Source organism: Sander lucioperca, chromosome 4 (assembly GCF_008315115.2).
Source record: "Sander lucioperca isolate FBNREF2018 chromosome 4, SLUC_FBN_1.2, whole genome shotgun sequence".
In the NCBI taxonomy this organism is placed as follows: domain Eukaryota; kingdom Metazoa; phylum Chordata; class Actinopteri; order Perciformes; family Percidae; genus Sander; species Sander lucioperca.
The window spans coordinates 24710748-24841756 of NC_050176.1; the positions used below are offsets into that span (position 1 = coordinate 24710748).

A 131009-nucleotide genomic window follows, 5' to 3' on the forward strand; every position below is an offset into this window, starting at 1 on the left:
TAGCTTACTAATGGAGTGGAAATTACTAATCCCTTTTTAACAATAAATCAGATGGAATTTTTCAAATCCATCCAAGTAAGTATGCATTTTGCAACTTGGAAAAAGCACTGCACCAAAAAGGAGCTGTTCATTTTATGTCTCAGATATGCCACACACATTATCTCACAGCTATATGAAGCTGTCTTTATGGGCAGGGTGCCCTGCTGCTTTAAGAGCACCCTTTACATCATGTGTCAAACTGAAGGCCCGCAGGCCGAATCCAGCCCCTCACAAATTTTGATTCGGCCCGCATATCAATTTAGGTTCACAAAACATTTTGACCTGTCTAGTTGGGCGCCAAACCAAAAAGACAGGAAATTGTTTTTCAAACTGCAACTGTACAACACTCAAAGCAGAATTTGGTAGATTTGCCGACTTTGAGAGTCAGAAATTCCCCCAGAAGCAGAGAGATTTCATATTCAGACTGTGAAACAGGTTGCTGTGAGTCGACTGTGTGGTAGCCTGCTTTTAAAAATGGAATCATTGTTTTGCTTGATTTGCTAAACTCTATAATGGCTGAGGAACTTTTTTCCTGACTTTTGTAGGGCTTTATGTCGACCAAACTGTAAGTGAGAAGACTATATGTTAGGCCCTCTACCCCGGTGTTGTGTAGTGTTGCTGCCCTGTCTCTCTCTCCTCCCCCCTTCCCCCGTGTGTTTTTTTATTACAGGAGTGGAGTCAGGTGTGCAGGAGTCAAGGCCAGCTGCTACTCATCAGCCTCATCCTGCTCTGCTCTATATACCCGGTTCATTCCTACACTCGCCGCCAGATCGTAAACTACTCTACCAGTCAGTTACGCGTCAGCTTTAAAAAAAATCTTGTGACCTGATCTGTGTCTTTCTAATCCTGTTTTCCCTATACCCTAGGTGCCTGTCCTGCACACATGGCCCTGGATTCAACCGGATTTCTGGAACTCCATATCTGGACACCCCCTGGACCCTATTGGAATTTATTTATTTATTTTTATAATTTATACTGTTTATTGATCCCCAGTGGGGAAATTACAATTTACACTGTTTGTTAGAAATCACTACACACAGGCCTGAAATATACACACACATGCTCAGGACCTATTCATGCACAAATGGAGAGATGTCAGTGAGCAGTTGGGGGGGTACGGTGCCTTGTTCAAGAGCACCTGGCAGTGCCCAGGAGTTAAACTGGCATCTCTCCAGCTACCAATCCACACTCTGTACTTTGGTCCATACTGGGACTTGAACCAGCGATCCTCCGGTTCCCAACACAAGTCCCTACGGACTGAGCTACTGCCAAGGTTGAATCTCAGAATCTGCCGGATTTCTCAAGACCCCTCTGTCTGTTCCCTCGGATCCCTCACTGAACTTTGCCCCTAGCACATTTGAGTATTCAGTTTAATAAATCTTGTTTTGTTCACTTCCTGCATGGCAGCAAAGGCAAAACCCCTCTGAGCAGGACGGCGAAGACTCTCTTGAGGCCGGCGGCAAAGGCGATGGCGAAAACCCTGTGGAGGCCAGCGATGACGCTGACGGCGAAAGCGGAGCCCCTCTGGCAGCCGAGCAGGGCAGCGAAGATGGAGTCTCTGGGGTGTTGGACAACGGCAAAGTCTCTGGGACGTTGGACAACGGCAAAGTCTCTGGGGCGTCGCACAGTGGCAGAGTCTCTGGGGCGCCGGACAGCTGCGGTGTCTCTGGGGGAACGGTCATCAAAGACTCCGGGAGAGCGGTCATTGAAGACTCTGGGAGAACGGTCATCGAAGACTCTGGGAGACTGGTCAGCTGAGGCTCCGGAAGGCTGCATGTCAGCTGAAGCTCTGGAAGGCTGCACGTCAGCTGGGGCTCTGGAAGACTGCATGTCAGCTGAAGCTCTGGAAGGCTGCACGTCAGCTGGGGCTCTGGAAGACTGCATGTCAGCTGGGGCTCCGGTCCGCTGCACAGCATGGGATCCAGGTCGAAGCAGGCAAAGGGGCAGGCTGGGTCATGAACAGAGAACCTGTAGCCAAGATGCTAGCAGGCTGAGAAACAGGAGGCTGGTGGGTGCTAGCTGGCCAGGAATCCGATGAGGAGCTGGTAGTTGACTGAAAGAAGCATTTATAGAGCTAACTTGGATGAACACAATCCATTAGCAGGTGGAGGAGCTGGAGTGAAAATGAAGCTGATAGCCCAATTAGGAACAGTCCTTTAACCAAGGTTTTTCTGACACCTTCTCACGAGCTACCGACAAAATTGCCTCCTTCTGGCAATCACTGCTAGTCTTCCTCCACCTGGCTTTAAGCTCCACCAGGTCATAACCTAGCTCAGTTCATCGGAAATAGTATCTGCTGGGTCCATGATTGTTCAGATCATTCTGTTGTAGGAATCAGAAAACGTCAGACCCAAATGCAAAGATGGCAGGCAAAAGTGAGCTTGAGGATTTAATACCATAAAATCCATACAAACAAAAGGAGTCCTGGATACAGCAGACAAAGTAGTCCAAAACGTAGTGGAAGTCAAAAACAGGAATCACAGGAAACTGGAACACCGAGACAAAAAGGGTAGACTACACACACACACACACACACACACACACACACACACACACACACACACACACACACACACACACACACACACACACACACACACACACACACACACAATCCAAAACAGAAAAAATGATCTGACACTAGACAAAGATAACACAGAGACTAAATACAAGAGGTAACGAGGTGAAAACAAGGAACAGGTGACATGAGGACTCAGGAACAGGTAAATCACATCAGGGTGGGGCAAACAATCACAAAGGCGGGAAAACGCAAGGCAGGAAGTAAAACAAGACATGACAAGGGAGAAAAACAGACTACAAAATAAAACAGGAAACTGAAACATACACAACAATGACAGAGTCCAAGTCAGCTAACCTTAACACTATATGAGACACGCAATAAAACAGTCAAAGATATTTGTCTTTTTCATTTTAAATAAAGGCATGTCAAACTATACATGTCTGGCCCTTTTATGGGGATTTTACTTTTCCAGTGTGGCCCTTAGTGAAACTGAGTTTGACACCGCTGCTTTAGCAAGAACCAGGGGTGTTGATCTGTTGCTGACCCTGCCCTCTGTCCTCTCTGCAGCCTGGCAGCTGGAACTCCACTAGGCTACAGAGACTAATTAAGAAAAATAGTGTCACATTATATTATACTATTGCATAAAAAAAACACATTTTTGATATGAAGCACTTCAGCTGTGAATGTCCTATCTTCTAATAACAGGTTTGTGGGTGTTAATGATTTTTTTTTTAAACAAAAAAGTAAAATACACTGAACAAAATTAAAAACGCAACACTTGTTTTTGCCCCCATTTTTCATGAGCTTAACTCAAAGATGTAAGACTTTTTCTACGTACACAAAAGGCTTATTTCTCTCAAATATTGTTCACAAATCTGCCTAAATCTGTGTTAGTGAGCACTTCTCCTTTGCTGAGATAATCCATCCACCTCACAGGTGTGGCATATCAAGATGCTGATTAGACAGCATGATTATTGCACAGGTGTTACTTAGGCTGGCAACAATAAAAGGCCACTCTAAAATGTGCAGTTTTACTGTATTGGGAGGGGGGGGGGTCCAAAAACCAGTCAGTATCTGGAGTGACCACCATTTGCCTCACGCAGTGCAACACATCTCCTTCGCATAGAGTTGATCAGGTTGTTGATTGTGGCCTGTGGAATGTTGGTCCATCCTCTTCAATGGCTGTGCAAAGTTGCTGGATGTTGGAGGAGGGTTGCACGCTTTGCCTGAAATGACAACTGACTGCAGCAGAGAGAAGAATAGAATTAAAGCAGGGATGCCATGCTGTGATTGGCTCTGAAATTCATGGCCAATTCTGGTTGCTTTAACTGAAAAGTGAATGCCTTGAAACAGCTGATCAGTTTTAGGAAGGGAGAGAGGTGGATGAAGTTTAGAAGTCTTACTGAAAGAATTTACGCTGAGCTTCATTTGTAGAATTTCAATCTACCCAGGTTGCTAAAATCAAACAAACCAGAAAAGTTACAAAGGAAATGACTTTGGTATCTGTATTGGGAGTTACCAGGGACCTCATGTATAAATGTTGCTTACGCACAAAAGGTTTGCGTATGCTGGTTTTCACACTGGTGATGTTTAAAATGAACTTGACTAGAGAATGTGGGGGCCGTCATGCCAAGTCTTGTCTGGCTCTATAACGTGGCGAATTCTAACTGACGAAACTCACCAAACCTTACAAAATAAAGTTTCCACTTCAGTTACTGTCATACGTCTATGACATTGACTATTTCAAAAACATAATTACATCTGCTGATACTCCATAAAAGTTTCATCATTTATGTGAATAATTCACATCAAAATGCCTAAACCCAAGCGGGAACTGCTATTAACGGTTTAATTCACCAACACTTAATAACTTCTGTTAAACATTAGGGTGTCAAACGGACGAAAAAATCCCTCAGAAAATACATGTCACCCTCTGTATATGGTTATATTTTACGCAGCCTGGATTGTTTAGCACAGATTAAATATGTTACTTGCTGTGCTGTGCAACTACAAGATTGGTGTGGAAAAACTGCAGTTGCCTCTGTGAGACTCTCATCCATGATGCACAGGAGGCATGACACACGGATCCACCTCCCAAGGATGAAATGCAGTAACAGGTGGGCAAAATCACTCACATGTGATGCTCAATTGATCTCGTGGATTATGAGTAAGTAAGTGAACAAGGTGCGGGACCACGCGTTACCTGTCCCCTTGCAGGTCCTCACCACACTGGGCTTCCTCGCAACTGGGGCTTTCCAGAGAGAGCTGGCTGACCGGTCAGGCATTTCCCAACCATCCCTGAGCCGCGCCATGCCAGCTGTATGGAACGGTCTCATCCGTATGTCACCCAGGTACATAAAATGTCTCTTCACTGTTGGTGAGCTGGGCCCCATTTCAGGAAGGAGGTTTACCAAACTCTGAGTCTAACCCTGATGTCTGAGTAGATTTACCCTGAGATGGAAACTGAGTTTTTGGTTCCAGAAAGAGCTGATTTGAGTTGGTTCAATCAACTCAGAGTAGGTTCACGCGCGTGCACCACCACAATAAAAAGGCAGCATGAATGGAGCCATGATACTACGATTCACCATGGTAACAACCACAAACAAACGGGTTGACGGAAATACTCATGCGCACATACAGCGAGTTAAAAAAACAACACAGCAGCTGCTGCAAAAGAGAGAGAATTTGCGTGGGAGAAAAGTGCTGCTAGAGTAAATGCGTATATTCCAATTTAGTGTATATCATATTTAATCATAAGTAGGCTATAGCCTAATATTACTGGTGAAATGGTATTGAACCTATAATCTATTTCATTTAGGTGCAATACTGTGGGCGAAAAAGTACTACACCTACTAATCCCACTCAGCAGCACCATCATTAACAGAATTATAATTCATAATCTTTTATTTCAAAGGGTTAACATCATTCACCTGTAATACTGTGGAATATATTTTTAATGGCTCTTACTGTTTGTGTCCAGGGAACACTACACAAACGTTTAAAACACATTTCAGAGCGACTCTTCTGACGGCCCTTTGCTACAGCAGCTTTACTAAATGCTCCGCATCACCAATGTTGTAAAGACAAATTCCGTTTGCAAAAAAACGTATGTGACACAAATAATGTGCTGGGATGTAGAGCATAGATGGGTGACGTTAGTGATATGAGGACAGATAAGGTTATGGAGGCTACATAACTGATAGACTGGGAAGAAAAACCATACCGCTCAAATAGGAAGTTATCTGGAAATGAAAATGTCGGAGCTTCAATATCATCTCCAGACGTATAACACCCTGAGAAGTAAAGCAGAAGTAAAGCAGCTTCTTCATCAACGGGATCATCAACAAAAGGAAATGCCATGTTTGAGAAATACAATGTTTTATAGTCTGCCTAACATGGTTAATAATTTTTTTATTCATGCAGATAAACTGGTCTAAAATGAGCCTAATACAGACTGAATGAATGAATGAATGAATGAATGAATGAGGAAATGAAAGAGCGCTGTGTCAGAGGGAGGAGACTGAGAGAAGAAAACCTGAGGCCTGTACTACGAAGCAAGATTTGGCGTTAACGAGCTAACTTCAGGCTCAACCCAGGGTTTTCTGTACTACGAAGGTGGATTAGTTGTTACCGGGTTCAATCGCCATGGTAACTTATGCTGAACACCTAACCTGGTCAGGAGCAGGTTATGTTGGAGATTAGAGATCAACCGGTGTAAAAGCACCGCCTACTGACCTATCAATACTCCACTGATAACGGCGTCACCGTTCTTAGATCAGCTGGAGCTCGGTGGGCGGAGAGAGAGAGAGGTGAGCTCATAAAAGTTCAAACATTTAGAGAGCGACAACCCCGTTAACATTCCTTGATGGGTATTTTTATGACAGATATAGATTTTCAGCGGAGGGAATTACATATAGGCTATTTGTTGGCTTCTTTAGCCGTGTGTTGCCAATACGCACATCAGTTTGAATTATGTTTTTATGTTTTTTTTTATTTTCTCTCACGATCGCGTACCACGGCTGGGGTTGCAACTGAAATAAAAGCCTAAAGCAACGACAGTTTATGGAAAGCAAAAGTGTAATTATGGTCAGATCTTGGTCCTGACTGATGGGGAAGTGACCAGTTTAGTCTAATGTATTGTAGTGGGTGTACTGTACTGTATATTGGCCAGAATCTGCCTTTGGGGGAGGAGGGGGGCATATCATAGTGGGGGGTCTGGGTGTCCTCCTCCAGGGAAGTTTTAAGCATCAACGACTTCATTTCCTGCATTCCGATACACTTTTATGCACCAATTTATGGTGAAATACCTCCATTGAGCCTATGTGAAGAATAAAGCACAGATGACAATTCAACATATATCAAACATATAATGGAAAGTATGTTGTTACGTGTCATTGGGCATTTTTAAGTGAGTATATGGAAATCCTGGAGCTTACTATCACGTAGACTACACCACTGGATATTGATAAGCTAAGTGTTGTGATTTACAACATTGCCAGCTTTCCTTCCTGTGTTTTGCCTGTAAAACCGTGTCTGTGTTGTTCATATTTATGTAGAATTATAGTTTGCTCTTCTTATGTAAAATATGCAGCTCTGGTAGATGTTTGCGATTGGTCGTGGTGCGCAAACACCGCCTCTTTTATGTGAAGGCGCACGCCGCTGGATTGGGAAACCCTGGATTGACTGAACTAGTTGATAACCAGCGTCGTGATACGGGTTATGTGAGACCACGGTTGTTAGGTTAGGTGAAGACGGATCACTGAAAGAAATCCAGGACACGATCTTGATTCGTAGTACAGGCCTCAGCTCCCAACCAGGTTAGGTTCACACGCTCAGTTACCATAGTAACTGACTCTGAGGTTAAGTTACCATAGTAACTGACTCTGAGGTTAAGTTACCTCTCTTTCTGAAACAGAAACCCAGAGTTTCCCTCATCTCAGGGTTAACTAACTCAGAGTGTTCACTAAACCTGCTTTCTGAAACGGGGCCCAGGCCAACATTAAACTGCAATTTGCAGCAATGAGCCGATTTCTAAATGTAATCGGAGCCATCGACTGCACTCACATTGCTTTAAGGGCACCATCTGATAATGAATTTCCGTATGTGAACAGAAAACACTTCCACTCTATTAATGTGCAAGTGACCTCTGATGCGCAAATATGTTTGACAAATGTTGTGGCACGATGGCCTGGCTCTACTCATGATTCATTTATCCTGCGAAATAGCAGTGTGGGGAACAGACTTCAAGTGGGGGCTGTACAGGATGGCTGGCTTATTGATAATAAATGTCATTTATAATCATTAGGCTACAGTAAAATAAGGCAATGATCTTGTATTGACATCTGAGTATGTGGTTAATGTATACCCGTAGGTGACCATGGTTACCCGTTGCAAACTTGGCTCCTCACCCCGCTCACAAACCCCCAGACTAAGCAAGAGCGGCGGTACAATGATGTACATACTCAGGCTCGGTCAGTGATGGAGCGGACCACAGGGCAGCTGAAAGGCCGTTGGCGCTGTCTGAATAGAACTGGTGGCATGCTACTTTACAGTCCACAGGTTTGTTGCATTGTGCTGGCATGCTGTGTGCTGCACAATGTGGCAAACAAACGTTGTGTGCTTCCGACACAGGCCGAAGCAGAGATGGACGAACCCGACCCGGGGCCCCTGAACATTAGGTCCAATGTAGCAGCCTTACAGCTTCGTTCAGAGGTCATACGCAGAATAGAAATATATATATATATATATATATATATATATATATATATATATATATATATATATATATATATATCTCTAATTATACAATATTATATAAGTAATGTGTATATAATGTTTTTCATGATTGTGTGCTGGAATTTGTGAAAAAACATTAGGCCTACCTTACCCATTGTGACCATCTGCTCCATTGGTTTATACAACTAGTTTGCAATCTAAAACACTGCTATGTGGTCCACTGCCTCTGTTACGGAATGGCACTGCAAAAGCAGACATGACATACGTTTAAGTGATTTTATATATATATATATATATATATATATATATATATATATATATATATATATATATATATATATATATATATATATATATAACACAGTTGATAGTGCAAGGGGCAGGGGGGTGTTGTGTCCAGGGGATCCAGTGGTGAGTGGTGGGTGCAGTACGCTCTCCAGAGCGTGCCCAGTGAATCAGTGTCTTTTGTTTGTGGCGTTGACCATGTGGTTATGGTGTCCTCCAGAGTCCAACAAACAATTCCAACACGTGGCAAACTTCCTTGCATCCAGAGAAAAGCAGGCAGTCAGTCAGGCAAGCAAGCAAGCAGGCAGGCAGGCAGGCAGGCAGACAGGGGTAACAGGAAGCATGAGCACAAGCAATCAAGGCAGACTGCAACAAAAGAAAACACAGATAACATTAGCCACACAAGCTAGAACACCAGGAAACAGAATTACACAGGAAGCCAGGAGTTACAACTGTACCACTCAAGTAGACTGAACGATCTGGAGACGAGTGGATCACAGAGCCGGTCTTAAGTACTGCTGGGGGATGATTAGGGAATGAGCTTCACCTAGTGCAGCCTGCAAAATAAGCCACGCCCACAACTCACAGACACAGAGCTGGGTGGTATTTCAGGAAGGAGGTTTATCAAACTCTGAGTCTAACCCTGATGTCTGAGTAGATTTATCCTGAGATGGAAACTCTGAGTTTTTGGTTCCAGAACAGCTGATATGAGTTGGTTCAATCAACTCCGAGTATGTTCACCACCACAATAAAAAGGCAGCATGAATGGAGCCATGATACTACGATTCACCATGGCTACAACCACAAACAAACGGGTCGGCGGAAATACTCATGCGCACATACAGCGACTTAAAAAAAAAAAACAGCGGCTGTTGCAAAAGAGAGAGAATTTACGTGGGAGAAAATTGCTGCTAGAGTAAATGCGTATATTCCAATATAGTGTATATCATATTTAATCATAAGTATAGCCTAATATTACTGGTGAAATGGTATTGAACGTATAATCTATTTAATTTCTGCGGACGAAAAAGTACTACGCCTACTAATCCCATTCTGAGGCTGCAGCACCATCATTAACAGAATTATAATTCATAATCTTTTATTTCAAAGGGTTTACATCATTCACCTGTAATACTGTGGAACTACTTTTAAAAACGTTTAAAACACGTTTCAGAGTGAGTCACACTCTTCTGACGGCCCTTTGCTACAGTGGCTTTACTAAATGCTCAACAGGTTCTCACACTCATCTCGTAAAATATGGACGCTTGGTCAGGTGCCTTTGTCGTTCTTATTGACGCTAAAAGTCCCCTTTAGCGCTATAAGTAAACGCGCTTGGTTGGGACTATTGCCGTCCCTTTCGACGCAGTTATGTTAACGAAAAGGTCGTGGGTGGGCTTACGGTTCCGTGACACGCGGGAAGAACGGGATGGTTGGGTTTAGGAAAGGGTCGTGGGTGGGCTTACGGTTCCGTGACACGCGGGAAGAACGGGATGGTTGGGTTTAGGAAAGGGTCGTGGGTGGGCGTACGGTTCTGTGACACGCGGGAGGAAAATAAAAAGCGACTATAGCAAGCGCGAACCCCGCTCTCCTGGGTGAAAGTCCTGTGTTTGTTTGACCCATCCACCCCCCAACCAACCTCCATACGCGGAAATTCGCCCTTACATACTACTCTCTAAATCCTCTCTAACTGCTGCTCTCCCCGGTGCGTTACACAAACACGCTGAAAGACGCCTTTTTCATCACATCAGACGCTGACAGCCACTGTCCAAACGTCCTTATTTTACGAGTTCGGAATGAGAACGGGTTGAAATGCTCCGGCTCACCAATGTTGTAAAGACAAATTCCGTTTGCAAAAAAACGTATGTGACACAAATCATGTGCTGGGATGTAGAGCATAGATGGGTGACGTTAGTGATATGAGGACAGATAAGGTTATGGAGGCTACATAACTGATAGACTGGGAAGAAAAACCATACCGCTCAAATAGGAAGTTATCTGGAAATGAAAATGTCGGAGCTTCAATATCATCTCCAGACGTATAACACCCTGAGAAGTAAAGCAGAAGTAAAGCAGCTTCTTCATCAACGGGATCATCAACAAAAGGAAATGCCATGTTTGAGAAATACAATGTTTTACAGTCTGCCTAACATGGTTAATAAACCAACACGTTTTTTTATTCATGCTGATAACAAACTGGTCTAAAATGAGCCTAATACAGACTGAATGAATGAATGAATGAATGAATGAATGAATGAATGAATGAATGAGGAAATGAAAGAGGGCTGTGTCAGAGGGAGGAGACTGAGGGAAGAAAACCTGCTCCCAACCAGGTTAGGTTCACAGGCTCAGTTACCATAGTAACTGACTCTGAGGTTAAGTTACCATAGTAACTGACTCTGAGGTGAAGTTACCATAGTAACTGACTCTGAGGTGAAGTTACCATAGTAACTGACTCTGAGGTGAAGTTACCATAGTAACTGAATCTGAGGTGAAGTTACCATAGTAACTGACTCTGAGGTTAAGTTCCCTCTCTTTCTGAAACAGAAACCCAGAGTTTCCCTCATCTCAGGGTTAACTAACTCAGAGTTTCACTAAACTTGCTTTCTGAAATACCACCCAGGAGGGAGAAACATGAGGGGTCACAAACAGGGAAACAAACAACGCATACAAACAAGGAGAGGAAAGGGCTGCCATGATGGCATCATGACAGCTCCTAATGCTTACTAAGTTAAATGCAGAGATTGAATCTCACTACATTGTACTGTACGATTGTATGCGACAATTGATACATTTCTGGTTCAGGATATACAATCCTCTATTCCAGATGCAAATCACACTAATTCCATAAGTCACAATAATTTCATGATTATGTAACCCTGTACATTTTGCCCCAATAAAGCCCTGAAATTATCTTTAATGCAAACGCTTAAACCTAGAATAAAGTGCAATATCTAGTTCGCCACTAGATGGCAGTGCACAATGAAACGTTCTTCTTCTGCTGTTTCCTGGCATTCGTTCTTCTTCTGCTGTTCCTGGAATTCGTTTTTGCCTTAAAAAAAAACCTGAAAAACAGGAGCTCGAGCAGAAGTAACTATTACGATTAAAATTGATCTAGAAGCTGAAATATATCCTCGAGGTTGAACTACATTGAACATTACACGACATCTGTTGTAAACAAAGTTATCTCGGTGAGTGAAACTATTATTTTGTGTTGATTAGCTCGAAGCTAAAATAGTGAAATGACTAAAAGGTTTACATTTCAACGTTACAGTGGATTTCAGTGGATTAAAAACCAGTCTGGCTATCGACAATAGCAGTGGATGTTACTCCACAGGTACATTTGTTGTATATTCTACTGTTTAGTACAATGAAAAAATGCATTTTGAAAGGAAATAATTTTGCTTTGAGTCAAGTATGCCAATTTTTAGTTACTATGCTATACTGTACTTTTGTTGGTCCAATTCCATTTTATTGATTTTTATTTTAAGTTGTATTATTGAACACATGGACTTTTAAATGATGAAAAAAGGACATTTAGTTGAACATTAGTTAATTTTCTGCACATTTTTGTGTAGACTGTTTTTTTTTTAGGCTTCTCTGGTCCTGATGTTCTTTCCATTGAGGCTGGATTCTTCTCTGTTCACCCTGGTGCCTGGTTCCTTGGTCCACTGCCTCATCTAACAGCGCTGCAACGGTCACATTGGGTGGTTTGATATGGACGCTAAGTATTGAAGGGGTGTTTGGACAGTTAAAATATTTGAGTGCACTCAAGGGTAACTATTTTTCTTTGGAAAGATTTTCCTTTTGTTTTTTGTTTCATGAGATCTCAAAAATAATTGTGGCCGATTTGTGAATATTAATGGTAGTGATGTTGTGTGAACTGAACTAAATATTGAATTTTGAATAAGAAAATAAGGAAAATAATTTTAATAAGAACCTCATTCAAACTTTAATCTGTTGTGCTGTGCTTCATTTGGGGTGGAATCTGTGAGTTTTCTGGCCATATGATTAGTACAAACCAACCTCCTCATCGAATCTAGATTTAGATAACTCCTACAATAGATTCTTAGCCTGCTTATAAGCAGAACTACCACCGTAGGGTTACAATTAGAAAAATTACTTTTTTTATATTTCATAAATAAATTACATAAGTTATGAACCTGCTTAAAACTGTGTCCCTCCATCTTCCAAAATGCAACGCTTGTCTCCAAAATGAACTATGCTCAAAGGCTCATGGCATTTTCTCTGGTTCACCTGGGCGTAGTCCAGTGTGATGTAGATCGTCCCGCAGACGAAAATACGAAACTAATCGGCATGTGAATACAGATGCAAATACGGGGGGGCTGGGTTTGCGCTCTTCCTGTGGAATGTTACTTGCCGTGACAGAGTAATGTGAAAAGTTTTATGTTTTATCTTATTCAAGTTATTTTAAAAAAAACACATTATTTGGCAGTGGGCACATTGGAAAGTGTAAAATGTAAGGTTTCTGTCAACATTTTTGCCATGCTGGTATGATAAAAACTTGTTTAGCTATAGATCTAAATTCATGACAAACATATTCTAATCCCGCTGAGTTTCGCCAGCAAAGTTCTTGACCCTAGGGGTTTAAGGGCCGGCCGCTTCAAAGGTCCCGTATTCATTATAAAGCAGGTTGAGGTGCTTTATCCCGAAAGTGGAACAAGGATATAGACTAGCTGGGAGCAGGTGATGTCAGGCACTGCCAAGATGGCGACGGCTGGAGCCGCCAACTTCATTTCTGCTCTTTAAAAAACTATGGGTGACATCATGGAGACTGTGTCCATAATTTATACAGTCTTCATACAGGGAACATACGGACACAGAGTGAATAAATAGAACAAGCATGAAGTCAATCTTCCTAATTAAACTAACGCTAAGCTTCATTTAGTGAACCTTGAGTTTGGAATATTCATCACAAAGAAAGGTAAATCTATATAATCAAAATACCTAAATATAATTTTTACATACATTTTCCCCCTTCTTCTGAAAAACATTAGCATTTTATAACCATAAATCATCCCAGCTCTGAGAATGCCACATACAGTCTCACAAATGTCTGACAAAAATCTGCCTGACAATTGATGTTATTGAGGTTATTGCTGCCAGCTTGTGTTATTTCCTAAATTAGTTTTCCTGTTAAACAGTGGCACCCCCACAAACTTCCAAGCAAAACACGTCAGCCTAGTCAGCATGTAAAAACTGCTTCCAGCAAAGCTAACAAAGTGCTTTGAAAGCCAATGACTCAATCAGTTTAGGTTCAAAGAGATGCAAATTAAAATCTGCTTTATGGTGAGTAAATGCTGCTTAGCTGCTTTAAAGAATGCTGATTTATTACAGAGCATGATTTCATATAGACAAATATGTGTATAGAGTAGGAGAGCTATTTCATAAAAATCCAGACAGAGGTTCATGTTATTTGCCTCCCATAGGACGGCTGAGGGTAAAAGAATTAAAAGAACATTCTTGTGACCAGGTTAGCTCAGTTGGTAGAGCAGGTGCACATATATAGAGGTTCATGCCTCAGCGCAGAAGGTCCAGGGTTTTTAGTCCAATCCAGGACGGTTTCCTGCATGTCTTCCCCCTCTCTCCCCCCTTTCATATCTAGCTGTCCGATCCATTAAAGGCGAAAATGCTCCCAAAAATTATCTAATTATCTGTACGCATATCTGTTCACAGCTTCACACTAATAGCAATTTTTGTTGTGGTTATTATTATTTCCTGTTGTGTTTATTGTATTCCGTGGTCTGTGTATATTTTGTTGTGTATATTTCTGTTCCCTGTTGTGTATTTCCCTGTTTATGTTCTGTTTCCTGTTTTATTTTGATAGTCTGTTTTCTGTCTTGTCAGGTCTAGTTTTACTTCCTGTGTTTTCCTGCCTGTTTGATTGTCTGATATGCTCCACCTGTTCCCCAGCCCTGGTGTCACCTGTCTTGTGTCTTCTCGTTACCGGGTTTATTTAGCCCCTGTGTTTCCTTTGTCTGTTGTCAGATTGTTTTGTGTCCGTTTGTGTCTTGTTCCTGTCAGTTTGTGTCCAGGGGTCTGTTTCAGGTAGAAGGTTTACCAAACTCTGAGTCTAGCCCTGATCTCTGAGTTGATTTACCCTGAGATAGGAAACTCAGAGTTTTCGGTTCCAGAACAGCTGATATGAGTTGGTTCGATCAACTCTGAGTATGTTCACGCGCGTGCACCACCACAATAAAAAGGCAGCATGAATGGAGCCATGATACTACGATTCACCATGGTAACAACCACAAACAAACTGGTCGGCAGAAATACTCATGCGCACAAATGAGTTCGAACATGTATTTCGTTACAAAAAGCTTGTGGGAGGAAGTTGTGGGAGGAAATTGCTGCTCGAGTCAATGCGTAAACATTAACAGTGTATTAATTTCATATTTAATCACAGTTAACTTATAATATTACTGGTGAAAACTGGAATTGTATTACACCTATAATTTCATTTGGGTGCAATCCTGCAGGCGAAAAAGTAAGCTAGGCTACTACTATATCCCATCCTGAGGCTGCAGCACCATGATCATTAACAGAACTATAATTTATAATCATTTATTTCATTTTAATGGCTCTCACTGGTTTGTGTCCAGGGAACAATATTTCAGAGCGAGTCACACTTTTCTGACGGCTACAGTGGCTTTACTATTAGCCTACAATATGATCCGCATCACCAATAAAGATAAATGCTGTTTGCAAAAAACGTAATGCGACACAAAGAATCAGCTGGGATGTTAAAGCATGTCCACAATGGTGGATGTTAGTGATATGAGGACAGATAAGGTATCTACATATCTGTAGGTCTGTGAAAAAAATGTGGAAATGAAAATACATTTAGTCGGGACTCAATATCATCTCCCGACGTAAACTCTGTGAATTAATACAGCTTTTTCATCAACGGGATTGTCTACAAAAGGACATGACAAGTTTGAGAAAAAAACATTTCATAATCTGCCTAACAATAAGTTTTATTTATTAAGTTTTTATTCATGCAGATAAAAAACTGCATTAAAATGCACCTGATACAGACTGAATGAATGAATGGATGAATGAATGAGGAAATGAGAGAGAAGAAACCTGGAGTTTCTCTCAGTCTCCTCCCTCTGACACTGTGTCAGACTGAGAGAAACTCGAGGTTTCTTGAAGAAAACCTGCTCTCGACCAGGTTAGGTTCACAGACTCAGTTACCATAGTAACTGACTCTGAGGTTAAGTTACCATAGTAACTGACTCTGAGGTTAAGTTACCTCTCTTTCTGAAACGGAAAACCCAGAGTTTCCCTCATCTCAGGGTTAACAAACTCAGAGTTTTCACTAAACCTGCTTTCTGAAACGGACCCCTGGTCCGGTCAGTTTGTATGTGTCTGCGTCAGCTCCCGTCAGTTTCCGTGCTTCCTGTTTCTTCCTGCTTGGTTTTTTTGGATACCCTTGGTTTTTCTTGTATTGTTTTCTTGCCTGCTGCAGCTCACAGGACTCCCTAGGTTTGTTTTTGTATTTTGATAAAATAAATCTTCGTGTTCAACCCTTCCCCTGCCTGCCTGCCTCTCCCTGCATTTGGGTCCTTTAATCCTCTACACCGTAACAATTATTTTGCTACTCAACTTCTCTGCACTGCTACTGTGGCGAGGATAAGTATTTGTCGTGGACGGAGTATTTCGATTCTTTACTTAAATGTGGTAGGCATTATTTATTTATTTTTGTTGTTTTTGCTTTTTTGGGCAAAAATTACATAATATTCTTAAAGCATATTGTAATTCAAGTGGTCTGAGAGAAAACTACACTTCTGCACTTCCTCCTTGGCTTGTTTTTAGGCTTTAGAAAATCTAGCCCGTGATGGAAGACTTTGGCTATAGAGCTCAACAGTCCCGCCCCTCCTCTGAGAGACCTTGGGTTCCGGAAGTAAATTTCCTGTTCATTTCTCCCATCCGACGTCTGGAAAAATCTGTATATAAAGAGTTTTAGACCGTGCCTTAGGCTAACCAGATGGTACGTGACTCATAAGTATACAACGTATCATTTCGAGTAAAAAAACAAACAGAAAATACCTTTAAAGTAAAAGATACAAGACTGCATACATATCGTCATTTCAGAGCGAAGGAACTACTCATCCCATAAACCACCGCGCACCACTGAACAAAGGAAGCTGCGTTAGTTTAGCTAACAGCTAATTCGGCTAACCGCTAGCTGAGACAGCATGTAATAACTTTAAAAGAAAATAACGGCTGTTACGTCAGCTGTAGGCTTTACCCAGTGTTTAGTTTGAGTTAACGTTATTTTAGACTGAATCAAGCTGTCAGCTAGCTGTTAGCCGAATTAGCTGTTAGCTTACCTAACGTTAGCTTCCCGGTGGAGGCTAACGTCAGAAGCGTGGAACCGATCGTGATTCGTGCAGTGTCGTAAATCATCGTGACGGATCGTGCAGGCAGCAGAGATCGGGTACTGACACCCCCCCCCCCTCCTCACCAGCATGAGTTCCACCAATCAGAGGCATCACTGTGGGATTGTGGGATTGTTCAGGATTGTGGGTAATGAAGTACTTATCCAAGACATCGCGAATAAGACATTCATCTCTAAACAAGGGTAGTGCCCCATGATTTGTGGCGTCTATATGAGCATATACAATCCCTGAGTCATGTCGTAGCTGGTTTTAAGTCTACCATCGACGGTTACAATTTTATGGCTTATACTCCAATTTGTCAATGGAGAAATTGCATTGTATTTTTACTTCTGGAACCCGCTGTGGGCGGGACTGTTGAGCTCTATTCACAGGTCATTTCAGAGAGAGCATTCCTATTGGCTGTTCTGCAAATGTGTGTATAGGTCCCTTCAGAGAAAGTTCTGCCAACCATAGCCAAAGGCTCAGGGCAGCAGCTAATTCAACACTAAACTATCAGATAAGAGACTTTACTGCCATCCATCTAAAATACAAACAGTACAGTACATAGAGGAACAAAACTGTGTAAAAATGTAGTACAGTTTATTGTCCTGGCATTTGCAGTGAAGAGAGCTAGTCTGCTGGGGTTAGCCTTTAGCCTAGCCTAAACATTGGCTCATTTGTTGTTACCTTTCCTCTCACCCAGCCTCCGGCGTCTCTTTGTTCAGATGGCAGCAGCGCCTGCTACGAGGACCAGAGGCCAAAGCCTACGGCTGCTATCCAAACAAGAGCGAAGAAACTTAAGCAGCAGACAAGCCGGTAGTTTAACCTGCTGCTATCAAGCTAATTCAAGTTCATGTTCCTGTAGCAAGCTCTCGCCTCTAGCACCTTTTTTGCAAACTGCCTACTGCATCTTTAAGTAAAAGTACCACTATACTAAACTGTACTACACTGTAAAAATAGATCTACATTAATTTAAAGTGTTCATATTATGCTCATTTTCAGGTTCATATCTGTATTTAGAGGTTGTACCAGAATAGGTTTACATGGTTTCATTTACAAAAACACTATATATATATATATATATTTTTATTTTTTTTATGCAAACATACAGAACAGAGAAATACAATCTGCACAAGAACAAAAACCCTCTCCCACCCCCCCACCCTCTGCGGTCTCGAGGAAAACAAAACAAACAAACAAAGAGAAACCACACCTTGCCTAGTCACTCTCCTCTAGTTTTTGTGGCGCTGAGGTCATTAAGTCTGATATTTGTGCTGCTGTGTTTTTCCATAGGTTGATAGTTGATTTGGCTTTGTTAATCCTTGCTGTAGAGAGCTCAAGCATAACTATGTCTAGAAAATACGCCAACCACTGTTTTATACAAAGTGAGTGAGGGGGGAGCCAGCGCTGAGCTATCATTTTCTTGGTTGCAGTTGAGCCGGCTAGCCAAATTTTCCTCTGTCTCCCAAGCAGGTGTAATTTAGAGTCGTCATTAAGTAACAAGACAATCAGGTCAGTAGGAATTCGACATCCTATCACATCAGATATTATTGATGTTGTTTTATTCCAGAACTCATGTACCTGTTCACACTCCCAGACCATGTGTAGGAAAATTCCAGTTTGTTCAGGTTGACAGAATGTGCAATATGGAGTTGGAATGACTTTAGAGACGTATCTCTTCTGGGGAATCCAGTATGTCCTATGACATATGTTGAAGTGGATCTGCAGGTGGTTTGGGTTCTTGGAACAGTGGAAAATGTTGTCCCAAACTGTCTCCCAATTAATTGCGTTCCCGTCAGGGCTCAGCTCTCGCTCCCATTTATTTACTATTGGGAGTTCTCCTATGGATACTTGCATCAGTTTACCATAAATCCTAGACACTAATCCTCTCACAGGAAAATCAACAGACCATTTAATGATTGGGTGTGCCTCAAGACTATGGTACTCATGGTACTCCATTACATTTTAGGGCTGATCTTACGCGAAGATAAAAGAAGAAGGATGTCCTGGGGACCTCAAAACTAGCTCTCAGGTCTTCAAAACTCAACATACCTTTCTCATTGAATAGCTGGTCTAAAGTATAAATACCTGCTTACAAGCAAAGGGTTTGTTACCAGACATTAAGTGTGCATTGTGCCATATTGGGGGATTCAAATGCCACTTATTGGTAGTTGCTCCTCCACCTGTTCAAAGTTGGTCAATGTGTTGGTGATAATAGGGGCACAGGCTAACATACACTTTTTTGGACACACACCTGCAAAGGCAAGATCTTGCCTTCTTAGTCTTCCAGTGAGGTTTTGCTCTATTTGTCTCCATGGAACTGTAGATGAGGGGTCCATCCACACTCTGAGGGCCCGTAGCTGAAAGGCTCTGTGATACACTTTAAGGTTGGGGAGGGCCAGGTCTCCTGTGTTTGTGATACATTGCAGGGTAGAGTGTAGGAGCCATTCTTTAACCATTTTTTTTGTTTAATAATTTATTATAATAATGTTTGCCCTATTCTTCTTAAGTTGTGCCCTCTACAGGTCAAAAAGCATTAAATAGGAAGGTGACGGGGGTGGAGGCGTGGCTGACTGGGAGCACACAGCTTTTTGACCTTGCTACGCAAACTGTTGCATGAACTGCTGCTCCTTTAGTTTAAAAATATCCAGTCTGCCTTATAATTCATTTAACAGATAAGATTTATTGTGTTGGAATAAAAGACCATCTATTTTTTCAACTTTACTCTCTTGGATATTTTTTGGTTTATTGGAACAAACAAGCGTCAAAGATTCCCCCAGTCAACACCAAGGTGACAAAGAAAAATAGAAGCTCTGCGTATCTGCTCCGGAGGGCTGCGGACCGCCGGAGCTGGGCCGCAGTTGGAATGCAGCCATTCTGCAGTCAGTGGAAATACACACACTGACTTTAATGGAAACCTAATGACCCCGCCGTCGTTCCGGAGCGGATCCGCAGTCGTTACGCATCCAGTGGAAATTGCCGGTAAGGGACCGTTCGGTATTTATGGAATGGACCACCGGAGGAAAATAGGGGAGGGTCATGTCTTTTTATTATTTGTTGAGGGGAGGGTCATCCAATTTTTTTAGTCTAGGGGGGAGGGTCACCCAACTTTTGTATTTGTGAGAACAGCAACATTTCAAAGTGGCTTGTTTGGTGCATATTTATCCATGTAGCTCCATGTAGCTCTCTCAGTCTCGGCCCCTATTCCTAGCAGATGGGTCCCTCCCTGTTTAGTCAGCCAGACAATTTGAGCTGTAGCTTTAGAGACCGTGGGATTTCCCAAACTGAATAAATCCCGCTCGCATATATAAACACAAAACTGCTTTGCTAGCTCCATCGTGTAGTAACTAAGACATTTGATGAAAAAATAATTGTATTCATTAGCATGATTGCCGTACTTTTGAAAAGTCAAAACTTGCGGACTGCACCAAGCCGGGAGGGCATGAGATGGGAGGTCTCCAGGCTGCAGCCATACCCGACTCAAATATCCTTTCAGTCCCGGTGATAAACGACAGCCTTTTCAAGGCATTTGAGAAGGAAGGAGTGGTAGCATGCAAGCTCCCAAATTGACGCTCGTCTGAGAAATGGAGTTTTGGATAATGTTCAGCTTTGGCAGCTTTACCTATATGCTAAAATATACAATGACTGAGGAAGCCTAGTGACGAGTCCATAGCAACCAGTGTTGAATTTGGTATTACCCAGTGTGCTTTGCTGAATGGTCTCAATGTTTTATTGTTTTATTTCATGTGAATATTAGTGTACTAGATGAGTAACTTAGTATTTGAAGTAATGCAGTAATGCAGGAAGTGTGCATTTAGTTTCCATGCTTATTGTGTTTCCACAACAATGTTAGTGAGTAAATCTACTGAAATGGCCCCCACACCATAACAGGGTCCTTCTGAGGGTCACTCTGAGGGTCGGCCGGATAAAGAAGAAAGTTTGGGACGCCTTTAGCATGTAACTTACGCTGTACTCCCATAAATTCCTGAGAGCGTGCCCTGACAGTACCTAGGTAAGGACTACTAGCCAGTCAGAAGCAGAGTATGAGGGCGTGCCCTGACAGTACCTAGGTAAGGACTACTAGCCAGTCAGAAGCAGAGTATGAGGGCGTGCCCTGACAGTACCTAGGTAAGGACTACTAGCCAGTCAGAAGCAGAGTATGAGGGCGTGCCCTGACAGTACCCAGGTAAGGACTACTAGCCAGTCAGAAGCAGAGTATGAGGGCGTGCCCTGACAGTACCCAGGTAAGGACTACTAGCCAGTCAGAAGCAGAGTATAAGGGCGTGCCCTGACAGTACCTAGGTAAGGACTACTAGCCAGTCAGAAGCAGAGTATGAGGGCGTGCCATGCTAGTGTAGCGGGTAGCGGGTCCCGGTTAGGTCTCCGCTGGCAGATATATAGATAACCCTCTGATAGGAGTGCTCTGGAAATATTAGAAATATTACAGAGAAATCAGTGACGCAGGACAACAGTTGCTCATTCTCCATTCACTCGGATTATGTTTATTTTTAACTTCACTTTAACTTTGTGTCTGCAATCATGAATTATTTTCTGTTGTTTTTGTCTGTTTTGCATTGAAGCATTTGGATAACATGAAGCCATATATTCTTCAATTCAATTTCACATAAATGTATCCTCACATATTTTCCAAATGTTAACTTATCAAAATTTGTATGAAACCAAAAACAAACATTTTCCCTTTAAATCACATTTTTGGTCTATCATCAATCATATCTGTACTTCTTCCTTTAGACATCTGTCATCTTTGTTCTCTTACCAAAAGAGTATTTTTGTAATAACTGTACATTTTATAAGTGTTCACTTTATACAACAGAATAATTCTCATTTGCAGTTAAGCTGTATTACATTTACACTATAAGAACACAAACTTCAATAATATACATATCTGCCTCATAACTTGGCGCTCAGTTCTATGACCTGAATCTGTATTATTGTAATATTAACACACGTGCGCCCTTAAACAAGGCCACAGCCATAACTGGTCTTACGCGGTACATTCACATTCACTTTTTACCCTTTTAACATTGTAGTACACACATAGCTGTTTTCCACACGCACTGAAATAACCCACAAATGCCCCGGAGCCGTAAGGAACAAATAAAATAAACAATCTGCGGGCGTCGGCCGCCATTTTCTCAACTGCGTACTGTCAAACTTAACTGTTTACACATTTGACATACTTTTAGCTTACAGAGCACACATCACCGGGGATTCATATAAGCTTATAAACATCTGTAGTCACATAAAAGGTGTGTAACTAACCTGGAAATATTAGAAATATTACAGAGAAATCAGTGATGCAGGACAACAGTTGCTCATTCTCCATTCACTCAGATTATGAGCTTATCTTGCTCTGCGCATCGCTATATGTCCCAGTGTGACGCTGCTCGTGATTACTGCCACCCTGTGTCCATTTTAGGAAATACATGTAATTGGGTGCTTTTTCCGTAATTTCTCATTAGTATTCAATTATATAAATCAGAATAAAATAAAATACTATTGCAATAGAAGGAAAGGAAACAAAAAGTAATAATCTCAACAAAACTTATTTTGTGGGTGTCACACTAGCAGCTAGGTGAGCATTATAACATGTGTTCCAAAGTGACCACGTTTGTCTCTGAAGTAAAGGCTGGACTACAATAGAGCTGTTTGGAGCAGTTTGTGAACAGTGTTTTCTGTTGGAGATGGTAAGTCCCTTTGGGGGGGACTTTGGGCTTTTTCACTTTGTAAACCTATAACATGCACAAAAAAGATATATAACACAATAAAGGAAAGGGAAAAAGCCAAAAAGCATAATATGAGCACTTTAAGTAAACGTTTAAAAGTATGATTAGGTAAATGCATTAATGTTAGGGTTGAAAAGCGAGCTCGGGCTCACATGGGAGGGGTAGAGTATGGGCAGTGGGGCAAAGAGGCATTTCATTGGTTCTTTCAAAGCGGACTACGAGGCAGTGATTGGTGGGCGTTTTTACAGGATTACAGCAGCTACTTTTTTCATGGCCCATAATATATTTATTGCTGTCGGGGTGTAAAGGCCAATTCAAACAATATTTGAAAACGTTTATTTTGGAAATAGTTACCAAGCTTGCCTTTAAGATTATATTCCACTTATGGTAAATAAGAAACATTTCTTCTTTTGAGCATAAAACTTTAGCTTCTCTCATCATATTGTTTATTTTGATGTTCTGAACACATGATGCTCATTAAAGGTTCACAGGACAAGTTTAAATTCCATTTGAATGCAACATAAGACAGATAGTACACGAGCTGTGTAGACTTTCAGACCAGATCATTAAAAGTATATCTGTGCTGTGTTCTGTATCTCAAATTATCTGCCAAATTATCTCTCAGAATATTCTGTTTTCTGATCTGCCACCAATGAAGTTAAGGTTTGGTTAAAGAGCACTTTACACTTATCCACTTATTTGAAATAGTAAATTAAATCAGTGAGTCTGTGGAAGTAGTGACAAGCTTCATATAAACGTTGGCCAACAATATCCCTACAGTGATTTCTGAACCAGAAACTATTAATGGATCCATTTGCACTGCTTTGGGCGTGCATGCTGCTGCTTGCAGCTGCACGACTGCGTCCTACATGCTGAGGAGTGCAGTCAAAGTTATTATTATTATTATTATCATTAGCACATCCTCTAGAGCAGAGATCTTCAGCAGGGGGTCCGGGACCCCTCCTCAGAGTGCAAGGGAGCCACCAAATTATTTGTTTAAAAAAAACAACTAAATTGTCTTAACATTAATCTAAAATATTATTAGCAAAAATAAATCATCCTATTTGTGGGGAGAAAAACACTGATGATAGGCTTACTGGCCTATAGGTAGTCACTAAGGCCATCCACAGATCCAGTTCATCCTAAGGATTCCCTGTGCCACGTGTATGTTTAATAGAGTTGAGCCGGATACTCGGCTGAAACGAGTATCCGGTACAGATAAAGCACTTTTGCCAAGTACGAGTATTATACGAGTAATACGAGTCAATATCTGTGCTCGGATTGAATAAAAATCCTCATTGGGTAGCTGACTGTGTCTGCGTTCTGTGATAGGCTAGTCGTCACAGCGCCCCTCCCCTACACACATACAGATGTATTGTGTTGCTGTGTCCCGCTCTGCTCACTCACACAGAACAACTCTCTCTGTCTGTCTCTTCCTCAGTCACTCAGGTTCGCGGGTCTTTTCCGTTAACGTTGAGGGTTTCTTCAGCTTCAGGTTTGTTTTTTACTTCAGTTTGTAGTACTTACTTATTAACCAGTAGAGTTCTGGTAAACGTGGGGTTTGTTCAGACGTGGTGCTTGGTAGAATGCGACTCACGTTGCGTCTCTGCCTGTCGGAGATTTTTTTTCTTTTTTAAACCGTCAGCTGGCTCTAAACAGATCTGAAAAACAGCGTCGGACTATTTGATCCATAGAACACAGTCCCCCCCGCCCCCCTCTCTCTCTTTCTCTCTCTCTCTCTCTCTCTCTCTCTCTCTCTCTCTCTTACTCACTCACACACACACACACACACATACCTGGTGTGGAAATAATTAAAAAAAAAGAACCAAAAAAAAAAAAATGAAAAGTTAAAAAAATGTTATGTTGAGTATGAAAACTCTTTAATAAGATAAAATCAACATGAAAGTGAGATCAGCACAGTGTCCTAAGACACAAAAGAAGGACACACATGACAGCACGGACGACACAACATCCTAAGAATGAACTGTAATAATTAAAGTGTGAGGTGCAAAAAGTGCTGGTGTATTTACTGCACCCCTGCTCTGCAGGGCTAAGATTTACAATTGGAGTTCAGCAGCTTGATGGAAGTTGGAATACGCGATAACTTTAGTCTGTTTGTTTTACATCTTGGCACACGGAATCTTCTCCCTAATGACAGAAGTTCATATTCAGGGAAGAGAGAGTGTAGAGAGTCTGCAGTGATTCTTTCAGCTTGTTTTCTGACAGCTTGCTCGTACAGGCTCTGTATGGGCTTGTACTCTTTCCTCCCTATTATCCTCATAGCTGTCTTGTGTGTGCTGACCAGCCTGCTTTTTAGCTGCACTGTTAAGTTGCCAAACTATGCTGTGATTCCATATCTAATAATGCTCTCCAAAATCGCCCGGTAGAACATGAGCATGATCTGGCTGCTGACTCCATACAGTCTCAGTCGCCTTAAAAAGTATAGTCTCTGCTGTAATCTATTGCACAGGTGGTCGATGTGTGTTTTCCAGCAGAGAAGATTATCTATATGGACACCTAAGTATTTATAAGACGTTACCTGGATGATTTTCTGATTTTTTTATGACGACTGGCTCATGGTCAATCACTTCTGTGAGGACTGCTGTGTTCCATCAAGCACCAGGGTGAGTTTCAACAATGACAAACCCTGGTTCACAGCCAAACTCAGAAGGTTAAGGCTGGCTAAGGAAGACTCGTTCAGGAGTGGGGACAAAGACAGATTTAAAGAGTCAAAGTACAAATTTAGCAAGGCAGTGAAGGAGGCAACATCGGTACTCTGAGAAGCTCCAACGCCAGTTCTCAGCTAATGACTCTGCGACTGTCTGGAAAGGACTTAGGCAGATCACCAACTTCAAGCCTAAAACCCCCCACTCCTTCAATGACCGACACCTAGCCAACGACCTGAACGAGTTCTACTGTCGATTTGAAAGACAAAAGGACAGTCCTGACACCATCCCCCACGACACCTCCCTACAGCTACAGCCACTGTGCATCACCTCCACCTCCCCCACCTCAGCAGGGACATGGGCCCCCCCACCAATGCCCTCCTTAAAGGTCCCCTCCACCTCCACCCCCCCTCCCACCTCAGTGACGACTCTCTCCATTCACGAGAGGGACATCAACAGACTCTTTAGGAGACAGAATCCCAGGAAAGCTGCTGGACCGGATGCTGTCTCCCCATCCAGCTTGAAGCACTGCGCTGACCAGCTGTCTCCAGTGTTCAGACATTTTTAACACCTCACTGGAGACATGTCACGTGCCAGCCTGCTTCAAGACCTCAACCATAATCCCTGTCCCCAAGAAGCCAAGGACCACAGGACTTAATGACTTCAGACCCGTCGCCCTGACCTCTGTGGTTATGAAGTCCTTTGAGCGCCTTGTGCTTTCACACCTCAAAGCCATCACCGACCCCCTCCTGGACCCCCTGCAGTTTGCCTACAGAGCCAATAGGTCTGTAGATGATGCAGTCAACCTTGCCCTCCACTACATCCTCTGGCACCTGGACTCCGCAGGAACCTACGCCAGGATCCTTTTTGTGGACTTCAGCTCTGCCTTCAACACCATCATCCCGGCTCTGCTTCAGGAGAAACTCTCCCAGCTTGGTGTGCCTGACTCCACCTGCAGGTGGATCACTGACTTCCTGTCTGACAGGAAGCAGCATGTGAAGCTGGGGAAACACGTCTCCGACTCACAGACCATCAGCACCGGATCCCCCCAGGGCTACGTTCTTTCTCCTCTGCTCTTCTCCCTGTACACCAACAGCTGCACCTCCGGTCACCAGTCCGTCAAGCTTCTGAAGTTTGCGGACGACACCTCCCTCATCGGACTCATCTCTGATGGAGACGAGTCCGCCTACAGGTGGGAGGCTGACCACCTGGTGACCTGGTGCAAGCAAAACAACCTAGAGCTCAACGCTCTAAAGACAGTGGAGATGGTTGTAGACTTCAGAAAGAACCCAGCCCCACCTGCCCCCATCACCCTCTGTGGCTCCACAATTGACACTGTGGAGTCTTTCCGCTTCCTGGGAACTATCATCTCCCAGGACCTCAAGTGGGAGCTGAACATCAGCTCCCTCGTCAAGAAAACACAACAGAGGAGGTACTTCCTGCGGCAGCTGAAGAAATTCAACCTGCCAAAGACAATGATGGTGCACTTCTACACAGCCATCATCGAGTCCATCCTCACATCCTCCATCACCATCTGGTACACTGCTGCCACTGCCAAGGACAAGGGCAGACTGCAGCGTGTCATTCGGTCAGCTGAGAAGGTGATTGGCTGCAATCTGCCGCCGCTCCAGGACCTATACGCCACCAGGACTCTGAAGCGTGCTGGAAAGATTGTGGCTGACCCCTCCCACCCGGACACAAGCTCTTTGAGCCACTCCCCTCTGGCAGGAGGATGAGGTCCATCAGGACCAAAACCTCACGACACATAAACAGTTTTTTCCCCTCCGCCACTAGCCTTCTAAACAAGGCTCGGAATCCATCCTGACTCTCTCCACACCCCACTGTAAATACTCTGTACCTACTGTACCTACTCTGTACCTACTCTGCTGTAGCGTTCCTTTTTACTACTGTTTAACTTATTTTACTATTTATTTAAATTTCGTTATTAATACGTACTGTGTGTATATGTTTATACTTATATTGTTTATATCTTTTTATCCTTCTTATATTTGTATGTGTGACATGCTCCAACAACACCATGACAAATTCCTCGTATGTGCAACGTACTTGGCAATAAAGCCCTTTCTGATTCTGATTCTGATTCTGACTTGCCTTGGGTCAAGGATCATCTCCTGTGTTTTTGTGACATTTAAGATAAGATGGTTATTGTCACACCACTTGATAAAGGTGTCTAGACCAGATGAGTATGAAACAGCTGTACCGTGTACCATCCAAAGGAATAAGGAACTACGGAGCTACGGTACCATTATGTACAGGTAAAACATATATTTATGTAACTACATTACAGCAACATTTTAGTTATATTTAGTGATACATAGTACAGTAAGCATAAACTGCACACATTGTCATTGCTGTAGAAGGAACATGCAATATATGTACATTTTATGTCACTCTTCCTTACCAAAACAAATTCAACTGTGTGTTCTGGGATATAGTGTATAATGGAGTTGGAATCAAGTGAACCCTCTCACAACTTTGTATATGTGGATGAGGCTGGCTTCAACCTGACCAAACGCAGAAGGCGGGGTCGGAATATCATCGGTCACAGAGCTACTGTGGATTTGCCAGGCCAACGGGAAGGAAATATCACCATGTGTGCTGCTATTTCGGAGCATGGTGTCCTAACCCATATCCCCCTTATAGGGCCATACAACACCCAGCATCTACTCTCTACAGGGCTCTCATCCCTGATGATGAGAGGGGTCTGTTTAGAGAGGATTTGCCAAAGTATGTGGTCATTTGTGATGTGAGTTTCCATCGATCAAACATCATAAGGCAATGGTTTGTGACCCACCCGAGGATGCTCATAGAATTCCTTCCACCTTATTCACCATTCCTTAACCCAATTGAGGAGTTCATTTCAGCATGGAGGTGGAAGGTGTACGATCGTCAGCCACACACACAGATAACCCTGCTGGCTGCAATGGATGCAGCATGTGAGGACATCACAGTAGACGCCTGCAGAGGATGGATAAGGCATTCCAAAAGATTCTTTCCACGTTGCATTGCAAGGGAAAATGTCTGTGTGATGTGGATGAGAATATGTGGGCCGACAGACAGGAACGTCGGGATGTGTAGAGACAGCACTAGAACAGTGCTGCGGGCAAAGTTGTGCCTTAGGGCTGTTTCCTGTGTTTCTAATTTCGTTTTTTTCCTTTGTGCCCCTTGTGTTTTTCTTACTGTAAATTATTTTGTTTTTTTCTTTCATAAAGTAGCACTAGTAAAAGCTGTGAAAAACAAAATCCTGTCCAGTCTCTTTCAATCAATAACCTACATACAGTAATATGTAAATAGTACTGTTGAAATTGATATATGCCACAGAAGTGCAGCCTTGTGCATTTTCAACACAGTAACTGTCATCCAAACTGTAGCCTACACTGTAACAAGATTCCGTAGTTTTCACAGCAGTATTGCTGTATACTGAACAAATGACTACTGCATATATGTATACAGTATGTTGCTGTAGATTTTCACGCGATCATGGCAAAAATGCTGTAGAATACGAGATTACAGTAAATACAATTATCCTGTGAATAATATTACAGTAATATTGAGCGGGATCTATCGGACTTCCACAGCCAAGCCACGCAGCCGGAAAGTTCTTCAGAGATTGCAGTATGTAAGTAGCCTCTTCCTCACTTTGGTGACAGTTAGTAAGTTATAAGGCATTAATAAGCTAAGAGTATTGGACCATGGATTTTATTAATTTATAACATAATAATATACAACATTAGACTTGATTAATATAGCTAGATTTTTAAAATTACTTTGAATCATGAGTGGGTGGCTGTGTGCTTGTGTAGCCAGCTAGCTAATGTTAGCAAACACATTTGCTCCACTTACTCCTGCTAGCACCCGAGATTTGTTATATTTTGCGTGGGTGTGATGTGTGTTGATCTTTTATTCGTGTAAGTCGAAAATGAGTTTGAATCGCGAGTGGGTGGCTGTGTGGGCTTGTGTAGACAGCTAGCTAACGTTAGCAAACACATTAGCTCCACTTACTCCTGCTAGCGCGAGTGTGTGGCTGTGTGCTTGTGTAGCCAGCTAGCTAGCTAACGTTAGCAAACACATTAGCTCCACTTACTCCTGCTAGCACGAGTGGGTGGCTGTGTGCTTGTGTAGCCAGCTAGCTAGCTAATGGTAGCAAACACATTTGCTCCACTTACTCCTGCTAGCACCCAAGATTTGATATATTTTGTGTGTGTGTGTGTGTGTGTTGATCATGTATTCGTGTAAGTCGAAAATCTATCAGTACTACCCACTAGCTAACTAGCCCCATTCACTCGCTCACTTTGTGTGTCAGTACACAGTATCTGTCTGTTTGAGGTGTGTGCTTTGGAGAGCTAGCTAGTTTCCTAATTTTAACATAATTTAATCGTTTTTGTCCATCTTTCCCCCTTGCTAGGTTCCACTAGAGATAACGACACTACAGGCTGTTTGAAAGACAACACTGACTCAGGTAATTTTCACACAACACAGTTGAAAACTAGTCATGGGGTTTAAGTGCAAGCACTGTTTTGTCTCTACAGACACAATCCCTAGCTGCATAAAACACGTGAAAGTGCATAGAAACCGTGCAAATGTAAATTTTCCTTGTGGTGTTGCAAAATGTCCTTGTAACCTTAAGTCAGTGTGCGCATTACAGAATCACATGTACAAAAAGCAATTCTTGCCTTATAGTTGCATACTTTCTAACAACGTTTTGTGTTTATTATACTGCTGAAGCACAGATTTCCCTGCCTAGCACTCTGAGGCTAATCATGCTTGGAGGCAGCCAAGTCCCTTGAATTTGTCCAACGGTAAGAGCTTTTTGACTATCGTTTTTTATTTATATAGGCCTATTTCTATTTTCACTATGTTCATTACAGTCTTCTTGCTACCACTATCATAGTGCAGACTCAGTACTGGATTAATATATGGGACTACTGTTGTGTGGTGATAAAGTAGCAAAAATACTGATGTATAATATCTTTTTCTTTCTTTTTCTTTTTTTACAGCTTTTTTGTCCGGATAAATCCAGAACAGAGTAAATGTGCTGCTAAATTCCAGACCAGCAAGAGCACGGGAAAGAAGGTTCAACGGAAAAACCAGTCCCTGAATCAACATGTCGCCGCTCTAATCCAGGACTTCATTGAATATGACTGGCAGAATACCTAGAGCATGCTGGGTAAGACCCCTTTATGAAGTGAACTTTGAAGTATTCCCTTTGCCTTAATATCCTCCAACAATGTATTTGTGTACCTTCATTTATTACATTACATTTATCATATTCTTATTAATTCATGTGTTTTTTTAATGTTTCATGCATTCAAATTTTACGTTTCTTTGCATTGGAGAGTAAATTAGTGGACTCTTTCATGAGAAAGTCCTTAGTCTTGCTTATACATTTCTACATCAGCATCTAATTCCTTTTTACCTTTTTTTCCATTGCAGTAAAGAAGACGTCCACTCCACTCAGGCTCCATTTCCATACACACACACATTGATAGATGCTGGGATGGAGTTCTTGTTCTTGTGGTAGGACTTCACTACAACATATGCGCACATTCTCTCTCTCTCTCTCTCTCTCTCTCTCTCTCTCTCTCTCTCTCTCTTTGTCTCTCTCTCCATGTCTCTCTCTCACTCACTCACTCACTCACTCACACACACACATTGACTCTCTTACACACATGTATTTGCCCACATTGATTCTCTATCCCTTCCTCTCTGACTAGCACATCACACATGTACACGCACAGAGACGTGGACACAAACACACACTACTCTGTCACACATGCACGTTCTCTCTCTACCTCCCTCGCACATACTTCTGTCTAACTACAAGATGTATATGATATGTTGGGTTTTACTGTTTGTTTTTACTAATACTAGTAGAGTATGATACATTGATAGACCATGCTTTTCATATCTATGTCTATATGTCATATCCTGTATATCTGAGAATGTGAACGGTTGGATGGACGGTTTGTTTTTATGAATTCTAATAGTTGAATAAAGTTTTTAAACCTCACTTTCTGCTTGGGTCCAAATGAATGCTCTGTTCTTATTTATTGATAATATTACTGTCTGCCATTGGCCAGATTCCGCAGCCAGCTAGGTGTTTAGGTATTTCACAGTATGTCATTATTTTTATTTTATTATACGGCTCTTCACAATGCTATTATAACACTCCATTGACTTGAATGGGATTTCAAGTCCACTGGCACGTCAGGGTCTGGTGGCCCTGACGGGACTTATTCTCCTGATAATGACCGGCGTTCTATACATTATCCCTTATGTATTAAAACAAAATATAACATAAATTAAAATAATAAATCAAATAATATATTACGTTTAAAATATAATACTGTAAATATAATACAGTAATAATACTGTAAATAATTATAATACTGTAATTATTTTACAGTATTGAAATGTATGCAGTAATATCTACTACAGTAGTCTAATATGTACTGTGATTAAAAGTGCAGTACTGTGATTATTGCTGTAAATACAGTTACAGTACATTTCTATGTACTGTGATTAGATGTACAGTAAGCATACTGTAGAATATATTACAGCAACTTACTAGCTAATTGCTGCCAGCTAGTTGCTGTAGATGTCACAGTTTTCTTCTTACAGTGTAAGTTTACATCAGGTAATACTGTCAAAGTACACAGTTACATTGACAACATGCCCAAACATTTTGACGACCTTGTTCATGAACAATGACTCAATGACTTATCATTTTGATGACACTGACATGATCATTGGCATGACTATTTACTTTTGAGAGATGTACTAAGGATTTTCAGTGACTGACTAGCTTTAGAAACATATCTATTGTATATTGCAGTTTGTACAAATTGTTCTGAGAAATGCACTTATCATTTTGCACGTTAGGGATAAGGTGAAAAACGCACCAAAGTGACTGAGAAAAACTGTAATATGCAACATAATTTTATACAATATATGTAGTAGAGGATCCCTGATCCGTCTCTCTTTCAGTTAAGGGGTCCTTGACTCAAAAATCCCAGCAACCTTTTTTAATCTCTAAATGTTCATATTTACTTCAAATACCTTAAACTACAGCCACCGTCAATACATTGCCTTTTTATTTAAAAAGAAAAAATGCTGACTGTCTTTGAAGCATGTGTGGAAACAGAACCGGTTATACTTTCAGTGTATTTAATGTATTTGATTATAAACTAATTTCTGGATGCAAGTCTGAAAAACAATGTATATACATGTACATAACACTTTATGGCTCTGAAATATTAAATGTACACTTGCCTGGCAATATTCAGACATATTCGATTGAAACTCTATTCAAACAAAATTTCAGGTAGCTGGCATTCATGGAGCGAGAGACAGAACGCAGGGATAAAATGTGAAAGGTTTTCACGTATCAACACATTAGAGGTTCGTTATATCTACAGGTGCAGAAGATAATACAGGGAAGGTTATCCACAGAAGATTACTTTAACAATTAATTTCATTAAACACAACAAAATTCCATGACTTCTCCAAAACTTTCAAGGAGGTTTCCAGGTTTTCCAGGACCTTGGTAACCCTGTTGGAACAGTAACTGTATTACACTATAAGCTGATTATGGTCTCTGTCTGTAGTGTGTATTATCACTCCCATTGCATCAAAAAGTGAAGCTTGGTCAGGTGCCTTTGGCGTTTGTTATTTAGGAAAAAAAGTCTCCTTTAGCATCATATTTTGATGCGCTTGGTCGTGACTCTTGGCATCACTTTTTGAGGCTGTGGGTCAGGCGTAGGTTTAACTGACATGCGGCAATAGAACGGGACAGTAAGGTTTAGGAAAAGATGGAGGGTGGGGTTATTAAATGTATGTTTCAGTGACATGCGGGACAAGAACGGCGGTCTCCTGGGTGAAAAGTCCTGTGTTGTTTGACCTATCCACCCCCCCAACCTGCCTCCTTATAAAGATTTTGGGTCTTTTATACTACTCGCTACCGTTGTCTCTCTTAATACTACGTCATCTTACAGCACTGCAGTCGAGCTGCTGCTCTGCCCGGTGCGTTCCATACAGACACTAAAGGGGGATTTCTGAGAGCCACTGACCAAGCGTAGGTGGCGTCTTATTTTACGAGTTGGGAGTGAGAACGGGTTGAGAAAACAGTGTACATCCATCCTCATCTGGATTAAACAAAGAAAAGCAAGCGCAAAGCAAAGTCATACTCACTCTGATCTGGGCAACCCCTTTCAATCAAGAAATAACAGAAATCAACCAGCATTGTAGAACGTTTTATTGGATTCTTTCTGACTTCCACAAATTATGGAAATCAAATTAATAAATACTGTCTCTGGTGGTTATTAGTATTAAGCAGAAACGTGGTTTTATGTATATATATATATATATATAACTCGTTAGGGGATGTGATTCCCAAAGAGAAATTGAGAGTGAGTGACCAACAGCGAATTGGTAGCAGTTATGCTTGTATGAAATGTGAGCCATTATGCCACACTATGCCATTATGTAGACAGCTGTATCGATTAAAACACAATTGAATAATGCGGCTGAAATGTGTAAATGGGGCGTAATTAGATTGAACTGCACTCTTGGTTTAAAATACTTGGTTAAAAAAACTGGTCACTATTTTGCAAAAGGTTAGGAAACTATTTTGTCCAACCACCAACTTTCCGTGAACCATGGTATTCGATGTAAAAGCCCAACGCGTTCTTAGTCCGAACTCGTAAAACGCGGACACTTGGGCAGTGGCTGTCAGCGTCAGATACAACGCAAACATCACCCTTCAACGTGTGTGTAGAACGCACTGAGCAGAGCAGCAGCTACGCAGCGCTTGAAGATGACGTAGTATTAAGAGCGACAACATAGCGAGTAGTAGGAAAGCCCAAAATTCTGTGTGGGGAGGTTGGCTGGGGTGGTGGATGGGTCAAACAACACAGGACTTTCACCCTGGAGACCGAGGTCTGTGTCCCGTGTGTTACTGTTCCTAAACCCATCAGTTGCTTTCTAATTTTCCTAAACCCAACTGTCCCATTCTTGTCCCGCAAGTCACGGAAACGTACCTTTTATAAGCCCACCCACGATCTTTTCCTAAACGTAACTGCATCAAAAGTGACATTTTTAGATAAAGCGCGTTTAGATATGACGCTAGAGGAGTTAGCGTCAATAACAAAGCCAAAGGGCGATGGGAGTGAGAATGTGTTGAAAAGCCAGATACTTGTTATACGCAGTCATCCACCCTGACCCAGTGTTGTAGTGGAGTCCAAGTCGAGTCTCGAGTCCCCAGTGTTCGAGTCCGAGTCCAAGTCTGAGTCACCAAAGAAGAGTCTGAGTCGAGTCACCATTACCTGAATTTGAGTCCGAGTCGAGTCTCGAGTCCTCAGTCCGCGAGTCCAGAGAATAGATTCTCAAGTCAGACTCGAGTCCAGAGAATAGAGACTTGAGTCGGACTCGAGTACTCCATCACTGCCCTGACCTCCTCCTTAAAAGGTTTTGCTACTTCCTATAGATTATTTCACACAACGACAGCAGGTAACTTGTCAAGAAAATGTAAACAGAAGATATTGTAAGTGTTTGAACAAACAGCCAGTGCTGTCATTTTCCTGCTGCAGACTGATAACAGCAAAGCACCCCAACCCATCAGGGTATTCACTAAAAAAACAAAAAGGAGAACTATTTTACAACTTCTGGCTACATATACAGTATGCCAGTGGTTTCCATAGTGGGGTCCAGGGACCCCCAGGGGTCCTTGATGGGGTTCCAGGTGGTCCCGAGCAAAAGTGGAAGAATTTATTTGCACTATAATTCCATTCTTAAGTAACACAATGACAGAATGTATGTTCTTGGTCATGTGTTTCATACACTTTCTGTAATAAAACCTCTAAAAGCAAAACTCCTATCAGATGGGAGACCCTGGTTTAATTGATGTCAGTTTAGGGGTCCTTGAAGTGAAAATGTTTGAGAACCACTGCATTAGGTGATATACAGCCTAAGCCAGAGATCTTCAACAGGGGGTCCAGGACCCCTAGGGGGTCCTTAGAGTTGCTGCAGGGGGGGCCACCAAATTATTGTTTGATAGTGAGCTTTATTTGTAAAGCCAGGTTTAGACCAAAGATTTGCGACGAGATGAAACTGTTTTAGAACGTTGCAGAGAAAAGTTTCAGCGGTCTGAACCGGCCCGTCTCAGCTCAACTCAAACCAGCTGATGGTGGTCATTTATTTCTGTTACAAACTGTTAACAGAGACTCAACATGTGGTGGAGCGAGCTACAGAGTGACTGAAGAGAGAGAGCGCTTAGGGCAACGCCATGAATCAGAGAAATAAAACGTGTTTTCGCCGATTCATCCCTAGAAATGTAAGTGTAGCAACCATCTCACTATCACTAACATTGTCCACATTAATATTCAATCATACATATCAAATTATATATATTAAACTACAAAAAGCCTAAAAGTTAGGATGGAAGTACAAAGAGTCATTGCTATGGAGATGATACACCGTCACATCTCGTCGCATTGCTGTGAACTGGCAGGTTTTACAACGCTGCAGACCGACGCGTAGTTTCAACTCGTCTCGTTGCGAATCTTTGGTCTGAACTGGACTTTAGCACAAACCTTTTTTTAATTCACACAACATTGATGATAGGCTTACATACCTATAGGTAGATAGCATTAACGTAGCCCTCCACAGATACAGTTAAGCTTAAGGATTCACTGTGCCACATTCTAACATTAAAACATGATGTGTAAATATATGAATATTACAAAAACTATTATGTTAATAGCTTAGAAATGTATACACCTTAAAAGTATGTGTAAAGGCTCTAGGCTGCCCTGCCAATATTGTGTGCCCAGTTTAATATGCAACTCTATTTTATTGATATATAAATAGCAAGGGGTCCCTGCTTTGTCTCTTTTTCAACTGGTGGGGTCGTTGTCCTAAAAAACGTTAAAGACCCCTGGCCTAAGCGCTAATTGTAGATTCCATCAGAAGGAGGTCAGACGTACTGAATCGATACAGACAGGGGACATGGTAAATAGTCCAAAGCCTGGGGAATCAAGCATTGTCAGGAAACGTGACATTTGGATGAGGCTCTTGTGGCTTTCCGGGCACATCAAGCTGAAAGGTCAGGCTATGATAGAGAGTCCTTGGACACGCAACTGTAATTGACCTTTTCCTTTGATAGTAGGGCATGGATTGACATATGCTTCCATAGGGGCCCGGATTAATTTACTTCTGTACAAATATAATGACTTAAGTTGCTCAGGGAGTCATTAGGTACAGTAAGTACTCAGCTTGGAGGACGGGACTCAGCAGTGGTGAAATGTGGTGGATTTGCTGCCAACAAAAGATTTGAAAACAAGATATTCATCATGTCATTGGTGGGATGGGTTATTGCTGCGTTCATGTGGTGAAAACGAGTTTATGAGTTGGAAAATGCTCTAATGGCCTGCTGAAGTCCAAACAACAACAACTCAGAAACTCTGGAAAGATTTTGGTGCCTGACTTGCTGACTTGATGCAATATGTGTCATCAACATGGTGGGTAATACTAGATTTTTTATTCAATGGTAGGAAACTTTATTAATATTTATATTTATTTATAACATATTTTATATCAGCATCAACGTCCTTGATAGTATATATATTGAACATATATCACTTATGAAACAATAGCCTAACATGAGGCCATAAAAGTCCACTGTAGCTTTAATGTGAACTTGGCAATAAGCTGCATGTCAAGTCAAGTCATCTTTATTTATATAGCACATGTAAAGAAGAAGTTGATCCAAATTGCTTTACAGTCAAGGCAGATGGTTTAAGATCGGCCTCAATACAGATAAACAACATAGAGATAATAACACAAAATGTAATACAAAACAACTGACATGATAAGCCAAAGTCAAGAAAAGAAAAAGGAAGTTATGAAAGAAGGAATCAAATCAACAATACATTAAAAAGCAGTATAGGGAATTAAAAATAAGTGAAGATGGGATTGGACAGAAGCCAAGCAGCCTCAAACTGAACTAAAATTGAGTGAAGAAATGAAGGTCTTTAAATTTTATTTAAAATTTCCAATTGTGGAACATGACTAAGGGCGCTTTCACACTTACAGTTCGGTGGACTCGGTGCGATTCGGGGGTGAAGTTATAACATTGTTGCATTTTTCATTTGGTTGGGTTTGCTGTTTACTGGACAGAATATCCAAAACTCACCAACAGGTGCCCATATATAGAGGTTTACTCCTCGACACAGCGGCCACAGGTTCAACACCGCCCTGCGGCCCTTTGCTGCATGTCATTCCCCCTCTCTCTCCCCTTTCATGTCTTCAGCTGTCCTATATAAATATAGGCCTAAAAATGCCCAAATAATCAAATGTAGCAACACCAAGGTAATGTTTGAGTGTTTCTAATATTTTAGTAGAAGGCGAACAATGAGCAGCTGATGATGATGTCACACAGACGACCAGCGACGTGTGCTCAGAACAGCTTATGGATCTGAAAGTTATCATCCCTTAAATCATATAAAAGTCTGTTAAGTGTGTGCAAGGTTGAAACTGCAGGCTAGTGAATGCTCCGTTTTTTTGGTTCACCTCCTGTGTTTGGGTCAGATCGCGTTCTCACCTGAAGTGAACAGAACTCTAGTTCACTTGGAAGATAACCGTGACCCCCGTTTTCAAGCAGACCAGAGTTTGGATGAGCCTTCACACCAGCCCAAACCAACTGGACTATCTGACCAAAATCTCCTGGGTTCCTTTTAAACGGACCAAACAAGGTAGAGGTGAAAACAACCTTAATGTAGGACGGGAGGCTGTTCCAGAGCCTGTCTATATCTTACAAGCCAAGCGTCTTATACTTTTAACAAACATTTTTACATATTTGAAATGCATCATATTTCATGGCTCACCTGATTTCTGTTTCCTTTGCTATTCGTTGTCATTAAAATACTGTGAAAAACTATCAACATTAAAGCAGCCATATTCTGCTCATTTTCAGGTTCATAATTGTATTTTAAGGTTGTACCAGAATAGGTTTACATGGTTTAATTTTCAAAAAACACCATATTTTTGTTGTACTGCAGTGCTCTCTCTCACTGCTGCAGATCCTCTTTTCAGCTGGTCTCTGTTTTAGCTACAGAGTGAGACCTCTTTTCTTCTTCTTCTTCTGTACTATCTTTGATTACACTTGCACATGCCCAGTAGCTCAGATGTAGATCATGTCAGCTAGCTAGCTCCATAGAAAGTAAAAGAAAGGCTGTTTCTACAACTTCAGTCAGTTACAAGGCAGGATTAGCTGGGAGACTTCTAAATGAGGGCGCACATGGAAGTAGTTCTTTTGGAGATGATGGTGAACTTGTGTGTGTTGTAGCAGTGCTTTGCTATTGAGAACGAGGTAGCATGCTAGCGTTAGCATTAGCATTAGCATGCTAACTACGAGCTAATGGTTGTGGTTAGCCTGCTCGTGACGTCACAAGCCGTGCCGATTTTGAACAGCTCACCCAGAGACTGAAGGCAGGACACATTCAGAAACCGTATCTCACTCTAAACACCATGGATGGATTTTTTTCAAAGTTTGTATGTGTGTGGAAGCACCAGAGACACAACATAACACCCCAAATCCCAGAAAAAGTGATTTTTTTCATAATATGGGCACTTTAAGTTTGAACTCTCTGAGTAGTAACATTCCACATCTTCTTCCTAGCATCAATGTTTATTGTTGTGGTTACAATTAACATTCCGACATTCTGACTTGAGAGTCAAGAAGAATGACTTCCGATCTCAGAAACTCTGACCATCCAAGGAGCACATGAATGCGCCATATGTTTAGTATTCTGCATCTGATGCCGTGACTGTTGCTGTGGCTTGATTTTGACTCTGACATGTTAACCATTCACATTTTATGATGTAGTCTAAACATGACATGCTGCATGCGTCTCATATGACTGATATGCAAGATGAGCAGATGATTTAATCAGCAGCAATATTTTCAAATTCTAGAAGTTTCTCTTTATACAATAACACTAATTAAACCACAGTGACTTTCGACCTCACACTGTGATTAGCTGACATGTTCTAATGAGTGCCAGTATCTCATGATCTTGCCCTCCTCCGTTATCTCCATACGTATACTTTGCCTTATTTACCTTTCTATACCTGTAAACTAGCAACTTATCAAGGGCCGTCAGCTAGGCCACACACACACACACACACACACACACACACACACACACACACACACACACACACACACACTCACTAACTAGCTTCATGAAATGTCTGTTGTGTGAAAATAAATCAAAGCAACTTGTAACATCTATCAGCTTGAAATGTCTATCCTCAAATTAGCCACAGATGTGGGTTAATTGACAGAGTTTATATCTCTTTCTTAAACAGTCAACCAGCTGTCAGTCATGTTGCTGGCAGACAAATTTTATTTCATTTATTTTATTTAAAAAGGATAACGCACTTTTATCAACCTTTCTGTAAATGGGCCATTGTAAGCCAGCCGGCTAATTTGCAACTGTAGTCCTTTGGCCAGATATTTTGGGACCAGAGCAACAGGAAACAGCAAGACATTAGTACAGGTTCAAATGTACAGATAGAAAGTCAATAAGACACCATAAAGACAGCTAGAGCAACAAATAAGCGTTCTCAAGAAGCCATGCAGAGCGACAGGAAGCAGAAAGACATTATTACAGTTACACATCAACAGTATCCACATTCAGTACATGAAGCCAGGCAAGCAACACAGACCAGAGCCCTCTTCTTGCACCATGCAAAGCAGTAACAAGCAATGACACACAAAAAAATGAAATCAAATACATCATCACTCATGATGAAGATCTTGATACAATTTTAAAAGTCGCAGTGCAAGTTAATAAGATATAAATGAAGCTTAGCGTAAGTTCAGTCAGGAAGACATTCTTATGTTACTCACACATTCTCATTCCCCTCACTCTCCCTCTTCTCCGGCTTCCCGTTCTGATTAGGGGCGTTTACCTTTTTTAGTTAACACAACCAGATTTAGCCGCAACTCCATCAACCAATCACATATTTGCTGTCAATGCCGGTGAACCAAATATAAGACGTCTTTTTCCCTATAAATATACCTGAAAAAGTGAGGTAGTCCTATTATCGGGGTTTAGACTTTGAAACACCAATATACATCCCCAAAAACAGGTTACGCCAAAAAGCAGTAACCTGAATGTGCTCACTCATGACCAGAGCCGTCTATCCAAACTCCCAACAGTGCTAGACGGCTGAAAGATGCAGAGACACGGCTCCATAGTAAGTTGTCAAGCTGTTTGTCTTACCTGTTCCTTCTGTCCCTCCCCTTTCCCTATACACACAGGAGACAGCAGAGTTTTTTCCCGCCCACATCCTGCTTGGCTCTGACCCAGATGGCAACGAGTACTAGCCAATCAGAGGCAGAGCAGGGCAATCGTTTTTTTCTGTTTAGGAAAACGTCAGTGAGTAATGAGAAAGATAATGGTGGTGTTATTCTTTATATATATATATATATATATATATATATATATATATATATGAGGCTAAAGTGTTAAGAGTCTTAAGAAAAATGTTTTAGACCAAGCCTCATCCTCACCTGTTTAAATGGTTTTGACTGGAATTGTTTTCCAGTTTAGTTTATTTAAGTCTTTTCTAACTCACTCATTTGTTTATCAGAGCAGGAGCCACTTTATTGCTGCACACTAAGATTATCAATAATTTCTCCTGTTTCTGGGTTTTGCAAAACTGTGCAAAGTTTACCAATCTGTCCACATGGATGTAAATTGACAATCTGTACCCACAGTTTAAAATCCGTCCCCACGGATTGTAAAACCGTGCAAACAGTTTATTTATTTTTCTCTTCCCGGAACCTAGGGGGGCTCCGTAGAAAAAAGTCGCTTGTTTTGGGCTTGTTTTCACAGGCCTGGTTGCTTATTTGTCTTGAAATATCTGGCAACACTGGTTGCTTCGTCATTCTGCTGAGCGAAGCAGTGAACGCAAGCACTCGTCTCCTGTCTGATATTTTGTCTGATATTTTGCCTGTTTTACAGGTTTGTGACGCTTTAAAACTTGGATACTTATACATATCTTGTTAAACAGTTACATTTGTAATGTTAGATCAGTTTGGTGGAGGGAAGATAGTACATTTATATGGTTTGTGTACAAGTAGAGAAAAAGTATTGTTGTCGCGGCTGTCTCAAGATGGCGCCGGCAGTGAACTTTTCGTTGAGATCAAAAGAGTGAAGTAAGATTTAAATATTTCTTAGTTTCTGGCTTAGTTTGTCCTGTTTTACAGGAATTCTTACTGTATCTGTTTACGGGTTCTCAATCTGAGACCTGTAACACAAGCCCAAAAAGACAAGTCTTAAAAACACCAGAAGTTAATTAAAACAAACGTACCTTGGTCCCCAAAACCGGCAGCTTCTGTGGGGAGCCTATGTTCCCCGGGTCCTATGTTCCCTGGGTCTGTTACTTTTTCCACCATTACTGCCAAATTCCATGGCTAATTCTAACCCTAACCCTAACCCTACCGTAAAGATTGATAGATTGCGGGGAACATAGGACCCTTTTCCAGAAAGAGGGTCCTATGCTCCCCTGGCTATGTATTGCTACAGGGGAACATAGGACCCTTTTTGGGATAAACGGGGAACATAGGACCTTTTTTCTAAAAAAAGGGTCCTATGTTCCCCGCTCAGGGAACATAGGGATGACCCCTTTCCGTGAGATTGACCAGAGGGTGTGTGAATATGTGATTGAAAAACAAAATGAGGGACTAATTTCAAATAAATATTTATTTTTTCTTTATTAAAACAACATTTGGTCCTCATAAAGTAATTTTACAAAAGGGGGGGGTACTTCCTCTCTTTATTCAGCATCATCACCATCAGTGTCTAGACTTCATCAGGGGTATCCTACATACTCACGGCTTCTCGGCCCCCTTTAAAATATGATGACATCACAATGGGGTCTAATCGCCGAATGGGGGCCAGGGCATGGAGGGATTTGTAGGTGAGAAGAAGGATTGTACATGTGATGTGGGACTTAACAGAGAGCCAGTGAAGGTGGATGAGGTGATGTGCTGCCAGGTCTTGGTGTGGGTGAGGACCCTGGTGGCAGAGTCTTGGACATATCGGAGCTTGTCTAGGGTTTATATATATATATGTCTATATGTCTATATGTGTCTTATATGTTTATGTTTCTTAAAGATGAGTCTTGAAAAGGCCGGGGGGGGGGGGGGTCTCTGCATCCTCTTCATTCAGCACCATCACCACCAGTGTCTAGACTCCATCAGGGGTATCTTACATACTCACGGCTTCTCGGCCCCTTTTAAAATATGACATCACAATGGGAAATTGGGGGGTATAATCGCCACAGACTTTTCTCCCCCCACCCCCTCCACCAATCCTTTCAGTAACAGGTCAACGTTACAAAGTCCCTTTGGCACGTTAACACATAAACACTGAGCATATCCCACTCCATTCAGTTTGTATTGTCAATGTTTTTGCACTGTTTCAATATAATAAAGCTTTATTGCAGACACAGGTCCATATAACATATAATACAGTATACATAATATAAAAATGAGATACAAAAATACATTAAAAAGTGCATATTAACCTATAGGATACACAATAGTACATAAAAATTGCATATTAGCCTATATGATATACAGGCTATTGCACCAATGTCGTCTTAACCTAGAAGTGTATCTATAGCAGCTTTTCAGAGGGCTGACTAGAGCTTCAGTTATGTGGTTCTCTGACTTGTCCAGGAGACACATAAAACTACGACACATAATACTCTTTTTCTTATAGTTAGACCACAATTGAGCAGTATATAGCGGTGTGATGTAGGTTCTAAACAGAGAGCACTTCACAGAGTCAGAGCACATAGAGAACCTCCTTATAAGCATGTTAGCTTGAGAGTAAATTTGACAGCGCTGTCGGTAGAGGTCTTTATCATCTGTCCAGTCATCAGATATGACATGTCCTAAATATTTAATTTCCTCACACACAGCAAGAGGACTATCTGACAAATAAAAGGTCGGATTTCCTGTCCTCGTCGCTTCTAACTATCATTATGTGACTTTTCTTAGCATTATACTTTATGTCATAATCAAGGCCATACTGAGAGCACACCTTCAGCATCTGCTGCAGCCCAGCACTATATGGACAGAGCAGGACCAGGTCGTCTGCATACATAAGATGATTAACAGTAGTGTTGCCCACAAGACAGACAGTTTTTAACCTATTTAACTGATTTGATAATTCATCCATATAAACATTAAATAAAATAGGAGACAGAATTCCTCCTTGCTGCACTCCGTTACTAACACAGAATGGAGCAGATACAACATTATCCCATTTAACCTGAAACGTTTGGTGGGCATACCAAAACGTTAAAATTCTCACTAAAAATTTAGGGGCACCTCTATCTAACAATTTTACAAACAATCGTTCATGATTAATTCTATCAAATGCCTTTGATATGTATCTTATATGTATTTTATGTCATTTAAATCAGAAGAGATTTCATTCTAAATAAGTTTATTCATCACATAATGCACAAGATTGAAATGTACAGTGGCCAGGATAGCTCAGTCAGTAGAGGGGGCGCATATATACAGAGGTTCATGCCTCAACGCAGAAGGTCCGGGATTCGAGTCCGACCTGGGACGATTTCCTGCATGTCTTCCCCCTCTCTCCCCCCCTTTCATTTCTTTCCTACCATTAAAGGCAGAAATACCCAACAAATAACCTTTAAAAAAAAAAAGATTGAAATGTGTGAGTCTTTGGTAATTAGACTCCAGCCATATGTAAATAATATTATAAGGGGTAGAGAAGCCATGAGTAGGCAAATCCCCCCCGATGGAGTCTAGACACTGGTGGTGGTGAAGGAGCCTGAAGAACTGGATGGATGTACGGGAGCGGGGCTTCTGGAGGAGGACCCAGGGTGCTGAGAATGATGACGACTGGAGGTGAACGGGGTGGAGGAGGGTTGCTCGATTTGCCTGTAATGACAACTGATAGCAGCAGAGAGAAGAACACATTTTAAAAGCAGGGATGCAATGATGTGATTGGCTCATGGAATTAATGGCAAATTCTGATTGGTTTACCTGAAGAGTCAACGCCCCGAATCAGCTGATCAGTTTAGGAAAGAGAGGAGAAAGCTTTAGAAGTCTTCCTGAAAGAATTCATGCTGAGCTTCATTTGAGCCTGCCCTGTCAGAGACAAATTTCTATCACTCGTGACAGACAATAAAGTTTGTCTAACCATTTATCATTTTATTGTACATGTCAGTAAAGAATGATTCACTTAAAATGAGTCTTTCCTGGTTGAAATACTAATCAGATCATGTCTGACGCTGTAATGGAGGCAGACAGATCAGGACTGTAAGTGGACACAGATCAGTAACACCTCTTATGAGATGTATGAGATGACTGGAAGAGCAGGAGGTGACGGAGCAATATTTTCCAGTGCTTATGGACTATCTCCTTAGGATTTTATTTCTTCATTGCATTCACCGAGCTTTACTGTGTCACATGTTTTATTATGACTGGGTGTGTTAATGATTCTAGTGTATTTTTTTCTCCATGCATATAAAAGCTCCAAGGCACTGAACTACTTTCACGCTGCATTTATCAATATTTTTATATTAACAATGAAGCAAATGCCTATGTATAATGTGAAAGGGGTCATTTATAGTGATGAACCCACAACTTTATTTGTGTCCCTGAAAGGTGATTAGGTGTGCAGCAAGTATAAACACATACAAGACACATAAATACATACAAGTTCTACACACAGTCCAACTGGAACACAACCATAACAGTACGAGGACAAATAAATACCAGTACAAGGTGCAGGGACAGCAGCATCAAAGTAACCTACATAGGGTAGGAAAAAGTTCATATCAGCCTACAAAGTTGACACAATATAATCAACAACAACCATCGTCAGCAACATCAGCATCCATTACATTACATCACCAACCCCTTTTATCAACCTTTCTGACATCCTCAACACATAGTCAACATACTACAATATATAACCAACCAAGGAATAAAGAAAGAAAAGAAGAAAAAAAGGAAGAAATTAGGTAGCCAAGAGTTCAAAGAAGACTCCTCACCTGACCCCTATTCAAGAAGGAAATGGCTGCAGGTATAAATGAGTACTTGTACCTGTTACTCCCAGAGACTGCCCTTACCTCTGCAAAAGCGTTTTACCTCCCATTACGTAATTGTTTTTGTTCACTCTCACTTATCAACCTCGTTTCCAGGTACAGGCAACTGCTCCCTGCAAAAACCTCTGATAAACTTTTTTACCTGCTCAGCACCAAATGGCAGACAGACAATGTTAGAGACTAGCTGGTGAACATAATGAAGCATTTAGCAGCTAAAGAACCAGATATTCCCATCAGGAAATGGTGAAAAACAAAAAAAAACTTGGTAAGGGGAGTGAATATTGGACTTACATTTACCAGGTGGACAGAAACCTGACTCAAAAGCAATGCTAATGTGGCTCGGTATCTACTAGATGTGTTAATAGGCAACTGTTTGCAAACATAATAACATCACCATAACAACTTGGTAAGGTAATAATAAATCCGTGTTTTGTTAGTCTATATCCATGACGTTCCACTTCTGGGATTGCTCCAGTGCCGCCGGAAATTCCGCTGGATGCATGTCTTTTCAGCCGATGTCCGTCCCCTTCCTCTGTCTCTGTGTTGGTGTTCTAACCTCTGGTGGATTTCTGAGGACTATGGTTAACTGCTCCTCAGATCTCTGCAGGGTAAATCCAGACAGCTAGCTAGACTATCTGTCCAATCTCAGTTTTCTGTTGCACGACTAAAACTACTTTTGAACGTACACATGTTCCACCAAAACAAGTTCCTTCCTGAGACTATTTTGTAGAGGCATTGCTCCGTCTGGCGCTTAGCGCTGCCCAAGATGATTGTGATTGGTTTAAAGAAATGCCAATAAACCAGAGCAGGTTTTTCTCCCATCCCAGAATGCTGTGAGGACTAGCCAGACCTTCCTTTGCAGCGCTGTGGAGGAAGGTCTGGACATACAAGACTAGTGTTTTGTTAACAGCTTGTTCTGCTGCCTCCAGGTGGCCAAATAAATCACTTAAATCAATTCATTTTTAAAAACGTATTTCAACTACATAATAAATGTATATGTTCTCTAGAGAGGAGAACCTACTGTTTCATTAAGGGAAGTGTTATTGGGCCGTCACTCTTCTCCTTCAAATCACTTTATACCTTTCCCCACTCACACTTTCTGAATGAGTCCCAGGACCCAGGATGAGTAAAAGTCATGGGGGTCACCTAAGATATAAGAATGAATTAATCTTTCTTTTTTTTGGAAAGTCAGAGATTTTTTTAATATCTTTCAATTAAATCAAGAATACACTCCCTCAATGATACTGGTACGCCGGATACAATATACATTCTCTATGTTCCCACAACTTTTGTGCAATTAAAGTTCTTATTATATTGCACAAAATATGCTTTTACATGTACTGTGCATTTCTGAAGTTTGGAAACTTGAACAGAAAATGTATATTTATGTCCACTAACAGCAGTTCCAATTCTATCTATACATCTACATAAATCAGTAGAATACAAGGTACAAATACAACGGTAATTGTGATTTTTAAAGTGGACACATTTGCTCTCAGCGTTTGACCAGAAGAAATATGATTTACTGGAATTTCATTTCACACTGCATGCTTTCTGAGACCAATACCGCACTGCGGAATACAAATGTTGTTTCTTTTCCAATTGATTGAGGAAGACTCAAGTTAGTTAATAATTCAACATACTGAACAGCTTTTCATAGAACTGTCTGCAGCACCAACATAGACAAAAAAGTTAATGAGGTTCAGCCGCTACAACTGTAGTGGCCAATATGTTTTTTTAAACTGAGCTCAAAATATTTCAATGAGGATTTACTGGCACGTATTACATGTGCAGTGGTCTTAAATATTCATGCAACAGTTATATTGAGATTTATTGCTGATTTGGGTGTGGCTGTAATGGTCACTTTGTGCATTTTAAATCAAACTCAACAGTGAATGTAAAAAAAGAAAATGAAAGTGTTAGAATAATTTTAAATTATTATTAATAAAACTGTTTGCATAAGAATACCATATTATACTGATTACTCTAAACAAGATACCATGGAGCCATCGTCTGTCCTTGTGAAAGGAACAGGATGTTTCTGAGGGCAGAGCAGGCAGAGGAGATTCCCAGCCTGAAGATAACAACTGACGACATTGACTCTTTATTATGACTGTAGACTTTGAATCACATTCCACGTTGTATTACAAAAGCTGTTGTAAGAGAGCGTTTCGTTGGACATTATCTGTACTCTGTGGAGTGCTGAGAATGGCTCCTTGTTGTGTTCGCAAGTAAAAATGAACAATGATATAACTTCAGTGGTTCTGTCTATCCTTTAATAATGTAATTATTGTATTCTAAGAAAGTAAATGCATCTCTCATCTATGAACATCCAGCCTAGCGTATAGACCATAGACTAAAAATAGTGGACGTAGCATCCGTGATGTCACCCATTGGTTTTTGGACTGCCTTTTTGAAGCCCTGAGTTTGGCGACAAGGTTGTCGCCATCTTGTTTTTTTGCAAACGGATGGAACAATTTTTTACGAGAGGGTCGAGCTCGGGGAGTATGACGCGACAAAGCCAGTGTTGTTTTTGGTTGCAATGGTGCTGCACTAAGCTGAACGCTAAAGTAGGAAAGTTGCCAATTTTCAACCCTTCTGAAACAAGTCATCCAGTGGAGATTTGGTAAGCGCAGATCTCTGGGTACGGCCGCCATTCATCTGCATGTAAGGCAGAACAGGTAATCGGCACACAGCTTGGTTGGAAGAATGCTGAACAAGACATTTTTACCGACCAAATGTTCAACTTTAATGTAGTGAAAGTGGGTCAAAGTTTAATACGAAAACACGGACAACACACAAAAACCACTTCACAGCAATTTTAATGTACACAGTGCTATGTCAGCCCAGTCTCATGGCAGTTTGTGACATGGTGACGTTATTGAATCTATTGATTCGTGTACTGAACACGATTATTTTCGTGTGGTGAGCACAATTTTTAAAGTAATGTATTTCAATGGGAAGCATATTTCGTGATCACAGAACGATTACGGTAGCGAGTAGTATTGATGAGGTGAAAATCAGTGCTGGGAGGTTGGTTGGGGTGGTGGATGGGTCAAACAACACAGGACTTTCACCCTGGAGACCGGGGATTGCGTCCCGTGTGTTGCAGTTCCTTTCCGCGTTATTCTCTTCTTAACCACAACCGTCCCTTTATTGTCGGCGTGTCCTGCGTGTGACGGTTCCTTTCCCCATTTTTCTTTTCCTAACCACAACCGTCCCGTTGTTGTCGCCGGCGTGTGGCGTTTAATTTCCCCATTGTGGCGTTTGATTTCCCCGTTGTTGCGACCACAGAGACCGCAGATCGTGTCCCTGCACCCGGGGATCGCGTCCTGCGTGTGGCGGTCCGTCCCAACCGGGGAAGTCGCCCCCTGCTCGAATAGAGATAGAATGCAGGTTTAAGGCACTTCCACATTGGCTTCACTTTTCAGACCCTGAAGCTTCATCCATTCATTTTACAGTCTATGGTGCTATTGTTCATCTTGTGTATCTTATCCAAGATCACTTAAATCTATCACATTGTGTCTCTTCCTTGTTCACTTATCACTCCATCAGTCTATGACTAATTGCTTGTTCTTTGAATTATCACATCTGGCAGCCTAATTACTTGTATTGCTTTTGTGAGTTATTTTTCTTCGAGAGGAGCACAGGTGATAAATCTAACCCTGAACGGTGTTTTTTCAAATGTGACTAATTGTAGCAGCCTTGAGGCATCGTTGCCGTGAAATGTCCTTGGACACCTCTACCCGCTCTATGGATGCAAAACCCAGAAACCTATAATACTGAAGATGTTTATCCCAATATCTCCCCTAGCAACCAAACCTACTCGGTGCATCGCCACCTCGCCAACCAACTGCCCTCCGTCCGTCGCCCCCCGCCCACACCCGACACGCACAAAAACAAAGCAAAAACTCACACGGACGCAGCCGCCCCCCCACCCCAAGAAAAAAAAAAATCACACGGGGGGGAGGGAGAGTCCATATGGAGGGAGAACAGACACGGAAAGGAGATGGGGAGAGGGGGAGGGGAAGGAGGAAGGAGGGGGGGAAGAGGGGGGAAGAGGAAAGAAGGAAGAGGAGAGAGAATGGGAGTGAGGAATTAGGTAGATTTGAATCTATAAATCGGGTTCATTTTGGAAGTATGAGGGGGTTATGGTGAGAGGATACTGGATGATTGATGTTCTAGTTTTTTTTGTGTTTGGTTTTTTTAGGGTGAAAGTTATGACTGTACTCCAGGGTGTTAGTAACTGGGAACTCACAAAGTTTAGGGAGTATGTGTTAAGTCTAGGTGGTGGTGCATGGTGGCTGGTTACTTGCGTCATGATGCTGAGAATGAGAGTATATCTCTCGAAGGCGTTCACAAGTGGATTCTCACCCCATATTGACCTGGAATTAATTTTGTTGGCAAGTTGCTCAGCTCATCTGATCCCCCCAAGAGCTTTCGGTCCATCTAATTAAGATGATGAGCCAAACTATGTTGGCTTACATACAACTGTTATTTATATAACTATCTGTGCCATGAAAGAGGCAAGTTAATTACGTGTGTTTGAAATCGAATAATAAAAAGGTACTGAACATTGGTCACAGAAAAATAAAAAACTTGTTTTTTTAATCAAATGAAGTGCACACATAGCATGATGCCTCCAGCTTCTGATCAGGTACTGACACCAGATTCAAGCTTCAAGGTTCATTTATTGTCATTGTAGAACACAGGGTTGCACAAAGAAATGCAGTTGTAGTCCCTTTATGCTATAAAATTTAAAAAAAACAAATTGTAGTGCATTTTTTCAATTTGCATCAGAAGGAATGTAAACAGCATGTTTTTAACCCAACTCGTCACATGCTGAACCCAGAATTGGATGCGTCGATGGCGGACGACGGTGGGGTCTCAGAAGCGGAGCATTTTGCCTGCCCGACTTGCAGATTTCGTTGTTTTGGTCATTTTTCTGGACATTTGTGCTTATACCATAAATGTAAGTAGTCTACATAGTTACATTTTTTTTTTTTTTCCATTTAGTCTAGTTGTGAATGACACTGATCAAAGATTTGTGATTGCTGTGTTTTAGTTGTTAAAATATTGTAGGGATGTGATTTACAAGCGGGGCTCTGCAAAGTCACGTATCGCAATAGACAAAACAGATTTTTTCAGCAGAAAACTGCTCTTAAAATGTAACTGTCATTCTTTTTTTTTAGTGGAGCCTTTTATATTCAATATAATGTTCAATTTGTCCATAAAAGAATGTTGGAAATGATGCAAGAGTCTTTGCTAGTTTAAGACCGACGAAGTTGCCGTTTGTCGTTTAAATAGCAAATGCACCTGTGCCCATCTGTGTCCCATGGGCGTGCTGGTCTTACAGGGAGGTGTGTTCAGGTGCATTCTGGGAGTATTGCTATCTTGAGGCAGCGGGAAGTGATCGCGCCATTGACCAACAAAAACCTGGTCTAAAGTCAATAATGCAGCATTTCATTGTTATTTTAACAGCACATTAGTAAAACGCTCCTAGATTCGTGAACAGCGCGAGCCTAGACGCACACACAGGGAGGCGCAGCAGCACACAAACATGCAAAAGATTAAAAATAAAAACATTACAATGTGAAATAGTATTATGATATGATCTGCTTGCGCGCTTTCACTTCACGCACGAGCAGATCAGTTTCTTCTCCTGAAAATCTCTCCTTCCTGCTGTTGGAACCAAACGGTATGGTTAGACACTATCTTGTGGACAGAGGCCTCAGATTAAATTGACCTCTGAGCAGCCTGAGCCTGAACGCCCTCTGGAACAAAGGAGACCATGCGGTCAATGTTACACTTTTAAGAATAAGGCGACACTCACTCTTGGAATAACACATTTATTTCCTGTAGGAAATATGAAAACACAATTCAATCAGGAGCTGTAGCATGTACACTTAAACTCACGTACTGACTTCTACGCTACTGGTTCATACCATATACTTTCATAACTCTTACACAATTACTATCAATAACAATACACTTCATAATACACATAACTCATACACTAAACAAACACGCTACTCTTGGTACCATACTCACTATTGCTTCCACTGTTACTTGTCAATGCCCATTTTAAGTACCCAAATACATGTTTACTTACTCTTACAGGGACTACAGGTAAGTATCTAGCAAGTAACCGTAGCTACAAAAATACTGTCTATTTCTAGTGTCAAATTACTCTTTTTAACATATATACACAGGTAAGTAATGCTTAAATTGAAATGACATAAAATATGAAAATAACAGTTCAGTAATACCACATTACTCCAGGCTGAATGATCTATGAACTTGTCTTATTACTCTCTTTGTGTCTCATTGCTTTTTATCTAACATAACTAGTATTTGACCCACAGCCAGTTACTGTATTATTTTCACATGGATTACAATTAAAGTTTTAAACACTGACTACCACACACTCCACTTATCAAAACATCACGGAATGCTCCTTTAACCTTCATGACGCGCAGGCAATTAGCATTAGCTTGGCCTGCTAAACAATACACACAGTTAAACAGTTTCCTACAACATTCACTCGGTTCATCCCGTTTCACACCGTTTGTTCTCACTACTGTCTTAACCACATTTGTCTCTAAACGTGTTTCACTCCTTACAGCTCACACAGAAAGGTAGTAGCTTGTGTTTAGCGACCAAAGTCATTACTATCGGCGTCCGCCATCTTAGACACACGAGGCGGCAAACATAAACACTCATAACACGGCCAAATTCAATGTCTCTTAATGTCACAGTTGTTAACTAAAGCTCTAATAAAATAAACTACTGATGTCTATTACCCGGGTTCTGATTACAGTCAGCTTACCTGTAGGAAATATGAAAACACAGTTCAGATCAGGAGCTGTAGCATGTACACTTAAACTCGTTCATCACGTACTGACTTCTACTTCTGCACTACTGGCGTCAGCTACTGATACCCAGTCAAGTGTAACACTTAGAGCGCCCTCTGCTGATGAAGCTGAGTTAAGCCAGAATAATATCACCCATTCAAAACGCATTAATTCCAGAATCCCTTGTGGTATATTATACACAATAGAGACAGTAGTTAACTTGTGTTTTTAGACTTTAGCTTCACTCAGTTCAAAATTTAAAGGGGGGACACATAGTTAACACACAGTGCCACACTAACATGTGTTGTTCTGAAACAAAGGGATCAGGCCTGTTGTAACTGTTGCAGCCTAAATTTCACACCTATGACATGGGGATGTCTCAGAATGGCCGGAAGTCTAATTAACTCTGAATGCCTCAGGGGACGCATCCATTGCTGCGAGACGATCAACTTTCTTTCTTCCATTGCAACACCCGTTGCTGCAGGGAGAGCCAAGCACTTGTGCTTTAAATAGCTTAATTTTCTGGAGAAATGGATTTATTTTGGTGTTCTGGCCAACATCTTGGATCCTGTGAAACACGCACCCCGTGTTTTCAAATCTGCAGAAAAGAAAATAACGTTTCTCTGGAAGGAAATCGGACAATACGGACCACTTTTTTTCTTCAAAGTCGACTGAACTGTTTCCCTCCCCTGCCCCAGAAAGGAACTGTTCATTAGTCACTGACGAGTGATTAACCGTTCATCGCGTCAAGAATCCGCGGGACGAACTAACGGACTGCACACTAAGTAAGAAGGCTTAGGGACCATTCGGTATTTATGGAATGTACCACCGGAGGAAAATAAGGGAGGTCATGTCTTTTTATTCTTTGTTGAGGGGAGGGTCACCCATCATTTTTCAGTCTAGGGGGGAGGGTCACCCAACTTTTGTATCCATGAAAACAGCAAAATTTCAATGTGGCTTGTTTGGTGCATACTTTTCCATGTAGATCTCAGTCTCCCATCGCTAGCAGATGGGTCTGAGGTCAAAACACAATATGTAGCAGCTGTGAATCAAATAAACGTATTATAAATAACGTTATGTCATTTTTTACTCTTACACTGAATGTTTGCTGCTTCAATCCAGATGAGTATTGAAAAGTATTTTAGATGACTGAAAAAGGCCCGTGTTGAGGATGAGGAGCAGCCTGAACCGGAGGTATCAGTCTCAAACAGAGCTCAACAGTCCGACCAGTGGAATTAGTTATGTTATTAATTTGTTTACAATATTTTCAGGCTTCAACCAGTGCAGCTCAAGCAGAAAGACACACTGGGAGAGAAAGAGATAGATTCGTTAGGCATTGAACAAAGAGTAGGAGAGGAGGACCACATCCAACAGTGTGTCCTCATTTTTTGATACTTGAATGTTGCGAAAATATTTCGTAAAAACGGCCCATTTTGGGGCTCTAACTAGTTGATTTCTCGCTTCTCGATTTTCCCGGTGTGTGACGTGTCCTTTACCCATTCTTCTTTTCCTAAACCCAACCTCCGTATACATGCTTCCCATTCCGTGTTGAGCACCACGAAAAAAACGAGATGAACGTGTCCGTGTACACGAATCAATAGATTAAAAATAACGTGACCATTTCACAAACTGCCATGAGACCATGTTTGCCATTTTGAACAGCTGGCTCACACAAGCAGCCATTTTTAATGTTTTTGTATTGAACTACAAAGGATCTCACATTCGGCGGTGCTTCATACGCTGTCTTGATCACGTGGCTTAGCGACCCACATGGTCTCATCACCTCCCTCCTCCACCTCACACACACACACACACACACACACACACACACACACACACACACACACACGTCTGCTACATGTCTGTTTGTTTTGCTTTTGTTGTAGTTTGTAACAAGTATATAGTTTTATTGATTGAAGAACTATTGATTGACAATTGATAATTTGGAAGTTAAATAAATTCTACTATATTTTAAATAGCAGTTGTTGTGATTATTTGTGTATCTATTGTAATAACTGTTGGCTGAACAGGTCTGTGCTTGGATTCACCCTTCCTTTGTTCCTTTCAAAGATACCAGATAAATTAATCAAATTAATTAAGATCTGTATTTTAAAGAGAATACCACCTAGGAGACTATTTCACAGCTCAGTTATTGGTCCCTGGTTCCAGGGTGGTGCCCCATTTTGATTGTTTGTCAATTTGGTAAAGTTATTAATACACATATTCATAACTTTATTAATATTGATAAACATCTTTGATAATATGCCAATAATTGAATCTGTACCCCTACCTATTCCCAACACTGCTTAGCAAATCCTCCATCATAATAGCAATGCTCCAAGGTCCAAACACGCCTGGCTTTTAAAGGGAATAGGAGATGATCTCTGATTGGTTGATTGCATGTTACGGCCAAAACACACCTCTGATTAATGAAGACACTAAGTACAACCCTTTAGAACCATGCGCGCACACCGACCCTTTTTTCTGCCATCAAACTAGCAAAAGTAGATTCATACACACCCTAAACATACCTGTGCCAGGCGCCCATACACTGGTGCCGAGGCTGCTGTACAAGGTGCCACCTGCTCATCAGATAAACACTCACACACATTTACACTCTGATGGAGCAGCATTGGGAGCAATTCGGGGTTCAGTGTCTTGCCCAAAGGATACTTGGACATGGGACTGCAAGGCAAGCGATTGAACCACCAACCTTCCAATTGGTAGGCAACCGCTCTTACCACCTGAGCCACAGCCGCCCAATAGTGTGTCATACAAATTAAGATTATTATCGAATGGAATATTGTGAGAACTACCAACTGCAGTCCATGGTCAGTGGGCAAACTGAAGACATATCGACTCTGGTGTTCCCAACTCAACCCAGCATTTCAGTATTATCGTTCTATAACGGCTGTGGTACCCTTAGCACTCGTGCTAGTGGCTTTAACACCACCTGATGCATTGATTAGGTGAAAATGAATTATTAATTTAAAGACAAAGTGCAACATGAATAGGAATAATCCAATTATTCCATCTGATCTTCTAAAAAAAAGCCAGGAGACTATACTCACTGAGGCTGTGACTTTTTTCTCCTTTGAATCTTTTAAAAGTGACGTTTTTAATTGCACAAGCATTGGAATCGTCACCATTTTTGTGCCTCTTCATTTACAATTCTCTTTCCTCCTTAAGAGATGGTGTAGGCAAACTGCTTTATTTCAGGGCCTCTGAATCATTGATGTGTAATGCTGTTGTGAAGTTGAAAGCACCTTGTAGTGGCTGCTTGAGCGAGCATTGGGAGATACGGCGCAACTTTTTAAAGCTTCTTCCTCCTGTCTCAAGAACAGAGAGAAAGAGGGGAGAGAAAGGGGCAGACAAAAGAGAAAGGCACCAAAATAAAAACAAAAAGAAATTCCCCTCATGGCCAGCATTGCCACTGACATGGCTGGCAGTATCCTTCTGCAGGTTGGACAGCAGTTTATGACTGAGAGAGCAGAAAAACAAACACTAGAACATGGGTGGTAACAGGGTCAGTGGAGATCCAGGACTTAGCCCTGCAATCGTTGAGTGAGTTCAGGGATGTGCGTCAGTCAATAAAAATTGCAATATAAATAAGTATTGTATGAATAAATTGTTATTGTTGTTATTTCAAACACTTAACTGTTAAAAATGGAATAAATCCAACACTGGTCTGCCATGAAGTCTACTTTTATGATGCCTTTTAAGTTCAGTTTTGCTTGACACTGTCATTTTCATTTCATTTCATTTCATGTATTATACAGGAAAGTTAAAAGTAACATTAAGTTACAGTATAAACGGGCCTGACTCAGTTTAAAAACTGGTTTCCAGCAGGTTCCTGTTCTGCAGAAACATACAACACTGAGCACAACTTATAGTACAGAAGGACAGAAATATTGGTACAGGACATTAGCATGGGCTAGACAGATACAGACAACTAAAAACAACAATACAGACTTGGACAATACATGAACAATCAATGTGTGCAAGTGTAACTGTTGAGAAGGAACAGTTTGTATGCCTTTTTGAAATGTGTGATGGATGGTAGTGTTCTGATGTGGTGGGGAATGTTATTCCAAATTTTGGTGTATCTATAAAAAATGATTTTTGACCATAGTTGTTTTTGTATGAGGGAACTGGAATGAATGCCTGTGAGACTGACCTAGTGAGGTGTACTGGTCTCATATTGTGTGTTGGGAGAAGTGCAGCAAGTGCTGGTAAGGTGCCATTTTGAATCTGAAAGTAAAATGCAATAGCGTGGCTGTTTGTGTAGTTCTGGTAAATCAGAGCGTTTGAGCGTGCGAGTGCAATGCAATGGTGAGACCACTTTGGAAGATTACTGTGGATCTTGAGAGCTCTATTGTATAGTCGTGCTATTGGTTCAGTAATTTCCTTAGTGGTAAGAGACCAGATAGGAAGACAGTAGGACATTGTAGAAAACACAATTGCATGTATTTAGGTTTCAGAAACAGAGAAGGAAAGATATGATCTGATCTTGTTATACACATAAAGTTTCTGATTCAACATTTTTGTTAAGCTACAAACGTGTTCCCGATATGTAAGGTGTGAGTCAAGTAGCACACCAAGATATTTGTAACTCTTTGTGACGACAAGATCTTGGTTTGCAGAGGTAATAGAATCAGCAAAAGGAAGACTTTTTCTGGGTGAGTGGAAATACATACATTCAGTCATAGAGGTGTTTATTATTTAGATAGTAGTTGTTATGGAAATATGGTTCGGGAGAGCATTTATTAAACTCAATCGAGGAGGCAAACAGAGAAAAACAGTACAGTTTAACCAAGATGTGCTATCGTGTAGTGCCGTCCCAACTCTGACCCTGATTCTCCACCAGGCGCGTCGCCATACCACACCGGGAGTGTAGAAGCAGAGCGTCTTGCTGCCCGACTCGCAGATTTTATTGTCTCTTTATAGAACAATCACATGTTTATTAACCTAGTATCTACCTTGCAATCCTGCAATTAAACTCCATGCCTTCTCTTTTCTGGTGTTGTCCTGATAAACATGATCTGTGACGTCTGTGAGGAATCTCTCGTTGTCCGTGGTTTTGTTGAGGAGACATTCCGTTCGTTCCAACCACCCAAACCCCCCCCCCCTGTCTACGGGCCTGATTTATGTCTCACCAAATCAGTCGTATACACAGTCCTGTCCAACTTTTATCTGTGGACATGTTGCTACGCTGTTTGTATGCACAAAAAACGTGTAATGCGTTGTCTTCAACTGGTATTGCTAACAATGGCTCTGTTGCTGCCGGAAAATCTGCCGGATTTCACTCATTTATGCCGGATATCCGTTGCCTTGGGCTTCCTTTGTGTTGGCGTTCTAACCTCTGGTGGATTTGTGAGGACTATGGTTAACTGCTCCTCAGATCTCTGCAGGGTAAATCCAGACAGCTAGCTAGACTATCTGTCCAATCTGAGTTTTCTGTTGCTTTTCTCCAGAGCTTAGCGCCACCCAAGACTATTGTGATTGGTTTAAAGAAATGCCAATAAACCAGAGCATGATTTCCTCCCATCCCAGAATGCTGTGTGGAAAGTGACAAAGCAGCGTTCAGAGTAAGTTATTAACTTACAGAAACAGTGTGTGATGTAGTCCACCTTCTCTTTGTTAGGCCTGCTGCTCCTAGGTAGCTTCTCTGTCTCTCCTCTCTCCCTCCCCTCTGTCTGTCCTAATTACAGGAGTGGAGTCTGGTGTGAGGGAGTCAGGGTTCCAGCTGCCTCTCATCTACCACAATCAACCTCTGCTTCATATACCGGGTAAACCCTCCACTCTGCGTCAGATAATAGTCAAGGTGACCACACTTAGTCTCGCTCATGACCAACCTCGCTACCTGTTTGTTATTTGTGTATTTGCCTGTCCTGATCCATTCCCTTGTGCTTCAGCTACTATTGGAACCTGACTCCTGCTACCGCTTCTCTCCTGCCATCCACCGGACCAGAACCACCACCACTGGACCCCACCACTAGCCGAACACTGGATAACTCTGATGGAACCACTCCTGCTCGGAACCCCCCCGGACCTGTTCGTCTCTCTGGAAACCTTGACTTGCTTATCCCCTTTCTGGTTAAGTACTTTGAATAAACCTGTTAACTCTCACTCTGGCTCTGCATTTATGTCTGCGTTTGGGTTCTGCTCTTCTTTGAAATGTAACACTCTTCCCGTGTGTGTGTGTGGTGTGTGTGTGTGGCCATTTTATATATGCGAGGAAACCCACTTGCAGCAGGTTTACACCTGCTTTTAAGAGGCGGACAATTTTCACCGCAAAATAGAGAAACGTTTTCATGGGCGGTTTTTGTACATACCGTGGAATACATAATTAGGCGCACTTTACGCTTCCCCTCCCATCTCTTTATGGGAAACTCCAACTTTCCCCTTGACCCTCCCGTGAATGCATATGCATGACACGGAAAAGCGCAATTTGACATTTTCAGTTCCCGCAACAGGCAGTCTGCGCTTTTACCTCAGTGCGGCCTGTTTGTACATACCTCGCCATGCTTTTACGCGCACGTTGCGAAACAAATACGCATGAAGTGGGCGCAAAAGCGTTAGTATATGAGGCCCAGTGAGCTCAGAGGACAATACCTTCATTTGGCCTTTATTTACCATAGGTTCACTTTCATAGAGGGCCATTTGTTGCTCATTAGAAGAAAACTACCATAAACTAAAGTCTAATCAGATTGCATCACATCTGGTCACTATTTCACACCTCCCTCGAAGCCTGGAGGGTCCCATTGAGTGTTCAGGTAGTAATACATGCTTCTTGTACATTCTACTCCCATAAAGACACCCAAGCACTTTAATGCCATGTCACAATTTGACCCATGTGTAAGTGCTGTTGCATAAATGCTCTATATTCATGACGCATGATTCATAATTGACTATATACATCAATTCACGCAATAAATAAATAATGTATTTGAAGTGTTAAAGTGCCCATATTATGAAAAAATCACTTTTTCTGGGATTTGGGGTGTTATGTTGTGTCTCTGGTGCTTCCACACACATACAAACTTTGAAAAAAATCCATCCATGGTGTTTAGAGTGAGATACGGTTTCTGAATGTGTCCTGCCTTCAGTCTCTGGGTGAGCTGTTCAAAATCGGCACGGCTTGTGACGTCACAAGCCGAAACGAGCAGGCTAACCGCAACCATTAGCTCGTAGCGTTAGCATGCTAACGCTAGCATGCTAATGCTAGCATGCTACCTCGTTCTCAATAGCAAAGCACTGCTACAACACACAAGTTCACCATAATCTACAAAAGAACTACTTCCATGTGCGCCCTCATTTAGAAGTCTCCCAGCTAATCCTGCCTTGTAACTGACCGAAGTTGTAGAAACAGCCTTTCTTTTACTGTCTATGGAGCTAGCTAGCTGACATGATCTACATCTGAGCTACTGGGCATGTGCAGTGCAATCAAAGATAGTACAGAAGAAGAAGAAGAAAAGAGGTCTCACTCTGTAGCTAAAACAGAGACCAGCTGAAAAGAGGATCTGCAGCAGTGAGAGAGAGCACTGCAGTACAACAAAAATATGGTGTTTTTTGAAAATGAAACCATGTAAACCTATTCTGGTGCAACATTAAAATACAATTATGAACCTGAAAATGAGCATAATATGGCTGCTTTAACTATTTAAATCTAATGTGACTAAACTGATTTGTCCCATACAGTACAGAAATATACTGATGACTGAAAGGGTTGTAGCGACTAGTGTATAGGCCATTGTTTATATTTCCTGGAACCAGTGATGGAGTACTCAAGTCCTGTACTTGGACTCAAGTCTGACTCGAGTCACTATTCTCTGGACTTGTGACTCGACTCGCACACTGATGACTTTGACTCGAGGATTTATGAAATCCGACTCGAGCATTCATGAAATAGGACTCAGAAGTTGGATGAAGTTTCTGACTACTTTTATGTGTAATTGGCAGTGATGGAGTACTCGGGCCCTTGGCTTGGACTCAAGTCAGACTCAAGTCATTATTCTCTGGACTCGTAACTCGACTTTCACACTGATGACTTGGACTTTGACCCGAGGATTTATAAAATTGGACTCAAGCATTCTTGAAATAGGACTCGGAAGTTGGATGAAGTTTCTGATTACTTTTGAGTGTGATTGGCAGTGATTGAGTAATCAGGCCTTGGATTGGACTCAAGTCCGACTGAAGTCGCTATTCTCTGGACTTATGAGACTTGACTCAGACTCTTCTTTGGTGACTCGGACACAAACACTGGGGACTCGGGTCTTGACTCGGACTAGACAGATGGTGACTTGACTACAAAACTGCACGGAACGTTAGTACCACTACGAGAGAATGTGTTGATGGACTGTATACAATCCAACACGAGTGGATGTCTCTCACAGCATTTTGCTCAAATACATTCAAAGTTTGTGGTGGAAGTTTTCATTGCAGCAGGTGTAGAGGTTTTGGAAGAAAATAGAATTTTGAAACAAAAATAAAAGAACAGTCGTAGACTAAGCCAAGTTAGGTTTTTGTATTTTATTATATACTTGCAAGTTTACAAGGAAGCACACAGTTCACAAAAGGCATGCAGCACTAGTGTGAAAGGTCTCTTTGAAAAAGTGAACAGAAGCACAGAGCTCATATACACAATGTTAAAGGGAGTGATTCTCCGCACAAGGTCCTAGTTTAAGATCTTAAGTCTAAACATGGCATAGACAGCATATCTATAAGTTAGCACAACTAAATCACAAGTGACGTTCTGGTGCCTCAGTGTCCCTGTCTTAGCCTTACTATCACCTCTTGGGTCACATTCCCCGTACATCAGTGGGCTGGTGAAAGCTACTGTAAGACAGAGGAAGATGTTTCAGTTGACCTTGTACCCTTATCAGTTCACACAGAGGCCATCTATATTTCAGCAGACTCCCAGGCATCAGCTCATTATAAAGAGAAGATTTCAAAGTCTACATGTGGGATCAGTCAGTGAAATAAACTCCCTTTCATTTGTGTTAGAACATAAAAGAAATAAATCAGAAAATATATAGAAAATCATGTTACAATAAATTTTGCCACTACAAGTTATAATTGACATCTGAAGCCAAAACAGACAGTCAAAGAGGCTTAATATTGGGATGGAATGTGCCCACAAAAGTAGTTCCCCAAACAACTTATCTGGCATTGCATGATGTGTATGCATACAAATATTTCCCAGGGACAGATTTGACAGTGACACTGCCTTCTCAGCTGCGCGCTCACAAGCTCCACACGGGCCGTGACAGAGGCTGGTAGCAGAGCAATCATGGCAAGCGAGAAGCAGCCAAAGCTAACTTTTGAGAGCGTTTTAAGCTTCGTGGCTTTTTGCTGGAGATGGCCTCATACATACACACAGCGGACTGCTGTGGACTTGTGTCAGATGCATGGACACGCAAGGATTTCCAGAAAAGAGGCTGCATGTGTCTACGACAATGCACGGACCGTCGTGGCTGCGCGACCGGTACAAGTCGATACAGACATTACATAGTATACACTACTAACACTGCATAACACCGATGACCTGCTGATGTGCATTCAACCCGCACCGGACTCGTTCATAATGAATCAGCCGTCACTCTGAGGAGAGAATCCAGTCTGCAGTGGAGTTCAGACACTTCACTGATAAACCAGAGATTGGCTTTATGGTCAAAGATAGTTTTTGTATAATTAATTTCAGTCTCTGCCAGAGACGGCTGCTTTTAAAAGTAACATAAAAGTAACGAGTAAAAAGTTACTTTCCATAGGGGTAACTAAGTAAAGTAACAGATTACTTTTTTAAGAAGTAACGAGTAACGAGCAAACACTACTTTTTAAAAGTAACTTCCCCAACACTGACTGACAAAGCAGAATGTTACAGCCTTGAGGAAGGCTGGGAAAAGAATACACGAGAAAAAAACATCTCTAAAATCTGCTCCTGCTATTCATATGCAAGTATAAATATTAATGCAACGGTGCTGCCAACAGGCTTTTAAAGACCCGTTACTGAAACGTGGCAGGGACTCCGCTGACACATTTTATAGTTGACTATGTGCTTTTTAAGTGATTTGGGCAGATGCTGACAGAACTTTGAACAAGGGAAATCTGTGTGGTTGTCCTCCGTCTTTAGTTGGTAATATGTTAACAATAAGTGACTGTATTGTGTGAGCACATTAGTGTAAGATTAGAGTGCTCCCACTCGCCACTCTCCCCTCTATTATATTACAGTCAAGCTTAAATTCAGCTGGTGTTTAGCTTATAGCATGAGGGATTTTAAGCCCTGCGTTTTGATCCATTTGTAAATTTTGTGTTGGGCAGTAACACATTACTGAGTAACACGTTATAGTGAATCTGTTTACCTTTTTCAGTAACATGGAGTGTGATATTCAGCACACACACACACTGGCTGAGTTGTACAGCATTGTATTAGTTGACACCCGTAGCACACACCGAAACACCGTACAGAAAGAAGTTGGTGTCAAGCAGTCGGAATGTGGAAAATGTCACAGAAATCTATTCTTTTCCTGAGTGTTGACACACCAAGGAAAGGACAATGGCGTGTACTGACATGTCAAGACAATAGCCCCATATGTAACCACTTTTTCAACATTTGAATGACAAACTTTCAATGTATAGCAGGTACTAAATAACAGAGATGGTCTGATACCATTTTTTGATTACGATATCTGAACTTGCGAATCGGCCGATACTGAATACTGATCCGATACCAGTGTGTCAACATGTATTAATTAATTCTTCTAGGCTAAATTACGTGCTATCAGATCGGTGCATAAACTCCAGTACTTGCCGATACCAGCATTTTAGGCAGTAGCAGAGGCTTTTCCGATACTGGTATCGGTATCGGAACATCTCCACTTAACAGTGCATCTAGTAGCCCTTAAATTGCCTCTTCGAGTCCTCCACTTGCCCCCCTTCCTCGCGTCTTGGTCCCTCCCACCGAGGAGGCACAGGAGAGACGAGAGAAAATCATAGGAGGAGAGAGTCAACGAGCAGATGTGTTTAAGAGGGATGAGACGTCCTTTCCTCTGAAGCGTCGCATAAATACGTAAGCTGTATGGGCGGAGTTAGCAACTCCTTCAGCTGCACGGCTTCTGGGAAGGCTGCTCTCTGTATCCTCGCCTATAGCTCCTCAATGATCCCTCTTCGCGCCACGGGGCAGAAATAAGAGCTTTGAGACGGCCTTCACGGAGGAGGGACAGAACCACTTTCGGTTCAGCCGAGGACCCGACACATCAAGCGTAGATCTGAGTGGCTCTGTGGCTGAGTTACATTGTTTATTTTTCAGACTTACCTTTGCTATTTGCTTTTTAATTATTAACTAATAATTGGATACATATTTCAGCAACAAAAAATGTGGTTAAACTGTTCACAACTTGTAGACAAATGCAACCAGTGACCACTGAGACATCTACAACAACTGTTTTAATCATGACACCTTCTGACCTGCAAATGACTAAATACCACGCTTACTGGGAAACTTCACCCTTAGATGGAAAACCAATCTTGGATGTTTCAGTCAGTTGAACACAAACAACTAATGCCAGATCTGAGGCAAACAAAGCTTTAATGTCATCAAATGGTGTTCTCTGGAGCACTTCAGTTGATAAAGACTTCAGATAAACAGTGGCTTCATTTCACGGTAGTAGATAAAAAACATATCACATCCCTGGAAATGTCACATTGCTAACTTGTTCCCTCTGTATGCTAACTCAAGAAAAATGACAGTTTACAGTGGAATGGAGATAATGTGCCATCAGTTTGATCAAAGACAATTCTCTGTTTTATTCATTGGGAAATCAGCAGCCAAAGCTGTCATCGTACACTAGAGTACTTTTTGTTTGCAGAGATTTGCACAATAGATGCGTGTGGAAAAATGTCTAGATACTGAATACTACCAGTTACTGCTGACACAAACAAGGGAGGGGTAAGAGAACGATAGCAGTATTGTCACTCCTTCCTCCCTGATATTGTCTCTATTGATAATAAAAGCATCTTCCTTCAGATCAGAAATTCTGGATAATCAAGTTTTTTGGGAGGAGAAAGTTGTTTTCAAACCTCTAAGAGAGTTTTCTGAGTTACTGCTAACCACTCGCCCAGGATCTGTAACAGGCCGCTGCTGTGGCAAAATCACACTGTCCGATATCAATGTTTGATCGTGGCATAGATTCGGGATGTGAAACTGTAATGAAAGAATCTTTGGTGTTTTACACACAATCTGCACTGACAGACAGTAGCAGGAACCCAATCTCTTCAGGCTGTTCTCATGAACCATTCGTACATATAGCTACGAAAAGTAAAGTAAGGCACTGTAATTCGTAAATGAATGAAATCCGGTGGATTTTCTGTCGGGAACGGAGCAATCCCGGAAGTGGAACGTCAAGGATATAGACTTAAGGAACACAAACTCTTTGAGCATTCTGTTCCTCCAACATCTCACTGGTCTTATACTATACCACCTCTACTTCACTCTGTCACTAAGCAGCGCTGGCTAATTATCGTGCTAAGACGGTAGGTGTCAAGCAGCACAGAGGATTTGGCATGGCTGCTTCCGCCTCACCTTCTCAGGCAGCTTGTGTAATTAACTGCTCTGATCTGCCTTTAATTTGGTTTACTCTGTCGTTTGCAGCAGGGCACTTTATTGTGACACTGTTTTATATATATCCAAGAGCAACTCCCTGTATCTATGCATACTATACTGGGTCCAGTTAGATTTTGAATCATTGCTGAAACTATTCCATAAGCCAAACATATGCTAAATCAGTAGTTCACTTTTTTGGGATATTTGGGAAATGTATTCTGACTTGGAACAACGTATTAACCAGTTTGCACTACTTCAATTTCCCCTCACATTACTGATTTTAATATGGTCTTTGATAGCAAAGCTCTGTGAGAGTGCACAGAGTAGAAAAGGTGGTAGAAAAGTGTTGGATTCATTTTCACAGGCAGTTGAAGAATCAGTCTTAATTATCTCAGGTTTTGGCCTTTGATCTGATTCCTCCCCACGTCTCCTGGAGCCTCAGGTGTCTTAACACATTGTAGTTAATGTATTTTTGTGTTTGAGTGTGTGCTGTTGGGCTTGTGTCTTTGTGAGGACCCAGAGTCCTCCCTATGATACAGTAAAATGTCCAGATGTAAATGTAATGCGTCCAGAAGCACTGCTGATGCAGTTGGCAAGAGAAACACATCAGCCCATGGGCATCAATTGTGTATGAATAATTCCCAGGTCAATGATGCAAGAACCAAATGGTTGTGTTTGATAAATAGATTGTTTATGCAAAAAAGGACACAATGTTTACATGCAGATGACATTGAAATGCATGGGATTAATGTATGAGGTTGTCTGGTCCCTGCTAAAACTCATAAATTGACTGTACGGAAGCGTGGCACATTTTGTTTTTTGAGCCAGAAGTGACACACAGTTAACACTGAATGAACTGGTTGAGCTTTTGTTTATCCATCTGCAGCAGTACCTTAAAGGTACCATAATTGTAAAAAGGGAGATTTCCATGTCTTCTGTGATTATTAAGCAGGTCAAAGTGCTGTATAAATACTGTAAAAGTATCAATATGCTCAATCCACAGAGAATGCACACAGCCCGTATTCAGAAACTGTGCCTTTAAAGGGCTGATTATTACATTACATTACATTACATGTCATTTAGCTGACGCTTTTATCCAAAGCGACTTACAATTAAGTGCGTTCAACCCTGAAGGTGCAAACTCCAGACAACAAGTAGTAAGTGCAAGTACATTAGCTTTAAATAGGTAATACTACAAAGAGCCATATGAAAGTTCAGCATCAAGAAATATATATACATTTTTTTTTTTCTCCTCTTTTCTTCTTCTTCTTCTTTATCTGAGGTGTAGTAGTCAGAAGAGATGTGTTTTTAGCCTTCAGCTGAAGATGTGTAGGTTTTCGGCCATCCTGATGTCAATAGGGAGCTCATTCCACCATTTGGGAGCCAGGACAGCAAACAGTCGGGATTTGGTTGAGTGATTAGTTCTCCCTCGCTGTGAGGGGGCAGCAAGCAGGTTGGCTGATGTAGAGCGGAGTGGGCGGGTTGGGGTATATGGTTTGACCATGTCCTGGATGTAAGCGGGTGCTGATCCGTTCGTGGCCTTGTACGTAAGTACTAGTGTCTTGAAGCGGATGCGGGCCGCAATTGGTAACCAGTGAAGAGAGCGGAGGAGCGGTGTAGTGTGAGAGAACTTGGGGAGGTTGAAGACAAGTTGAGCTGCTGAATTCTGAATGAGCTGCAGGGGTCGGATGGCACATGCAGGCAGGCCAATCAGGAGGGAGCATGCAGGCAGGCCAATCAGGAGGGAGTTGCAGTAGTCTAGACGTGAGCCTGAACCAGAACCTGAGCCGCCTTCTGCGTTAGAAGGGGACGTATCCTTCTGATGTTATGCAGCATGTATCTACACGATCGGGTGGTTGCATTGGCTGTACCTTAATTGGCTCTGGCCTTGGTCATTCCCCAAAATTTACATACAGACCACTGGTCTGAGACCAGCTGGTCTTCTGAAAGTAGGTCACGCTTTACACTTCTAGGGGAATTACAAAGAAGAAAGTTTGGAATTTTTTCAAGGATATGAAAATGAACCACGGTCGTAAGTGCAGTGCCCCAGGCTGTACAGGGAATGCTGACACTTTTCACATTTCATCGCGGGCTGCCACCGGTCGTGGTGCTCCAGGTAAGCGGTAGTTAGTGGTTCAGTTAACGGGTAACTGCAAGTGTGGCAGGCATGTTCCCTGATATTAATAAATTAAGTTATGTTTTCATTTATATTGCAACGTAAATAATACACTTAATAGCGGAGTGGCAATCGGGAGAGTCGGGACTTTTCCCAGTGGGCCGGTAGTGTTTCAAGGCTGCGAGGGCCGGTCTGATAATAATTATATGGGCAATGTGCTGCTGGAGCTGCTGCTGCTGCTGCTGCTGCTCTCTGTCTGTGTGCCTGTGGGCTTCACTCTCCACTAAATGGCCCCGCGCTGAGACACTCAACTAGCTACTGCGCGAGCTGTGATTCCTTGTCTGCAAGTGGAGGTTTTTTATGTCCCAAGGGTAACGTTACAACAACACTAGTTGTAATGAAAGTATCGAAAACATTGGTGTGTGTGTGTGTGTGTGTGTGCGCGACACACTGGAGGATGAAACTGTAACTAAACTGTGTATCTGGTGCTTTGTACAGTAACATTAGTTGATGAGTTTATGTGTTGGAGCAGAAATGAGTTTTGAAGCCAGCTGGGGATATTTTCTCGGGCCTTGGCAGCTCTAGCCATTCCTGCTCCGGCGGTGCTGCCTCTGTCTCTCCTACCTACACCGGCCCCGCACCCTGTCCCTTCTCCCCTTTCTACCTGCCTGCACACTGTGACAGTGTTGCCAACTTAGCGACTTTGTTGCTAGATCTAGCGACTTTTCAGACCCCCTTAGCGACTTTTTTTCACAAAAGCGACTAACGACAAATCTTTCTGTTTTCTGTAGAAAAAACTGCAACTTCCTGTAGAAAAGACCAACCAATGTTACATACCCTATTAGGAGACATTAAGGAACAGTGTGAAATACCGTATATAATCAATCATTCTATCACCCCTTTAAACGAACCGTCAGGACAACCATACTGTTTATAGGTAGAAGGTGCCTCTACAGTGCCATTACAGTCATTCCCCGGCTGCAAAGATGGTTCAGAGACGAGAGCATAAGACCAGGAAATGCTGACCAATCAGAGCAGACTGGGCTATTTCCTGGAGAGGCGTTTAAAGAGACAGGCACTAAAACAGAACATTTTAGACAAAGGGTGAATACAGGTATATTCAGACACAGTATATGAAAAATAATGTGTTTTTGAACATGAAAACATCTAAACATGTTCTAGTAGCAAACCAAAATACAATATAGTATAATAGTATAAACCTGAAAATGAGTATGATATGGGGCCTTTAACTTGAAACTAAACAAAACCCTATGTTCAGTTTAGCTATACGACCATAATTTGATGAATAATGATGTTAGGACATTGCTGCTTTTGAAGTCAGGATTAGACTGAACTAACCAAAGCACCTTTTGCCCTAGTAAGAAAGCTCTACTGCAACTGTGACTAAATTTTAGTTTGCTTTTGACTGAAGCCTGAGCTCATCTTGGCTTCACTCCAATCATCTTTAAACAATGTCTACGACTTTATAATGAAGCATGATGAAGCCTAAGTAATGAGGTGGCAGTGAAAGGCCTTTGTATAGCTTTTCCCAAGCCCTTTAACACAGATCCCTGACCTTTTTAACTAGCAGAATTAATTGGGCTGGGCTAACCTTTTGGAGGCTCGCTGTGAAATAAGACCTGCGTTCCCGGGTCGGCTCATTATACCACACTAGCTTTCGAGTATGAGTGCTCCTTTCCCCCTATAGTTTTGGGGACGCACAGCAGCTCAGATGGGGAATACATTTCAGGTCAGTCCAATTGAGCCCAATGCTCTAAACCTGGTCTTTTAGACTCTCTTGTCGAGGGGGTAAGCTACTGTTCACTCTCAGGGAGTGAGAACCAGTACTATAGTGCATTGAAATTGGTTTTATAGGACGCAGCCATGGGCGTAGTACATAATTCTGGACCCTGTATGTAGGCATTCTCAATGGGCCCCTCCCTGCGGTGCGTGGTCACGGAAGGCTTGTGTCAAGTGGACACGTCGACAGTTTTGTTGTCATTACTTAGAATTCCTCATGGGGGAGACAGAAACTAGGTACTATAGCTTTAACGGGTAGAGGAGTTAGAAGGGAATGAAATGTTAAGAACATTCAACCAGTATGCTAGAATGACAGTATGAAGTCACAACATCGACTGTAAAGCATTTGAGGTTTACAATTTCCAAAATTGTCTAACCTGTTTTGATCCTGAAATGTTGTGATAGAAACAATTAATTTCTATTACGAAATAAGAACAGACAGGTTTGTCGTTAACTGGCAGCTTTAGAGATCGCAGCAACCATTCTCAGTCCCAACTCAATGCACACCAGCATGCTAACAGTTCTGTGCTGGATGAAAAACATTTAGCGGTAGTATATATGGAGTTAGATTGAAAAATGTGGCATCTTGTTTATACATGTCTTTGATGAATTATGAAGCCACACAGGCCAATATAAAATATTACATGGTATTTAGCTGACGCTTTTATCCAAAGCAACTTACAGTTGCCACATATGTCAGAGGTCACACGCCTCTGGAGCAACTAGGGGTTAAGTGTCTTGCTCAGGGACACATTGGTTGATGTATCACAGTGGGACTCCAACCCAGATCTCCTACACCAAAGACATGTGACATATCCACTGAACCATCACCACCCCCTATACTATACTATATGAATAGTATAGTATGGTTTATGGATTTTTAGCCTGGATTTAGCTAGTTTTTTGCAACATGCTTTTCTGTTAGGGTGGGTGGTGAAGTGAGCACAAATCCCAGTAATTTTACCAAATGAGCACAGATAGTAGAACAATTCAACATGTAACAAAAGTGTTACTTGAGCCCTTCCATTTAAAACACTTTTTTTTGTATAAACCTGAAGGACAAACCTTGGAATGAAATCATTTTCAGTGAGTGTTTGGACTTTGCCAAGACTGTCCCTTGTCACCCATTCTGTTGATGATTTCTGAGGCTATGCTAATCCGCTGGGGAAAGAAATGATATATTTTCCCCTTCAGGTTGGAAACAAGTTACTCCCCCAAGTGAAAGAGTTTGAGTATCTCTGGGTTTTGTCCATGACTGAGATGAGATCGAGCAGATCAACAGGGAGACTGTGCGAGCATTGTACCAGACTGTCATGGTGAAGTGGGATGGAAGAATAATGGCCAAGCTCTACCTGATCTAAGTTCTAGCCCTCTCCTATGACCATGAGAGTTGGCTAGTAACCGAAAGAATCAGATCATGGGTAAAAGTGACCAAAATGGCTTTACTTTAACAGGGTGTCTGGGCTCATTCTCATTCTTAGGGCAGACCCAGAGCTTGCTGGAGGAATAAAAAGTCCCATCTGGCCTATGAAAGCTTCGGGATCCCCCAGGAGAAGCTAGAGGAAGTAGCTAGGGAGAACGGCATTTTGCATAGCTTGCTACCACCGCGACTCAGGCCTGGATTAGTGTCAGGAAATGGATGGAAAAATGTAAATTCAGCACACACACTAATTCATGTCAGTTAGGGAAACTAAAAAAAAAAATCTATTTATAATCAACACCTCTGCAATCTACTGCCTTGTTAGGATTGAAAGGTGGCTGTTAAGAGTTGGTACTTTTCACCCTTACAGAGAAGAGCAGTTTGCGGAAGCCAGATATCATATAGGCCACAATGTGAAGAACATGTAATACATTGTTCCTGCTGAAAAGCAATCAAACAATCCACAAAAACTGTCTGGCAAACAGCAGAGTTAGTTGGACTGGGATTAAGTTCCTGATGAAAACTTCAGCAAAAAAAAACAACAAAAAATTACGACACGAAGAGAAAATGTTGCTGTGTCCTTTCAACATGTCACGCAGAGGTAAGAGTACATTCTTCTGCTGTTGGTAGGAAAGAATAGGCACCTGTGTGTATGGCCTTGTCACCGAGTCTTGGCTATTCGCTAAGATTTTTACTGGTAAAAAATAAAATAATCTAAAACAGCTGGTATTAAACTACTATTAACATCTGAGTGAGATACTTGAGGGGTTCAACTTTGTTTACAAGTCTGAGTAACTATTGAGAAGCTTCAGTCTGACGTGACAGCCAGCTGGTGGCGGCCAGGATCGCTCGCTCACTGGCCGGCCAGTGATGCTCACAGACCCCGCTGTCAGCTGGAAGTCTCTCAATAGACTCGTGGACAAGTTTATTTCCTCAATAGTTTTGTTTAAATAACAAAACACAATTATCCATTATAAGATAAACAGCAACCTGTGGTTTCGGAGTTAAAAAGCTCCACAAGCGATTGTGGGCGTAACGTTAACGAGCTCGCTGGGCAGCCAGAGCAGGAGTCAGAGGAGTAGGAGAGCAACGTCTGAAAGGGCAGAGAGATAGGTCTCTCTTTAACATAGCCTATGTGTAAATAATAAATAATGGCATATGTTATTTAGAATTAAGGGGAGACACCAAAGCTTATAAGTTCCATTCATTAGCTTAAAACAGGGACAATAAATGTATTTAGATATAGGCTATCGCAATGATAATTCCCATCAGTTGTCTCTGGGCATGTAGGCTACATAAAAAAAATATATTTCCACATAACACTAATGTACACCTGTAGGACAGACCAGTGTTCAGAAAGGCATGATCAGACCTGAATGACAACAGGACTGTTAAAACTGGAGGACTGTTCATGTAAATAAAAAAGTTTGAGCAGATTTTGGCAAGCAATGTTTTATACAACCCTCGTTAAATAAAAGTATGTTAAAGAGAGACGTATCTCTTGGCCCTGTCAGACGCTGCTCTCCCTCGCCTCTGGCTGTGTGTGTGTGTGTGTGTGTGTGTGTGTGTGTGTGTGTGTGTGTGTGTGTGTGTGTGTCAGCCAACCAACTCGTTAACGTTATGCCCGCAATCGCTTGTGGAGCTTTTGCGAAAGACAGATAACCACAGGTTGCTGTTTATCTTATAATGGATAATTGTGTTTTGTTATTTAATCAAAACGATTGAGGAAATAAACGTGTCCACGAGTCTATTGAGAGACTTCCAGCTGTGATCCCGGCCCCCAGCTGGCTGTCACGTCAGACTGGAGCTTCTTAAGTCCAACAACATCGGAGCAAATGTGCAATTAGCCATAAAATGTTGTCAAACTGCCCATATTGGAACTCTGCACAGTTGATTTCTCGCATAAAAAAGTCTCAAAAGTTAATTTAGTGATGAAATAGCAGACGAAAATTATAAAAAGCAAACTACCGATCTAGATTCTAGAATCGATTGCTTTTCCTTAGGTTCCCAGATGTTAACACTGAATTTTAAACATTACATTTTGCATCTGAATTTGTTATATTGAATTCTTTTATGTTGAATTTTGGATTCTGAATTTATGAACTTCAAAAAATAAAGGTGAGAATTAGTTGTTGAAAATTAAGAAAAGAGTAAAATTCAGAGGCAGAACATTCAGATACATAATTTCAATGCATAAATATTCATTGCTTTCAAAATCCGATGAAACAGATTTACTTCCATACATCACAAACTGAATTCTGTTTTTGACCTGGTTCCTCAGATAACAGAAGATCACACAGCAGTTAGGTCAGGTAAACACAGGTATACAAAGGATATATAACAGAGGTTGATAAATGTTGTTTGACGCCGTGGAGTATTCTCTGAATCACCCCACACCCATTCCACAGAGTAGTGCACGTAGGTTATGTTGTCTGCACTGATCAATTCCACTGAGAGCACGCAAACCCAAACAAGGGGCATCTGCTTTGTCTAGTGGCCAAGCATGTTGGCGCTGGACTGGAGCTTGGCAGGGGATTTTATAAGAATACAGCATAAAAGATCAGATTAGAAATATTGGAAATATTGGATGTTGTTTTTATTTTCAACAAATTGTTTATCCAATTACAATACACATTTTCTACGGGATCTTAAACGTACAATATGTAACTTTCTGCCACTAGGGGTCTCTCAACCAAAACAATGGATTGTAAACACAGACGTTTGATGACGTTGGGAAGTTGCGTGGAATTATGGGAGTTGTAGTTTTTATTGTTTTATTGTTAACACATCGCTGGTTAGAATGCGTCTGTTCACAGGCGAGCATTCAAGTTTATTCACGTTACATTTAGTAACATTTATTCATGTCATTCTAAGAAAATAGCTGCATTGTCCCCAACATAATTACGTTTTTATTGATTTGATCTGTATTGGTAGCTAGCTGACCAGTTAGCTACTGAGCCAGCAAGCTAACAATAGCCAGCAGTGCAGCAGCAGAACATCTCCAAGCTGCCCAGAACAATCTCCCCCTTCACGTTTCTGTAATCTTAACTATTCGTTTTGGTGCTTAACCCACCTTTTGTTGGGTTAATTTAGCTAACTGTAAAGACAGCTAAACGCGAAGGGGGGAGAAATTCGGCAGGGAGGAGATTTTTGGCACGAACACTGGTAGCGCTAACGGAGATGCAGCTAACGTTGTGGATGGCTGCTGTTGTGACTGGATGCCTGGCTATCGATACCTGGTTAAAATCCCGTTTCTGGTGAGCAGATGAATGAACTTGGCTTTCAGTCTGGGGTTTATCTCGGATAAATGTGTTCAAAACTTATTCCACCAACTCTGCTCCGGTCACATCTACACGTCTGCTTCCTCTTTCTCTATCTCTCTTCTGCCCACTTTACACACACACACACACACACACACACACACACACACACACACTGAGCTCTCTTAAAGGAGCAGCAGCACCATTTTACAGCAAATGCCTTATCGTGCTGATGTGACCGAGCCCGACCCGGACCCGACCATAATTTCTAAATATCTGTCCGAACCCAGCCCGGCCCGTTGGGTACTGTCGGGACCCGTCGGGACCCATTCGGGCTCGGTTCAGGTGTCCATGCCTTAATGAGCATGTTGAACGATGATGTAACCCTATACTGTTATCCACCAAGCATTAGCATTAACGTTAGCTACTTGTCAACCAGCACATTGTAGTAACGTTAAGCTTGATCGATATTGATATGTATCAATAAATAAGTCTCTGCTGTATTACTGTGTTGCAAATTGACACGTAATTAATCACAAAATGATGCCTTGTGGCAGAAAAAGCAGTGTTACGGTTATAAGTATTTTTTACTGTGACATTGTATGATTTACAATTACTCTCGAATGTATCATCTGGGTGGCGTGTTTTGACGGGAGTTACGAGTAACTAGATGGTGAAAGGTTATATGACGCCACTAAATGAAGCGTGACGTGTCTGAAAATAAAATAACAGATTTCTCTGGGTTTACCATTTGGTGGAAACATTTGGGATAGTGTAACTACACAACTCAAAAAAATATATAACATAGGTATGGTTGTTTTTAGACATTTTAGTGCAGAAATGTTACATATTGTACCTTTAAGGCAAAAATGTGGATAGTCATCATGGAAACACTAATTGGTCATGTGACAAGGACGGCGGAGATTTTTTTTCACAAAAACGCTAAAGAAATAGAGTGCAATACACTTATAATAAACTTGCCTCAAACTTCAACAAAAAAACCTTGCTGTACCAAGTTTTCAGACAATAAGAAAACAGAACAGAATTAAAGTGCAACACAATTTATTTCTGACAGCAACAAGTGCTCTACAGTGAGTTCAATATGTTTCTTGTTATGGTTTGGACATTTCTGTTACCTGTTTGTACATTTCTGTTGCCTTGTTTGTAGATTTTTGTATGTATATTTCTGTTGTGTATATTTCTGTTTAGTTATCGCCATGTTTTTTCTGTAGGTTTCTGTTCCCTGTCTGGTAAATGTATCCTGTGTTGTGTAGTGTTGTCTGTATATATTTTGTTGTGTATTTTTCTGTTCCTGGTTGTGCGTTCCCTGTTAGTTCTGTTTCCTGTTTTATTTTGATAGTCAGTCCAGCTATACTTTGTGTTTTCCCGCCTTGGTTGATTGTCTTGCCCCGCCCTGATGTGTTTCACCTGTTGTCTCACCTGTTCCTGGTTTGCTCGTCTCTAGTTTATTTAGCCTCTGTGTTTCCCTTTGTGTCTTGTCAGATTGTTTTGTATCATCTTGCGTCAGTTTGTATGTGTCTGCATCAGTCAGTTTCCGTGTCTCCTGTTTCTCCCTGCCTGGTTTTGGATATCCTTGGTTTTCTTCCTTGTATTGGTTTTTGCCTGCAGCTCACAGGACTTCCTGGGTTTGTTTTTGCTTTTGTTTGAGAAAATAAATCGTTGTGTTTCAACGCTTCTCCTTCCTACCTGTCTCTCCCTGCATTTTGGGTCCTCCACCTCCCTGAACTGTCACAGTTTCTACTTCTAAACTGGCCTCAAAATTTCAACACAGTACACAGTTGCCATACAATGTGTGTATAAAGTATATATCCATTTACCAAATGGAAAGGCCGTGATTGGTAGAACAGTCAGCAAAGTGACAGCACTCTGATCCAATGGAAAATCTAATCTGTCAGCACTCTAGCACAGTGGATTGGGGGGGGCAATCATATTTCAGGGGGGGCGGGTGCCACCCCGGGCCCCCCCTTAGACCCACCCCTGCTTAGTTGTGTGAATGCTGATTCAGCAACTTTCTTTGGTCGCCTCTAACTTCTGCACACGTTCAGCTACAAAAACCATTCAAATATCAAAATGTTCAGCGCTTTAAGCACATGATGGGACGTCACTTCGTCAAGAATGTTTCTTATTTATATCTTTTTTTCAGTTTTTATTTTACATTGTCAGTGGAGCAATTTTCAAATCCTCTTCAGGCTCTTCCTTTTTAAAATGCTGTTAAAGGAACACGCCGACTTATTGGGAATTTGGCTTATTCACCGTAACCCCCAGAGTTAGACAAGTCCATACATACCCTTCTCATCTCAGTGCGTTCTGTAACTCTGTCTGACGGCTCCAGAGGCAGCAGCCCATCACAGTACATGCAGGTGAATGGTTCCAGTAATCCTACTGCTCCCAATAAGTGACAAAATAACACCAACATGTTCCTATTTACATGTTGTGATTTGTAGAGTCACAGCGTGTACAAAAAACAACGTAACATGACACACAGCCATCTTCTAACCGTAAACAAACCGGGAACTATATTCTCAGACAGGTTTGCTGTAAAGCAAATCATTCCGCCCAAGTACTATATTCTTCCGCCTGAGAATATAGTTCCCGGGAAGGGTATGTATGGACTTGTCTAACTCTTGGGGTTACGGTGAATAAGCTAAATTCCCAATAAGTCGGCGTGTTCCTTTAAGATAATTATATAATCAATGAATGGACAGAAACACTGGAATTATCTCAAAACCTGTTTACTTGCAAGTAGACTCATTCTAGTACTTAAAGCAAAGTACAAAATATGATTGTCGAAGCCTCTGTTACAACAGCTTTTGTAATACAATGTGGAATGTGATACAAAGTCTCTAGTTATAATAAAGAGTTGATGTCTTTCTTTCTCTCAGTCAGGGAGCACCTGTTCTTTCCTCAGCATCACACCGTGCTCAGACAAGGACAGTTGATGGCTCCATGGTATCTTGTTTAGAGTACAATCAGTATAATATGGTATTCTTATGCAAACTGTTTTAATAATAAGACGTAGAAATATAAATCATAATTTTTCTAACATTCCCTCCTGAATAAACGTTTGCATCTTCAATAATACTATATTAAATGATTAAACATTTTGTATATTCAATAAGTATATAAAAATATATAAAATATATATAAATATTAAATGAGTATATGAATATGTGTATAACATTGTGTATTTCTGCAATTTTCATTTCATTACTCATTACTCAGTACATTACTCTTCTTTTGATTTTCATAATGTACATCATTAAGCATTGAGGTCAATATGAAACATTTTTAATTAGATGTTGATCTCAATCATTGTCAGTTGTTTGTGAATCTGCAAGACATGAACAGATGAAACAAACTGCAAACAGTTTCTGTTGTTTAGGGTCAAATTTAACCCATGTAAAAAATAGAAATTTCATTTGTGGTCACACGAGCGTAACCTTATCTTAAAAGTAAAAATAAGTACTTCTAATTAGCTTCTCCTAATAGTGTATGTGTATTTTCAGAATGTGATTCTGTAGGTGGACTACTTCCCTTCACAATGCGTCAGATGTGTCAGATCACGCCGGTCTCTCGCTCCCCCCCTAACTCTATAAAATCCATACAAATGTGCTGAAAAGGAAACGCTGGTTTTGGAAATTGTTCTCTTTTACACCTCAGATTACCTTGAGGGTGGTGTTTTTGCACAAATAGTGCAAGTCAAACAAAACATGTTTAGCATAGTTTGAAAATCCATATGCTGTGAACACTTTATTTATTAAAACACCTTATGTATTATTGCTATCATCCCTCCTGTTGAGACATGACAGGGCTCATGACTCAATAACGCAGCATATATAATCTGTTTAGTGGTTTAGCCATTAACACTCTGTCCTGTGTTACACAGCAAAACCTGTATAAAAGCAACAAAACGTTCAATAAATCGTTTTTAAAGGGAAAACAAAATCACCAAAATAAAATGTTCTCAACATCTACTTAACAGTTTAAATAATTTGTCATATAGTAATTCACAATACAAACAAAGTCTATAGTGCAGCTTTACTGAAAAACTCACTAGAGTCTAAATGAACTGCTCATAGAATGGAATCTCATATCAACCTGAATTAGTTTCAATATTGTCTCAACCAATAAACTCAGATGAATTAAACAAAAACATGTTTATTTTATTTTTATCTTTGGTTTGCAACACAAAGTAATACTAATTGATGTCTGGTATTTCTAAAAATACACTGAACAAACCTAAGCACTGAGTGTTGTAGTCTATTTATCCAATTTGTTACCTGATATGGGAACATATCACATTATATCATTTATGACAAAAATGTACCTCAGTGTATTAAAATCATTGCTGAGCCTAAACTGCACATGCACAACTCATGTTTTTCTCTTATCTCTGTGTGTGTGTGTGTGTGTGTGTGTGTGTGTGTGTGTGTGTGTGTGTATTCTCTGGGAAGCCCCTCCCTTGGCCGTTCTCTGAGCCTCTGAAAGAAAGGAGGAGTTCTCCTTTTTGCATTTAAACACACTGCTTTTCTACGTCTGATCTATGACATCATTGATATTCCATAAAAAATATTACCTAAGTATGAAAAGTATCATAAAAATATGTACTTAAGGTATTAAAAAGCAATATAGAATAGGCCTCACATTTTTTAAACTGGAAATGATCAAAGCAGTTTTGTCAATCAACTAAGTGATTATCTATATGTATATATGTCTATTTGTTGGACAGTTTGATAATAATAGAACATATTTCATTAACATATGTTTTGTGTACAAAATCCTAATTTGTCGTAACCAAAATATGTCAGATTACAATAATATCTGAGAGCATTTGACAAACTTCTGCTACTGACTCCTTTGCCTTTGAAATCAAAAATCAACTGTTTGTCTATCACCTATATAAGATAAGAAAGATTTTTATTGAGCCCAGACTGGGGAAATTCCCTAGTTACAGCAGCTCAAAATTTCAAACACAAAAATATATTTTGACTTTGTCAGCTTTATTTTTACAACTTCTAATCAACATTTTAAATTTTTAGCACTTTACTTTTGTATTTTCACAATCTTCATCAGCTTTTGGCATTTGGAAAAAAGCATATTTTACTCCATTAATAGGAAAACCATAATTTAAATATAGCTCAGAATGTGAAGCCGCTATCTGTATACTCTACAGTAACTCAGTCTTCTCAAACTCCTCCTCTCTAGGTGGGCCTGGAGTGTAACCTGAGCCAGTAGCTCGTGGACTGTCGTCCTGTGTGCTTGGCTGTCTCTCTAATGCTCTTTTTATCTCCTCTAAGCTTTCTGCTCTCTTTTTCTTCCTGTCACTTTCACCACACTCTTTTTCCTATATCTTTCACCAAGCTTAGTACATTTTTGTACACTTAACTTTCCCTTAAAGTCATGCTTTTTTTCCTATTTTCTCAAAAAACTTTCTTTTTCCTTTCTGCAACATACACTTTCCATCTCCTGTCAACTCTCCTGACTGTCTTTTGCAACAATTGTTACCCCTTTAATATACAAAGTATATTATATCTTTATAGTTAAAAATAATATTATATTCTCTCTTATCATTTATAAGATTTATCTTTAACTTATACTATATATATTTACCTCTTTTTTTAAATTTTTTATTTTTTCCTACAGAGTCTTACCCTGTCTCTCAGGAGTAGCGAGCTCCCTTTTCTCTTTTAACATGCTGCACGGAGTTAGTATTTTACCGCAGTCTTCTCACATAGGCTTTGAACTAGTGTCATAAGACCATAGATATTTTTATTACTTTTACCAGACAGACTACTCGTTTGTGCTTCTTTTCTCTGATTGTCTTGTCACTAGGTAAACCCTATAATAGATAAATAATGTAAGTTGTGCGTTGCCTATAATGTTCACCTATATATGATATATCCCAGTGAAATCAAAGTCATCACTGTTTAGTCTTTCTGGTCAAGGAAATAAAATTGATCTCACCTAGATTTCTTCAGTGGTCCTGTCTGCTGTTCAAAAATGATCCCGTCGCGTCACGTGACCAGCACCCGCAATGGTCACAGAAGACTAAGGCTCTCGTACCCACCTCCGCATTTCATTGAATAACCAGGTCTATTCCTTTTTCTACGACGCCAAATCATTTTATCTGCTATCACAGTCACTCAGTGAATTGCCTGCAAGTGCGAGAAAACAGGTCCCGTTGTCGTTTAAGGAAACAAAATCTGCAAACATGGCGGCGGCTAGCAGAGCGGTGGCTAATATAGCGTCTAATGCTAGCACATTCCCAAACATGGAGGACTTGATCGCTCAGGTCTTGGAAAAGCAACAAAGTGTGCTTGAAATGAGACGAAGGGAACTGCAGTGTGTGATCTGATGCAACCTGACTGTGGTGCATTCATGACCCAGCGGCATCTGGAGCTTGAAGGAGCACAACACGAGATACATTCCAGGGGCCCCCCAGACCTGCTCATCCACCCAACCACCCTGAGAGTGACCCACGGAGAGAGAGAGAGAGAGAGAGAGAGAGAGAGAGAGAGAGAGAGAGAGAGAGAGAGAGAGAGAGAGAGAGAGAGAGTTAGCCTTCACTGCAACCGCAGATGCGAACGTTTTCTGTGGAGGATGACGCAACATCAACACAGGCCGCTCCGCCGCGGGACCTGTTGCCGACAACGGTGCCGGAGGACGACGGGGGGACCTCGCATCTGGGGCTGGAGCCGGTGGTGGGGCCAAGGCTGGCAGACCTGGCGGCTGTGGACTAGCTGTGTCTGGGCTACCGTGCTGAAGTTTTTGGAGCCAAGCTTTAAAGGAACATTTAACCAGACTGTAAGAACATGATTAATGCTGGCTATTCAATTTATAGTCTATGTTTTGTTAACACTTAACCAGACTGGAAGAACATGGTTAATGCTGAGGTCACTGTAAGTTTTGGAGCCAAGCTTTAAAGGAACAGGTAACCAGACTGAAAAAACATGATAAATGCTGACTGTCCAGTTTATAATCTATGTTTATTACTCAAACCAGGTTGGTGTGCTTTTCATGTATCTTATTTCAGAATTTGATAGCTGGTTGAGACCTAGTTCTAGGGTTTTTGTAACACCGTTCATGTTTAGCATAAGAAGTTCACTAGACCTGTTTCAATGTACCTGTGACTTTAAACAGGAGGGGTAATTGTGGGCTGGAGTTTACGCGAGCTGCGATTGATGTGGCCACGTATCTTGCAGATAGGGGATGGGGTCTGTGGTCTCAGAGGGTTAGGGGATTTCTTTTATTTTTTATGTTTTTACCACACTTTGCGCACAGCTAACAGTTCAACCTTTGCTACAAATGTATCAGTGAATTCCGGTAGGGTACTCGAGACATGTATGCGTGTGAATTTTGAAGATGGCTGAGCTTTCAATCCTTTCAGTTAACATCAGGGGGCTAAACGGGCCAATCAAACGAGCTAAATTCCTGGACTATTTAAGAAGGAAGAACATAGATGTGGCGCTTATACAAGAGTCACATTTATGTAAAAGAAATGTAAATCGTCTACACAATAAATACTTAAAGGTTGCTGCTTCATCTAGTGACAACACCAAAACCAAGGGCTCCACCGTAGACAAAAGCAGTAAAGACTTATCAGGCAGGATATCTTATGTATGTACCACGATAAGGAGTAGGAAAATAGCCTTTGTTTCAGTATATGCACCGTCTATATATGATGAAAGTTTTTTCCTGCACCTAACCAATGAATTGCTTTCTCTCAATGAATATTCACTAATTATAGGGGGAGACATGAATGCAGTACTAGATTTAAATCAGGATAGATCAGGGGTCAATTACACAAAAGCCCAAAAACATATATCGGACATGTTTAAAGCAGTTGTGGAAATCCCACCATCTTACAGATATATGGAGGATGCACAACCGTACTAGCAAAGATTACACCTTCTTTTCCACACGTCACCTCACCCACTCCCGCATTGAATATATTTTGTGCTCCAGTGAGCTCAAGGCAATGTTCCACACGATAGCAATAGAACCAGCCATTCTGTCTGATCACAATGCGCTGATAACCACATTCCATTGTGATGTGTTAGGAGAAAGATCTAGGAGTTTATATCAATCAATACCAACTCAGTTTCTGACCCCGCATTTATCTGGCAGGCAACTAAAGGATTTATTAGAGATTTCACATCTTCCTTTACGGTCAACTTGAAGAGGAAAAGAGAGGCTTGTGGAAAAGGATTGTGGAGTTGGAAGAACGCTGTAAATCTTTAGAGCAATCTCTTAAGACTTTTTTTTCTAAATCTACACATACTCTTCTAGTCACAAGTCGAACAGAGCTGAATGATCTGCTAAGAAGGAGAGCTGAGTTCATAATGCACAGTGAGGCAAAATTGTTATTTTAATGGCTGTAAACCGAGCAAATTGCTTGCTCTGAAATTAAAACAAAGCGAATCCAGAGCTACTATCAACAGCATCCGCACAGATCGAGGTATCTCAACAAATCCTAAGGATATCAGCGCCACTTTTCAACCCTTCTATTCAAAGTTGTATGAGTCCTCCTGCGACTCAGATCCGACACAGTGCCAGGAGTTCCTAAAAGAACTAAACCTGCCTCTTCTAGACCCAGAGGAGGCAGAAGAACTGGGTCGACCTATAACGTTAGAGGAACTTAAATCAGCGTTAAAAACAGTTAAAAAAGGGAAAACGCCAGGGTTGGATGGAATTCCATCAGAACTTCTACAGTATTTTGACATATTAGGACCTACCATTTTACAAGCTCTAAATTCAGCTATAGAGAAGGGGACTTTCCACCAATAAACCAACACTGCGCTAATATCCGTTATACCAAAAAAGGGCAAAGATCTTACGGATTGCTCAAATTTCAGGCCCATCAGCCTCATCGGGACTGATATTAAGTTTTATTCCAAAGTCTTGGCTCTCTGCCTAGAGCGCTTTATTGAGAAGCTAGTCCACCCCGACCAATCAGGTTTTATACCAAAGCGTCATGCTGCAGACAATGTACGCAGACTATTTCATGTAATAGAAGAAGCCAAAAACCTTCTAACAATGGCAGCAGTTTTATCAGTGGACGCGGAAAAGGCTTTCGACCTCCTAGAGTGGAACAACTTGTGGCAAGTAATGGAGAGGCTTGGTTTGGCTGCCAAATTCATTGACATGGTGCATACTTTATATGCGAATCCCACAGCCATAGTCTCAAACAATGGCTTGCATTCTCAGTCATTTCCCATCGAGCGGGGCTTGCGACAGGGATGCCCGCTTTCCCCCATGCTGTTTGCAATCTCTCTTGAACTGTCAGCTCAAGCCATAAGGCAAAGTAAAATTTGTAATGTCCAGATTAAATCCAATAGCAACTCAATATCATTATTTGCAGATGATATTTTGTTGTACATCTCTGATCTTTAGGACTCTTTTCCAAAAATTCTTAAGATCTTCAACGAATTTGGCTCAATCTCTGGCTATAAAATTAACTGGAATAAATCTAATCTTCTTTTATTGAACAACAGGCATGTGACATCAGCCATTAGTGTTACAATACCAACCCAAAGCAAAATTACATATTTGGGCATCACCATACACACATTGTTACAGCGAGTTGTCCAGGACAACTATGAAACTATATTAAGTAGTGTTCAAAGGGATCTGGCCAATTGGTCTGCGCTGCCAGCATTGCTACGGTCCAGGATTGCTGTGGTTAAAATGAACATAGTTCCTCGTGTGAACTTCTTAAGTACAATGATTCCCTTACCCCCACCAATACATTTCTGGAAGAAATTTGATACCCTAAGTATATTTGGAATAATAAACAACCTAGGCTAAAATACTCTACCCTGCAACGTACCACAAATACGGCTTGGCCCTCCCCAACCTTAAAATATATCAAGGAGCCTTTCAGCTACGGGTCCTCAGAGTGTGGATGGACCCCTCATCTACAGTTCCATGGAGAGAAATAGAGCAAAACCTCACTGGAAGTCTAAGACTGCAAGACCTTGCCTTTGCAGGTGTGTGTCCAAAAAAGTGTATGTTAGCCTATGGCCCTATTATCACCAACACACTGACCAACTTTAAACAGTTGGAGGAGCAACTACACTACACCAATAAGTGGCATTTGAATCACAAACCTTTTACTTATAAGCAGTGGAGTGACAGAGGTATTTATACTTTAGACCAGCTATTCAGTGAGAAAGATATGGTGAGTTTTGAAGACCTCAGAGCTAGTTTTGAGGTAGAGCTGGGCAATATATCGGTATTATATCGATATCGTCATATGAGACTAGATATCATCTTCGATTTTGGATATCATAATATGGCATAAGTGGTGTCTTATCCTGGTTTTAAAGGCTGCATTACAGTAAAGTTACGTCATTTTCTGAACTTACCAGACTGTTCTAGCTGTTCTATTATTTGCCTTTACCCACTTAGTCATTATATCCACATTACTGATGATTATTTATAAAAAATCTCATTGTATAAATATTTTGTGAAAGCACCAATAGTCAACACTACAATATCGCTGCGGTACCGATATCGACGTATTTGGTCAAAAATATCGTGATATTTGATTTTCTCATCAGGAATAGGCAAGGCAAGGTGTGATTTCTGTTTGTTTGTTTCTTTTGTTTTCCCCGAGATCACAGAGGGTGGGGGTGGGAGAGGGTATTTGTTCTTGTTCAATTTGTTTATCTGTTCTATGCACCATCTTACATTACCTGGCACATATTGTGGAATTTGTTCTGTATGTCTGAATGATAAATGGTGCTAAAAAATAATAAAAAAATGTATCTAAAAAAATTAAAATAATCCCATCACCTTCCCACGCTTCCAGCGGGAACTGGCCTCTGTGAAAAGAGCAATTTCAAGGAGTTGTTCAAGGAGTCACCAAATGACTCCCCCGTGCACGGTGTTTCAGGACCCGGAACCTGGAAGTGAGGAAGGATTTTGGGATCTGGCTTGAAGGACCAATTTGTTAAGATAATTATATTATCAATGAATGGACAAAAACACTGGAATTATTTCAAAACCTGTTTACTTGCAAGTAGAGTCACATTCTAGTACTTACAGCAAAGCACAAAATATGATTGTCGAAACCTCTCCCACAACAGCTTTTGTAATACAATGTGGAATGTGATACAAAGTCTCTAGTTATAATAAAGAGTTGATGTCTTTCTTTATCTCAGTCAGGGAGCACCTGTTCTTTCCTCGGCATCACACCGTGCTCAGACAAGGACAGTTGATGGCTCCATGGTATCTTGTTTAGAGTACAATCAGTATAATATGGTATTCTTATGCAAACTGTTTTAATAATAATAAAAAAAATAATTTTAACATCCTCCCACATACTTTTACCTACAGACGTCATTCAAACTTTGAACACAAAACCTTTAGCTATTAGCGGTTGTATTCAGCTTCATGATATCTTTTGCAGTTTTGGTGGTATCACTGTTTAAGTTTAATATTTCATTCAGGCTTTTTCTGTGTTTATAATGGAGTGAGTATTGCATGACTTAGAGGGTGATGACGTCACTAGAGTGGGAAGCCTTGGAAAATTGTCTTAAAACCTCTATAACTTGCTCTCACGGCCACAATATTTACTTGTCATACACGGTTTATACGTAAAAACTTAGCTATTATTGTCTTTTTTCAGCCAATATGCTCACTTAAACAATAGGCCTTACAGTTTTTGAATTAGCTGCCTCAAAGCAAGAAGATACCCTCTTCTCCTTATCATCCACGGCAATGTTATTTCGCTTAATCCAGTCTTGAGCACAAACCCTTTTTTAAACTGTGATATTAGAGTAATTTTTTTTTCTGTATCTACAGATATATTTAGCTTTTCAGCATTCACAAGCATTTTCTGCAGGGAATGCATTTTCTAGTTTGCATTGCAATTTACAAATACATGTGAAATGACATACAAAGATTTATTAGATAATTATATTCTTTTCATCAGTTTATGTGCTTTAGTGGCTGCAGTGACTCATCAACCCAGTCTCACGGCAGTTCGTGTAAATGTCACGTTATTCTTAATCTATTGATACGTGTTCACGGAGACGTTTTTCTCGTTTTTTACGTGTAAATGTCACGTTATTTTCTCGGGGAAAGGAAGCCGGGAGGCGGCCGAAAAGGACGCTCCATAAGCCGGGAGGCACCCGCGAGGCGGCCCCCTGGGGAGGCGCTGGACGAGGCGGCCGAGAGGCGGCCAAAAAGGACGCTCCATAAGCCGGGAATCGCCCGCTGGAGACGCGCCACAATAACGGGATGGCGGAGTTTGGGTTTAGGAAAAACCTTACGGGGAAAGGGCACCTTACACGCCGGAAGACGGCCGCGGGGGATGGGGGACGCGCCACAAGTAAGTTTCCCCGGGAAACAAAGCGCCCCACGCGATCCCCGCTCGCCCAGGTGAAAGTCCTGTGTTGTTTGACCCATCCACCCCCCCAACCAACCTCCCTACGCGGATTTTCGGCTTTTTATACTACTCCCTACCATTTTCGTGCTGTGGCCACAAAATATGCTTCCCATTAAAATACATTACTTCACATTTTCGTGCTGGTCAACACGTAAAAACCGACAAAAATGTCTCCGTGAACACGTATCAATAGATTAAAATAACGTCACATTTACAAAAACTGCCGTGAGACCGGGCTGGACTCATACACTGATTTATTTGGATAGAAAAAAATGGTGGAAATTCAGAGTGGCTGATAACTTTTCAATCACAGACAAGATGTCGAGAGCTTGTGTTGAAACTATTCCTGACAGTTAAGTCAGAGAAAATCTCTTCTACCAGACTGCAGAAATGTTTACTTTTCTGTGTGACATCTTGAAAGGACAAAACAACAGTGCTCTTCAGCTCTGGTTATTTCACAACTTCTTTCTAAAGGCTTTTAACAAAAAGTTTATTCCAATGGGACCACTGGCCTGGAAGCTACTGTTACAATCTCAGTAATCGGAGAAGACCTCTACATTTGACATGTGGCTAAGGGAGATTGGGAATCTGTTAGACCTGAAGAAAATCCTGTACACTGGGCCAGAAAGAAAAGAAAAAAAAAGCTTTGACTTATTGTCATCTGTCACTGGGCCACATTTTGCTGTGTGGCCCCGTCCACAGCAGTACAGTACATTGCTTAGTGTTCGTGTCTGGGCTGTCAGGATTGGTCGAGTGCAGAGGCAGGAAAAACCTCTTAACTGAAAGAGAGACGGAGCAGGGACCCCCTTCTACATAGACATAAATGAAGTTGCATATTGAACTGGACCTACAATAAAGTGTAGGGTTAGTTAGTGCATAGTATACTAAGCTATTAAAATAATTGTCAGCATGATTTTATAAATCGTCTTTTAATGTTAACCATAAATGTGGCAAAGTGAATGCTTGTTACCTGTATCTGTGGATTGTAGTGACTACCTTACCCAAAGGCCAGTAAGCCTATCATCAGTGGGGATTTTTATTTGCTAATAATATGTTGGATTCATGTTAAGACATTTTGATTTTCGAAAAAAATTTCAAATATTGACAATAATTTGGAGGACCAACTGTAGTAACTCTGAGGACCCCCTAAGGGTCCCGGACACCCTGTTGAAGATCTCTGATCTAGCTGATGCAGGTGTAGTATTTATTTATTTATTTATTTTTTTTTTTTTACAGTTTTCAGCGGTGATCCAGAATGAAACATCTGCGGAATTTAGCAGAACTCTGTGTCTGCAGATTAGTCAAACCACAGAAATCTGGTGGACTCAAACCACAACCATGACATGTCTCCCAAACTTGGGGTGTGCTGATTGCCATCTATAGGTAATACACTACCCCATTTCAAAAGATCCAAACCATCTCTTTAAAGGGTAACATTGTTGTTGTTTTTTAAACCTGGACACTATTTTCTTGTTTCTGTGTCTGATGGGAACAACAATCTTTGAAATTGGTCCAGTATTGAGCAAGCAAAACTACCTACAATGTATCATTAATGGGCAATTGCGCGCCTTCAATTTACGTCCACAAAAGTGCTTGTTTTGGTCACTTACAGACTCAGATTATTATAAGTATATAATAGGGGTGGAATGGTACATGTATTGGTATTGAACCGAAACGGTACGGGCGTCTCGGTTCGGTACATGAATTTGCACGGAGAATACACGGTATAAAAATAAATAAAACTCACATGCAAATGAATGAATGTAATGTGGAACTACTGTTACATACGCGTTTCTTAGGGACACCTAATCTGTAGCCCTGCCTTAGCTCTGAAGCTCCCAAGCTCCGCCTAAATGTTGAGTCGGTCCAGTGAGTCCACACGAAGCAAACTAGTCCCTTCCATATACAACCAAACACGGATGTACTGTAGCTGTATCCCTTCTTGCCTCGACCACAAATGGCCTCCAGGCACATTTGCTTCACTGTTAGCTCCGCTTTTAGCTCCACCGTTAGCTGTTAGCTCCGCCGTTAGCTCCGCTGTTTGCTGCTAGCTCTGCTGTTAGCGTGTGAAGCTAACACCACAATTCTCCAACTGCTCTGTGTAACCGAAGCTGCTCTTTTAACCCCCCTGCTCTGTGCATTCACATATGAGAGCAGCGCTTGTCTCCCATATCACACTACTAGCTGATTGTCTTATTTAGTTTACAAGTTCCAGATGGAGTCTGGAGATGATGTGGGGTAGCCTACTTATTGTTCACTGTTTACATCTTACTTTATACGCTTCAGGCTGTTACAGCTAGCTCAGGGGACAGACTGGATGACACTAGGTGGTACAGCCTGAGACAGCTAGCTCAGGGGACAGACTGGATGACACTAGGTGGTACAGCCTGAGACAGCTAGCTCAGGGAACAGACTGGATGACACTAGGTGGTACAGCCTGAGACAGCTAGCTCAAGGGACAGACTGGATGACACTAGGTGGTACAGCTTGAGACAGCTAGCTCAGGGGACAGACTGGATGACACTAGGTGGTACAGCCTGAGACAGCTAGCTCAGGGGACAGACTGGATGACACTAGGTGGTACAGCCTGAGACAGCTAGCTCAGGGGACAGACTGGATGACACTAGTCAGACAGACTGGATGACACTAGGTGGTACAGCCTGAGACAGCTAGCTCAGGGGACAGACTGGATGACACTAGTCAGACAGACTGGATGACACTAGGTGGTACAGCCTGAGACAGCTAGCTCAGGGGACAGACTGTATGACACTAGGTGGTACAGCCTGAGACAGCTAGCTCAGGGGACAGACTGTATGACACTAGGTGGTACAGCCTGAGACAGCTAGCTCAGGGGACAGACTGTATGACACTAGGTGGTACAGCCTGAGACATGCACAATAAAATAAAAAAAATTGCCTTCTGCATTTTTGTCATGCTTTTCCGTCCATTGTACCGAACCAAACCGTGATGTCTGAACCGAGGTATGAACCGAACCGTGACTTCAGTGTACCGTTCCACCCCTAGTATATAAGTGTCTGACAACATTATGCAAAGGATGCCTACAGAGGTCAACCTTTTTGTTAGAGTAAGATCCTTTTTCTTTAACATGAAACTTAAAAAATCACTATTGCCAAACGTACCATACTCCGTTTAAATAAACAGTAATCGTATCATCGTAAAACAGACTTTATTCAAATTCGACAAAAAAATAAAAAGCCATCCTGGTTTATCCTCCCACTGTTCCAGCAATCACCACTCTGGTTTGGTTGAAATAAACCCTTAATTCACCCATTTACATGTGGAAATATGCTGGCTCTATACACGCTAAAAGTCCTGATTATTTACATTGTCTGGTGGTTTGGTGATAGCGATTTCGAAGCTGTTTGTGGTTAAACAAAAAGGATCTTACTCTTTAACAAAAAGGACAACATTATGGAAAGGATCCCTGAAGAGGTCGATCTGTGGGGATCCTTTCAATTCAATTCAATTTTATTTATAGTATCAAATCATAACAGTTATCTCAAGACACTTTACAGATAGAGTAGGTCTAGACCACACTCTATAATTTACAGAGACCCAACAATTCCAGTAATTCCCCCAAGAGCAAGCATTTAGTGCAACATTGGTGAGGAAAAACTTCCTTTTAGGGAGAAACCTGGGACAGACCCAGGCTCTTGGTAGGCGGTGTCTGACGGTGCCGGTTGGGGGTGTTATGAACAGTAGCAATAATAGTCACAATAAAGATAATGGAACTATAACTAGAAAGAGTAGTTGTAGTAGTTCATGGCGAAGCAGGGCACTGCAGAGCGTAGCAGGGCATGCAACCAGACCACGGCAACAGCTGCAACCATGATTTGGTGCCACCCTAATCCAGAAAACTGCTGGGCGAAAAAACATAAGGACTCCGGGGAATAAGCTGCCCAGAGCTAGGTTAGTAACAAGCATTTCTGGGACATGGATGCACACAGATGGAAAGAAAGAGGAGAGAGAAGCTCAGTGTGTCAAAGGAAGTCCCCCGGCAGTCTAAAACTATAACAGCATAATTAAGAGCTGGTGCAAGGAAAACCTGAACCAACTCTATCAGGGTTGGTAGATGAATCTGACAACTATGAAGAGAAGCAGAGAAGAGAAGGGGTGCTGTGTCTGAAGATATACACCCTCCCCCGCTGGTCTAGGCGAACGCTGCGACTTCTCACTCCCTAACTGTAAGCTTTATCGAAGAGGAGAGTTTTAAGTTTACTCTTAAATGTGGTGACGGTGTCTGCCTCCTGGACCCAGACTGGGAGCTGGTTCCACAGGAGAGAAGCCTGATAGCTGAAGGCTCTGGCTCCCAATCTACTTTTAGAGACTCTAGGAACCACAAGTAACTCTGAATTCTGGGAGTGCAGTGCTCTAGTGGGACAATAAGGTACTAAGAGCTCTTCTAGATATGATGGTGCTAGACCATTTAGAGCTTTGTAGGTCAGGAGAAGGATTTTAAATTCAATCCTGGATTTTACAGGAAGCTAATGCAGAGAAGCTAATACAGGAGAAATATGATCTCTTTTCTTAGTTGTTGTCAGAACACATGCTGCAGCATTCTGGATCAGCTGGAGAGTCCTAAGGGACTTATTTGAGCAACCTGATAGTAAGTAATTACAATAGTCCAGCCTGCAAGTAACGAATGCTTGGACTAGTTTTTCAGCATCTTTTTGAGACAGGATGTGCCTAATTTTGGCAATGTTACGAAGATGAAAAAAGGCTGTTCTTGAGGTTTGTTTTAAGTGGGCTTAGGATATATTCTGATCAAAAATAACTCCTAGATTTTCTGACAGTAGTGCTGGATAGGGGTGGAACGGTACACTGAAGTCACGGTTCGGTTCATACCTCGGTTCAGACATCACGGTTCGGTTCGGTACAATGGACGGAAAAGCATAACAAAAATGCAGAAGGCAATTTTTTTTATTGTGCATGTCTCAGGCTGTACCACCTAGTGTCATCCAGTCTGTCCCCTGAGCTAGCTGTCTCAGGCTGTACCACCTAGTGTCATACAGTCTGTCCCCTGAGCTAGCTGTCTCAGGCTGTACCACCTAGTGTCATCCAGTCTGTCCCCTGAGCTAGCTGTAACAGCCTGAAGCGTATAAAGTAAGATGTAAACAGTGAACAATAAGTAGGCTACCCCACATCATCTCCAGACTCCATCTGGAACTTGTAAACTAAATAAGACAATCAGCTAGTAGTGTGATATGGGAGACAAGCGCTGCTCTCATATGTGAATGCACAGAGCAGGGGGGTTAAAAGAGCAGCTTCGGTTACACATAGCAGTTGGCGAATTGGAGCTAACAGCTAACAGCGGAGCTAAAAAAGGAGCTAACAGCGGAGCTAACAGCGGAGCAAACAGCGAAGCAAATGGGCCTGGAAGCCATTTGTGGTCGAGGCAAGAAGGGATACAGCTACAGTACATCCGTGTTTGGTTGTATATAGAAGGGACTAGTTTGCTTCGGTGGACTCACTGGACCGACCATAGACAGTTAGGCTATATAAGAAGGGACCGACTCAACATGATGTAGGCGGAGCTTGTGAGCTTCAGAGCTAAGGCGGGGCTACAGATTAGGTGTCCCTAAGAAACGCGTATGTAACAGTAGTTCCACATTACATTAATTAATTTGCACGCAAGTTTTATTTATTTTTATACCGTGTATTCTCCGTGTAAATTCATGTACCGAACCGAGACGCCCGTACCAATTCGGTTCAATACGAATACCTGTACCGTTCCACCCCTAGTGCTGGAGGCCAGGGCAATGCCATCCAGAGTAGCTATATCTTTAGATAATGAGGTTCGGAGGTGTTTAGGGCCCAGCACAATAACCTCGGTATTGTCTGAGTTTAACATCAGAAAGTTGTAGGTCATCCAGGATTTTATATCTTTGATGCATGATTTAGCTAACTGACTGGTTTCGTCTGGCTTGATTGATAGGTATAATTGGGTGTCATCTGCATAACAGTGACAGTTAATTGAGTGTTTCCTAATAATATTGCCTAGAGGAAGCATATATAAGGAGAATAGAATTGGTCCAAGCACTGAGCCTTGAGGAACGCCATGGTTAACTTTAGTGTGTCTGGAGGATTCATCGTTAACATTAACAAATTGAGCTCGATCAGAGAAATAGGACTTAAACCAGCTTAGTGCGATTCCTTTAATGCCAACTAAATGTTCCAGTCTCTGTAACATGATGGTATGGTCAATAGTGTTGAATGCAGCACTAAGATCTAATAAGACAAGTATGGAGACAAGTCCTTTGTCAGCAGCAGTTAGAAGGTCGTTAGTGATTTTCACCAGTGCCGTCTCTGTGCTATGATGCTTTCTAAATCCTGACTGAAAGTCCTCAAATAAACTATTGCTATGTAGAAAGTCACATAACTGATTAGCGACTACCTTCTCAAGGATCTTGGAGAGAAAGGGAAGGTTAGATATAGGTCTATAGTTGGCTAAGACCTCAGGATCGAGGGTGTTTTTTTTCAGAAGAGGCTTTATCACAGCTACTTTAAAGGACAATTCTGGCGCAAAATCGACCTTGTGGTTAATAACACATTTGTACCGAGTCGACCGTTCTCTGGGATGTGTTTTAATACTAATCGAATGTGACCAGTTTTAGAGCAAATGGCTAATTAGCTTATTACGCTAGTCATTGGGGCACCGGTAAAGTAAAAATAAATCGCCTTTCCTACACCACTAACAAGGCTCAAAATATCACCACATTTCCACGGTAGCATAATGAGGGTCCCTACATGTAAACCGAAGCATTGAGAACTTTGTAAGTGTACAGACAGTTTATTAAAAAGATTTATAAAGACAGTACCGTTCATGTAAACATGCGGGTGCTATCTCTGGAAAACAGTCACGATCAGTCGAACGCTGAACGCCGTGCTTGAGCTATGTTACTGGTTACTGGTTGCAGGCGTTCGTCGTTCAATTAGCATGAAAACATATCCCAGAGAACGGTCAACTCAGTACAAATGTGTTATTAACCCCTAGGTTCATTTTGCGCCAGATTTGTCCTTTAAATGACTGTGGTACATAACCTGTTAATAAAGACATATTAATCATGTCTAGTAATAAAGTGTTAACCACGGGTAACGCTTCTTTAAGTAGCCTCATTGGGATAGGGTCTAAGAGACAGGTAGATGGCTTTGCTGAAGAGACCTTTAACATTAATTGTTGAAGGCAAGGCACAGCCATGTTTCCATAAGAGAGATCAATCAATTTGATTATCTGATATCAAATCATTTATTAATACTGCTTTAGAAGGCAGAGATCTAATTTTTAATAGTCCACATCTAATTTACATATTCTGTTCTATCATTGCAGTGGTAGTTTTAATTCAAATTAGGTTGTTAAGTATAGCTCCTCTTTTGTTTACCTTTGATTTAACTGATCTGAGTCTGGGGACAGAGACCGTGGTTATTAGACTATGAGTGGACAACTGCTCCAACGGAAGCACAGAGGAGCGCGTAGCACTGCACCTCTGATTACTAATATCAAACTTCATGGTTTATGACCGATAATAGAGTCGATCAGATTTCTGTGGGATGAATGCCGTCTCTCCTAATCAGATCAGGCTTTCCCCAGAACGCCCTCCAGTTATCTACGTAGCCCACATCATTAGCTGGGCACCACCCCGACACCCAGCAGTGGAAGGATGACATGTGGTTGTACATGTCATCACTGATCAGATTTGGCAGGGGTCCAGAGAAAACTACTGAGTCCGACATTGTCTTTGCATATGCACAAAGTGACTTAACATTCATTTTAGTGATCTCCGATTTGTAGTATGTAGTTTTGAAGTATGATCTTACTGTATTTACAGTTATCTTTAGCCAGCAGCTTTAGAGAGGATTCCACATCGCCCACTCTGGCCCCAGGGACGCACACGACCGCGGCCGCTGAAGCCGCCAACTTCATTCTGCAGTTTAGAGCTCCCAATAACCAGAGTTGGCTTCTCAGCGGGTGTATCACTGAGTGGGGAGAAACTGTTAGAATGGCAAAGATGTTGGTGGTTAGCCAAAGACTCTGGTTTAGAGCGACTGCCGCCATGTGCGCTCCCCGGTTTAGAGCTAGCTATGCTTCCTTCGGACAGTCACCCACTCGCCCGGATGCTAGGGGCCGGCCGGGGGACTGCTAACAGTAGCTACAGTATGTTGGCCCGCACAAGCTACGGAGCGCTGGCAAGCTACGGAAGCATATGATTTTGATTCCATGGTGTGGAGCCGTGCCTCAAACTCATTGCTAATGGCTAAGCAAAAGTAGCTAACAGTGTTTTAAGAATTGTGAGATCAGTGAGGCAGTCACTGTAAGAGAAGATATCTATAAGTGCTTGAGTATAACTGGGTGCCCTGATAGCTCAGTTGGTAGAGCGGGCACCCATATATAGAGGTTTACTCCTCAAAGCAGCGGGCCCGGGTTCGACTTTGACCTGCGGCCCTTTTCTTCATGTCATTCCCCCCTCTCTCTCCCCTTTCATGTCTAAAGCTGTCCTGTCAAGTAAAGGCCTAAAATGCCCACAAAATAATGCTTGAGTTGAATAAAGCAGAGTTGAGTAAGTTTTTGCTGGAGCAGCAAACTAGCGTCACACAGGCGCACCGGAAGTGAGACAATATACTTACTGTAAAAGTCAGCATGTCAGACACTAAATAATAATCTAATATTTAAAAACAATCTGAGCCTGTCAGTGGCAAAAACAGCACTTTCAGTGGACGAAATCAACGATGCACATGTGCCCTATTTAAAAGATCTCCAACAGGGGGTCCGTGACCCCTAGGGGGTAGAGTTTAGTTTCTCAGCACAAGCCCGACCCCGACCTGAGCCCGACCGGACCTCGGGTCGGGCTCGGACCGTTATTTTCCGCCACATCCTCGGGCCGGGCCGGGCCCGAGCCGGACCCTTGATCAAGCAATTTTTTTTTTTTTTTAATCCATTACCTTATTATCCTATTTGGGTGGAGAGATAGCTATGCCATAATCAGAAATATTATAAATATATATATAGGCTATATAAAAGTAACAAATGTGTACAAAAGTTAGGCTGCAGTTAGAAAATGCAGCACGTGTCATGCGCGGAGTCTCCTCCTCTCGCACGCATCACACCGGGAGCTTGAAGATGTAAAGAAAAAAAGAAAAACAGGAGAATTAACTTTGAGCAAGTGTGGAGGAAAGTCGGAGGTATGGAAGCAGTTTAAACAAGTCGTGGGCAGTGACAACAATATGTTGTTCATCATTGTTTCTTTTTTTTTTATGTTTCTTCATTCGGATCCATTTGCGATCCGTTCCATTCTAAACTAACAGCAGTTTACAGCTTCGTCCTTGTTGTATTATTCTAAACAGATTTCTGTAGTTCAAACAACTCAGAATTGTAGTTGAGAACGTCAGTTATAACGGCCCACGTATTAAAAAAATGTCGGGTTTAAATCGGGCTCGGGCTCATAATTCCAGTTAATGTGTCGGGCCGGGCCGGGCTCGGACGCAACGTGCTCGGGCTCGGGCAGGTTCGGGCTTGATTTTTTTGGGCCGATCTAAGCTCTACTAGGGGGTTCTCAGAGTTGCTGCAGTAGGGCTGCCAAAATTGTTGTTTGATGGTTTAAAAAAATAAATAAATAAAATATATCTATATATATATATATATATATATATAAATATACATATATATATATATATATATATATATATATATATATATATATATATAAATATACATTAACATGAATCCGTTTTTAATGCACACAACATTGATGATATGCTTACTGGCCTGCAGCTAAGGTAGCCATCCCCAGATACAGTTAAGCTTAATTAAAGGCATGTGTATAGGCCGCCCTAACCTTTATTGTAGGTCCAGATTAATTTATAACTCAATTTTATAAAATATATGTAGTAGGGAGTCCCTGCTCCATCTCTTTTTCAGCTAAGACGTCCTTGGCCTAAAAAAACGTTGAAGACCCCTGCTCTAGATGATTACATTGCGGCTGCCAGTTACAGCGTTCTCGCTCAATACTGAACAGTTGCAAAGATGTTTTTCACATTAGTCATTTAGACAGCAATGCATGGGAAAATAGGGTGCATGTTGAAGAAACAAAAAAAAAATTACCCTTTAACTTTAATGGATACAATTTGATTTGCCTTAGTAATACTCATAATTAATATATGTATATGTATGTATGTATATGTATGTACTGAACTATTTTTCTAAGAAAGAAAGATAGAAACTTTTAAGCATACTGTATAGTACAATTTAAAGCGAGGCTGTACTTCTGATGAAAAGACCCAACAACATGCAGTTTAATTTTTTTGACAGTTTCCTCATCCCTAGCAGCTGGTAAAATGGCAGTCTGCATTAACAGGCTTATTCCTGCAGTTTCTGATGAGCTCCTTATCCCAACTAACCCGCCCAGTGATTTAGATTTTTTTTAAGCACAATTCCTGTTTCAAGAGGACCTGAGAAAAAGCTAAAGCAGCATCAATTGTGTTTGATACAAACACAAATATGCAAAAAGAAAATTGCATATTTGTGCATGTATATGCATTTAGCTAAATATAGTACTGGCTGGAATTGAAATAAGAAGTTCAAGCTCCCAGAAAGGTGGCTAATATTTTGATGTTCACTGAGTTCCTTTCAGTATTTGAACGAATTCTTCCTCTGCGTGCGCTTATTACTCTAATAGATGATTCATGCATGAGTCCCCCTGGAACAGTAGTATTTATGGTAACTGGGTAACTGCACAGTAGATATTGTCTTTCCAAACAGAAAATGCTCACTTTTTGCGCCCTCTTTAAGGCCTAATGAGTATTTGTCATTTGTAATTACATCCTCAAGTGGCACACTGACATTCTTGCCTTCAGTAAATTCCAACTGCCACCCAAACTTTCGATTCAATTCAGCCTCAAATTGTATGCCAGCTTTTGTCAGAACAATACAGCTTGAAGAAAAAAAAACACACAATACTACTTTATATGCTAAAGATTTAGTCTAGGTAAGCATGCCTTATCTATATGCAAATGATCAGTTATCAACTTCAATAACTGTTGAACGAGGTGTCTCCAAACATGGTATTGCCTTCATTTGTCAGGCTGCCAGGGTGGCCCAGTTTTTTAATGCAAAAGCGTTCAATCTTGAGGGAGATGGCAGCAAACACAGACAAATAGCTCATGGAAAAAAGCAGAGGATAGTTAAGAGCACAAAACGCCAGCGATGATAATGAGTCCTGTTTGTGTTGTCCACTTCATCTTTATAGCAAATGATAAACCAACTAGTCAAAAGCAAATGAAAAACAACTCCGTAATGCTAATTGAAACAATTTCTCTGCGCAGCGTGGGGAATTGGGCTGTTTTACAAAAAGAGAAAGTCTGTCCTTGAGCGGATCCTCAGATATAAAAACATCATCCAACAACCACCTGCACAGAAGAAAAAGTGGCAGGCATAATATTAAAAACAATGGTTGACATTTTCTCAATATATTGTTAGCTCACTTCATATTGTACAGAAGTTATTTCGTATAGCTCCAGGCAGCTCCTTTCATAAGACTTATTGCTGGCACAAAAGAAGGTGACAGCATCGCTGAAGTTAAAATATGACAATCACACTGATACTTAATTTCTGCTCAAATCATCAGGGCTCGCATTTGTACCGTTTCCTGATATGGAGTGCAAACATTTTGAGTTTTTATTATTGTATGTGTTGCAGTAATTGTTCCTTTTTATGTGTAGTGTGTTTCTTAGTGTTTTGACTTTTGCATCTGTTTTAGTATTTGTATTATATATATATTTAGAGCACACTACTTTTTATGGTTGTGCTTTGACCATTGTATATGTTTAGGATTTAGAAGCTTTTTTTTAGGGCATCTGTACGTGGCAGGTCGTTAAATTGCATCCACATTTCCTTCACTTGATTCCCTTCCTCGTGTCTTAGTCCGTCCCACTGAGGAAGCATGGGAGGAGAGAGGAAAGGAGGAAATGTGTTTTTAGAAGGATGAGACGTTCTTTCCTCTGAAGTGTCACGTGAATTTGTCAGCTGTATGGGCGGAGTTAGCAACTCCTTCAGCTGCACGGCTTCAGGGAAGGCTGATATCGTGTATTCTCGCTCATAGCTCCTCAGAGATCCTTGCTCTTCGCTCCTTGGGGCAGGAATAAGAGCTTTGAGACGAACTTCACAAAGGAGGGCCAGAACAACTTATGGTTTAAGCGAAGCAGCTCCTCTGTCTATTCTGTTTTCCCCTCCCTGTTTCGCCGTCTCCTCTATTTCTTCATGTGTCAAAGCCAAGCAGCTAATTGGAGGAAGGCCACAGCCGGATACTTAACAAAATAAAACAAATTTCAAAATAAAACACCCAGGTTTATGGTGATTTAGACTGTCTTGACTTCTCAGCTGTGTCTACAATAAGACACACAATCAGGCAAACAGAGAGAGACGGACGGACGGACAGACACACACACACACACACACACACACACACTGATGATGATTATCTGTTTTTTTATCAAAAGCCTGAATCTCTGCAATGTCGATATGAAATTTCAATCATGTTGACTAATTCAACCTTTTGAGAGGAGAAGGGTCGTTTTGTAACCGGCGCAGAGAAATGATCAGGCACGAATCTACACTTCACGGCGCTTTGCCGGCAGTGTGTTCCTGTTGTTATAAACCGCAGCTCTTCACTCAGTCTGGGCCAGTCTGTTCACCTTCGTGGTCCACACATTTATTTGGTTGTCTTAAGTTGCTGTCAAACCTCACTGATATCTTGAATTTTTGCTTGAGAGTCAGGTTACCGGTCTGGTGAGAGGATACTCTCCACCCACGTCTACAGGGTCTCATCCTTGCACTTTCTTTATCAATTGTAAATACAATTGTGCAGTGTGACTAACCCTAACAACACCTTTTCTAATGTATTGAGTTTTGACTTTTGTGTGGGTTGTAGCCTAGTATGTTGTACCATTTTGTGTTGGGAGTGACTGGGATTTCTCCTAAAAAAAGGTTGAAGACAGCAAATTGCCTTTGAAGTTTTTACTGGAAGTAACTGTGAAAAATGTATTGGACTACAAATTCAGTGACAGTGACAAATCAGAAAGCAATGATATTCCATACACAAGAGTTATACTAAAGGTACTGTGGAAATGAATTAGTTCATTTAAGAAGTAGGGTGTAAAGAATAAAATACACAACCGTATGTTTACTTGCTCCTAGTTTTTGCTGTGAAAATGACTGGATCGTTAAATATAAAAATGAAGAAGTACCTAAACATTTTAACATGTTTTTTTTACATGATATAAGAAGCAGCATTTCCACCTTAAAATGGGCTGTCTTTGTAACATCCTATCACCTTGTCTGGGACGTACAGGTACGGTGTGAGGGTGTAGGGACTGGGTCGCCAACATACGCCTGCTGGGAAGAGCCTGGCTGCATATTCTTCCATCTGTCTGCCTGCAGAAGCTCCATCCATAAAGGCAAATTTGCAGAGCAATCCAAAAGAGAAAGAGTCTCTCTTTTTTTCCACCCTCTTTAAATGTCAGGCAGTCTCACATATCTAATATACTTGAAGGCAAAACTGTTGAGATCCACCAAGTCTGAGGCAGATGATTTGAGCCTTAGAAGCCCTAAGAGCTATAGTCCTTATCTGGTCCTTTTTCCCCTAGCAGACGGTAACTGTATGAACGTCTCCTCCAATCGTCTGTGCTGCAAAACACTCTTATCTCCGCTTCACTGCATACCTTCTCCCTGCACTCACTAAAATTGAACCACAAGTCATTTCACTGCATGTAAACGGTTTCATCCCGAACTGTGATATGTGATATATCAATTTTGGAAGAAAAGGGACTTGATAGTTTTCCTATTAACACATTCGATTGCATCGCCTAGAAAATATTACTACTTTCTACGTAAAGGTCAAAGCACGGCTGATAACATAAGGAATGTTCCCAAATAACCTTTTTCTATCGTCATTCATTGTATAACAGAAGGTAAAGTTCACAATGTAATCATTTTTGTTTTAAAACCCTTAATATAATCAATAATCGCATGGAGTTTTGCCGTTACACAGCCCTTCAGAAATGTTGTAAGAGCTCAAACTACAACTAAAATCAATAGCATGAGGAAGATTAATGCTTTAAAGTATAGCAGCAGCTTAAACAATAATTTTGTTACAGTTGAGTACTGACTTCAACTCCCTGAAGCCTTCTGCGAGGGTTATTAACAAAGGTAGTGTTTATCATGGTGCTCTCGGGCAAATAAAACAAAGGGAGAAATGTGTTTGTGCTTGTAGCAGTGTAACACACTACATCACTGTAATTGAGTGTATGCAGGCAGAGCAGGAAAAGATGTTGAGTGGCCACACTAGTGCTTGTGTGAAACACATGTACGCGTTCACTTCATGCATACAGTACAGTACAGAGCTGCACAGCTCAAAGTAGAAACCATATGCACTCAAACTTCTTTTTTCTCTGTCATTTTGAGCCAATATTCTTCTTCTCACAGGTATTTGTTTCTCTGTGCGAGCTCCAAATATATAGCTGGCAGACATATGAGAGCTTTAGGCAGTGGAAAGAATGAATTGTACAATGCTGTGTGTCAAAATGTCAGCGTTTTGATACAGCAGCTTAGCTTGCTGTACTGTAAAACTGTAGAATGCTACACAGTCTTGCCAACAATGAAACATGTTGAAGTAAGTTCGGGCGAATCAAATTATTTGACAGCTAAAGTATTGTTAAAACACACTAACAAAGATATATTTCTGAGGCCATAGTCTATAGAGTTTATGGACACCCCAATTAATGACTATATAATATAATAATGTACCATAACTGCACCGTAATGAATGTATCCATCCACATGCTTCAGGCCTCCTTAAAGTCACAGTGAAACAAAAGTTAGCGTCTAAAGTGTCAACAAAAAGTGTTAGCATGGGTTTAGATCCGAGAGGGATTTAAATAAATGTATACAGATGTGATTGGATCACCCAAAAGTGGGCGTTGCTTAGCGAATACAGCACAATGCACAGAGCTGTAGAAGGTTAGGATCTCCGGAGCCGCAGAGGTACTTCCCTCACCTGCGTGGTTAGATCAGAAGGAAAATTGAATAAATTAGGCCTCATCCACACCTTTAAAGAAAAAAAAGGGCCTCACGCCCTAGGTGTGCCACCCAATGTCATGAAGAGCGACAATGTTAGTGAGTAGTATTAAACACTAAAGATCCGCTTAAGGAGGCAGGCTGGAGTGGTGGATGTGTCAAACAACACAGGGCTTTCACCCAGCAGACCAGGGTTCTTGTCCTGTTCTCATTCCGGCTGTCACTTAAACATACATGTTTTAACCCCATCCACAGTCTTTTCTAACCCTACCCTGGTGTTCTTTGATGCTGTGATGTTGTATGAAGAGGAATCCGCTGACACTGTTCTTGGTTATAAAAGTTTATTACATCAAAGAATTTCAGCGTCAATTTACAAGCTTCTGCAGGAGCATGCATGCATTGTGTAACATATGTGTAAGTATATGATTGGAGCAGGGAACTGACCAATTGCTGCTTTATTCTGGCATATCTCCAAAGAAGGACTCTCCTGTCTTGGGGGGGTCCTTCTAATGTTAACAGTTTCCAGATGTTTTCAGCAACAGTAGGGTGAAGTTCATAGGACTCCCTTATAGCAAACCTTCATATACTACACTACCTAAATGGTTTTACCCTGCACATTGAAAAATGACGTTAAGTGGTCCCAACCCATCCATCTTCTTCCGCTTATCCGGTAACGGGTCGCGGGGGGAGCAGCTCCAGCAGGGGACCCCAAACTTCCCTTTCCCAAGCCACATTAACCAGCTCCGACTGGGGGATCCCGAGGCGTTCCCAGGCCAGGTTGGAGATATAATCCCTCCACCTAGTCCTGGGTCTTCCCCGAGGCCTCCTCCCAGCTGGACGTGCCTGGAACACCTCCCTAGGGAGGCGCCCAGGGGGCATCCTTACCAGATGCCCAAACCACCTCAACTGGCTCCTTTCGACGCGAAGGAGCAGCGGCTCTACTCCGAGCTCCTCACGGATGACTGAGCTTCTCACCCTATCTCTAAGGGAGACGCCAGCCACCCTCCTGAGGAAACCCATTTCGGCCGCTTGTACCCTGGATCTCGTTCTTTCGGTCATGACCCAGCCTTCATGACCATAGGTGAGGGTAGGAACGAAAACTGACCGGTAGATCGAGAGCTTTGCCTTCTGGCTCAGCTCTCTTTTCGTCACAACGGTGCGATAAATTGAGTGTAATACCGCACCCGCTGCACCGATTCTCCGACCAATCTCCCGCTCCATTGTCCCCTCACTTGCGAACAATACCCGAAGGTACTTGAACTCCTTCACTTGGGGTAAAGACTCATTCCCTACCTGGAGAAGGCACTCCATCGGCTTCCTGCTGAGAACCATGGCCTCAGATTTAGAGGTGCTGATCCTCATCCCAGCCGCTTCACACTCGGCTGCGAACCGATCCAGTGAGTGCTGAAGGTCACAGGCCGACGATGCCATCAGGACCACATCATCCGCAAAAAGCAGCGATGAGATCCCCAGCTCACCAAACTGCAACCCCTCTCCACCCCGACTACGCCTCGATATCCTGTCCATAAACACTACAAACAGGATTGGTGACAAAGCGCAGCCCTGGTGGAGGCCAACTCTCACCTGAAACGAGTCCGACTTACTGCCGAGAACCCGGACACAGCTCTCGCTTTGGTCGTACAGAGATTGGATGGCCCTGAGAAGGGACCCCCTCACCCCATACTCCCGCAGCACCTCCCACAGTATCTCCCGGGGGACCCGGTCATACGCCTTCTCCAGATCCACAAAGCACATGTAGACCGGTTGGGCATACTCCCAGGCTCCCTCCAGGATCCTTGCGAGAGTAAAGATCTGGTCCGTTGTTCCACGACCAGGACGGAATCCGCATTGTTCCTCTTCAACCTGAGGTTTGACTATCGACCGAACCCTCCTTTCCAGCACCTTGGAGTAGACTTTACCGGGGAGGCTGAGAAGTGTGATACCCCTGTAATTGGCACACACCCTCTGGTCCCCCTTTTTGAAAAGGGGAACCACCACCCCGGTCTGCCACTCCTTAGGCACCGTCCCCGACTTCCACGCAATGTTGAAGAGGCGTGTCAACCAAGACAACCCCTCCACACCCAGAGCTTTAAGCATTTCTGGACGGATCTCATCAATCCCTGGGGCTTTGCCACTGTGGAGTTGTTTAACTACCTCAGCAACTTCCACCAGGGAAATTGACGACAATCCCCCATCATCCTCCAGCTCTGCCTCTACCATAGAGGGCGTATTAGTCGGATTTAGGAGTTCCTCAAAGTGCTCCTTCCACCGCCCTATTACCTCCTCAGTTGAGGTCAACAGCGTCCCATCCTTACTGTACACAGCTTGGATGGTTCCGGCTCCTTCCCCTACAGAGAGGTGACGTTCCACGTCCCCAGAGCCAGTGTCTGCTGCCCGGGTCTGGTCCGTCGAGGCCCCTGACCTTCACTGCCACTCATGTGGCAGCGCACCCGACCCCAGCCAGAGGTGCCACGTAGCTTTTTCGGGCTGTGTGGCAAACCCTGCCACCAGGCGCTCGCTGACGGGCCCTCCATCTGGGCCTGGCTCCAGACGGGGGCCCCGGGCTTCCTCCGGGCAGGGTCACTCCATCTCTACCTCGTTTTTTCATAAAAACAGTTTTGATTTTTTGAACCATTCTTTGTCTGGCCCCTCCCCTGAGACCACTTTGCCTTGGGAGACCCTACCAGGAGCACAAAGCTCCAGACAACACAGCCCTCAGGTTCATAGGGACACACAAACCTCTCCACCACGATAAGGTGATGGTTCCAGGAGAGGTCCCAACCCAGAGCGTCAAAAAGTGGTCCAAGGGGTCCTGACCTCGCATTGCCAGACCTTCCTCCACAGCGCTGCATAGGAGGGTCTGGCTAGTCCACACAGCATTCTGGGATGAGAGAAAACCGTGCTCTGGTTTATTGGAATTTCTTTAAACCAATCACGATCGTCTTGGACGGCGCTGAGTGCCGGACGGAAAGCCACAGTGCCTCTGCTAAATAGTCTCAGGAAGGAACTTGTTTTGGTGGAACATGTGTACGTTCAAAAGTAGTTTTAGTCGTGCAACAGAAAACTCAGATTGGACAGATAGTCTAGCTAGCTGTCTGGATTTACCCTGCAGAGATCTGAGGAGCAGTTAACCATAGTCCTCACAAATCCACCAGAGGTTAGAACGCCAACACAAAGGAAGAGGAAGGTATGTATGTTGCACCCCAAGCTCAAGACAAGTCATCTAAAAAAGAGAGGGAATTTTGATATATAAATATTTAAAAAAAAGATTGGACACATATTTAGTATTTAACAAGAGATGATAGTTCAAATGTGGACCAAAGAAATCTTAGAAAATGTACTGCATACTGCAAAAACAAAGCCTGAATCATTAATACATATTGATAAATGAAGGTTGAAGGTCTAACAGGAAAACATTTGCCATGACTACAATAACTATCATTGAGGCTTATTATTATCTTATGATTTTACGGAGATTTCTTTCCAAGGTTTCCGTTATTTCAGTTCTTAGCTAAAGGATATTTAAATTGCCTTGCCTGTTTCATCTCTCTGCTCTCAATACAGTTTATGGCATTTTCCTCCTTAACCCCTCCACCACCATCAACTTCACATCTATGGCTCCCAAGGGGGATCTCCAATTGGTGGCAATTTATCCCCATAAATCTATCTAATCGATGGGTTCAAAGCCAAAGTCTTTTTAGTACATAAAGCTTCTGCAAGATGTTGTGTCACATCAAACATTGCTAGTACAATTCTATTTTAATGGATCAAGTTGAAATCATAGTATCATAGCAGGCAAGCAAAACCAAATGAGACACAGCAAGAGTGTGCACAGTATTTTGTTAAAGGAAAGTAGTACTCAGAACTCTGATCTATTTTCCATTTTAGTCCATCAATATTTCAGCAGATATAATTGCCTCCCTCATGATGTAATGGCAACAATTTTGTCTGCAAAAACAAACTGTTAATCTACAGTACATGTAAATAAACTAGAATATGGCATTTGCTCTGTCTAAAGCTGAAAGATTCCTGGGTGCTTGAACACAAAGCCTCTGTTTTAATGAAACACTCCAGCAAGTGATCACACACACGTTGTATTTACAGTTTGGTTCTGTTAAACACACAAGGTAACAAGCAACTATCACAATACACACATGAACCCAAATAGGATTCATTTATCTCCACAGAAGGTCATGGTTGGAAACAAACTTGTACGTAAAGCCCACAGACCCAACCAGGCCCGTATTAAGACAATGTGGTGCCCCTGGGCACTATACCTCAAAGTGCCCCCCCCCCTTTACCCATGCTGTCCTCCTGGCAAAAATATCAGACATAATCAAGGGGATTTCTCAAATGTAATTTACTAACTTGTCCAACTACATACATGTAGGCATATGAGCAGTGAGCACTATATTCAAATTTCTCAATTCAAAATGTCTATCAATTCAAAGAGCCAAAATCAATACTATATATTGCAGCATTGTGGGTCGGTCAAATATGTATTTTTCCGACTTTATTTCACGGGCCCTGAAAGCAACTCCTCTGATTGGTCAAAAACTTTCAAAAGCATCATGGGAAAGCTAAAACTGCTTTAGCATCACAGCTAATGACAATAAAAGCACCGAAAATGGATAAGATATAGACAAAAGACTATCAATTTTAGATCTAAGAATATGGATTTATTGCACAAAGTCCTCTGAAAGAAATACGAGTTCTAGGGAAAGAAGCGCAGACTGTGGACCGGTCTTGTACACTTCTCTGCTTACTGAATAAACTCACAAAGCGCACACGCCGTGCTGTGTGCTAGGAAAACACAGAGAAGGGTTGGGCGCAACCAAGTCTCACCAAGAGGTCGGGGGAGTTGTGTGAAAAATGTTTTTATTTGCTTGCCAATCACATTAAATCAAGAAAGCCAACCACTTACAATTTTTTTATAACAGTTAACATTTTACATTAATCATTATGATAAAATTCATTCCCCCCTCCCATCCTCCAAATGATACATTTGCGCGTACCCGTGGACCAACTCAACTCTGACAGATTGGGGAGGGGAGTGATAGTGGTCATGTAATATCGATTTATTTATAATTTATTATTATTATTATTATTATTATTATTGTGAAATTAGTGTTCATAAACGAGTAATGTATGGTCTTTCAACAATTTCAAGTGAATAATATAACAATTTACGGAAAATATTGTTAAAGCTTGTGTCATGTGGTGCCCCCCCACTGGTTGTGAATGGTTGCCCAAGTGCCCTTATGGATAATCCGGGCATGGACCCAACACATTCTCACTCCCCGTGCTTCAAAAAAAGGCCTTTGGCGTGTTACTGACGCAAAAAGTCTCCTTCAGCGTACCCTTACATGCAGGGTAAAACCACTTGGTTAGGGAAAGATTGTGGGTAGGGTTAAAAAAAGTGTATGTTTAACTGACATGCAGGACAAAAAGGGGACAGTTAGGATTAGGAACAGTTCGTGGATGGGGTTACAAAATGTACGTTTCAGTGACATGCGCGACAAGAACGGGAAACGAACCCTGGTCTCCTGATAGAAAGTCCTGTATTGTTTGACCCATCCACCACCCCAATCTGCCTTCTATGTGGATATTCTGTCTTTCATACTACTCGCTTTTTTCATACTAACCGTTGTCGTTCTTCATACTACGCCATCTTTCAGAGCCGCGGTAGAGCTGCTGCTCTGCCCTTTGCGTTCCATACAGACGCTAAAGGGTGCATTGTGCGTCGGTATCGGACGCTGAGAGCGACTGACCAAGCCTCATAAACAAGTTATTCATGTCTATTCATTGTTTACTACTCTTTCTTTGCATCCCATGCCTTGGCCCAAAGTTTAAAAGAGAAGTCTTTACACTGAGGGAGGTCATAAGAGGATGTGTCATTGAGGAAAGGCCAGCATTGCCCATTAACGAAGAGATAAGAGCACATTATTGTGTTTTCGCTTAATCTCTGTCTTAACCACACACACACGCACACACGCACACACACTCTCACTCACACACACACACACACACACACACACACACACACACACAGATGCATGCTTCCCCCTATTTATCCACCACCAAGGAATGAATGAAGTAAATCCTAGTATTCATACGTAGCTTGGATGAGTTCACTCCTCATATTAAAACATGCATCCTAAGAGATAGCATCAAAGTGGCACTCTCATGACAACAACTGCGACACGAGCAGAAAAGGGCTCATTTTACCTGAGACACGTCCTCTTCACTCTACGGAGCAAGGCCCCGGAGGACTCAAGGTTACTCTCTATCATCGGGACAAATCATTACAGCGAGATGGGGAGACAAATCTACGGTGCCCGCTCCCTATTCCCCGGCATCATGGCTAACGCATCACGGCTAACCTGTGTGTTAATATTGTAACGGTGAGAGCACGTGGATGCTGTTACAGCGAGGCAAGCCTCTGCTCTCTGCACAATTGGCTGTTCAGCACATTTATATCATTAAAATATGCTTGGCAGCTCCCCTGGTGTTGCCCTCTCCGGCACCGCATGCACTGATATGTGGCATATCATAACAGGGTGATGTCCATCAAAACTCTCACTGTGCTCATGTCTCCTAACGCTGTTGCAATATTCACCCCACGAAAGTTTCACGTTAGCTTTTTTCCTTGTATTTTAATGCTAAATTGACAAAAAAATAAGGACCAGTTCCCTGCTCTGTGAAATACCTGACTCAGTCTCATATGAGCCTGGATGCTATTGCACTGCAGTGTAATATATGCAGCCTCTTTGCTGAGGAGCACCGTTTAGTAAAGAACAGGAAAGGAGGAAAGTTCATTTTCAAAGGGTTTATTGAATTCTTTTACTTGATCTTTTCTCCGACATCGAAGCCTTTGCAATTAACAAGTCATTTGTTTTTCTTTATTGTCGTCTTGGCAGGTGCCTAAAGTCTGTTCATTTCCTCCTGAGAGCTGTGGCTGCGCTCACCCTGACGCCTCCATTGATTGTAGCGGCTGATAGGACCGGGCCATCAGGGAGCCCATTCTATAAATGCACCACGCTGTTTGTTCCCCCATGTGCTCGCTAGGCAAGGTTATTGGTGGGGTTCCTGTGTGTGTGTGTGTGTGTGTGTGTTTGGGCATGTCAGACAATATGAGGTAGGAAAGAACCAAGCATCGACTGTAAAAAAAAAAATAATAATAATGGACGAAGCTGAGCCTGAAAAGTGAAGCCAATGTAAACCTGCATTCTATCTAATTACCAGCAGGGGGCGACTCTAAAAAGAAGTCCAGTTCTATAGAACGCTATGAGAAAACATTTTCACAATAACTTTATGGCCTCAATTACTAGTTTTAAGTCTTTTTCAAAACAGCATGATGTCCATTTTGTAAATTATGGTTACATTTATGTTAAAATTTCACAATAATGCAGGGGATGCCTTAGGGGCTTGGCTACACGCCAACCTCTCAATCAGGACAGAGGCTTAGCAATGCTAACCATGGCCCTGTGGACAAAATTGCCTAAAAGTATCTTGTTCAGTCTTATGCCAACCAAGCTAGCTAGCAACTCCTAGCATTAGCCGATTGAATGGCGGCAGTACCCAGTGGTCTGTGTTCACCCGCCGGTAAATCTCCACTGGATGACTCGCTTCAGAAGGGTTGAAAATCATCAACTTTCCCGCTTTGGCATTTATCCTAGCGCAGCGCCATTGTAACCATAAACAACACTGGCTCCCCAGTTCGACCCTCTCGTCAAAAATCTTCACATCCGGTCGCAAAAAAAAAAGAAAAAGCGACGCCTGTATCGCCAATCTCGAGTCTTCAAAGCGACAGTCCACAAACCAATGGGTGACGTCATGGCTGCTACGTCCACTATTTTTACAGTCTATGGAACCAAGTCAAGGAGACTCTGAGGTGAAAGAAAAAGACTGCAGGAGAGGGGAATAAAGAGGCAGAAAAAAGTGTGCCGCCGCTGCCACCATCGCTGCTCGTGTCAGCTCCTCAGACAAACGTTTTCCTTTCTTCTTCCCTCACTTCATCTTCCCTCTCTCTGTTCTACTTCTGCCTTCTCCTTCTGCCCCCCTATCCTCCTCCCTTCTCTATTGTATCCCACTATTTCCCCTCCATTGCCGCCCTCGTCTTCTCTCCCATCCTTTATCCTCTTTCCTGCTATTATTACCAGCCACATTAATACCAGGTGTGTAATTGCAATGCTTCTCCTCTGTTTGGTAACCTGGACAAGCTGCTCATTCTGAAATACAGTAGAAAAGTGGCAGATTGAGGTCAGCTGTTGTAGTCATGGTAAATCTGGGATGTAAAGCATAGTGCTGGTTTTGTTTCCTAAGCAACATATACTTACAAAAACAATTCATTAAAACACACACATCCAACTAGAAAACACAGCATGTGGGTTATATACATATACTCAAGTAACAAAAAGTAATAACACTAAATTCAATTCAATTAAAATCAATATTTTTTTTATCATCTGTACAGATAGTAACTTGTTTGCACAAATCAAGAAGTTGATCTGAAAATACAAAGTAACTAACCACAGTGAGGTAACAATATGAACTACCTTGAAATTAGTAGTAGTTATTACTATCTCCACAGCGCTGTGGAATAAGGTCTGGCTACACCAAACATACATTCATTCTGTATACATACCAGTGGTGGTGTGCAATACTGCAATATTTGGTATCGATCCAATACCAAGTAAATACAGGGGTAACACTTTACAATAAGGGTACATTAATTAGCATTACTTAATGCATTACTAATCATTAACTATTAATTACAGTTAAATAAGGTGTCTAATAAACATTTATTAACAATGCTCATGTTAACTAAGGTATTAATTGATGCATTATTTACCATTAGTTAATGCCTTAACTAACTGTTAATAACAGTTAACTAAGGTGTCTATTTTACCATTAGTTAATGTACTAAAAAGCCTAAACTGGAAATAACAGCTAACTAAAGTGTCTACCTATCATTTACAAATGCTGTTAATAATAACTAAGATATTGATTGATTCTTTCATTGTTTAATGATTTGTAAGATGCTATTTACATTAGTTATTACAGTAATAAGCATTGCTTAACAATTAATCATACAATATTAAACATTAGGTAAATGTTAACAAATGTCTGTTAATTAAGGTATTTCATAATATTACTAGGTGGTTGATAAAGATGTTTGTCTTAACATTCACAGCCAAACTATCTCATTATGAGAAAACTGTTTTTTATTGTTTATTTACAGGTTATGGTTGTCCACATACTTTGTCCACTATATTTGTCCATCCTCCAACGTACGACTTACTGTTGGTAGAGGGTGAGATCAGCGAAAAGACTCCATAGTCTCCATGTAGAGGTTTGCTTCTTCCAGTCATGAATCCAGCATCTTGAGCCTGTTTTGCCAGTGTTTTGTTTTTGCTCTAACCTGAAGTTCGTTTTTCCTGAGTTTCCTGAACACATCCTGGCTGATTCTCCAACCACTTTCACCTGCTGCAATCTGCACACTCGGCCCTGATTATCATCCTCTGCACCATATAAGCCGTGACCAGACATCCATTCCCTGCCGGATCGTTAGCGTAACCAGTATGTTTAGCTCTCGTATCAAGCTTCTAGTTTTGGAAAGTCTTTTGCTGTTTTTGTCTCTTTGCCTGTCGCTAATCTGCCGCCTGTTCCTCTGTCTACAGTTACTCACCTGGATTGTCACTCACACCTGCCTGGCTGTCTACTTCACTGCAGCACTTTTGGATCAGCACAAAACCCTCCAGCCTCACTGCCGACCATCTGGACCAAATCGTTTCCACATTCAATTTCCAAATAAATACTTACCTTGTAATTTCTACTTATCTTGTCCTGGTCTGCTTTTGGGTTCCTGCACTAGACAAATTGTGACAGAACGATCCGGCCAAGATGAACCCAGCGGATCTGGACTCTTTTCGTCATGCCATTTCCCAGCAAGGAAATATGTTGGGACAGCACAGTGTGGCACTACAGGAGGTAACAAATTTAATTCAAAATTAACTACTAGTCTTACCACTATCCAGGCTCAGCTCAGTGCTCCAGCAGTTTCTTCACCACCTGTTTCACCACCCTCGCCTGCTGACTCAGAAGCGGTGTCGTTCCGAGAGCCCAAAGTACCGACACTGGATAAGTACGATGGGGATTTGGGAGGATGTCGTTCTTTTCTCATGCAGTGTGACTTGGTTTTTGACTTGCAGCCCTACTCCTATGCTTCTGATAAAGCTAGGATTGCCTTTGTAATTGAACTGTTGCGGGGAAAGGCTCCGGAGTGGGCATCTGCCCTTTGGGAACGACAGGACTCCTGCTTGGCTTCATACCACGCTTTCTCAGCCGAGAGAGGAAACTTTTTGATCACCCCGTCCGAGGTAAGGACGCATCTAAGTGATTGTGCTCTCTGCGCCAGGGATCACGCAGCGTAGCAGAATTTGTGATTGAATTCAGAACATTGGCAGTGGAAAGTGGGTGGAATGAGGAATCACTACAGGCTCTGTTTCATCAGGGATTGTCTGAACAGATAAAGGATGAACTAATCTCTTATCCTGAGCCTAGGGACTTGGACGACGGATTTGTGTTGACAACAGGCGCGGAGAAGAGAAGGAGTGAGAGATGTGAGTTTTCCAACCATTCTCTGCGTCGTCAACCTTCCAAATCTGGAAATGGAGCGGAGTTGGGGAACCAAGCTACATTCCAGGAGATTAAGGGGGAACAGCGGTCATCAGATTCCGAACCCATGCAGGTGGGACGTCACGGATTGTCAGTAGAGGAGCGCCAGCATAGACGTGAGTCAAACAGCTGTTTTTACTGCGGTAACAGGAACCATTACGTCTCCTCCTGCCCTCAGAGGCCGTTAAACTCCCAGACTCGCTAAGAGTGGGAGGATTATTAGCGAGCCAATCTTTGATAGATTCAGGGGCAGATGACAGCTTCATGGACGCCAATCTGGTGGAACAGCTGGGGCTCTCCAAGGAATGTCTCCCGGAGGCCATTGAAGCTACCACACTTAACGGCGAATTATTGGCCCGGATAACTAAGATAACTGGACCCGTTAACTAGAGTTGAGCCGGATACTCGGCTGAAACGAGTATCCGGTACGGATAAAGCACTTTTGCCAAGTACGAGTATTATACGAGTAATACGAGTCAATATCTGTGCTCGGATTGAATAAAAATCTTCATTGGATAGTTGACTGTGTCTGCGTTCTGTGATAGGCTAGTCGTTACAGCGCCCCTCCCCTACACACATACAGATTTATTGCGTTGTTGTGTCCCGCTCTGCTCGCTCACACACACACAGAACATCTCTCTCTCTCTCTCTCTCTCTCTCTCTCTCTCTCTCTCTCTCTCTCTCTCTCTCTCTCTCTCTCTCTCTCTCTCTCTCAGGTTCGCCGGTCTTTTCCGTTAACGTTTAGGGTTTCTTCAGCTTCAGGTTTGTTTTTTACTTCGGTTTGTAGTACTTACTTATTAACCAGTAGAGTTCTGGTAAACGTGGGGTTTGTTCAGACGTGGTGCTTGGTAGAATGCGACTCGCGTTGCGTCTCTGCCTGTCGGAGATTTTTTTTCTTTTTTAAACCGTCAGCTGGCTCTAAACAGATCTGAAAAACAGCGTCGGACTATTTGATCCGTAGAACACAGTCCCCCCCCGCCCCCCTCTCTCTCTCTTTCTCTCTCTCTCTGTCTCTCTCTTACTCTCTCTCACACACACACACACACACACACACACACACACACACCTGGTGTGGAAATAAAAAAAAAAATAAAAAAAATCACACTGATCATAAAAAAATTAAAAGTTAAAAAAAGAGTTATGTTGAGTATGAAAACTCTTGTTCATTACATTTTACTTCATAATTGCAACCGCATGTGTTGTATTCATTGTTCTTGTTCTGTATATAGTTTATCGTGATCAAAACCATTGATCTGAAGCTCAATGCTGATGCTGTCATGGAAATAGTTTTCTAATCAGCAATAAATATAACAATTTCTGATCAACCCATATCAATTGAATGCTTAAAATAACATACTAGTTAAAGCCCCGCCCATTTCAAGACAAACCGACCCACTTCCGGGTTAAATCCCGCCCACTTCAGGGTTAGGCCCCGCCCAGTCCGAATACAGATAATTCATATGGTTAACAGATACAGATACAGATACAGATAATGCTGTACTCGCTCATCCCTACCGTTAACATGCTTATATCAGGAAATCATTCTGAGGTCATCCTTTTTCATCCTGCACTCTCCTCGCACTCCTCTGGTTTTGGGTTACCCCTGGCTTCAAGAACATAACCCCACTATTGATTGGGTCACTGTCAAGGTAACCAACTGGAGTTTAAAATGTCATGCTAACTGTCTTAAGACTGCCTGTGCCCCCTCTGCTTCTAAACAGGATCTGGACTCACCACCTCCAGACCTTTCCATGGTTGCCGATGTCTACCACAATCTTAAGGAGGTGTTTAGCAAACAGAAGGCCCTGTCTCTGCCTCCCCACCGACCGTATGATTGTGCTATCAATCTTATACCTGGAGCTGCCTACCCTAAGGGCCGCCTCTACAGTATCTCTAAACCGGAACGTGAAGCCATGGAAAGCTACATTAAGGATTCTCTTGCTGCTGGCCTCATTCGTCCCTCCTCTTCACCCCTGGGGGCGGGGTTCTTCTTCCTAAGTAAGAAAGACTGCTCCCTGCAGCCTTGTATTGATTACCGTGGGCTGAATGACATAACTATCAAGAACAAATACCCTCTGCCCTTGATGAACTCTGCTTTTGACTCCCTGCAGGGCATTACCATTTTCACTAAGCTGGACTTACGCAATGCTTACCACTTGGTCCGTATTAAAGAGGGAGACGAATGGCTGACGGGGTTCAATACTCCTATGGGCCACTTTGAGTATCTGGTCATGCCGTTTGGACTCACTAATGCACCGGCCATTTCCCAGAGTATGGTTAACGACGTTCTGAGAGACATGATCGGTCATTTTGTGTTTGTTTATTTGGATGACATTCTTGTGTTTTCTGAAGATCTGCCTAACCATGTCCTGCATGTCAAACAGGTTCTGCAGCGGTTATTGGAGAACCATCTGTTCGTTAAGGCTGAGAAATGTGATTTTCATGCCCACACCACCTCCTTCCTCGGTTACATCATCTCCGAGGGTCAGTTGAAGATGGATCTTGAGAAAGTTAAGGCGGTACTCGATTGGCCTCAGCCCGAGTCCAGGTTGGAACTCCAGAGGTTTCTGGGGTTTGCAAATTTCTACAGACGATTCAGCCGCGATTACAGCCGAGTGGCTGCTCCGCTCACTGCCCTGACTTCTAGTTCCAGATCTTTCGGTTGGAATCCGGAGGCTAACAAAGCTTTCCTGGATCTTAAGAGGCGCTTCACCTATCCTCTCTCACCCAGATACATCTCGTCAGTTCGTTGTGGAAGTGGATGCTTCCGATGTGGGAGTCGACGCCATTCTTTCCCAGCGGAGCTCCAGTGACAATAAGCTTCATCCCTGTGCCTTTTTCTCTCGTCGTCTCTCTCCAGCTTAAAGAAACTATGATGTGGGGAACCGGGAACTGCTCGCTGTCAAACTCGCCTTGGAGGAGTGGCGCCACTGGCTGGAGGGGGCTGAGCAGCCGTTTGTTGTTTGGACAGACCACAAAAACCTTGCACACGTGCAATCCGCCAGACGTTTAAACTCACGTCAAGCCAGGTGGGCCTTGTTTTTTGGACGCTTCAACTTTACTCTCACCTTTCGACCAGGCTCACGGAATGGCAAGGCGGACGCTCTTTCTCGGGTGTTTTCCAAGGCTGTGAAAGATGAGGCAACACCGGAGACTATTCTGCCACAGAAACTCATCGTGGGTGCTGTCACCTGGAAGATCGAGGAGGAGGTTATGACTGCCCTTCAGACTCAGCCCGGTCCTGGTAATGGTCCGCCAGGTCGTTTGTGCCCGACTCTGTCCGTTCTGCTGTGCTTCAGTGGGCCCACGCCAGCAAGATGGCTTGTCACCCTGGTGTGGCTAGAACTATGGCCTTACTGCGCAGATGGTTTTGGTGGCCTGCCATGGGAGACCAGACTCGGAGTTTCGTTGCTGCATGCCCGGTGTGCGCTCAAAATAAGGGAACCAATCGACCCAGCGCTGGACTTCTGCATCCTCTGCCCATTCCTCGGCGACCTTGGTCGCATCTGGCTCTGGATTTTGTGTCTGGGTTGCCCTTATCTGAAGGGAACACCGTTGTTTTGACGGTAGTGGACAGATTCAGCAAGTTTGCTCACTTTCTGCTCCTCCCCAAGCTTCCTGGTCAAGGAAGTGTCTTCCTGGTGACATTGTTTCGGATCGTGGCCCACAGTTCACCTCAGCCGTTTTGAAGGCTTTCTGCCTAGCCATTGGAGCGACTGTCAGCCTCACATCTGGATTCCATCCCCAGTCTAATGGTCAAGCTGAAAGAGCCAGAAGATTGAGTCCACGCTTCGCTGTTGTCTCTTCTAATTCCACCACCTGGTCCTCTCAGCTACCATGGGCTGAGTACGCACATAACACTCTCCCGACCTCTGCCACTGGGATGTCCCCCTTTCAATGTCTGTACGGATATCAACCGCCCCTGTTTCCATCACAGGAGAAGGATCTCTCAGTCCCCTCAGTCCAAGCTCACATTCGCCGTTGCCATCGGACCTGGCATCGTGCCAGGATGAACCTTCTTAAGGCCTCTGACAGTTACCAGCGTCAAGCTAAAGCTGTCCCCTAAGTTTATTGGCCCGTTTGTGGTGGAACGGATCATAAACCCAGCTGTTGTTCGTCTGAAATTGCCCAGGACCCTCAGAGTCCATCCTGCCTTCCATGTCTCCTGCCTTAAGCCTGTTCTCCTCAGTCCCCTGTTGCCCCCTCCTCCTCGTCTGCCTCCCCCTCGGATTATCGACGGGGGTTCTGTCTACACCGTTCGCCGCATCATGGACTCCAGACGACGTGGGCGGGGTTTTCAATACCTCGTTGACTGGGAGGGTTACGGTCCTGAGGAGAGGGGCTGGATACCTCGGCGCCAGATCCTTGATGCTGACCTGCTCCGGGACTTCTATAGAATCCATCCTGGCGCTCCGGCTGGTCCGCCCAGTCGGAGGGGGGGTACTGTCATGAATCCAGCATCTTGAGCCTGTTTTGCCAGTGTTTTGTTTTTGCTCTAACCTGAAGTTTGTTTTTCCTGAGTTTCCTAAACACATCCCGGCTGATTCTCCAACCACTTTCACCTGCTGCAATCTGCACACCCGGTCCTGATTATCACATCTGCACCATATAAGCCGTGACCAGACATCCATTCCTTGCCGGATCGTTAGCGTAACCAGTATGTTCAGCTCTCGTATCAAGCTTCTAGTTTTGGAAAGTCTTTTGCTCTTTTTGTCTCTTTGCCTGTCGCTAATCTGCCGCCTGTTTCTCTGTCTACAGTTACTCACCTGGATTGTCACTCACACCTGCCTGGCTGTCTACTTCACTGCAGCACTTTTGGATCATCACAAAACCCTCCAGCCTCACTGCCGACCATCTGGACCAAATCGTTTCCACATTCAATTTCCACATAAATACTCACCTTGTAATTTCTACTTATCTTGTCTTGGTCTGCTTTTGGGTTCCTGCACTAGACAAATCGTGACACTTCCTTTGTCTTCATGTAGACATTAACTTAATGCCCAACCTATATAAATTATTGTGCATGCTATATAAGCATTACTTAACCATTACTTAAGTTATGTGTATTACTGTAATAACTAATGTAAATAGCATCTTACAAACCATTAAACAATCAATCAATACCTTAGTTAACATTAACATTAGTAAATGATAGGTAGACACTTTAGTTAGCTGTTATTTCCAGTTTAGCTTATTATTGCATTAACTAATAGTAAAACAGACACCTTAGTTCACTGTTAAGTTATTCAAGGCTTAATATTGCATTTACTAATGATATAATAGACACCTTAATTAACTGTTATTAACAGTTAGTCAAGGCATATTACTGCATTAACTAATGGTAAAATAGACACCTTAGTTAACGGTTATTAACAGTTAGTTAAGGCATTAACTATTGGTAAATAATGCATCTATTAATACCTTAGTTAACATGAACAAACATGAGCATTGTTTATAAATGTTTATTAGACACCTTATTTAACTGTAATTAATGGTTAATTAATTAAATTAACCGAAACAATACCGATACGATACGATACCGATACTTTTTAATAATTAAGTAGGATACATTTTCATGACCTTTAGCCTAAGTGTTTTTGTGATTTTACATTTGGATTATTAATAAGTTAAAACACAGGACAGAATTTCCCTATGCTTGTATAAATTTGTTGTGTTACCACTGTATCTTACAGCCTTTTTACAAATTATACAGCTTGCCGTCGTTTCATTTTTGGCCTGAAAATATAGCCACACGGCGCTCCTCTTCCTCTCTGCCGTTCTTCTGCTCCGTCTCTGTCCTGCTTGTGTGTGTGTGCTGCTGGCCGCTGCCGGGCCTAGCTGCTTGCTTGTTTGCCTGGCGCTGCTGAGTCACGTGATGGTACAACATCAAATCACAAGAGGAGGGAGGAGGAGCAACGTGTGCCTGCTCCGAGCTGTGACAGGAATTGACCACTTGAAAGCAGCGGCACTTACACAGACAGTCAGGTCGCCTCTTTGATGAAACTGCAGCGGTGCATACTGGAGAGAAACTGAAACTAAAGTATAAAAACACTGGTATTGATATTATTGGTATTTGGATCGATCTGCCCACCACTACATACCAGTACCTACATACATTCTCCCTCTTTGGCGGAGGCCAAGCTCCAGACGCAGCGACGGTGGCTCTGTAAAATAGTCTCAGGAAGGAACTTGTTCTGGTGGAACATTTGCACCCTGCAAAAGAAAACACCACATACAATATTAAATAAAGATAACTGTTGACACAATACAGTAACGTGAGCTATTTAAATTAGCTGGATACATGGTTAAACCTCATTGGCTCTTACCAGTGTATCTCCGTGTGTACTTCATCCACAGCAATCCCACCAATCAGTCCCAAAACGTCCCAGTTAGAGAGGAAATGATCTAAACATATTCTTAGTAAATCTTTACAATCATTCCCTGAAAGAACCAAGCAGGCCTGCCTTGTTGCACGAAGTTGAATGGCAAAGCCTGCGCTGGATGTCAGGCTTTATTCTGGAAATGTTCTGCTGTTGATCCAGACTAGTACATAACTAAGCAAAGTTATTATCCACCACTATTTGAAAAAACAAATCTTGACATATTCTCAGGCCAGTAAAACAAGATGGTGATGAAAAACCATACAAGTTTACACAGTATCATGTTTCTATATCAGTCCTGGTAACGATCTGTGTGTTTTTCTTTTTAAGATTATTTTTTGGGCATATTATGCCTTTATTTATATAGAACACCTTAGACATGAAAGAGTAGAGAGAGGGAGAAAGACATGCAGCAAAGGGCCACAGGTCGTAGTTGAACCAGCGGCTGCTGCACCGAGGAGTAAACCTCTACATATGGCCACGCGCTCTACCCGGTTTGCTACCCAGGCACCCTGTTTGTGTGTTTTTCAATCTTGATAATATTTCCTGCAACTGCAACCGAGTACATATTGGAGTATTGCTTCACTGTCATTGTAGTATGGATTTAGTTTAGTTTACCATAACCTGAAACCTCTGCCATATGTTATGTATTACAAAGTATTGTAGTGCAGTATCCGTGTTAAATTAGAATAAATGACACAATAACACAAGTAACCACATTCTGAATGTATTTCTGTGCTGAGAGTAAATGCAAGTCAGCCCTGTCTAAGCTTCAGCAGAGGGTGGGAGGTCTTGCTCCCTCCCTTGCCGAAGGGATTCAGCAGCGCTTCAGTTGTTCATCTCCAGAGTTGGTCCACTGCACAGCTCCATTTGTAGCATCAACTGTCTGAATGCACAGCTTGTTAGCGGCTCCAGGCCAGTGAGCTCGCTGCGGTGCAATGGGGACGCAAGCAGGGAAGCAGCAGGCCCACCGGCACCGCTGGCCCAGCTTTAATGACCATCATGGCAGACAGGTTAGATTCTGGTTAGAGAGAGAGAGAGAGAGAGAGAGAGAGAGAGAGAGAGAGAGAGAGAGAGAGGGAGAGAGAGAAATGGTAAGAAATGAGGAGACAGAGGCGAGAGATGGACAGAAAAAAAAAGCAGAGATGGTCACAGCAAGATGCATCTTTGATATTAAAAACAGAAATGTTTTCTGTCCATCAAAATACTAGTGTCTGCAGAACTGTCAAATTAGCGTGGCCCGTGGGCTAAAGGGTAGTAAAGAAATACTATAAATGCTCCGGGATCAGAAGCATAAGAAGTCTTCGTGAATAGTGAGGGTGAGGCTTTTCTGCATAGAGCTCAGGTTACTGTACCTGCACCTGGTAAATATGAAATTGATGTTCTGAAATTATGGGTTTAAAGATTAACAATTAAAGCCCCTATACGGGCAAAGATAGGTGAAATATTGTGAGTTTATAATCAGACATATTGTCAGATTATGCTGGCCCTAGGAATGGCAATGTAGGGCGGTCCACCAATTACTACAAAAATCTGTACATTCATGGTCCCCAGAGGGCCAATCTACAGACTTTGGTGATCCCGACTTTTCCTGGAGTGAAAATTTTAATTTGTCCAAAATATTTACTCACGACAACATACTTGAAAAACTAATGACATTCCCATCAGCCACTGCTGTACTATGTGTTTTGTGCTAATTGGCTATTTAAGTGTTTCGTGCTAATGCAAATTTTAGCATGCTAAAGGTCTTTTCAAACGGTTAACAGCGCTTTGCCTTCGTATTTGCTTAGATCTTCACGGTCTCACCGCATTTCTCATGTGGATAGACTGGCAGACAGGCGCTGTGTGAGTAAACGCCAGGCGCTCTATGCGTGCTAACTATGGGTGTTCTGTGCACTACGGTATCCCTGCTGGTACAACTGAATGACATTAGTTGACTGTGGTATCATATACAGCACACCTGTCAAACTCAAGGCCCGTTGTGGATGTAATTTTATATGGCCCATCAGATAATATCTAATGTCTATCAGAACTGGCCCGCCATGTATTACATGATTATTACAGCCCCATGCCGTCCGGCTATCCCCGTTGTTGCCCTCTCCTTACTTCCTGTTTTTTAGACATGTGACCTATCTAATCCAATACATGACAATTGGCACCTGAAGTAGCCTACTAGTGCTAAACTTTTTGTTAGGCCTACCTGTTGCTTTCCCCGACAAAAAATGGCCAAACGAAAGGTGGGAGAGGTGGGAGGCTGAATATATGTTCACCGATATAAAGGGCAAACCTGTCTGTCTTGTGTGCGATGCCAATGTGGCTGTCATGAAAGAGTACAATTTAAAACAGCACTATGAAATGAGACATCAAGACAAGTACAAGGATATGAACATTCAACAGAAGCTCCAGACGGTAGTGGAGTTGAAACAAAGTCTGGTGTCACAGCAGACTATGTTTGTTAAAGCCAAAACACAGAGTGATGCTGCTGTAAAGGCTAGTTTCATTGTGGCGGAGGAGATTGCTAAATTTAAAAAAAAAACTGCATGTTAAAAGTTTGCAATGTCGTGTGCCCAGATAAAAGGCAAGCATTTTTAAATGGGAGTCTGAGCAGAAACACTGTTGTTCATCATGTATGTGAGCTCCCCACCAGTTTACAAGAACAGCTGATGGGAAAGGGAAAAACATTCAAAGCATACTCCCTCGCTGTGGATGAGAGCAGCAATCTTCATCTGCGGAGTGGACTCGAGCCTATGCGTTACAGAGGAACTTTTAGGATTGAAATCAATGCATGGCACCACTACTGGGAAGGATCTCTTTGAAGAGGTGTGCAAATGGATTGGTGGGCAGGATTCGGGAGAAGATGCGGGAGGTGAGCTGACAGTGTATCACTGCATCATACACCAGGAATCGTTGTGTGGCAAAGCCTTAAAAATGGATCACGTAATGAGCAATGTAACACAAGCAGTTAATTTCATTAGAGCCAAATGGTTAAATCACCGCCAATTCAAGTCCTTTCTGGAGGAGATGGGTTCGAAATATGGTGATGTGGTCTATCACACAGAGGTGCGGTGGCTAAGTCAGGGGAGGGTGCTGAACAGGTGTTTCGAGTTGCGTGAGGAAATCTGTCAGTTCATGGAAAGACAAAACAGATTTGGGACAAAAAGTTTTGGTGTGAATGGGCGTTTCTGTGTGACATTATGAGCCATCTCAATGCGCTCAACCTGCAGCTTCAGGGGCGGGATCATGTGATCACTGATATGCATGCTGCGATGAAGGCATTTAAAACCAAGCTGCGCCTGTGGTGTGCTGCGAGAAAACTTGGGCCATTTCCCATGCTGCCAAACTATGAAAGAGCAGGTGTCCGTGTTCCCAAGTGCACAGTTTGCTGAAAAGCTCGGCATACTTAGCGCCGACTTCACACAGCGATTTGCCGACTTTGATGCCCAAAAGAGTAGGTTTGAACTGCTCAGTAATCTGTTTGCAGTTGACGTTGAAAGCGCACCAATCGACCTCCAAATGTAATGACACACTCAAGTCAAAATATGACTCTGTGGGCCCTGCGCACTTTTGTTTGGTAGCACATACCTATGTGACCAACGTTGCTCTGTAATGAAGTTGGACAAAACATCACAACAGTCTCACTGATGAACACCTTCACTAAATTTTGAGGATTTCCTCAGCTCAGAGCCTGACCCCAAATATTGATGAACTTGTGTCGAAGATGAGATGTCAAGTATCTGGTTCAGGCACCAGGGCACCAGGGGTATCGGACTGGGGGGAAAAAGGGGACTGAGTACCCAGGGCCCTCATGTGAGGAGCGTCCAAAAAGATAGAATAAATAGCTGTGAATGCGGGGAGGGGCCCATAGAAAATGCCTTTCTACAGGGCCCAGAATTTTGTGCTAGGGCACATCACAGTGCAGTAAACTGAGCTTTAATGTAGCATAGGTTTCCTTTTTGCACTTTTCTCTTGGTAATGCTTGGACTGTTAAAAGGGTTTGGATTTGCATTGAAGGAAGTGTTTTGTTGTTGGCCTGTGGAAAAAAATGTTTTCACTGGAATTTACTCTGGAAAAGCTGCAGAAAGAAAGAGAGGCATAAGAAATGAATGGCACTGATGTTTCTTTTATTTTCACATTTGACCTGAGTTAGACTTCTTGTTTCAGATTCTATACGTGTAAAACAAAGGCCTATTCAAAATAAATAGCCTAGATCTTATTGCAATAGCAGAATAGCTAATAGGCCAAAGCTTTAGGCCACTTTCAGATTCAATATGTGTAAAACCTAATGTTGGGAATAGGTAGGGGTACAGATTCAATTATTGGCGAATTATCAAAGATGTTTATCAATATTAATAAAGTTATGAACATGTATATTAATAACTTTACCAAATTGACAAACAATCAAAATGGGGCACCACCCTGGAACCAGGGACCAATAACTGAGCTGTGAAATAGTCTCCTAGGTGGTATTCTCTTTAAAATACAGATCTTAATTAATTTGATTAATTTATCTGGTATCTTTGAAAGGAACAAAGGAAGGGTGAATCCAAGCACAGACCTGTTCAGCCAACAGTTATTACAATAGATACACAAATAATCACAAACAACTGCTATTTAAAATATAGTAGAATTTATTTAACTTCCAAATTATCAATTTTCAATCAATAGTTCTTCAATCAATAAAACTATATACTTGTTACAAACTACAACAAAAGCAAAACAAACAGCAAGCATGTGGTGAGCAGCATGTCTGTGTGTGTGTGTGTGTGAGAGTGTGCGAGGAGGAGGGAGGAGGTGACGAAATGTAGTTTAGCCCAAAGACTACAAAAATGGTGGTTGGGGGACCGCGTTGGTGGGTCGTGGAGCTGGTTGCAGTCCACGAGGCTATGCTAGCCAGTTAGCTCGTTCAAGCTAACAGTTTACAGACAAAGGGATACACTAGCCGGTTAGCTCATCTGTGAATGAGACTGTGGAAGCTAGCAAGGCTAGCTGTTCACAACATGTGTATGCGTGTGTGTGTGTATATATATATATATATATATATATATATATATATATATATATATGTGTGTGTGTGTGTGTGTGTGTGTGTGTGAGGTTAGTGAAAGAAGAAAAACACATTTAGAGAGAAAGAAAAGACACTTTGAGCCTTGATTTTCGGGGCTCTGAAAATAAACACTCTGGGGTGCTAACAAGGGGATGTTTACATGTTTAGCCTCTCTGGTAAGCTAACCGCTGATCTGTTACCTACACAGGTCCATGCCGTGACTGTCTCGTCACGCCGCGGTACCGTGGTTTGGCTGACTAACGGGAGTTTTACTATCTCGCTCAGTACAGTAACTAAGTTCTCTGCAGCAGGAGACTGTAGCATCACAGTTCAATAAGCTACAGTATTCAACACATCAACACATACCCTGATTTAAGATACATTCCCAGAAATAGATGGGACACGGCGGTCACCATCCGATTAATAATCAAATGCGCACCAGTAGCACATTATTAATCAAATCACATTAATGTCATAACAAGTTGCAGCATTAGCATTACTGACATTAATGAACACACTATTTCTACATCTCTGCCCAGAACTTAAGCCTTACGGTGTGTTATCGTCCATTAGTTTTTGTCCATGGGTCCTTCCACGTAAACAAACGAAACTCCGGTTGCCCATCGGCGATTGACGGAAAAGCTGGTCCCTTCCTAGAGCAGCTGGAAGGGAGCTACGTCGACTTGAGAAGGAAAAAGCATCGTTTTCCTCTCCTGCAGATGTGAAAACACGAGGTGCCAATAGTGTTCTCCAGAACACCGAAATGGTAGTCCACTTTTCTGGAAAATGAACTAGTTAGCACAGACGTCCGCGTGCTGACCTGTTACAAGTTGGAAGTTGTGGTGGAAAGCGGGGAGGAGACAGAGCTCCGTGTATTTATTCCACAGAGTATCGGATGTGGTGTTCAAAGTCTGCGGACAAATGGGAATTCAAGGTGTTCTTGAAGCTGTTAGAACTACAAGCCTGTAGTTCTTAGACTTCCGGTCATTGTGAGGCTCTTTCCCTCATGGCTCAGACTTTGTTTACATAGTATTGTGACTTCTGTGGGCTTTTGGGTGGACTGAAGGCCCATCTCTTTGTCTGAGAATTGTGCCCTCTTTGTCTTTGTCACAGGCCCTTTGTTCAAGATCAGTTTAATTCTTACTTTCCTCGGTCCCAACATTAAGTTCATAATACATTTTGAATATGTCCGGCCCTCGACTTGGACCCAGTTTTTTATTTCGGCCTACTGTGTATTTGAGTTTGACACCCCTGATATACAGTATCCCTAATCAGGTTGATTTATAACACATGGCAATCCTAGTCTTTGCTAACAAGCCTGTTATTGTTGAAGCTAAAATTAGCTAAATTAGCATAGTCGTAGCCTAATTTAAGTTTAAACTATACGCAGGGGCGAGTCTATTTGATTGCCCCCCCAATCCACTGTGCTAGAGTGCTGACAATCTGACAGATTAGATTTTCCATTGGATCAGAGTGCTGTCACTTTGCTGACTGTTCTACCAATCAGTTCTTTCCATTTGGTAAATGGATATATACTTTAAACACACATTGTATGGAAACTGTGTACTTTGTTGAAATTTTGAGGCCAGTTTAGAAGTAGAAACATTGATCTCACTGTAGAGCACTTGTTGCTGCCAGAAATAAATTGTGTTGCACTTTTATTCTGTTCTGTTTTCTTATTGTCTGAAAACTTGGTACAGCAAGGTTTTCTTTGTTGAAGTTTATTGTAAGTGTATTTCACTTTACTTTTATGCGGTTCTGTGAAAAAAAATCTTCCCAGCCCTTGTCACATGACCTATTAATGTTTACATGATGACCATCCAAATTGTTTGCCTTAAGAGCCCATAGAAATTGTGTATTGTATTTGAATTAACAATTTGTTGAAAATAAAAACAAGTGAAATTAATAATTAATGTGATCGTGCGGTGACTTCCCCCGCCAGGAACCAAGACAGCGCTTGATTACATTAGACTCGAGCGGTTGCGGTTACATTCGGTCTCGACATACTATTTACACACTCATACTGACCGACACTAGACTCACACACTGACCACAGTTACACTCATACTGACCGACACTAGACTCACACACTGACCACAGTTACACTCATACTGACCGACACTAGACTCACACACTGACCACAGTTACACTCATACTGACCGACACTAGACTCACACACTGACCACTGTTACATTCGGTAGCCTGGTGCGCGGCCTCCTCGTGACAGTCTAACTACCATGTTAGACATTCACTTCTAACATTTATCTTAACATAACTACCAAGATAACGTTACGTGTATTTGTATGTGATATAATACTTTCCCCTTTGTAATGTAGCCTATGAATTTCTATGAACACAATTCTAAAATTGGGTTCTGGGATCGGTTGATAACTCAAACTTGCCGTGAACCTAGACACCCGTTTGATTACATAGACTCATGCATTAGGCACGGTTACAAAACTAACTTAACTACTAAGATAACATGATGTGTATTTGTATGTTATATCCATTGATAATGTAGCCTATGAATTTCTATGTACACTATCATCTAAGATGCACGAGACATAAAGGCTTCTGCGATCGGTTGATAACTCAAACTTGTCGAGAACCTAGACACCCGTTTGATTATATAGACTCATGCAGTACCCTCGGTTACGGTCCTTACTGTTGTGTGGAGGCAGGGAATAGTGGACCCAAACGCAGAGATGAGGCAGGCAGGCAGGAGAAGGTTGTACTCGAAGATTTAATTAACAAAAAGGCAGGATACAAAGGATCCAAAAAGCAGAAAAAACACAAGGAGTCAAGAACTGGTAGGGACGCAAAATACACAGACACGCAGGACCTGGACACAAATGGATACAAGTTGACGGCACAAGGACACAAACTGGCCAGGCGAAGACAAAACAATCTGACAAGAGGAAAAGGGAACACAGAGGTTAAATACACGAGGTAATAAACAAATGAGGGACAGGTGATACAACAGGTGAAACACACCAGGGCGGGGCAAGGTAATCAACAAAGGCGGGAAACACAGAGTAAAACTAGACATGACAAGACAGAAAACAGACTATCAAAATAAAACAGGAAACAGGAACAACAGACAGAAAATATGACATCAACTAAACACAGAAACTTGACACAACACAGGGATTAACCAAAACATACACAATACAGAATAACCAACAAAAACAGGGAACATACAGAAAACAACAAGGAAGCAACAGAAAAGCACAAAACACAAGGCAAAATACAGAAACCATAACAGAAATGTCCAAACCGCAACAGAGCCCCCCCCTCAAGGGGCGGATACCAGACGTCCCAAAAAACAAAACCCCAAAAAGTCCCAAAAAAAAAACAGAAAACAGCCCAGGGAGGGCGAGAGAGAGTCCAGGGGAGGCAGAACGTCAGTAGAGTACAGGGAACAGAGAGTCACTGGGGCACAGGGAACAGAGAGTCACTGGGGCACAGGGGACAGAGAGGCCTCGGCAACAGGGGACAGAGAGGCCTCGGCAACAGGGGACTGAGAGCAGCAACGAAGGCAGAAGCCTTCAGGCGGCCTGCGACGAAGGCAGAAACCTTCTGGCCACCGGCGACGAAGGCAGAAGCCCTCTGGCGGCCGGCGACGAAGGCAGAAGCCCTCTGGCCACCGGTGACGAAGGCAGAATCTCTCAGGTGGCCGTACTGGACGTCGAGGCCACTCAGGCGGCCAGGCAGGACGTCGAGGGCAGCACTCCTCCAGGGGCCGAGCAGGTCAGCCAAGGCAGAGCCCCTTGGGAGGCTGCACAGGTGAAGGGGCAGCTGGACCAGGACCTGACGACGGGTCAGCTGGGCTGGGGTCAGGCGGCGGGTCAGCTGGGTTGGAGTCAGGTGGCCAAGCAACTGGGGCAGATGTTGACTGGGGTGCCGACAGGACAGGAGGGGCAGGAGTCGGCCTGACCGCCGACAGGACAGGAGGGGCAGGAGTCGGCCTGACCGCCGACAGGACACGAGGGGCAGGAGTCGGCCTGACCGCCGACAGGACACGAGGGGCAGGAGTCGGCCTGGCCACCGATAGGACACGAGGAGCAGGAGTCGGCCTGGCCGCCGACAGGGCACGAGGGGCAGGAGTCGGCCTGACCGACACAGGCAAAGTCTCTGGGGGGCAGAACAAAGGCAAAGTCCTTGGGGCGGTCTCAAGGGTGCTGGGGACCGGAAAAGTCTCAGGAGCGGTCCCAGGGGCGCCGGAGACCGGCAAAGTCTCAAGGGCGGTCCCAGGGGCCGTTCCAGGGACGCCGGAGACCGGCAAAGTCTCAGGGGCGGTCTCAGGGATGGTCTCAGGGGCGGTTATGGCCAGTTCAGGGGGGCTGGACACCAGCCGATTAGGGAGGCTACTAACCAGCCGGGGATCAGGGAGGCTGCTAGCTAACAGGGAATCTGGGAGGCTGCTAGCCAGCCGGGGATCAGGAAAGCTGCTAGTCAGCTGGGGATCAGGAGAGCTACTAGTCAGCTGTGAATAAGGCAAGCTGCTAGTCATCCGGGGATCTGGAGGACTGCTAGCCAGCTGGGGATCAGGAAGGCTGCTAGTCAGCCAGGGATTTGGAGGGCCGCTAGCTAGCCGGGGATCAGGAAGGCTGCTAGTCAGCCGGGGATCCAGGATCAAGGACAACCTGGGGACACTAGGGAACTCGGAAATGCTAGGAAACTCGGGAACTCTAGGAAGCTCGGGAACACTGGAAAACTCGGGGACAATGGAAAGCTCGGGGAAGCTGGGCAGTGCTGGGACACTGGGCAGCTTGGGGACACTAAGGAGCTCAGGGACAATAGGGAGCTCGGGGACACTAGGAAGCTCGGGGACACTATGAAGGCTGCTAGCTAGCCTGGAGTCAGGGGGGTTACTAGGTAGCCTGGATTCAGGGGGGCTGCTAGCTAGCCTGGGCTCAGGAAGGCTGCTAGCTAGCTTGGATTCAGGGGGTATGCTAGCTAGCTGGGACTCAGGGGGGCTGCTAGCTAGCTGGGACTCAGGGAGGTTGCTAGCTAGCCGGGGTTCAGAGAGGCTGCTAGCCAGCCGGGGCTCAAGAAAGCTGCTAGCTAGCCTGGATTCAGGGGGGTTGCTAGCTAGCCTGAATTTAGGGAGGATGCTAGCTAGCCAGGGCTCAGGAGAGCTGCACGCCAGCCCAGGGTCAGGAGAGCCGCACGCCAGCCCAGGGTCGGGAGAGCTGCACATATGGCCAGTGGAGGTGCTAATGAGCTAGATTACTACACACACAGTAGCAGAAGAATACCAACTACACACAACGGCACAAATGAGATAAAAAAACAGGAGTGAGTCGGTTCATTGACGTATGGCACTCGATTCTCCCGGTTCAGTGACACGAGACGGGTTAATTAACCGGCTCTACGGTCAGTTCGTCAACACTAGTAGGAAAAAGTTAAACACAATTCAACTCTTGAAGCAGGTGGGCGTGTGCGTGTGACGAGCACGACCGCGACAGTTTCACAGGATTGCGCCGACTTGACCCGTCGCCTGTCTGTCTGATTGCCTACGCCCCCCTACCTGCCTGCTCGCCTCTCATTGAAAACAAATGACTAGGCATGTAAATCGCTCCATATCTAGTTCACAACTGTGCTCTGCAGCCACAACTTCTCCATAACAGAAAGCATGGCAGAGGCACCTTCATCAAGGTGGAGATGGCCATACTTCCTGCTGCCTCCAGCTTACTTTTCCCCACAAAACAGTCCCCTCAGTCAGCTGATGGTGAAGCTAACTAACCAGAAACAGTCCCCTGGGTCAGCTGATGGTGAAGCTAACTAACCAGAAACAGTCCCCTCAGTCAGCTGATGGTGAAGATAACTAACCAGAAACAGTCCCCTCAGTCAGCTGATGGTGAAGATAACTAACCAGAACCAGTCCCCTCAGTCAGCTGATGGTGAAGCTAACTAACCAAAAACAGTCCTCTCAGTCAGCTGATGGTGAAGATAACTAACCAGGCTCCCATCAACACTGGTTCATAACACAACAGAACAAAACAAATTATAAATCATTCAAAAGACCAATATTTAGAACATTGGAGAAAGCAAACAAAGTAGACTAAATTATTATTTGACAGATTATCTGCACACTGTCAGAGATACAAAGAAGAGACGGATCCTGACTAAATACAGGCTCAGTGACCACCAGCTGGGTCAGACAGAGATACACTTCCTCCTCCACTGGGAAAAAAAAATCTTCACTAAGAGAATTACACCTTGGAAAAATAGCCAAAAAAATAAAACTTCCCAGAAGAGAAGCTGGTAGTTCTCCTAGGAGAAGGGACAGCAGCTCCACTGACAGCTAAACATGGATCTGCCTCCCACAGCCTGAAGGACTCACCACCACTTAGGATCCCAAAATAACCTATTTATATAGTTATTATATTATACAAAAAGTTTTTCAATTTCAGCAAAAAACCTGTACCCTCTTCAAGATTGGGTTGAATAATCAAACACGGAAAGGGGTCCTCAACATCAGGAGAACAAGCCCCTGTAGAAAAGTCTCTTAACAAATGTTCTTCTTCAACTGTAAAACATGCTTTAAGTTTGACCAAAAAACGAGTTAATAAGCGAACAGATCTGATTCGTAAATGTTTGGATACGACATCCACATTCTCAAATTGAGGCTCAGTTAATGTCAACAAATGTCCCAAAGTAAAGACCTTGGATTGCAGAAAAATGGTGCTGAACCCCGGCAGATAAAAGTAAGTAGCAATGTCCAAACGTCCCCAAGTATCAGTGGTTCCTGCAAGAGCCAGTGGAGAGAATATGAGTTCTCAGTCTTGTGCACACGAAAAAAACTCCACACCTTGAAAAGATTTTGATAGAAAGCAGGCAGTTCCGATAAATCCAATTTGGTTGGATCCATTAAAAAGAGGGATTTATCCAGTCCGAAACCCCCAATAGTGTGCAAAATAGTGCAACTCACAGCACGCCAGCTGAAATCTGAAGAACCATCAAGTAATCTTTTTACAAACTGTAACCGAAAGGCAGCCATTCTACTTTGTAAATTAATCAAACCTTGCCCACCCTCATCTTTGGGGAGGTATAAAACACTCTGTGGGATCCAGTGCAATTTGTCTACACATGCCAATCTATGCCAAAGTGAAGATGCCACTAAGTTGTTGACAATGAGAGTTCTCCCCCTATAGGACATATTTGGTAATAACCATTACCACTTCTCCAAGCGCCCTTTAATTTTTCCCATCAAACCCTCCCAATTTTTTTGTAACACACTGTCATCCCCTAGATAAACTCCTAGATATTTTATACCCCCATTTCCCCAACACAAACCATCAGGAAGGCAAGGTTTACCATCAGCCCATTTTCCTAACAATAAGGCATCACTTTTCTTCCAATTAACCTTTGCAGAAGACAACAGTCTAAATTCTTCAATTAAATTAAATAAAATCTGCACATCACTTTGCCTGTTGATCATGACCATAATATCATCGGCATAGGCTGACAAACAAATCTTTTTATTACAAACCGGTAAAGACAAACCACTTAGTTGACCTCTTATCTGTTGAAGCAATGGCTCAATAGCCAAGGAATACAACATTCCAGACAAGGGGCAACCTTGTCTGATACCCCTGAGAACCTGAAAAGGAGCACATAAGCCACCATTTATTTTCAGCATACTCTCAACGTCACAATAGAGTACCCTAATCATATCTATAAAGTTTTTGCCAAAACCAAAAGCTGTTAAAGCACTCCACAAATATGAGTGCTCTAATCGGTCAAACGCCTTCTCCTGATCCAAAGA

General features: G+C 42.3%; 3 long non-coding RNA genes across 3 annotated transcripts; 2 read left to right on the forward strand and 1 right to left on the reverse strand.

The window, feature by feature from the left end:
* The first annotated feature begins 43624 nt into the window (after positions 1 to 43624).
* LOC116051178 lies at positions 43625 to 56854 on the forward strand. The gene is made up of 3 exons (XR_004105296.2): positions 43625 to 43636; positions 47936 to 47945; positions 56373 to 56854. It is a non-coding gene; the product is annotated as an uncharacterized LOC116051178 (long non-coding RNA).
* Positions 56855 to 61385: 4531 nt separating this feature from the next.
* On the forward strand, positions 61386 to 75746 carry LOC118494982. Its single transcript, XR_004897214.1, has 3 exons — positions 61386 to 61397; positions 66194 to 66196; positions 75638 to 75746. It is a non-coding gene; the product is annotated as an uncharacterized LOC118494982 (long non-coding RNA).
* On the reverse strand, positions 70714 to 98130 carry LOC116051154. The gene is made up of 3 exons (XR_004105289.2): positions 97921 to 98130; positions 78824 to 78828; positions 70714 to 70725 (listed from the first exon to the last, which is right to left on the reverse strand). It is a non-coding gene; the product is annotated as an uncharacterized LOC116051154 (long non-coding RNA).
* Positions 98131 to 131009: the final 32879 nt, after the last annotated feature.